At 43.1% G+C, this 144179-nt stretch overlaps 1 protein-coding gene across 1 annotated transcript; it reads right to left on the bottom strand.

Moving 5' to 3' along the window:
• Positions 1-23276: 23276 nt before the first annotated feature.
• LOC144756189 (vitellogenin-A2-like) lies at positions 23277-117718 on the bottom strand. Its single transcript, XM_078645792.1, has 34 exons — positions 117585-117718; positions 117299-117319; positions 117025-117176; positions 113444-113695; positions 112083-112244; positions 111845-111993; positions 109243-109393; positions 102451-102608; positions 102199-102364; positions 93569-93694; positions 92618-92836; positions 90289-90512; positions 90073-90170; positions 88813-88937; positions 86724-86825; positions 84537-84656; positions 84257-84446; positions 83083-83176; positions 72820-73005; positions 69441-69588; positions 68600-68825; positions 68302-68474; positions 67384-67920; positions 45871-45921; positions 45084-45188; positions 37284-37496; positions 37045-37187; positions 33735-33873; positions 33507-33642; positions 31375-31561; positions 27653-27741; positions 26569-26666; positions 26293-26474; positions 23277-23537 (listed from the first exon to the last, which is right to left on the bottom strand). Exons 1-33 carry the CDS (start codon positions 117622-117624, stop codon positions 26310-26312), a joined length of 5145 nt encoding a protein of 1714 aa, XP_078501918.1. The 5' UTR covers positions 117625-117718; the 3' UTR covers positions 23277-23537; positions 26293-26309.
• Positions 117719-144179: the final 26461 nt, after the last annotated feature.

The raw sequence follows: 144179 nt of genomic DNA, 5'->3' as shown, positions 1-144179 counted from the left end.
TGGTTGTGGTCTGGGTGCTGGCTCCCTGGGTCTTTCTTTTCCGCTGCTCCTGCCCTTGCTGTTTGCCTGGCCTGAGTGTGGGGTTCCTAGGTGGTCCTGTGTCTTATGGGCGCCTTCTTTGTGCTGCCCTCTGTGCCTCATTGGGCAGCTGCTGGGGTTTCCCAGTTGCTCTGTGCTCCCCTCCTACTTTGTGTTCCATCCCTTTGGGGTTGGGGTTTTCTGGGCTTGTGGTCGTATTCTCTGTTCCCGACCTAGTTGTGTTTTCTTTGTTGCTAGTTTCTGGTCTTGTTGGCCTCTCCTTGTTTGGTGGGCTTTCGGCTGGGTTCTGGGGTTCTTCCCCGTCCCTGTCTTTTGGGTCGGGTTCTCAATCCTCTTCGGCTCCTGGGTGCTTGTTGCTTCCTGGGCCTCCTCGGCCGGGTTTCCTCCTCGTGTCTCTTGGGCTCGGGTCCTTTCTTTTTGGGAGTTTGGCCGAGTTTCTGGCCTGTGCTTCTCCTTCCTTTTGGGGCTGGGTGCTTGTGCCTGCGCTCTGTTGGCCGTTTCTTTCTTTGGCTTTCTTCCGGGTTGTCTCGTCTTCCTGGTGGGTCTGCCTTACCCCTGTGTGCCTTCCTTCTGGTTCTGACCTTGGCGGTCTTCTCCGGTGGGTTGTTTTGGCTCGTCTTGGTGTCCTGGTCCAGGCCCCGGTTGCCGGTTTCTCGGGTTGGCGGTCTCCTTTCTTTGGTGCCGTGGCCTTTATGTTTGTCTCCAGTCCTTGTTCCTGCTGTCCTGTTCTGGGTTGCGGGCCGGCTGTTTCGTGCGGTCTTCCTTTCCTCCTTCTCGGTGCTCCCTTGGGTGGCTGCTTTTGTTGTGGTTTCCTGGGTGTGCTTGTGCGTGTGGAAGGCCGGGTTTTCTGCTTTGGTATTCTCCACTTGTAATTATGAAGGTGTCGAGGACGAAGGGACCTGGGGGTAATGTCCTATTACTTACCGGTAATCTTCATTACTCCGGGTCCCGTAGTCCTCGACACCTTCATACGCCCCTCCCTCCCTCCAGGACGGCCGGCCTTCCTGTCTGGGCTTGTTAGTACAGGAGGGCTGCTGGGTAAGTACTGCTTATGTACTCCCGGGGGGGAGGGGCAGTATTAGTGTCCCAGCATTCCTCTTGTTTTTTTCTGTCGGGAGATGGTCATCTCCACTTGCAATTATGAAGGTGTCGAGGACTATGGGACCTGGAGTAATGAAGATTACCGGTAAGTAATAGGACATTGCTAGGCCTGCGTTGTTCAAGAATGGCCCTAGGATCACGCCCAGGTGGCTGTTCATATCTGGCCTGGTTCCAGTGCCCTATCTTGCAGTACGTTGACTGCTGGAGGGTAGCTCCCCTTCAAGGAGCAGACCTGATGTCCTGATCCCAGTGCGGTGCTTAATCTGGATACTCCAGGGAATATCCGTGAGGTTCCCCAGTTGTCGTCTGGGGATGATGAAAGAGGTGGACCTGGGCAGCCTGGGTATAGGTCGACTGATTTGTGTGCATGGGGAGAGCGCTTGAATCCTTTTTCCCCAGATATGAGGGGGACGTTTTGTTCCTGGGTGACCATTAGGTAGGTCAGCGGGGAAGCTGTTTATTGGCTATGTTTCCTCAGTTGTGCGACCGTTCTCATTGTCTGATTTCTTTCCTGCTTCTGATGTTTCCTCAAGCATTTCTTAGCTCTCTGAGCAAGAGCGTTTGTCTACCCTATAATAATGGCCCGTTGCTATCAGTTGCAGCCTTGTTTGTGTCAAGGGCCACTATTGACTTTTTGTCCGAGTGTTGCTGGGCTTGGTTCCTCCCTTCCCGTGGTATGAATTAATGTGCTTTTAGGATGACATCCAACAACAGACCTCCTTTGTCTGCCGTGCAGGTGCATCCCATGTTAGCCCCTTGTCGTCTATCATTTGTACCTTTCAGTTCAGCCACTGAAGTGGATAAAAACAATGGGAGCGACACAATTTGTCACTTGCAGTGTTTCAATCTGAATTTCTAACTTTTGTGATTGCTACATGAGGGCATTTGTGGTCGCTGGCAGGGAAACATAAATGGACCGAAGCAGGTTATCCTGTACGGCAGAGAGCTTGAAAGATGCAAGGACTGGAGATGTTTGTAAAGAATTGTTTAGTTTTGACTGTGTATTGTAATGTTAAGTCCGACTTGAGACCCCATTTGAGTAAGACTCATTGTGTGATTGACCCCTATTGGCTCAGTGATTTCGAGGGAGAAATGGCATCTACAACTGCAGCTAACTTCTTATCGTCCTCATCTTTGTGTCCTAATGGCTTGTAATTGGCTTGTACCATAGTAAGCTTCCTACAAGGAGATGGACTACGCAGTAGGTATTCCGAATGACCCAAAAGTACACTGGCGGCATTCTTCCACGACTTCGGTGAAGTGTGGGGTTCTCTTTGAGTTGTGGAAAATGCAGTGATTGAGATTGTCCTACTGAGCTCTCCAAAATTGGGTAAGGAGCAGGAACAGTTTATTCCCCACGGATGGGCACCATTCCTGGGAGGCCTTGCTGCTGACTGTGTTAATAGTAATGGGGAGACTTGGGACCACAGCTGCTCAACACTTGTGTTTAGGCCCCTATTTGATTTTTTGAAGAATGTGGATAAATACAGAAAAAATGCCCAAAAAATAAATATGGATAAATACAGACGGAAATGGCAACAAAATAAATACCATAAAACCGGGAGCCCTAGTCATAATCACTGTATCTTTAGCTCTATTGTGGCTTAGGCTGCTCCAAGATTCAGTACAGTTAAGCACAGTTCTCCTCCTATTCCTACTCGTTCTGGCCTGTGCTGATGCTCGAGTAGGGGTTTTATGCACTGAGCAGTGTTGCAATCTTGTTTTTGCCTTTGTTGCTGTCTTCTGAGACACCTTTCTGGGCACTACAAGGGGCGTTTATAGAGGAAGATTCTAGAGGAGAGTTTCAGAAGGCCGGAAGTGAACACCCTGCCTTAGGCTTCCTTGGGGCCTTGGCGATCACAGCCTTAACGTTTCTTGGTTGAGCAATACATTGTGTGCATGAGTTATACTTAATACCTGTACAGGTGCCTTGGGCTACGTGATGTTTGCTATTGGCACCTGGCCCCTTTATTGAGGTTCGTGTCTGTGATCTAGTCTGGACTCTCGTCAGAGGTCTACTTCAAAGATGGAACATAAGCCACTTGCGAGAGGCCACTTTTTTGCTCCTCCTTGAGAATTCACTGCAGGCAGGCTCATGAGGGAAGTAGGAGGGCTGGAATGTCCGAATGTCATTTCAGCACTACTGAGGTTTCCAGTGATGTGATTGTAACTGTAGAGCACTTCCTCACCTCCCTTGAACAACGAGTGAGGTGGGAGGGCCATGAGCACACATGCACTAGTTGAAGGGGGAGGCCACAGCAGACGCTATTGCAGATCCTCAGGCCTCCCTTTCTTTCTATGGGACCTCACTAAGCCTCTGGGGCCTTATTTATGAAGGCCTTGCGCCACCGGTGCGTCACTTTTTCCCATGTTAAAAGTGACGCACCAGTGGCGCAAGGCCTTCATAAATAAGGCCCCTGGTGTCTAGTCATTTAGTTCTCTCAATGCTTTACCATGTGCTGCACAACAACACACGACAATAGGGGAGGTTTACATTTACAAAGTGTGTGCACCTCAGTATGCTCGTATGGTCTCCTGGGGGTGCTAGTGAAGCAGCGATGGGTCACTGTTACTGAAAGGTTTGCATCAGACAGTAAAATGATCATAGACACTGGGCTATCTGAATGCAGCAGGAGCCCACTCCCTTCTCCCCTGGCTCATAGTGTCACTGGAGTCATGAAAGGAGGGACGGGTGGAATGCTGCTCACCCCATTGGTCTCTCTTGCTGAATGATGAAAAGCAGTTTAGCCAGAGTCCTCGTAGAACCTGGGGGATGACTTCAGTCTACGTTCACGGCTATTGATGTGAATGTTCAACAGTTAACAGCAGTGGCCCCTGCGTATGACTGTCACCTGTTAAATAGGCACAGCAGTCAGTGGTGGCTGGTGACATTTAAAAGTGGTGAGGCGTAAAAGCTCAGGAAGAGTGCCCTGAGGCGAGGGAGCAACCCTGAGAAAACTCTTTTTTTAGAGTTGACAAATGGTGCACTTTCAAGCAAACGTGAGAAAGCAAGAAGGTTAACAATGCACTTCTGAGTTTCCACTCCTCCACAGCTCCTCTCTCATCCACCTCAGACTCTGCTCTCTCCCCCACCTTCAAGCCTCCACCCTCCCTCCAGTCTCTCTCTCTCCTCCATCTTCAAGTCTCAGCCTCTCTCTCTCTTCCACCTCCGAGGCCCCGCTCCTTCCGAATCTCTCCCCTCTCCACCCTCAAGCCTCTGCCCTCCATCAGTCTGTCTCCCTCCTCCTCTTCCAACTTATCACAAGAATGTATTTTTCATGCTGCTGTTGAAATCTGCAGATATATTCGTGGATTGGCGCACATGCACCAGTGAAATATGTTCACCCCTAGCCTAGGGTGTGTCTCCGAAACTTGGCGTAGCATACTTGTCACTTTTGGACACTAAAAAGGCTAACACGAGTGTCCTGCTGAAATAATGTTAACATCAATTAGGAGCGATTTGAAGCTTTGCCGATTTACAGCACATGAAATGCCTCTATCACTGTAAAATGAGGCATTAGTACGATTAATAAACTGGTCAGACATGGGTATGATTAATACGCCATGTTTTTGGACTATAAGGCACAGCGTTTCTTTAAAGATCTTTGGGGCATATTACCAAGCAATAGCGATAATTATCGCTATTGCTTGGTTAGAGACAAAAATTTACCGCTGAGCTGCAGCGATTTTTATCGCAAATAAACCTTGGTATTACCAAGGTTTATCGCAAATGCGATAAAAATCGGTCGCAATGCATGAATATCGCTGAAAAGTCAGCGATATTCATGCATTATCGAGCTAATGCTATTAGCCATGTTATCCACCTCCCATTGGATAACATGACTAAGAACTGCTCAAGGCAGGTGTTAGCTTTTGGAGATATTCGCGCTTAGCGCGAATATCTCCATAAGTTGGTAATAGGAGATAGCGATGTCAGTCACTAACATCTTGGCACGCCCACTTTGCATGTCATTAGTGATAAATATCACTGACATGCAAAGTGGGGCCCAAGATGGTCGCTATCTCTTACTAGCTGTCGCTAACTGGTGTTAGCGACAGCTAGGTAATAGGGAGATCATTTTATCTCCGCTTTCTTGGCTTCTAAAGCCAAAAAAGCGGAGATAAACCCCCTTGATAATATGGCCCTTTATTTTTTAATAATTTTAAATGCTTTGATTATTTTGCGCTCCCTAGCCCACAACTCCGCTCTTCCCATTAGCCCCCACCCCTCCCTGTCTAATGTAGCCAGTAGAGATCTGCGTTGCCGCCGGATTAGAGTAGCCTATGTTTTTCTGGCAATCCGTTTAGAAATTGTATATTCCAGTGTGGCTGGAACTCCTTACCTATTCTTTATATCTTGACATTTCCAGCTGCTCCAGCACAAAGTACGAGGATGGATAGCTTCAATTTCCTCCCGCGCGCAGACCAGGAGATAATAAGAGAATGCCTGGTGTCAGCTGGAGCAAATTTGTGCATAATGATTGGCCGGATGCACAATTCTCATTCATTAAAAACAGAAGTATTCAGCGTGCTTGCAAGAGTTTGCATTGAAATTATGTTGTTAACGTAATTAGTTACTCCTTCAAATATTTTGTGAAGTCCTACTTACACGTATGGGTGGACTGTGCATACAAAGACACCTTTGCATTACTTCATTTCCAGTTTTTTCTCCACTCAGAACATTTCTCTACACTGTGAAGAAACCTCTTCCACTGCATTGCAAACAATTTTGGAGGGGTTCCCTCCCAATTCCACCCCGATAAGCGATTTACAGGAGTACATTTCTAAATAGTTCCAGTTGGTAACAGTCGTGGCTCGCGGGGGAGGTGGGGGGAAGGGGGCGAGGGGGGGTTCGCGCGGGGTTGGGTGGCACATGGCAGGGAAAAATATAATATAAATACAATAAACAGGAAAACTTACCTGAGACGGTCCACGCCACCTCTGCTGCTCCCCTAGGTTCCTAAACGAACGGCACTGGAGTAGACTGGCAGACCCCCTCAGCCAATCCTGGCACTGCCAGCAGCGCCAGGATCGGCTTAGGGCACGGCTATTCTTCGCCCCCAGCACACCCATTACGAGGCCGAGGGGCTCCTAATGGGCATGCACAAACAAGGGAAAAACACAAATGCGCATGAGTGGGCACGGAGCGAAAATTCGCCCTCCGTCCCCACTCATGCGTACTTGTGTTGCTGCCTGCTCCCCCTTGTGACAATCATGTCAGTCAACATGCCGCTAGATCGCCCACCGCAGTGGTGGGCAGTGTGACATCATGCTAACTAACATGATAGTCAGTTCTCCCTCGGCGCATTTGAACTTAAGTAAACTGATTCAGTTTACTTAAGTTCAAAGACGCCGAAGGAGCTGCGGGCTGGGGGGCTACGCCCCCGCGCCCCAATGGACGCACCGCGCCTGACAGCAGTTGCTGTGAAGCAGAGTCCTCAGTCCCCTGGAAGGATTCCAACCCCCATGGTCTTCATGAGGCCTTTACATTTTTGAGTATAAATGAATGAATGAATATATTTGGGTGGTTATTTAAAACCATTACAGTATACAACATTAAAACTTGTAGCAAAAGAAAAGTGCAAGTCGTTGTTAAAATCTGATTTTTTTAAAAGAGAATCTCATAATATTTCAGACCAGACCGTCAAAGTGATATGTGCACAGGCGGTGTAGTCATAATGTTTTTTTAAAAAAAGAACGTCGGAACGGGATTAAACCTTGAAGGACCCCAGGATGGATCAACTGCTCAGTGGTGGACAGCCCTCCAGAATGTGACCAGGATGTTGTGGAGCACCTGGGCTGTTCATCACATTCAGCCTTTGTCCCTCAAAAGTGTGCGAGTATGGTGTACAAATTTGTTAAAGTTCAAGTTCTTCACAATGTCCAAAGAATAGAGCTGTCAAACGGCCTCCTTTGCTGTGTGGGTGTCCAGTTGAAAAAGAATTGGTCTGAGGTAAATCCTGCGGACTTGCCACAAGGCTGGACAACATAATAATGTGCCAGGGACGCTCTTTTATAATTGCAAAGACAACACTCTTTAATGCCCAGATACAGTTCTTTTAAGGGAAGCAGTATTGCTGCTAAAATCCGATGCAGTGCTTGTCTCTTCAAGGACTGCGTAAGGTGATGCTTATGAGTGCGCAAAATGTGAGGGAGACATAGGGTTCCATGGAAGTCTCTGGCTGCCAAGGATTCCATGTCCAGACTGCGAAGCGTAGTTGCCTTTTTATTGTTGTTTTAATTCTCTGTCGCTAATTGCAGAAGATCATTGGCTGTGGCGAGACTGGCAGACCAAGGGTTGCTTGGTTGTGAAAAGATGGATTTTATGGCGGCCTTCATGGAATTATCAGGTGCCACCGTTGTTAAATAGAAATATTTTGTCATGGCGGCCAGCTATTCTCATTTTTGCTGGTTGAGGTCAAATTTAAGGCGAATCAAGGTGTTTCTTGAATAGGCTGGTAAGTGAAATTTCTTTTTGGACACCGTACAATGTATTTTTTCCAAGTCCTGTGCGAACATTCCTGGAAATGCCTGTTGTGCATAATTGAGTGACTGAAGTAATTTTGCCCTTAATACTCTTTGAATTGCCATGGTTATTGGGCTGTCTAAGGTGGCATATAATTTGCAGAGAGCATGTGTGACCATTTTCGCTTTCTGCCGCAATTTTTGTAGGTGTACCTGTGGGCAGGCCATCCTGCTAAGCCAGGCTCCAAGGTAGTTGTAAGTTTGTACATAGTCCAAAATCAGGGGGCCCAGCCTCCACTTAGCAAGTATTTTGTTTAGGTGGCTGCAAAAAATCACTATTTTGGACTTGCATGGATTGGCAAATAGCTTGTTTTCGATGTTTTACTGAGTACTTTTTGGAGGTCTATTTTGGTGTGGTCCACAAGAACAAGGTCATCAGCGTTTTGCATGAGCTGGGTCTCTGTGTAGCCAATCTTAGGAGTAGCTAGTGATGCTCCATGCAGTGCTCACCCCAGGTTGGCAGTGTACAAATTAAAAAGCATTGGTGCCAGGACGCATCCCTGCTTTAGCCCCTGGTTAGTGACAATTTTCTCCGTGGCAGACTCCCTGGAAAATATGACCCTCACCCAGGTTTGAGAATACAGAGATCTAATTGCTTGTATTAATGTCGGCCAGATGCTCTACTGCTGAGTAGTCGATGAAGCAGGTGAAGAGTGAAGGGGAGTGATGGGCCACCCCTTGTTGGGCTAAGTACAACAGGGCTGTGATGTTGTCTACAGTTGAGACCCCTGGTCTGAACCCCGTCTGGTAAAATGGCTGTAGACCTTCAGTGTGAACCCAATCAGCTAACTTCTGCCAGAGTGTCCTCGCATATGCCTTACCCTCGATGTTCAGCATGGCAATTTGTCAAGTAGGACAATCTGACCTCATGACGCAGAATGTTCAAATAGCCATATACCCTGCCATAGTGGCCTATACCAGCCACTAAAGGCCCGCTCCATTGTTAAAGGACCTTGCATATATCTCGGTCCTTTAATGTGGGAGCAGGCCTTTAATGAGCACTATAGTATGCTATAATAAAAATACTAACTGCATTTGGCACTACAGATTCTACCAATTTGCAAACATACTATCTTCTTTGCATGAAAGAGTAAAACACTAGAGTTTTAAGTAACCCTGGGCGGGTAACTCTGCTCTGCCAGCGGAGTTTGTCGAGTTTTGCCTGCCTTCGTGCTCCGGAGGCAGGCAAAACTCTGACTCCGTGGCGGAGCGGAGTTGGGCAGCCCCTCCTCCCTCCCAAATGATTTAAAATTTTAAAAAGAAGGCACTTACCTGCGTGGCTGCTGCCTCCCCTACCTGGCTTTTCCCCTTCCTGCTCCTTGCGTCCTTCTTCAATGAAAAAAACACCTACGTTGTACGTCTTGTGCAAGACATACAAAATTTCAAAATGTAAAACTGCTTACGTTGCAGTAATTGAGAAAGATAACCTGATGGCTGCAGTTAGAACCTCTAAAGCCTTGGCTTGGATAGGCTACTTCAAACCAACTTCTGGTTGCGTTTCTATAAACAGCATAATTGCTCATGGTCAGTACCATGCATGCCTATATACAATGTAAATTTGCATCAAGAGAGAGAAGGGCTATAAGGTGTGAAATCAATCTATCACTCTATCAAACTGTTGGCAGAACAATGTTACTCTGATACAAGCAGTCCATAATGTATAGCAAAGTTTTGTTCAGATTTCATCAACTTTTCCTTTTTTCGTATTTTCTTTTCCTCTAAATCTTTCTTCAAAGACCTCTTTAGAGAAAGGACTGTCACTGACACATGTTTTCTTTGCAAAGGCTAGTCACGGTGGATGGCTTGACTCCTTTCTGGACTCTCTATCCTTAAAACGGGAGTAGTAGAATAATCTCACAAATCTTTATTATAAAGTATATTATGGGCGCCCTGACAATGTAAATTAAAAATGTGTTCTTGGTCACAGAAGCCACTATCATTTATCGTCTTTTAAACAGAGTTCTCTCGTAACATAAGGTCCTGAAGAAGGTGGTTGTAAACAAACTTTATCCACTGAAACGTACATCGACCTGACCTACTGGATAACCGGGAGGCAACACAACCATGGATATCAAATAATATCCATGAGTTGAATTTTGTATGCCCTTTTAAACTGGGTAAAAAATATGTATATGAAGTATGAGTGCGAGAGTGTGACAAATAAGCGTGTGATGGTTTATAAGTTGGATGTGGTGTGAGTTTGATCACAGTATAGGGGTGTTTGTATATAAAAATGGTTTATGTTGTTTTACATCAGAGGTCTTCAATCTGTGGGGCGCGACCCCCAGGGGGGTCGTGGAGTCCTGGGAAGGGGGTCGCGGATTCTGCCAGAGTGCAGTTCCTGGCGTCGGGCTGATCGAGGGTGCTCAAGGCGGAGGCCGCCTAATTCACACCGAGGTGTGAAAAACATCAAAGCCTCTTTAACAAGTAAAGGTCTTTTAAAGACCTGTGATAGCACTCTGGTGTGCCTTTGTGTGTGTCCAAGCTGTTTCAGCCAGGCTGACATACAGGAGCTGGGGGCGGGGGAGGCTGTAGCCCTTTGAGTTCAATGGACTTAGCTGTGGGTTTATTTTTACTTTTAACGTTTTATATAGCGCTAGTTTAACCCGTAGGTATCAGAGCGCTTTACAAATACACAGTAAACAGCAGAAGGACAGCAGAAGGACATTACAATCATATCATTGGTTCAAGTCCCACGAGCCCTCATACCTGGCGCCTGTGCAGGAGAAATGTGGCTGAGAGTCTGTTCTTCATGGTGAGATGTTTTCACAGCCAGCTGCCACCCCCCCATGCAGGGAGGCACATAGATGCCCTCCCATGAGAGAGGAAGACTAAGCAGAGAGATACTGACCCCCCATGAGAGAGGCACAGACAAGGTGGGTGAATGAATGATGGGTGGATGGATGGATGAAAGGTTGCATGGATGAATGATGGATGGATGTGTGAAAAGGTGGGTGGAAGAATGATGGGTGGATGGATGGACGGGTGGATAGGTAAAGGATGGATGTATGGATGGAAGGATGAAAAGGTGGATGGATGAAGGATGTATGGATGGATAAAAGGTTGCATGGATGAATGATGGATGGATGGATGTGTGAAAAGGTGGGGGATGAATGATGGATGGGTGGATGGATGGATGAAAGGGTGGGTGGATGAAGGATGGATGTATGGATGAAAGGGTGGATGGATATATGGATGGAATAATGAAAGGGTGGATGGATGAAGGATGGATGTATGGATGGATGAAGGATGGATATATGGATGGATGGATGGATAAAAGGTTGCATGGATGAATGATGGATGGATGTGTGAAAAGGTGGGTGGAAGAATGATGGGTGGATGGATGGACGGGTGGATAGGTAAAGGATGGATGTATGGATGGAAGGATGAAAGGGTGGATGGATGATGGATGTATGGATGGATAAAAGGTTGCTTGGATGAATGATGGATGGATGGATGTGTGAAAAGGTGGGGGATGAATGATGGATGGGTGGATGGATGGATGAAAGGGTGGGTGGATGAAGGATGGATGTATGGATGAAAGGGTGGATGGATATATGGATGGAATAATGAAAGGGAGGATGGATGAAGGATGGATGTATGGATGGAAGGATGAAAGGGTGGATGGATGAAGGATGGATGTATGGGTGGATGGATAAAAGGTTGCATGGATGAATGATGGATGGATGTGTGAAAAGGTGGGTGGAAGAATGATGGATGGATGGATGTGATGAGGTCTAACAGGCGCATTTATGGTTGTCGATAGTTGTTCATGATGAGGAGTACCAGTTTCTAGAATCTTTTGTCGGAAGGGGGTCCTTACGCCTAAAAAGATTTTACAAGGGGGTCTCGGCATCAAAAACTTTGAAGACCTCTGTTTTACATAATGAATCACTGATTTAAAAAACGTGCTTCTTTTGTACAAAAAACAAGAAAACGAAATGGCAATGTATTTTGAAAATGATTTTTATTCTTGGATAAATACATTTTTTTATTTTATAAATAAAAAACAGTAATTGAACAAATAAAGCACTGGCTTTTTATGTATTGACATAGTGAAGGGTTTGCCAGGGAGCTTATTATAGCTGCTGTTGAAGGGATACAGGTCGAGTGGGAGTGCTCTTGGAGCGTTTGTTTCAATTTCTTGTTTGTTTCCCCTTTCTTCCAGACCTAAACTAACAACTTAGGGGGTACCTTTTGTATATTACATATAGATCCTAACACCACACACCTTTCTTTGATTTTATGTTTAGGAAAAAGCCTACAATTTCTTTCAGAGCATTGTTTCCCAATTTTTCTTTACAACCCACAACTTAGTTATATTTTGGCTTTTTGTCTGTACCCTGAACGGGAATCCTCAATCCTTTAGAATCTCTAGATTGCTGGAAAATAAATACACACATTTGGCATGGATATCTTATATGGGAAAAGGGTTAAGAAAGCTTGAGCAGAAACTGCCTAAAATATCAAGGAAAATGTTCAGCACTGGGGGTGGAAAAGCCTCAGTGGCTGATAGTTTAAATTTGTACCCGCACTGCTCACTTGATGTGATAGGGCCCACACACTATTTGGGCCTGGGAAAGGATATTGGAAGAGAATAATATGCTGAGAGCATTGAATGTTGTCACATAAAATAGTTGATGATAAACTAGGTGTAGAAATAATTGTTTTGTATAAACGAGAGTTCTCTGCATTGTAAAACACTCTTCAAATTTTGAAGAAGTCGGTAGAGGCAGGTCATTTTTAATGATCACGCCTATATTTCCACAGCAAAACCCAACATTTCTAATACCAGCTTTTTAAAATGAAGATCAGATTTTGTGGTTCTATTCTGTGCTTTCCTTCCCAGGACTAGTGTTATAGTTTGGAAGACTGAACATTTGAAAGACCTTTGGTGTGTAATTAATTACCGTTTCTTGTTTCCAGTAAAGCCCTCACATACACTTTGGATACATCTATTTATAAATAGTAACCTTGCAGGGCAATGTACCATCTATAACAAAACAGTAAGTTTCACAAAATAACTCCTGAAGAAAAAATTGCCCAAAATAATAAAACATACTCACTGCTGAGGTTATCCTTGCCACAGATTTATTAATTAGATCTTGTTAGAAACAGGGTTTCTGGTTAGCTGGGGTGGAAGCCCTGCACAATGAAGATTGTGGGTGCAACTGAGCGATGTGTCATTGTCGATTCTGCAGTCAAGGTGATGCCCCTATTTTCTCCATGCAATAGTGGTAATGCATTAGTTCCAAAGTTGATGCACCAGTTTTGAGGTGCGATGGTTCTGAAGGCGAAGTGACGGATTTCTCCGTGCAGTAGAAGTGGTGCAGCAATCTGCTCCATGCAGTAGCAGTGATGAGCTGCTGCCAAATGCGATGGGCCAATCCTGTTCCTGCAACAGCATTGATTCACAGCAGAGGATGTGTTGGTTCCGCTGGAGCAAGCACCTTAAGCTCACTTCCAATGGTCTGGGCACAGGAGAACTATGGTTTGAAGTCTTTTATGTCCCTGAGACTTCAGATAAGGAGGCCAGTAACCTAGTCCTTGGAGTCACTCTGGGATCAAGTGATGTAAGTCCAGTTTTTATCACCCATGCAAGAGAGAGCAGTAGGGCAACACAGCAACAAAGCAGTTCATTCAGAGGATCATTACAGCAGAGTGGTTGTCCTTCAGCACAGCAATTTTTCTGCCTGGCCGAGTAGTTAGAGGTCCAGAAGTGTACTGAAGTGGTGGTGTCAGATGTCTAGTACTTATATCCAGTTGTGCCTTTGAAGTGGTGGAGACTTCGAAGAAGAGTCTTTAAAGTTCACAGAGGTCCTCCAGTCAATGGCCTGGCTCTAGATTCACTCAGGGTGGTATGCAGCCCTTAGTGTGTGAACGCGACACAACCTATTCAGGTGTAAGTTATCCTATGAGAGAGGTGGGCCTCACAGTAGTGAAAGGCGAGTTTGGGAATCTTTCAGTACCAGCACATGTAAAACTTATAAGCACATGTCCTACCTTTTAGTTACATAGCACCTTGCCCTCTGGCCTACCTAGGGCCTACCTTAGAGTGCCTTAATATATGTAATAAAATGGGTGTTCTTGGCTTGGCATGGGGTTTTAAAGGCCAAGTCGACATGGCAGTGAAACACAGCATTCAGGATGCAATGGGACGTCTGGGATACTAGATGGGTGGCATAAGCAGTGTTGCAGGCCCACTGGTAGTATTTAGTTTACAGGTGCCGGGTATATGGTATACCACTCTACAAGGGACTTGCAAGTTAATCAAATTTGCTCACTAAGTATATATCAATCAAAACCATGTTTAAGGGAGTGAGCACAAGCACTTAAGTACTGGTTAGCAGTGGTAAAATTCACATAGTCCTAAGGCCTACGAAACGATTTCAGCAACATTGGAGGGAAGCAGGCAAAATGTTTGAAGGAAGACCTCCCTAAGGCTGGCAGGTATAACAGATCTAGTCTTGCCTTTAGTTCCATTCATTGTTGATTTGATGAATACCTCTTTACTTCAGGAACTAACATTGTCTTAGTCAAGAATAGATCACAGTGCTCACTTTGTAAGGTCATGAATTCCCCATTTTTAGTTCATTCTGATGCTTAGATAGATGGACTGTGACTGCCTTGCCTGCCAGCGAGACTAGATCCTGACAGTCCACAGGCCAGGGTGACTCTATTGTTCATTAGGTTGGGTTTGTGTATTTCCTTTATCACCCTCCATAGTTGGTATAGGAGGTTGCGGTATCAGAGGGAGCTGGAGCTGGTTTGAAACCTTTAAACCTACAGTGCGACAGCCAGGATCGATGCATTTGGAAGATATTTCTTACTAGTTACCAGGACATTCCTTAGAGCTCGCATCTCTTTCTGTTTTGATTTAACATATTTGTGTATCTACTTAAGAGTTAATATAGTGATGAGACACGTTAGGCTGATGATTTTGGATAGCCCACATGTTGCCATGCTCTACCATTGATGTTTTACTCTGGAGGCATTTGTAAAGCACAATTCTAACTAGAGGCTGTCCTAGGGCAGGAACTCTGGGCCCGATGTAGGTAATAGTGAAATACCAAATTCTAAATACCGAATTTTACTGATTCGGTATTTAGTAATCGGTATTTCAGATGTAGGTAAGAATTCAGTAAAAAAAACTAATCCAAATCGGTTATTGAGATTTGCTAATAATGAATACCTACCCATTCATTCCTATGGGCTTAGAGGCCCATAGGAATGAATGTGAAGACATTCGGTATTACCAATTTGGTATTACCGAATCGGTAATACCGGGAGGTATTTCAAGGGTGCCAGGTTGTCCAAAGGACACCTTGTGGCACCCCTGAAATGTGCATGTGTGCACATGTGGCACACATGCATGCCCTAAGGGCATGGATGTGTGCCCCATGGCACTTCAAAAAAGCAAGAAAGTGCTTTTTTAAAGGAATTCGGTAATTACCACCAACTTGAAGTTGGTGGTAATTACCGATTCCTTAAGGCACAAAAGCACTCTTTTATGTGCTCTCTACATTGCATTTAAGGAATCGGTATTACCGATTCCTTAAATGCAAGGCCAATAAGGAATCGGTATTAAGGAATCGGTATTTACCTATTCCTAATGGAGTCGGTATTTACCGATTCCTAATTACCGATTCCTTCCCTACATCAGGAATGGATAAATACCGGTCGGTAACAGTGAAATTCACAGAATTTCACAGTTACCGACCGGTATTTGGGCCACCTACATCGGGTCCTCTGAGGTATGATATATGATCTTTTAAACTGATCTCAGATAGAATACTGTAATAGACCGCATGCAGAAATTTGCAAGCCAACGTGAACAAGACATTCAGGATTTTATACCATATTTGCTTCTTATATAACAAAATAGGAAAACACTGACTTGGCCTCAAATAATTCTCAACTTTCTAATTTGAAAAGTGGATACAATATATTTTCAGAATTTTGTATACTGTAAGCACAATAACTACAGTGCTGAGCAACATTTAAGTTTGGAGCTCATACAGTTTGTTTAATTCCCTATTAAACAATCTGAAATTGTAGTGCATCTTGGTTTGCCCCTCTTTATTGCACCAATATATGTTTTCTGCACTAAGGTTCACCGAGTAGCACTTGATTTTACCAATATGGGTTTTAGCACCATGTTAGTAATAAAGGAATACGAACGTAACTGAATGATTGCTCAACGTAATGTGAGTTATCATTTGCTCCAACAATATTTATCCCTTTGATGGAGATTTCCTGGTGGGCTTTGAGGTACTGATGTAGCTTATCTCTTTGATATTTCCTTGAAATGTTCTACATATTGCACTAAAGTTTTCATTGTGATTTGCAAATATATTTAATGATAAGCCACATGTTTGCTTAAAACATGCACATAGGCATACCGGAGAGCTACGAAAAGATAGAAAAGCAAAGATGTAGAAAGTGTGAGAAACAGAGGAGACAACAGAAGTAAATACTGGAAAATGGCAGGAACAAGAATCGTAGAAATACTGAAAGAAGTATGAAGGAAATGGGAGGAAGAACTACAGATAAGGGGAGCAGGTGAAGAAAATGGAAAAGGAGGTCTGTTGTGTCCTCCGAATACTCTATTTTCTCTCTTCTGCGCACACTTAGTGGCCAGTGTAGACTGCGGATTACGACCTTTACTTCATCAGGATGATGGAGTAAAATACTAATTGCGCTGATGGAGTACCGGTCCTCCGAATCTAGAGATGTCTGCTGGCACAGCTTACATTTGCACCCTATCAATGTCATGTTGATGAAGCGATCTACAGACTTTAACATGCTTTTTAACTTTAAAAACAAAATCCCTGTAGGAAATTGGGTTATTGGTTGGGGGGGCCGGAAACACTTCTGAAGCAACAACCACAATCCTTACCACAGTGAAGCACAAAAGCTATTTAATTAACCAGTGCTTAACTATCTTGCAGCATGGTATAAAAGCAGTCAGGTTTAACTTAGAGGAAATGTGTAAAGTGTTTATGCAGTAAAAAACAGTAATAAGGTAATAACTCAACACAAAAAAATCCCACCACTACTTAGAAGAATTGAGTAAATTATGATAAGTAAATGGATACCTGAATGATAAAAATCCTATCAGTAGAACCGGAGATATGCAATTTCAAAGTTTTTGTTAACTATAGCTCCTCAAAGCACAAGTTATCACTTGTGATCATCTGGTCACAGTAGACCATAGGAAAGTCCCAAATTAGTGGCGACTGGGATGGAGCACATGCCAGAGAAAGGGACCCAGTTAGTTGTGTTGAAAAAGTTACCTTCTCAAAGCCTGGCATGAAAAGTCCAGTTTGTGGTGGAGGAGGCTGTGAGGAGAACATTGCGGATGGTCAGGGCTGTAGTGAGAAGAGCAGGTCTGGCATCACGTACACTCATTTCAGTAGTGCCAAGATCTGGTTGGGCATTGCAGACGGTCGTAGCTGGAGCTTCGCTTTGGTGGTCTCTGTGGGGTGTCGTTGCTTTAGTACGCAGTGCGGAACTTGCACTGCGGGTTGTCGCTGGTGGTTGCTGTAGAGTGATTGATCAGGTTCACCGGAGCATCATGTTGGCAGTTGTAGCAGGCATTAAAGGTCTAGGCACATATTAGGCCAAAACTTCAAGATTTCACCTTTCTTTGCCGAGAAGTGCACTCTGATGCCATTCAAGTTCCATGGACCTGGAGAGGCACCTCTTCAGGATCAGGGACTCACTCTAGCAGAGGCCAGCAGGTTTCAGGCAGGTCCAGTTACTAGTCCAGGCAGGTCCAGTTGCAATGCGTCAGCTGGGCAGGTACAAGGAAAGCGTGGCACTGCTGAAGCAGCAGGTCAGTCTCCTGGAGAACAAGGGAAGCCGGAAGGGGCAGAACAGTCCTCTGGTAGAAGCAGGGCAGTCCTCTGAAAAACAAGGCAGGCCTCAAGAAGCATGGCAGTCTCCTGGTGAACAATGCAGTCTTTTTTTTTTTGTAGTCCGTAGGTTTAGGAGTGTGCTGAAGAAGTGGTTCAGGAGGTACATTATTTATACCTGGTGCCAGCCTTTAAAGTGACTTTAACATCTTGTCTACTGCCAAATCTGGTTGTGAAAAGTTCTTCCCTTCCCTTTCAAGGCTCCAAGTAGTGTATGGTAAAAAAGACTGGTGTCAAGACCTTGCGTGTGTTCTGAAGGCAGCCTTTTGAATTTGAAGTAGGACAGGAAACTGCTCCTCCCCACCGATCCTGGTATGATGGTCCAACCAACCAACATCTAGTCCCCCTTTCTATAACTCTCTGGGAGGAATACACAAAGGCCAACTGCCAAGCTATTCACAGTCATGTCAGGCAGGATGCAGGTTGCAGGCACCAAGTAGTTGGTACAAGAAAATGCCAACCTTCTAAAAGTAGAATTTTCAGAATTGTGTATTAACATCTAACTTTGCTATTAAAGACGGTTTTATATTAGAATTAATTTGAGTCCAAATTTGATATTCCTATATATTCCCAATTAAATGTTAACACTTATTACATGTAATAAGGTAACCCAATGTTTTTAAATACAATGCACCCTGCTTGGTGTGCTATTTGCCAGATTGAATTGGCAGTCCAATGCTGCCCTACATGCTGAATTATAGGCCTGTGACATGTTTTAAAGTGATACTTAAGTGAGTGGCACGATCAATGTTGCAGGCCCACTGATAGCATTTAATTTATAGGCCCTGGGTACAAGTAGTGCAATGTAATATGGACTTAAAAGTAAATTAAATAAGCTATTCAGGTGTAAGCCAATTTCCCATAATTTATGAAGAGAGCTTAAGGCCAAACAAAACTAAATTCAGAGAACAGGAGTGGTGAAAGCAAAACATTTGGAGGAAGACTTCACCAAGGATGTTAGGTCTAACAATCCCAGAGCAGGATTTTGAAAATAACATCTACTTTTTGCTCCCTACTGCGTAGGCCCCACCTGGGTTAGAGAGTTTATGCAGGCAATTAGTCAATTGGTAATTACTTTTTAATACTTAAGATGCTTTCGTTATACACTATTTTTTATTATTCAATGTTTATTAATTGGTAATTAATATTTATTAATTATTATTAATTGGTATTTGTAATTAATGTATTGTTATTTAATTATTCATTGGCAATTATGTTTTAAATAATTATTTAGTGGTATTTGTAAATAGTTTAGATTTATTTAATAATGAAATACTATAAAATGTTAATTTATTTATAAGTATGTTATTTTTAACTTCTGCCCTATCCAACACTTTCTCTACTGTTGCACTCTCTGGAGTGGGAATAGCAATTTTTACCCCTATGCTATCCAACACTTTCCGTACTGTTGCACTCTCTGGAGTTGGAATAGTAATTTTACCGCTATGCTATTCAACACTTTCCCTACTGTTGCACTCCCTGGAGTGGGAATAGTAATTTTTACCCCTACACTATCCAACACTTTCCCTACTGTTGCACTCTCTGGAGTGGGAATAGTAATTTTTACCCCTACGCTATCCAACACTTTCCCTACTGTTGCACTCTCTGGATTTGGAATAGTAATTTTTACCTACGCTATCCAACACTTTCCCTACTGTTGCACTCTCTGGAGTTGGAATAGTAATTTTTACCCCTACGGTATCCAACACTTTCCCTACTGTTGCACAACATTTTCCTTACTGTTGTTTTTTTGAAGTTGGAATAGTAGTACTATTCCCTCTGTTATTTAATATTGTTTGCATTATTTTAGCTAATGTAGTATAAAATTAATTTTACAAATATTAAAATTAAATTTAGTGTTTTCAATTTGTTTTACCGATTTATTTAATTTTCATTTATGTTATTATTTTATGTGTATAGATGTATTTGTAATTTATAATATTTTAAATTATTTAAACGTTATTAAAATACTTATGAAAAGTTATTATTAAGTAAGTCAATATATATTATATATTATATATATGTTTCAACAATTTTTTATTAACATGTATTTTAAGTATTACTTTTAAATATTGTAACATATTTTAACAATGTTTATTATATTCATAAGTATTATTTAATTTATTTTGCATATTTTTTAATTAAAAAAATGTTATTTTTTTAAAAAGATATTTTTTACATCGATATTTTTTACGAAATTGTTGTACTTACCATGTTGTAGATAGGATGTCGATATTGTTGACATCGATATTTTTGTTTCGATACTTTTGTATGTCAATATTCTGTCTTTCAATATTTTGTCAGACATTCCCCTTGGGTGACAGCTACGTAAATCATGTATTTTCTTAACATACGCACAGGATTTTGGCAAAAAAGAGGAAAAATCCTCACTGTCTGCAATGCTGTGTCCACACATCACTCGTTTTATGACTTTTTCTGTGAATTGGGCCATCCATTTATGACACCCCAATTTCTAAAGAAGAGCTCAGACTCAAGGTTTGGAAACCTAGAAGCTTACTTTTATGTAGCTGATAGTGTCATGCAATTGTATGCTAGCTAAATGAGTTTATGATACTGCTTCTAAGTCTTCTCAAAAGCTGAAACCCATGGAAAAGACTAGGGCACAGGAGAGACAAGCATTGGAAATGCAATAGGTCTCGCAGCATTAGAGTTAGTGCATTTAGAATTGTTTATGGGTTTTTTGTTGTAAATCTTTTGCATTTTTATTTTTTGTAGCCAATGCTAAAGAATTACAAATCAAAAAAGCAATAAACATTTGTAAAAGCTTTAACTAAAAATCCTGTGAGACCTATTGCACTGTGTGAGGGTGAGGTGTTGAGGGTGAGTGAGGGTGGGGGTGAGTGAGGAGTTGAGTGTGAGTGAGGTGTTGAGGGTGAGTGAGGTGTTGAGGGTGAGTGAGAGTGAGAGTGAGTGAGGGTGAGGGTGAGGGAGGGTTATTGTGAGTTAGGGTGAGGGGTTGAGGGTGGGTGAGGGTGAGGGTGAGGTGTTGAGGGTGAGTGAGGATGAGTGAGGGTGAGTGAGGGGTTGAGGGTGAGTGAGGGTGAGTGAGGGTGAGTGAGGGTGACTGAGTGTGAGTGAGAGTGACTGAGTGTGAGTGAGTGTGAGTGAGGGTGAGTGAGTTATGAGACGCCTCACGCCTGTATCATAGTGAGGTGCAAAAGGAGACGCACGGTGCGAGAACCTTACAAATATGAAAAGCTTGCAGCATGCCAGATGCTAGGATGCGCGGGCGTGTGTGAGATACAGGTACACGCGCGAGAAGCCCTGATGTGGAGCGGGAAATGCACAATGATGAGCATAGTTCGATATACAGAACGAGGTGGCTGTGTGTGGGTGGTACTCAGAAGTGTGGTGTTTGCGATGAACACAGCACGAGAGCCCGAGGGAGATACTTGAAAACTGTGAGAAACATTTCCAAGCGAGTACACCGCACGAGGTCACAAAAGAGCAGTGCATGAGATGCTCACAACACAAGCACAACAAACTCAAGTATGTGGGAGACAAACACATGAAGCATTTTGTATGTAATGCGTGGGGCTCCTCACACACGGGAAGGTGGAGAAGGAATAGAAACACAGAAGTGTGAGGTGGGAAAAGATCGTTTAACATGGGAAACTGGTGTGAGGTGCCAACAAACGAGCCCTGTGTGTGATTTTACCACACAGGGTAACCCTGGTGTGAGAATACGAGCGTGTACAGTGCGTGTGAACCGCTCAGAGCGCGAGAGGCTCACACACACGGGTGTGAGATAGACGCCGAGTATGGGCGAGTCTGACGCTCTCGAGACGCCTGGTGTGTGCCTGTGATGCCCCTGTAAAGCGCTCTGACACCTTGGATAATATTCGCGCTATATAAAATCGCATTAAATAAAATAAATGAAAAAAATAACATGGAAGATGCTCACAAACGCAGGAATAGTGTGAGATACTCGGAAACATAAGCGTGTTGTGTGTGACTCTCAAAAACAAAGTGTGTGAGGTGAACACCGGTACCATGCCTGTACGAGATTCAGGGTGCGTGAGATATACTCAAACACGTGGCGCCCGGTGCGTGAAATGTGTAGAGCTGCGACAAGCATTGTGTAGAGCTGCGACAAGCATAGTGCGTGCGACGCTCACAGGCAGGAGAACCGAGCTGCCCAGCCCACCCCCTCCCCCAGGTAGAGACTGAGGCCGGAGTCGTACACAGAAGCCGAATGCACGTGCGACACAACTGCAAAGACCACGAACAGTACTAGGGTCTTATGGAGAAATAACCCCCTGGGGACTGTAACTGGTAGTCAGACCGTGGGAGTTGCACCGATTTTATGGTATACGCCAAAATAATGCAGTTTAATAGGGCATTCTCGAAATCATGTACTCCTCCTGCCTAGACGTGTAGCCATATGCGATAGTTCTTGTATTGAAGGTGCAAAATGCGTTGTACGAGGCAAATAGAAAAGAATAAAAACAATAAGGTTCGGAGGTGGTAATACACGTTTAATCTCATTTCCATACAACACAAGGGCTTCTGTATAAATATGCTCAGATTCAAAAAAACATTTGTGTACGCGAAATGAGTGTCATTTCTCCCACCGAAGCCTAACAAATACTGCAGGAATAAAATATATCAAGCGTGTACAAACAGAGGAATCCGGGGTGAGGCGTTCAGGCTGGCTACTTGCATATCTCGTTCGAAGCAACAAAAGACTTGCGCTTCGTGTTGCCGCCACCCGTGGTGACTGGAAAACCATTTTAAGTGAGCGAGAAGGAAGGCGAAAGATAATGGCCGATGCACAGGCTTCAAAGCGTGAGGCGGCTTTCTCTGCAGTGCTGACTCAGGGGAGGGGGCGGAGCGGGGCAGAGCGGCATGTGGGTGTGAAGAAGCCGGGCCTTTGAAGTGAAGCTAAGCTTCACTTCAAAGGTGTCGGAGGAATGCGGGCGGCTGTGCACGCGCTTTTAAGCTCAATGCACATGCGCATTGAGCTTAAAAGTCACGGGCACTGCAAGGAATCGCCACGATTCCTTGCAAGTTAGATAAAGAGTCGATGAGCCCCTATAGTCTCGCTTGCTCGATGCGCATGCGCATCGACAGGCGAGACCTAAAAAACAATAGGAGACCTATGTACATATCACCATGCACAACTATTGTACGCAGTTTGTGTTTCAGCTTCTGCAAATTTACGGTACCCCACACTTACACACTACAGGAAATTTCTCATTTATAGGTTTCATGAAGGTGATATTTTTTGCAATATGTTTAACGTCTAGTAAGGAGGCAAACATCTGTGTGTTTTAGATCAATTTTAGAACATTCTTAACAAGTTTCCTGATTTTCAATCAGGCATTACTAGGATTCAGAGTACAGAATGATGGTCCTACACAGCCAAAAAGAGACAAAAACAGATATTCTTTAATAAATGAATTATCAGCAAAAGGAAAGTGTGCTCCACATTTGAACGTATGTATTTGAACATAGATTACATTCTGGAAGGAAAGTGACCCATTTTAAAGTGTCCTCTTCATATTCCATTATTCTGCTGACCTTCCTTTTGGTGCTGCATCAGGTCCTGTACCCCAAGCTCCAGTGCCACTGCAAAATAATTCTACCAATCCTGATTCTTTGTAGAATAGGTCAAATTATTTTCACACGTTAATGACTTGTGAACTGAAATGAAACAATGACTCCTGGACCTCTTTTTGAATGCATTGTTTATTTGGAAATAATATATTTAGATGGAATTCAACATTTTATAGTTGGAATGGCAAATCATGGTTGATTGAAATTAAGAATCATTTAAATTGGCATGCTGTTGAAAGATTGATGCGGAAATCTTATCCTCTGAGTGGTTGTTCTGTGGAGTGCTTTGTATTTCTCCATATCAGCATCATGTTGCGCCACTAACATCTTCAATGCTTGCCTTCTCCAGACTATCAGCAGGGTTCAGAGTGGAATCTGTACAAAAAGAGCGAGCTTTGTAAACATGGAACAGACAGGTTGATGTTGCAGCCCTTACAGTGTTTAAGTAAGAGGCCTAAAGAAATACAGATACCTTTATTGTTAATGGCGGCACATATATGAGTATATGTTGTTTTTTTAGCAGTAAACTCACAAATTATTGGTAGAATGTGCTAAAAGAGGGTGTCATTACATATTATCTCATAATTTGGGGACTAAATAACACATTCAATTCCACAGGGTGCAATTTTTGCCGGATGCAATATTATCTTCCCTTGCAACATTCTCCTGCTACAAGCTGCAAAATCAATACAACATAGTTTTTTCATCACGGAATGTACACTAGATTTTACTTTGCAAAATTTGAGTGTGGGGGGAAAGTGTTGTATTACTAGAAAAGTTATCTTGTAAATGTGGTATTACAAGAGAAGTTGTTATCTTTCTTTGGGCGTAGGCGGCTATTTTTGGAAATTCGTTTTAAAAACAATTTAAGCCAAATCATAATAAAACACTTTGAAGTCAATAAAGGCTACGTTTGCATGATTATATCTTCTAATAGCACAATTTGTTTAGGAGTATAAATCAAAGAAGACCAGAATTTTAATTGCATTCCCACTCTCCTGTCCACTCAATTGCAGGGTAGGTGAATTGCAAGCAGAAAAATATGTAAGTTCCTGGGTCCATTGGAATTGTCCAGAGGGTATAATTCCATTTATCCATCATACAGCATATCAGCCATACTTGGGTAGTCCTCTTCACTTGACCCATATATGGGACTTCGTTTTAGTGAATCGACCTTAAAACCCTCTGCCTTGGGGAACATATCACCTCTCTAGGATCCCCTGGGCCTAACTAATAAAACGTCACTAAGAAGGGACTCAAGCCCAAAGATGTAGACAATCTTCTAGGATCACTTCCTTCTCTGAGCTGTGGCATTATCGGTTCTTTGTCTCACTGGGTGTGATCGATTTCTATATGGATGATAAATGGGCACGGACAAGGGCATTTAAAGTGATGTTATAAAGTTCAGAGGAAAAGCCCAAGGTGGTACAAATCATAGGGCAAGATATTTTATTTACTTTTATTTTAGTTTCAGTTTGCAATCAGTAATTTTGAGTGCAGTAAGTACTTTTCTGAACGGATCTATGTATCATTAGTTTTGGTTGGAAAATTCAGACTGAGAGGGGGTCACAATTCAACCTCATTAATAATCATCAGGTAGGTCGCAAATTGCAACTCATTCCAGTTAGGCCATCTCTAGGATGGTGGCCTGCCGGGGTCAGCACATCACCATGTCTGTGATTGCTTTTCAATAAAATATATGTATTTTTTTTATACAGCTGTTTTCCTTAAGGAAAATGGGGATGCATTTAAAAAGATTAATGTAATTGTGTTTGATTTTTTTAATTTACAAACGGGTAGAGGTCCGAATGTGCTCACTTTGTTTTTGCGAATGGTTACCACATCAATGTGGGGGTTTGTAAAATGTCAATGTTTTCAATCTGGTATTGGATGGGATGCCTTCAATACAGTCCTTCCAGATACTGAATTGGTATCCATTCGGAATCCCATGTTGCAAATGTTGAAGTTGTAGCATTACCATCCAATTGTTTCGAAATCTGAGATTTTTGAAACCACATTTATGGGCCCATTAGGATGGCGGGGGGACTTTGTCCGCCCGCCATCCCGATGTAAAACTGGACCGCCCGTCATAAGGGCGGCAGTCCCATGGGGGCCATTAGGATGCGCCCGCCACACTGGCGGGCACATCCCGCATTTTTAACATTGCGGCAGGCGGTGCTGAAAGCACCGCCTGCCGCAATGCTAAAAATGCACATTGTGCACTTCAATACACAACGTGAGAGGCATCGTGCGGTGCCTGTCACGTTGTACAGTGAAGTGCAGGGGGTACCACAGGTACCCCCTGCACTTCACAAGACACTTCACAAGACATTCCCGCATGCCTTTCTGTGGCGGTGTTGCCGCCACGGAAAAGCATGTCCCCACCTTCACCCTAATATGGATGGCAGTGTCTAACAGACACCGTCACCATATAAAACCCTTTTACGCCCGGTCAACTCCTTGACCGGGCGGAAAAGCGGCAGACGGCGCGGTCCCCCTGCCATAGTAATATTGCGGGGGAAATGGGTGGCAGTTGGGTAAGGATGTCGGGGGGATCATCTCCGCCCGCATGGCGGTCTCGATCCGCCCGACATCCTAATGTGGCCCTTAGTGTCATAATATAACCCTTTAGCAAACAGAAGATGTAGGCAATTATGTATCTGTGTGTGTAAGTGTGTTTATGTGTATATGAAGTAATTTTTGTGCATGGTGTGTGTGTGTGTGTGTGTAGGCGTTTGCAACAACTTCCTTTCTCTGGAAGCACAACCTTGCTCCTCCTTGACAGTATTACTCAACATTATATTAAAAATATGCAAGGATTTAATCTACAAGATAAATTGCTATAATGTTAAAAGCAACCATTAAACAGATCATGTTAACAATTTGATATTCTGTATACTACTTGGAAATGGAGACAAAATGAAATGTGCTAACATAGCAAGGTAAAATATTCAATAGTGACTTGGAAGACACCAGGAAATAAATGTGTTCCAACTACATTTGAGAGGAGATGTGTTATTGGAGAGATGGGTCCCTCTGCCGTTCTCTATGGTAGACTTTGTACAATAAAATTATGGCCACTCTGCTAGAGTTATTGCACTCCTCCAATGAACCGGTTTTGTCAACTCACCGGTTCTGAACCTTTTATCACTGCCGAACAGAACATGATTCTTCTGTAAGCCAAGATTGAACAAAACGCTCCTCATCTTTAGCAACAAATCCATCTGGCATCTGATATTCCTGTTCCCGCTCATCATCGTGATGGCCACAAACTCCACACGTCTTGCCCTTCATCCACAAAGCTGGTCTAACCTTTATGATAAAGAAAGAAAGAGACCTCTGATGTAAGTCTATGGAAGCTTGTCAATATGGCCAACTATGCAGTGACTGGAATGCACCATTATACCTGACATGTGACTCCATTGTAGTGAAGCTTCTCAATGCCAAAGTCAGGTGCGAGCAGGATCAGCCCATCAGTCTCCTTTTCAATCCTCAAACGGGGTTCTGGAATCAAAAGAAGTGTATTGTGGTTGAAGTGCTTGCAATAGATCCAAGAAGAGTTAGAGATGTATCTGTTAATGAATAGCAGCTGTACATATAGTTTTAAATTGTTAAGAATGCAACGAGTCTGCTAATAAATAAGCTTAATGCATGAAGAGCCCTTCTATTCATGTGCTAGGCTCATGCAGCCTCTAGAGAATGTTGTCCAAATAATTACAGGCCTGTCATATGCCTAATCGTCACACTTTAGAAGGAGCGGTCCTAGGATGCTTGTTACCAGTCCAGGGAGGACCTAGCCTGACAGTTCCGGCTGGACTGTTCCCATTGGGCGCAGGGTCAAGACTCATTTGCATATGGCTGGGTCCAAACTGGAATGGCACGGTGAGCAAAAAACGATAGATTTAGGCCCAGATCTCTGTACTGGGGTGAATGTATGACATTGTTCTGCATTTTGTCCATCAATAGTTCTTTTTGCATTTGTCGCCCTGAGTTGGACGGGTATGCTCAGATGTGAGTCCCGTGCTCTCCATGCCACTATAATCATGCTATTCTGGCTGAAGAGGGGTGAAACCCCGAAACCGGTTCTAGGATGCTTGTTTCAAGTCCAGGGAGGAGCTGGCCTGGCAGTTTGGGCTGGACTGTCCCCATTGGGCGCAGGTTCAAGACTGATTTGCATATGGCTGAGTCCAAACTGGAATGGCATGGTGAGCAAAAAAACGATGGATTTAGGCCCGGATCTCTGTACTGGGGTGAATGTACGACATTGTTCTGCATTCTGTTCAATGATAGTTATTTTTGATATTGATGATACATCAGCAACAACTGCTAGCTTCATTTCAGAATGGAAGCAAATGAGTCATACCAACTTATCAGCTGTAACTGAGTAACTGGGTAGATCCTTGGCACTGACACTTTAATGGGTCCTTATTTCAGTTGTGATCGAATTGATAGTTTGATTATTGATGCAGCCAATAAATGTTGTCACCTACCAGAATGTGATTCATATGGCAGCTGGTTGACTTCAATGCCATTTATTGTCAGCTTCAGGGAGTCAGCAGATGGGTACATGTCAATATCACTGAAGAAGAAGAACAGATTATGTATGTTTTTATAAACATTTATATATGGTCACTGCATAAACACTAACTTGGTCAAGTGGTGGCATTTTTCAGGATTTCCCTGACATATACTTCAGACAAATCAAGAAATCCCTTTTGCCAGGTGCACGTCCACAAGAAAGAATCTTGCACCATCTGATTCGACTCCCGAGAGACATACATCTAATTTTTCATCCTGTAAGTAGGCTTTACTCACTACCCACACAACATTCTTGTTCTCTGACAAGGGGAAAGCAGCAGAATGGGTCTGCATGATGGACAAGCTTCCATCTTATAGCATTTATTTATTGTTATCTCATTACTCTTAATTTGACATCAGATGCATTTTAGGATAGGACTAGTCTTGGTCAGTAAGCAAGTGTCAGTGTTTTACTATGATTTTAATTACTGCAGAGGTCTATGCTGCTTGACACATATGCCAGATCCCTCATTTTATGAATATTTTGTCACAGTGTCAGTGTTTAAATGGCCAAATTCAGAATGGGGGTGGCTCTATTTCAAGATGGTGAACTTCAGGTGGCATACCAATCAGTCACTGACAACATTCCTGCCAAAATAGCCATTTATCACTAATCGACACATACATTTAGTGAAGTGGACAACTACTCTTAGAGTCGAAACTTGAAAACAAATCATTGCAAACAGACCAACAAAAACCATCCTGCAGGTAAAATGTAATACAGACCTTTGCTGCCCACTGAACTGAGCCCTTTAACACTATGGGCACATTCGGATGGCGAGCGGACTTTGTCCGCCCGCCATCCTCGTGGAAAACGGACCTCCCGCGACCTGAGCGGCGGTCCCGACATGCAAATTATGATTCGTCCACCACACTGGCGGGCACATCATGCATTTGTAACATTGCGGCGGGCGGTGTTTACATCAGCACACGCAGCAATGTTACAAATGCATGTAGTGTATTTGCATACACAAAGGGGCAGGCACCTCGCGGTGCCTGCCGCATTGTGTATGCAAATGCAGGGGGGGTACCACAGGTACCCCCCATGTGCAACCCCACCTCGCCTTCACCATGGGGGCCTGCAATGGCCCCCAAAGTAAAGACTGCATACTTCTCCACGGCGGCAACGCCGCCGTGTAGAAGCATCGGACCGCCCTCATCCAAATATGGTTGGCGGTGTCTACCAGACACCGCCACCATAGAAAATCAATTTTTCTGCCGGTCGACTTCGCGACCGCCGGAAATGTGGCGGACGGACGTGTGTGGTGGGTGGTCATTTTGTTGAGGATCGGGGGTGGATTGCCCCCGCTGGGCCGGCGGTAGCTACCGCCGGCCCGGCGGGGGCAATCCGCCTGCCATCCTAATAGGCCCCTAGGTTCCAAGAAACACATATTACTGGATATGAACGTTGTACAAAGTAGCTTTAGTAATCAATAAAAATTGTCTTTTAAAATGTGAACCTGCTCCAGGTAGAGACAAGCTGATCACATTGTGTCTGGTATTGCATCACCTCTCCATTAATAACCCAATACAGAGCACTCAAGTTACAGAAAGCTCAGATGAGAGCCAACAGGCTTATTTTGAATGAATTTACACAAATAATCTAATACAATCAATGCATGTACCCACACATGTTATACGACATGCGTAAGAACATGTCTATAGATTGTTATTAGGTAAACCTTCTGTCATTTCCTCCCTCACCCCATAAGACCAACATTTTATTGAATTCTGGTTATTGTTCCCAGAGGAAAAACTGACTTATTTTACTATTGGGATCCCTCGCTGTGAATACTGCAATATTAACTGTTATTGCCAAGTCCTTTAATGAGACTAGTTTTAGAAAACAAAATTCAGCTGAGTCTCAATGTCTTCTTTTCACAAACTGGATAATGAAGGCATTTAATAACCATGCTCCTTTGACTTCTAAATGAGTTTCTGCTCCATAGTACTCTCATAATTCAGCACAGGCCAAATTCAACCCCCACTGGCTGCACACAAATCGAAGGGATCATTCAATGATCATGCTAAAGAAGTGTTTAGAAACGGCCTGGCTGCATAAAACAATCTTTTTTATCAGATTTTATTTTCTGTGTAGTTAGTGAGTCTTCCAATAAATAGAAATACACCTTTAAGGAGCCCTCAGACACTTCTAAAATAATCTCTTGCATGATTCCAGCCCAAGCCTTCTGCAAGCAACTTAACTCACATTTCTGGAAAAAATATTGCCAACTTTGGCCTAGATATTGACAAAAAATTTTCCTCTGCCTCCCCAACCTAGAATTCAGTTCTGATAACTTATCTTCTTTAGGCCACATAACTAGGGAATACCCACTCTTTATAATTGCCAAAGTAAACTCAGGCACCCAATTGGAACTTTGTCCATCAATTACCCAGCACTATACCTGATCCTTATTTGTTTAATTCAATTCTCCACTTTAAGATTATTACATGAGTGAGCCCACCTTGTCCAATTTCTGGAATTCGATAATACGAACACGGAGGAGCAGGGAGGCCGAACTGAAGAATACAGGCTCACAAGTAAAGGAATGAAATTGTGGCCTCTTGTAACGGATGACGCCAAACTACTCACATCAGTCAAGCGAAAACAAGTTACCGTTCTGCGATTCTAAATTGATGAAGGAATCCGCTATCAACATATAATTGAAGGCCGCATAATAAAAGACGGTGGCTTCTCCGTGTTTATAAGCACTGACGTTCTGATTGAAGAAAAGGCTTGCTTAAATCACCAGACGAAACACATTAGTGAACAATTGTTTAATCGTCCTGAAGGTTCCAGAAATAAATCTTCTGTTTAAGATGAAAAGTCTTTACTGTCAAATGTCTTGAGGAAGGTGCAACTATTCTAAGGACACCGAAACGATGCGTCGACCTTTTTCTTTTGACTGTTTTAATTATGGTTTATGTATATTTCACGATGAAGTAAAACCTTTTTAAGGATTTTTTAATCATTAGAGTGTAACCCTGAAGGGAGGTACGAAAATAAAATTGTGCATACTGTTTTAAACATTTTTATGGTATATGTTCATTATCCTATGGTTTGATATATAGTGCCACAAATGTACAAGATGCCTCTGCCTTTGTAGAAGATTATTGACCTGAGACTCTCCTTAGACAAATCTCCCCGTTACTATCTAGTCAGCACACTGACAGTTTCTAGAAATTAAACACAGGGTCTTATTTTCCCTACTGTTTACTCCCCTCCCTGTGTAAGTTACCAGGGGAACCTTCCACAAACCTTTTGCAATTTCTGAAATTGCCAGTACCTTGAGTAGGGAATCTAGTAGCAGGGTGACAGGATCCCAAGAAGTCGACCGCTCTTGCCATTAGATCACATCCTCTTAGTCCACAGAGGCCATCAAATTGTGTAAAGAAGATACTGATGTTTGAACAGTTCAAACACAGTAATCTATGTAAATTTCATAAATCAAACAACTTGTTGACAACCATTAAGTCAATCACCTCTGTAATCTGTTTAATCATAAATATCATTAGACAATCGTGTCACAGAACAAGGAACACATTTCTATTGGTTTTGCGAGATTAACATCTAAGGGTAACATCACGGATACACACTTTTGAACATTCAGCTTGTAAGACTGAAAATACTCACTAGCTGCCAAGTTTGACGTTGATGGCCTTTTGTTCAGAAGACTCTTCCGCTTTCTTCACCATCACCAGGAAATTCAGATCAGGACTACAGTCTTGGACCAGGACATGGTAGCAGCTTCTGGGCATCGAGTAGTTAAAAGCAACATCATTGAAAGTAGTGATTGTGTCTTTGGAAACCGTGCAGAGACCTAAGAAATATTTAATAAAAGTTCAAATAATTATATTTTGGCCCCTACAATGAGAGAATTAGAAACTCTAAAACAGGACATTGATCAACGATAATGCAATGAGTACTGGAAGTGACAGGACACTTGTTAAAAGCTTGATGTTGCTGCATAGATCCCTTTCTCAGACGTAACTCCTATTTGCTGATCAGGAAATGCTAGGAGTGGAAATGACAAAAATAAGCCTATGTAGTAATCCGACCTCTGACCTCATGATGCTTAAGATCAAGGTTACCAAAGGAAAAGCAAAGTGTAGCGGTTGTTACAACTAACTGGCATCCAAGTCCCTCATTATACAAACCTAATTTTATTGGTTGTATCATGGAATAGCGCATGCCTTTACAACGCGTACACTACCACGCATGACCCACTAACACACCCCATTACCACGCATGTCATTACAATGTGCATTCATGAGCACATATTAAAAGTGCCACTACCACACATACAGTAACCACGCATACCATTGGTGCATATACTTTTACCTCAAAATTGCGTTACTGCTTTACTGTGTTGTGCCTTTACGGAGTCACATCAGCTCTCTAGGTTGCATTCATATGTCATGGCTTTGGACCAAAGGATAATGTCCTCACAAGAAGTGTCACTGGAAATGAATGACATTGGCCAACTTGTATGTGGGAGTCTATTAGGCTGGCAAATGGACACAGTGTCCCACTTGGGAAGAGTGAATCTTAAAAGTGCCTTTGCTCTTGTAGTCCAATCCTATGCTCCATTGTGCACTACCTTACACAAAATGTATATTACTCCAGGCTAAAACCAAGCAGTAAAAGAGAGTCTACACATCAGCAGTGCACTGAAATAAGGGTGTTTTTAAAAGCATTGGCTTCGACGGGTGTTCGTTTCAGATTATTAGCACTCACTTCCTGTTTGCGTGCTGACGCATCTCCCTGAACACCCACATAACTGAGGTTGCACGTTGCACCGCATGCTTGAGCAGCTCTACGTTAATTCTTGTTGGGGGAGGCAAGCATTCCAACATGCCTCTGTCTGCTTCCATGCGCATTTGTTCTTTCCTACCTTCTACTCATACCCTCTCAGCTTCTCAGCTTTGTGAGTGAAGATAACAGTGGTGCTGAGGTATTGTATCTTCTCAAGTGCAATTCGGATGGCTAATGAATGAGAACACGTTCAGAAAATCCACCTGTCAGCCAGTAAGTGGGGGGGGGGGGGTCTGTATTTCAGTGCAGTACAATGGATTGGCCTTTACCACACACATGCCTAAACCCTTACCACACATATCCCTTTATCATTTGTGCCCTGAGAACAGAACAGAATTTGTTGTAAAGGCATGCGTGGTAAAGGCACATTCATGGTAAAGGCATGCGTGCTAAAGGCATATGCATGGTAATGACTTTGTAGTAATGGCCATGTGTGGTTTTAACCTCGTTGTAATTGCTGTTTCCCAATTTTATTTATGTAATTTCAGGTAACTGAGTGCACGTTTTCTTCTTCCTGGATACTCATTTATGTTGCCATTGCAAAGTCATAGTTGCATGGATTAGACCATACCTCGTTAAAATCCTGTACTTACTGCCAATTTCAAAGCTCATGCCTAGACCATGGTATGAGAATATATTGTTGGAGTGCCTGATATTTGAGCGTTTAAAAGTTTAAAAACGAATATTTCTAAATAATTACAATAAAAGAATCAGACAGAGCACCAATTTTTATTGGGAATTGTGCTTAGTGATTTTATATTCTGTGAGCTAATAATTGTTATTAGGAATACATTTATATAATCGACAATTTGCAATATTATGTTTTAAGGATGTTTGCTTATATGTGTGGCATGTTCTGGCATGAATCAATTCCAGACAAACAGCAAGTGTGGTCTTAAAAAAATGTTACATTCGAGAGCAAAGGAATAAACGTACTCCCAGGTGTTTACCTCTTAGGTTGTCCAGCAGGTACTCAGGGGCTTCAGTGAAAATATTCCAGCTGGGGGACTGAAGGGCTGAGATCTGTGTAGGGTGAGCAGCAGGGATCGCAACTGGAAGCTGAATGGATCTGTAATAAAGTGTGAGCTGCAAAGTAATCAGAAAAAGGCATTACATATCGATGGATCCACCCTTTACATGGTTAGAAATGTGTTACTGTCAGTAGCTGTAATATTTACCTTTGGAACCTGAACAACTGCATCAATGGTTCTTGGTGAGCTTAGTGAGAGGACCACTGTTGCTTTCTTAGAGGGATTTTTCTGCAACTTTTCTGAGAAACCAGCCAAAAGTGCAGCTCCTGGGACAAACTGTGCAGCCCTGCATAATTGAAAAAACATAAATCCTTGATGTTGAATTACTCCTTTGAATGAAACATGAAAATAGGTATTTCCATAATACAGTACTCAGAGTTCTAGGGGAATTTTAACTAGCTTGCCATGCTTTTTAATGGGTGAATTTGGCTTGGTTTAGAAGCAAAAAACGAGTTGAACTTTTTGTAGGGAGTCATTTATGGTAGGTTGAGATTTTGTGGTCTGTGTATCTTCCAGTCAATCATTCAAGTGCATGCTCTGTATTATTATAGCCATTGGCATACACTTCATCAGCCCTTCAGCACGGTTCATGTCTCTGGTGCCGTCACTGGTTAGTTAGATCATTCCTGGGGTTTCCTTTAGAGTGTAGAGTGTGGCCAGGTCAGCAGAGGCTCTGGCCTCGACACTCCTAGCAGAGGACACCCCATCAGATGCAGCAATCATTATCTGCCAGGCACGGATTTCTGTGATTTCAGTGAAGGGGCTGCTGTGGAGGGTACGTTAAAGGCACTGAACATCTGATGAGTGAGCACCATGTTTGATATGCTTGCTAGGCAAGTATTTTGTTCTACAAGAACAAACTCCCAAAGTGAAAGTTTGTTCCTAAACAACAAAATAACAATACCACTGACATCTAGTGGAATTTTTCACTGAGTGTGGTCCCCTGTGCGATTTTCTATAGGAGTGACAGTCGCACCACTCTAAATAGCATGGAGCAACTGCCCACTATGGGCCTGTGGTCCCATGACTAATAGACCCCCATTCAAGGGTTTCCCTCAGAAGAGCCAACTAAGGTTCTACCAGTGGAAACCTTGCAGCCTCCCATTTCTGCAGGGCACAGGAACTTCAAGTAGAGATGCATTTATTGGTTGATGGAGGCTGCAGCATGCCGGCAGACTCTAAATGGACGTTTTTAACTGTTTGATTTCTTTTTGCCTCTCTCCCATTAGAGGAAGTACACAGTCCTGCCTGCATGCCTGTTATTGAAAAAATAGTACTATTTTGTTAATCCAAGCACCGCACATGAGACAAACACATGATGAGAATGCACTTGTTAAAATATTTTTATGATTAAGTATGTGATAATATTAAAATAGGTTAAGATGGTGCATTGATTACATGCCTTTTAATTTAGGGCTATATATGCATGTTGAAATAATGAATTAATGTTTTTTACGTTAGAAAACTACTTTTGAATATTGGTATATTAAGGGATTGGTTTGGCAGCTGAATGAGATATATGCGCCAAGAAAATGAGTGTAAAAAGACCTCTTCTCTTAACGGTTTACATCGATGTATTCATAAGTCAGGTTGCTGAAAAATGCTCATGAGAAAAAGGTCTAAATAAATTCGAATATGACCTTCAGGTAAAGCTGCAGTGCTAGTACAGGTTAGTGGAGACTAACATCAAGGACCAAATGACTAGGCATACTGTTTTATTTGCGGCGTATTTTTTGGTTGCATTTTGAACTTTGTGGCTGAAACTGATGCCAACTTTGTTGCTTTTAAGAAGATGTCTATTCCACAGTGTTGCACCAAATAACATTTTAATTCCCAGTTTGATTTTCTGTACTCCTAAGACCTACCATCCTGCTTAACACTATTCAAACTACAGGTTGCAGACTGTATATTTCAAATTGGAGTCTTTCCTTCCATCATTCAAGTGCATGTTCTGTCCTATTGTAGGCATTGGCAATCACTTCATCAGCCCTTCGGCATTGATTACGTCAGTGCCATCACTGGTGAGTTAGATCATCCCATGGGATTCCTTTAGAGTGTAGAGTTAGATCATTCCTGGGCATTGCTTTAGAGTTTAGAGTGTGGCCTGCCATCCCACCAGGTCAGCAGAGGCTCTGTCCTCCACAGTCCTAGAAGAGGACACCCCAGAGCAGATGCAGCCATCACAACCTGCCAGACACGGATTTCTGTGCTCTGCGTGAAGGCGCTGCTGAGGAGGCTTCATCAAAGGCACTGAATATCTGATGAGTGAGCACCATGTTTGATATGGCTGCTACAAGAACAAACTCCCGAAGTGGAAGTTTGTTCCACAACAACAAAATAATGCCTCAGACATGTAGTGTGTGGGCCACGATGCGATTTTCAATAAGAGTGACAGTCGCACCACCCTAAATAGCATGGAGCAACTGCCCACTATGGGCCTGTGGTCCCATGATTAATGGACCCCCATTCAAGGGTTTCCCTCAGAAGAGCCAGCTAAGGTTCTACCAGTGGAAACCTTGCAGCCTCCCATTTCTGCAGGGCACAGGAACTTCAAGTATTGCGTAGAGATGCATCTATTGGTTGATGGAGGCTGCAGCATGCCGGCAGACTCTAAATGCCGCCTAAATGTTTGTAACTGTTTCAGTTATTTGTGCCTCTCTCCCATTAGAAGAAGTACCCAATCCTGGCTGCAAGCCTGTTATTGAAAAATTCAAAAAAATTGTAGCATTTGTTCATTCCTAGCACCGCATGAGACAAGCACATATTTATTGAACTAGTGAAAATATTTTAAGTATGTTATGCAACTAAATTAAAATACGCTAAAATGTTGGATTGATTAGAAGTTAAGGATTATAGTATAGGCCTATAAATGCATGCTGAGAGAATTGAAGCATTTTTTTATGTTACAAAGCATGCCTTCTTTTGAATATTGGGATAGAAATGGAATGACTTGTCAGCGGAATGAGTTACATGCACCAGGTTATGTTAAAACTGGAAACAGGATTTTTTTGACAGAGACTGTTAAATGACCATCATTGAAAAACTACTCAAGAGAAAAAAGTCTAAATAAATTCGAAGATGACCTTCAGGTAAAACTGCAGTGCTAGTACAGGTTAGTGGAGACTAACATCAAGGAGCAAACGTCTAGGCATCTGGTTATTTGTGTCGTATGTTGGGTACATTTTGAACTTTGAGGATGAATATGATGTTAGATGTCTATTCTGAAGTACTGCAACATAAAACATTTTGAATACCCATTTTTATTTTCCGTACTCCTAAGACCTACCAACCTGCTTAACACTATTTTTTAACTACAGATTGAATTGAGACCTTCTATAGTGCTAATGTGTAAGTCACCAGGGGAAATCACCTGTTGGTGCCTACCTCAGAATATAGCATTCTTGCCTTTCATGAATATATACAATCAGTAAATTGTTACATAATGTAGAAATATTACCATTTTCCAACCGATTTCAGTTTTGATGGGATTCTTGGCCACTCCACCTTCAGTCTCAGGCCTGGTTGGCTGCCAAAGTGACCAGTTTGAGCCTTTGCAGCAATTTTGTAGTCCTGACAATTCTGACCCCATTTCAGGTGGGCCTAAACATAATGTAAGTAATGACATATATTACATTTGATGAATTATATACGGAGGAGATGTTACTTTCCCTGTGTCGTCTGCTCCCCCGGCCTCACCTGTGCTTCATGAGAGTTGACAACAACCGCATTTGCACAAGCGCGCCATCTACTGGAGGCGGCGATTTCCACTGCATAGGCCTGGATCTGGGGCTTGGAGGCGTGGTAGTCAGCGTATACGATCACCTGGTATCCTTGTTTCTTGTTGTCATTTCTCACCGCTTGAGCAGTAACTGCCAACACTGGGGGCTTGTTGTCTCCCATAAATGCAGGCTAGAGGCATGTGACAAAATTGGAAAACAGCTATTACAATGGAGACCTGAAAACTCTGAACCAGTTCTATTGTCAGTTGGGATGCACAGGCACTTTCTAAAGTGAATGGTCAGACACCTTTGCACAATTAAAAATGGGGCACTCTCCTCAGAAGAAAACCTTGCTATATGATAAGAAAAAGGGCCGTATGCAAGCATTGTTGGATTCCATGGATAGGAATTGCAATGAATTGCTCGGCCAGCTTGTGTATAACGCAACTAGTCGTACTTATGCGTATAGCAGAGCCCCGAGACCCCATAATGCCTCGGCTTCCACAGTCCATCATAGGAAACAAATTCGGTGCTTTTCAAATTGCAATTGCACAGTCTTTAGAAACTTCACCACCATCTGTGGGACTCTAAAAAGATCTCTCTTCTAAGCCTCTGCCTCTAGTGATTGCAAGCTTTCTCGACCTAGAGACAATCAAGACGCATGAAGCCTGGTGCACTTGTTGTTAGTGAATAATTCATAAACTATAGTCTCTTGTAGGGGACACTGATGTTTCATCTAGGTTATTCAAATGTATTAAAGAGAACAGTTGCACTTTCTCTGCTTTGCTGTATAAAACACATGGTAGCCTGTTTATCATTGAAAAAAAGGTTTTGTTTCCAAATGATCTTCATTAATGTTTCATAGGATACAATTTGCATCAGTGATAATCAGCAGATTTACCTTTCGACATCAGTGGGTGTTTATCGTAGAAACAAACATCCATTCTCTAGTTTATTTTAAGCAGGATACAGACTTCTTCTCCTGAGTTGCAGAGGGAATTATTGCTTGGATTCATCAAATTTTTCATATAGAACATGAAGACATCTTCTACATCAGTGTAAAAAGACTTCTCCCTGAGTTTGTTGTAGACAACACTATGCATTGTCAAGATGGTTTACAGGAAAAATAGAAAGTGATAAGTGCCTTACTTGAATGTATCACTTGAAATACACTGGGCCTTGTAATAATCATTTGTTTTCTTCTCAACGTGCTACACCAGACAAAGCGGAAGCTAAGGGAGACACCCTAAGCGCAAGTGGTAAACCCAGGCATGAGTTCCCAAATGACTGTGTGAGTGGACTGACATCACACATAGCTTGTAACAGGTCTTGGGGTGCCTGTATCCCCATCTGTATGGGACCTGGCATTGTAGCTCAGAGTGGCCTATACCTACTGGAGCAGGACCCAGTGTTATTTGCATGTGACTAGTCTCTGTCTAGACTGGCATAGCTGACAAAACTATGGACTGAAATGCAGCTAGACTAATAACCAGTGGCTGAAATTATTACAAGCATTCCACTCATGATTTTTTGCTTGTCCCTTCTGAAGCACATATGTATACTCTGAAATAAGTACAGAACATTAATGAATCATCTGGATTAAGAACAAAATATTAACGCGTTATCTAGGGCTACAAGCAGACAGCTAATCCAGTGTCCCTCTGACCCACATAAGACTACCACATCCTGTGGACTGTGCATAGAACATTAACAATGCAACATCAGGAAGCACAAAGGCCACCAGTAATGAATCATCATATGTGAACGGAGCAATTACAATGCATTATCTTTATTCCTTATGAACGGTACGGGGTTCTGTGGTTTGTTATTAAGAAAGATCAAATCTATCAATTTATTTGCTGTACAAAACACTAATTCCTAGCTCTCTTTTGTATATCGTTTTTACATTGTTTTCAATAGCATGGACTCACAGGCTATTGGAGCACAGCATAGGAGAGACCTATATAAAGTGTAATTATATATATATATATATATATATATATATATATATATATATATATATATATAGTGGAACAGAGCTAACCACAGCTATATGTACAGATTCGGTCGGCTGTAATGGCAATTCTCAATGTAGGTTCATCACCACGTACAGTAAGCAATCTTATTCCATAAGAAAAATCATTAATGCTCAGTGGCCCATTGTTCTAACTGATGGGCTTCTTAAGGGAGTCCTGCCTGTAAAACCTAGTATCACTTACCGCAAAGCATATTCTATGAGATCAGATCTGGTAAAGAACAGTCCAGAACTTTTCAATAGAAATATATGGTTCTCCACAAAGAAGGGCTTTTTTAAATGTAGCAGTTGCAGAGCATGCACGTTTGGTTCAAATACTAAATCCTACAAAAATGCTTTTTCTGATGAGTTGATTGAGATCAAAGGGAATTTTAACTGCAAAACAGACTATGCTGTGTATGTCTTGAATTGTATATGTGGTCTCCGCTATGTGGGAAGCACAAAGCTTCCAGTGCAGGCACGCATTTTACAACATTTGCGAGCAACAGTTAATTCGGACCTAACATATCCCGTTGCTAGACACGTCAAGTCTGAACATGGTAACAATTTGAATGTACTATCTTATTTTGTTATTGACAGTGTCCGCATAAACAAAAGAGGAGGTAATAGAGACAAAGCTCTGCGACAATTGGAAACTAAATACATTCTAGAACTGGACACGAAGAGCCCCCGAGGTTTGAATATGTGTGAGGACATGTACCACTATTTATGATTGAATATACAATATTAATTAAGTAAGTGTCTGTTTACAGAGATTTATGTTATAGTCCTGAGAAGTATTTTAAAGCATATAGTTGGTTTTATATTGTATATATAGTATATATAGTAGCATTTTTTATGTCTCCATTTGATCGTCGGTGATTGTGTGTTGGGGGGCGCCCAGGCCAACTGCTCTTTTTTGCACTGTTCCCCACAAGGCACGCTGCACGTCGTGTTTTACTTGAAACACACGGACCCTCCACCCAGCGGTGGGGTGATCTTTGTGACCAGAGCCGGCCACATCATATTCCAACTGCATTTGCCCCACAAATGAAGACACCCTCACAGCGTTCGTTTTCTCTTTTTATTGCAGGGTAGCAGCCGCGTGCGAGGATTCGCCCTCAAACAGTGTATGCCAACAATGCCTATGCGTTTCAGAAAAGTCTTCCTTATGCTAATTCCTAACTATATAAGGCCTGAAACCTATGTTTTTTTCAGTGAATTTTAAAGGTTTTTTTAAATGCTACTTCCTAACTATATAAGGCCTGAAACCTATGGTTTTTTCAGTGAATTTGCAAGGTTTTTTAAACGCTAATTCCTAACTATATAAGGCCTGAAACCTATGTTTTTTTCAGTGAATTTCAAAGTTTTTTTTAATGCTAATTCCTAACTATATAAGACCTGAAAGCCCACCAGGAATATCCAGTATGTGCCAGGGGGCTGCATTGCAGAGAGGTGTAATGAAGCCACGCCCCTTTTTACACCTCTCTGCAACGCAGCCCCCGTGCATGTTTGAAGAGGGGGAACTAATTCCCCTTGCATACTGGGGGCCCCTGGGGGCCAACTAGCCCAACTTGAACCTCCAGTATGCGCCAGGGGGCTGCATTGCAGAGGTGTAATGAGGCTATGTCCCTTGTTACACCTCTCTCCAACGCAGCCCCCTGGCGCGTTTGCAGAGGGGGAACTGATTCCCCTTGTTTACTGGGGGTCCCTGGGGGCCAACTAGCCCACCAGGAGCCTCCAGTATGCGCCAGGGGGCTGCATTGCAGAGAGGTGTAATGAGGCCACACCCTTTTTTACACCTCTCTGCAACGCAGCCCCGTGCATGTTTGAAGAGGGGGAACTAATTCCCCTTGCATACTGGGGGTCCCTGGGGGCCAACTAGCCCACCTGGAACCTCCAGTATGCGCCAGGGGGCTGCATTGCACAGAGGTGTAATGAGGCTATGCCTCTTTTTACACCTCTCTGCAACGCAGGCCACTGGCTCGTTTGCAGAGGGGGGACTAATTCCCCTTACATACTGGGGGTCCCTGGGTCATATCTGCCCAAACGCCGAAATTCCGAACGATTGAAAATGACTTTTCTTGAGAAACATTTGGATTTGGATTATCATGTCCTATACTTTTTTTGAAAGACTGACTTTGAGGATGCTATAAATTACTCAAGTCTGCTCGAATTGTGTGGGTAAAATTGATACCTAGTCACTTTGAATAAGAATGTACTTACGCCTCGTCTAACATTTGGAAGAAATATCTAGTTATATGACAACAGGATACCGACATAACTTGAAGGAAATAAGAACGCCCTGAAGAAGTTCTGTTGTACAGAACGAAACGCGTCAGCTGGCTGTGGTACATAAACTTAAGGAAAATAAAATCATTTGAATATACACCAAGATTCAGCGCTTCAATAAGGACTCTAAGTGATATGATTTGATTGGACTGATTGTGCAAGTGGTGCTGTGCCAAACTTTGGAATATTCTCCACTACTCTCTACTACTTACTCTCTACTACTCCACTACTCTCTAATACTCACTCTCTACTACTCATTCTCTACTACTCTACTACTCTCTCTCTACTACTCACTCCCTACTACTCACTATCTACTACTCTCTACTACTCTCTACTCTCTACTACTCACTCTTTACTACTCTCTTTCTACTACTCACTCTTTACTACTCACTATCTACTACTCTCTACTACTCACTCTCTACTTCTCACTCTCTAATACTGTCTACTACTCACTCTCTACTACTCTCTCTCTACTACTCACTCTCTACTACTCACTCTCTACTACTCACTCTCTACTACTCTCTACTACTCACTCTCTACTACTCTCTCTCTCTACTACTCTCTACTACTCACTCTACTACTCACTCTCTACTACTCTCTACTGTTCTCTCTCTCTGCTACTCACTCTCTACTACTCTCTACTACTCACTCTTTGCTACTCTCTACTACTCTCTCTCTACTGCTCTCTATTACTCACTCTACTACTTACTCTCTACTACTCTCTACTACTCACTCTCTGCTACTCTCTCTACTGCTCTCTACTACTCTCTACTACTCACTCTCTACTCTATTACTCACTCTCTTCTCTCTCCCTCTCTCTACTTCTTTCTCTACTAGTCTCTACCTCTCTACCTCTACCTCTCTACCTCTACACCTCTACCTCTCTACCTCTCTCTACACGCACATATACACATATATATATGCATATATATGCATATGCATTTATGTATGTGTATATATATATATTCATACATATATAAACATATATAATCTGCATATCTATATAAATACAAATATAAATGCATGCATACATATACATATATGCATACATATGCATGTTATTTACATGAAAGTTTTAAAAAAACTAATAAAAGCAAAGCTAAAATGCCACCTCATTACAAACAGAATGGCTTTAACTTAAACGAGGGCGAGATCGATTGCATTTTCAATGCTTGTTTACTTTGGTTCCATCAAGAAGGCCTTCAGATGTGTAACACATTTGCCATAAATTCTGAATGTTAGCACTCTAGTTGCTCATTAGATCACTGTAGTAAAGCTACTGCTCACCAGGGAAGTCTGCTGCTAATCATACTTTCTATTTCTATGGCAAAATGAACCTCCTCATTTTGTTCCTTTTTAAATTGAATGTTTTCAGACTTACCACTTCATTCCAATCAAGACGGCTTCTGGTGTGCCATAATTTTGTCATAAGTAAGACTGTTAGCGCTCTAGTTGTTCTTTAGAACACTCTGGGACATTCTGTCATTGGGCTATACTTGGGCTACATCTAGGTGATATTTGGGCTACATTTGGGCTCTTTTGTCTCTGGTGGCCATCTTGGGAGACTGCATGTCAGAATTTTTTAATGAAATAGAAGAGGATTTGGGAAGTCACTCAAAATGTGCCCTAATTTTTCTTTCTGCAGCACAAATCATACTTTCTATGGCAAAAATACCCCCTCATTTTGTTCCTTTTTAAATTAAATGTTTTAAGAGTTACCACTTTATTCCAATCAAGATGGCTTCAGGTGTGCCATACCTTTGTAATAAGTAGGACTGTTAGCGCTCTAGTTGTTTTTTAGAACACTCTAGGAGGCTGCAGTAGAACACAAAGGAATCAACTGACAGTCTCTGTCCTTGTTGGATGTACATGTTTTACTGAGAATGTCAGACTTCATTCTCACATGACTGAGAAAGATAATGTGAATTTACAGAAAATATGCTTTCAGTTTAGCTTATAGATCCCCTTCCAAACCACTGTGAGAAAAGCATGAGATAATAGTTTTCTTTCAAACATGATTCATGATATCCCAGCAGAAGGCTTTTCACATGGTAAAATCACCTTAGAACACACCACAAGTCCTAAAATGAGTATGGTACCATCAACAAATGTTTTATAATGTAACTAAAGTCCTAAAACCCTCTCTTAACTGCAATGCTTTTTAATGAGGTGCTATCATGTATATTGGTCCCAAGATGGCTGCCAACACTTCTTGGATGAAGTGCTGACAGCCAATCAGATCTCACGATGAGATGTGTGGTTAGGCTCCACCTAGATATATATGTGTTTTTGAAGTTAATTTTCATAAAAACCACTGGAGCAATTTTCACCAAATATAGCAAAGGCACTTCTGCGTTCCAGTCCCTACAATTTTGCCAAGTTTGGTGTAATTCCGTTCAGCGGTTCGGGCTGTAGCCTTGTCAGAACGTCCTATGGAAATTAACATGGGGAAAACATGTTTTGGGACCCCCCTTTTTTCTCAGCCCCCACTTCACAAATCTCCCCGAATCTTTCAGGGAAGGAGCGCAGCGGAGCTGGCCAAAAGCTTGGAAAATTACACGCAAATTCCTCAACCGGCGCCAAAGTTATTCCCAATAGAATGTTGCGGATTTCCTATGGTAGCTAGGTCCTAACTATATATACCTACTGGCTATCGCCAGTAGGTAATATATATATATATATCCTAGTTTTACAGAGACAGGAGCAAGACGGAGCATAACAATGCATGGCAGTGAGAAGGCAATTACAAATCAGGGATACATTACAGACAAGTGTCGAGCAGTAATGTCCTTTCAGAATAACGAGGTAAAGCATTTTGTAAAACATTTCAAATCTGAAAATGGTAACACGCTAGTTAAATGGAGGCTGGCAGTGTATAGATTCATAAACATGGAAAGTAAACAGCAAGGTGTGTAATAGGAACGATGTACCAGAAAGCAGATGCTGATCAGAAGCAAGTCCTCCAAATATGATATTTTTCATAGCAAAAAAGGAAATAACAAAAGATCATATGTACATGGCTGACATTAGACAACGTTAACCAATCAACAGATCGGTTTTCATGTAAAACAATCCATTTTCACCAAGGCAAGAACCTTTTTGAGCTTATACTTAAAAAATGTTGAGAGTATGCACTTTTCAGTGGTAGAGAACCTCCTAATGTGATGGTCACAGCAGATAAATCGAGTTTCAAAGCGGTGTGTTGTAGATATTTGTATTCCTAAAACTTGTTTGCTTCTAGAAATGTGGGCATTTCCTTGAAATACAGCATTTGTGTAATAGTTTGGATGGCACCGAAAGTCCTGTTTTTGTGATCCACCCCTCCCCCAAGGTGGCCAGCGTTCCATCTCCACTTCCTCAGTGTTGGCTTAACGTAATTTGTTAATTTGCAGAATCTGAAAAGGAGTCCTCCCAAGATGTCCTACATGAGGGGAATAATGTAATACTAATCTATTTTAATGCAGCACCTACCCTCTGAGATCTTCTGGCATTGGAGGCGCTGCTACTGCTGCTGCTTGAAGAGCTGGAGCTGGACTGGGAAGAAGCTCGGTGTCCTGAGGCTCTCTTCCTAGGATTCTGGATTAATGCAAAATAGTTTATGAAAATGCACAATTTAAATGCAGTTTACATAAATGATAGTTAAAGAAATATCTTTAAAAACACGACTTTTTAAATATATGTGCAGGCCTGACTGATCCTTAGAGATCTCAGGACTAACTAACCCTCACGAGTGAGCTCGATGGTCATGTATTCCTGTGTTGCTATCAAACATTATTTTACTGATCTTTCTGTCCTCCTGCTAAAGATATCTTGGATTGAGGTATGGCAGCAATGGATGTGTTCGAAGGTCTTCCTTCCACATACAAGCAGCAGCTAAAGCATGAATATTGCTATTGTATGAACTGAGCTAAGCCGAGTAAAGGAACTACAAGTGCCTTCAAGATTTAAACATACTTGCATGTCTATCTGCTAAGTTATCGCTGAACTCCCAAACTACATCCAACCATAATACTGTGACCTGTAAAAGGTACTTCATATTTTAGCGAGTGTGTCTTTGTTTTGTGACCGGTGTCACTAAGTGCTCAACGTAGAGAAATGGCGTAGTTCCCGCCATAAAAACCACACATTCTGTATTTTTATGACATATGCAGCGTGGTGCTAACATTGCAGACATCTTATTGCTCCTTACCCATAATTCAAGTAAATCAATATAAAGTATCACAGATATTAACTTCAGATTATTTTGAATACCACTTACAGAGCTTTTGTATGCTGGGGTGAAACGTAGGTCATAAATGTCAGGGTTCGTCTGCAGGAGAAACAAGGAGAACAGATTTGTTTGGTGGTCCTTTCTCTAAACATGCAATTGATACTGCACAAACAAGTGATTATCACGCCTGACTCAAAATATTCAACATTAGCTGCATTATTTACAAGACTGTTAATACCAACATCCTTCCAAACATTTGCAACCAAGAAGAGAACCTCTAACAAAACACAAACAACATGCAGGAAAACAGTCTCCAGGCTGCAAATGTGGAACAGCAAGAAGAAAAAGAAGGGACGACACACCGAGACCTACACTGCGTCAAAACATTGGATTAACACCCCAAATCAAATCCAGGAGGTCAGATCACTGCTCCAGTTCTGGAAGGAGCTTCCCCCACTGCCATTTAATGTAAGGTGCCCCCACTTCATCAGTCCCCCATCTCTCGTGCGTTACGTTCTTTCTACTATTAGCTTTCTAAACTTTTTCACTTTGTCCCCATCACCACCCTTTCCATCCCAAAAAGTTGTATTTCTTCTCACCTATATACATCGTAACTTGTCTCTTGTACATCGCTTCATTGCATTGTAACTGGATTGACACTTTATAAAACACGTTAACATTTACATTTATTTAATATTTAAAAAACATTAATATTCCACATTCCCAAATGTAATTCACATAAGCTTTGCTGCTTCTGACCACGTTGGGATTTTGTTGTTCTTTAGCTCCCTGCCACCTCTCGCGGAACCCGCTCCGCGGGTCCCGCTTCGTGGGGGGCACCTTGCTGTTAACTAACGGACATTGCCGGCATCTCAGGAGGCGTGTGCATTAATCAGGGCTGCGAGCGAGTGTAGCGCTGCACTGGGACTACACTTCCCAGGAGTCAAGTCAAGTCAAGTCATAAAATTTGTATAGCGCACTACATACCCAGAGGGTTTCAAGGCGCTTAGGAAGGGGAGGGGGGTTATTTGTCGAATATCCATGTTTTAAGCTGCTTTCTGAACGCTAGGTGGTTCTGGGTGAGGCGAAGGTAGGCGGGGAGTGAGTTCCATGTTTTAGCAGCCAGGTATGAAAAGGATCTGCCTCCCATGGTGGTCTTGTTGATGCGAGGAACAGTGGCGAAGGCTTGGCTGGAAGAGCGAAGTTGGCGGGGGGGGGTGTAGAAGGACAGTCGAGAGTTGAGGCAATCTGGTCCGATGTCGTAGAGTGATTTGTGTGCGTGGGTAAGCAGTCGGAAAGTGATCCTCTTATTGACGGGAAGCCAGTGGAGGTCTTTAAGGTGACCAGAGATGTGTTCGTTGCGTGGGATGTCTAATATCAACCTGGCTGAGGCATTTTGGATTCGTTGTAGTTTCTTCTGGAGTTTAGCGGTGGTACCTGCGTAGAGGGTGTTTCCGTAGTCCAGTCGGCTCGTGACTAGAGCGTGGGTGACTGTTTTCCTTGTTTCGGGGGGGATCCAGCGAAATGTTTTTCTGAGCATGCGAAGAATGTTAAAGCAGGAAGAGGATACGGCGCTGACTTGTCTGTTCATTGAGAGTGAAGAATCTAGGATGACGCCAAGGTTCCGTGCGTGGTCTGTTGGGATGGGTGCTTTTCCGAGGGCTTCCGGCCACCAGGAGTCGTCCCATGCAGAGGGGGATGTACCTAAGATGAGGACTTCTGTTTTGTCTGAGTTCAGTTTCAGACGGCTTTGTTTCATCCATTCGGCGACTTCTTTCATTCCTTCGTGTAGGTTAGTTTTGGCGGTGCTGGGGTCCTTGGTGAGAGAAAGGATCAGTTGAGTGTCATCCGCGTAAGAGATGATGTTGAGGTTGTGTTGGCGGGCGATGGCTGCGAGGGGGCTCATGTATACGTTGAAGAGGGTGGGACTGAGTGAGGAACCTTGAGGTACGCCGCAGATGACTTCAGAGGCCTCGGATTTGAATGGTGGGAGGCGGACTCTTTGGGTTCTTCCGGTGAGGAACGAGGTGATCCATTCAAGTGCTTTTCCTTGGATTCCGATGTTATTGAGGCGTTGTAGAAGGGTGTTGTGGCAGACTGTGTCGAATGCTGCAGAGAGGTCAAGGAGGATGAGGGCGACTGTGTCTCCATTGTCCAGTAGAGTTCGAATGTCGTCTGTTGCTGCGATGAGGGCGGTCTCAGTGCTGTGTTTGGCTCGGAAGCCAGATTGTGATGGGTCAAGGGATTTGTTGGTTTCGAGGAAGGCGGTGAGCTGGTTGTTGACGGCTTTCTCGATGACTTTGGCCGGGAATGGAAGAAGCGAGATGGGGCGGTAGTTTTTGAGTTCGGTGGGGTCTGCTGTTGGTTTTTTCAGAAGGGCGGTGAGTTCAGCATGTTTCCAGTCTTCAGGGAAGGTGGCGGAGTTGAGGGAGCCGTTGATGACGTCTCGGAGGTGCGGTGCTATGATGGAGTCAGCTTTGTTGAAGATGTGGTGGGGGCATGGGTCTGTGGGGGATCCAGAGTGGATGGAGTTCATCAGGCGGATGGTGTCCTCAGTGGAGACTGGGTTCCAGGCGTTAAGGGTGTTCACGGGGGGAGGATGGTCAGCAGATGGTAGGGTGGGATGACTTCCGGGTTGGTTGTCAAAGCTGTTGTGGATGTCAGCAATCTTGTTGTGGAAAAAAGAGGCTAGGGAGTCGCAGAGGGTTTGAGAGGGGGTGATGTCGTTGGAGTTGGCCGATGGGTTGGAGAATTCCTTGACGATGTTGAAAAGTTCCTTGCTGTTGTGGGCGTTGTTGTCAAGTCGATCCTTGAATGCTGATTTCTTGGCTTTTCGGATCAGTTGGTGGTGAGTGCGGTTGGCGCTTTTGAAGGCGTCCTTGTTGCTGGTGGATGGGTCTTTTTTCCATGCCTTTTCAAGGGAGCGGCATAGTTTCTTGGACTTCTTGAGATCATCGTTGAACCATGAGGCCTTCTTGTTTCCAAGTTTGTGTTGACGTTTTTTAAGCGGTGCTAAGGAGTCGGCGGTGTTAGATAACCAAAGGGTGAGGTTTGAGGCGGCTTCGTTGGCGTTAGAAGAGAGGGCTGGGGAGGTTCGAAGGAGTGATGCGGAGATCTGATCCGTGGTGATTTTGTTCCAGTTTCTCTGTAGAGTTGGTTGGAGGTGGATGATGGGTTTCGGCTTGTTGTAGGTGAAGTGAACGCAGCTGTGGTCAGTCCAGAGGAGATCCGTAGTGTGGCTGAAGGAGACATGGTTGCTGGAGGTGAAGATGGGGTCGAGTGTGTGACCTGCGATGTGGGTGGGGGTAGTGACAAGTTGTTTAAGTCCGAGGTTGGCGAGGTTGTCTAAGAGGGTTGCGGAGTTGCGGTCGTTGATCTTTTCGAGGTGAAAGTTGAGGTCTCCCAGAAGGATGTAGTCTTTGGAGGGGAGCGCGTGTGGGGTGATGAAGTCTGTGATGTCTTCACTGAATTTTGCGCGGGGTCCTGGTGGTCTGTAGAGGAGGGTGCCTCTGAGAGTAGTCTTGGGGTCGATGTGGATCTGGAAGTGAAGGTGTTCTGAGTTAACGAGGTTGGCGTCAGAGCTGGTAGAGATGCGGATGGATTTCTTATGGACGATAGCGATTCCTCCTCCTGTGTGGTCGGTGCGGTCTTTGTGTGTGATCTTATAGTCATCAGGGATAGCGATGGTGATGTCTGGGGTGGAGGAAGCGTTCATGCATGTTTCCGTTAGGAAGGCGACGTCTGGAGCGATGGTGTCTAATAGATTCCATAGGTCGATGGCGTGTCTGTGGATCGAGCGGGTGTTGAGTAGGATGCATTGTAGGTGGTTGGGGTCAGGAATCTGTGGTGTGGTCGTAGCGGAGATGATGTCGGTGCAGCTGAATTTGCAGGAGTAGCAGGAGAATGGTCCATGGGTGTGTCCAGGAGCGGCTTGGAAGCAGTTGAGGGAGCGGCCGGGGTTGAGGGCTGAAAGGGTGGCGGCATCGTAGGTAACGCGGGGGCGCTGCTAGCCCGGATTTCCAGCACCTGGGCCGCTCTCCCTGACCGCACCTCCTCAACCTGAACTGCATAAAGGTCAAACGCCCTTGGACCACAGTGGGACGCTTTGCTGCTTCTGACCACGTTGGGATTTTGTTGTTCTTTAGCTCCCTGCCACCTCTCGCGGAACCCGCTCCGCGGGTCCCGCTTCGTGGGGGGCACCTTGCTGTTAACTAACGGACATTGCCGGCATCTCAGGAGGCGTGTGCATTAATCAGGGCTGCGAGCGAGTGTAGCGCTGCACTGGGACTACACTTCCCAGGAGCGCTGCTAGCCCGGATTTCCAGCACCTGGGCCGCTCTCCCTGACCGCACCTCCTCAACCTGAACTGCATAAAGGTCAAACGCCCTTGGACCACAGTGGGACGCTTTGCTGCTTCTGACCACGTTGGGATTTTGTTGCTCTTTAGCTCCCTGCCACCTCTCGCGGAACCCGCTCCGCGGGTCCCGCTTCGTGGGGGGCACCTTGCGGTTAACTAACGGACATTGCCGGCATCTCAGGAGGCGTGTGCATTAATCAGGGCTGCGAGCGAGTGTAGCGCTGCACTGGGACTACACTTCCCAGGAGCGCTGCTAGCCCGGATTTCCAGCACCTGGGCCGCTCTCCCTGACCGCACCTCCTCAACCTGAACTGCATAAAGGTCAAACGCCCTTGGACCACAGTGGGACGCTTTGCTGCTTCTGACCACGTTGGGATTTTGTTGTTCTTTAGCTCCCTGCCACCTCTCGCGGAACCCGCTCCGCGGGTCCCGCTTCGTGGGGGGCACCTTGCTGTTAACTAACGGACATTGCCGGCATCTCAGGAGGCGTGTGCATTAATCAGGGCTGCGAGCGAGTGTAGCGCTGCACTGGGACTACACTTCCCAGGAGCGCTGCTAGCCCGGATTTCCAGCACCTGGGCCGCTCTCCCTGACCACACCTCCTTCTTATCTATAGTCCCTATATCAGTCACAGCTAGTCCCGCTGCGCGGGAGCGCGCCGGGAGAAGCCCGGGACAAGGGCGGGACAGTCCAAGGCCGTCATAGGCCGAAGTAGGCCGGGCTGGGCCCACCCTCTTGCGTTAGATAACTGAGTTCTGGTCACATCAACTGATATAGCTCCCCATACACTACCATCTCACCCAAGTAGAAATGCCCTCTCCGGCAAGGGAGGGTACCCCTTTGAAGCAGGGAGGGGTTAAAAACAAGACCCTAGATAATTACTTTCCCCGGGAGATGGGGATAAGGAGAGTACCTTAACCCGGCTCAGGGCAGAGCGAAGACGCTCCATAGACAATTTGAAAAATAGGCCCCTTGGTGAAAATTCTACATCACTCAGTGAAGAGCTGATCTCTATAGACGATGTCCCTCTCCTGTTGAGGGATTGCACCAACATCGCACCAGTCCCATCTACGAGTCTAACTCCAACTATCAGCCCAAGCCTAAGCAGGGTGACCATTGACTTAATTTCCCAACCTCCCCCAGCCCCGAAAACTAGGAAAGCCAAAACTAAGCTAGCCGTTGCACAAGGAGCACATGGGCCCCCCCCAAATAAACGTAGGAGGAAGTCGAGGGGTGCCCAGGGTAAAAACAAATCAAAAATCCCTCACTCTGAGTTTAGGAGGACATCTAAACTCCCCCCACCGACTGAGAGATTAATGGATAAAGTAAACCCCAAGCCCACTGTACAGGCTGTTATTGCTCCCGCCCCGATAAAAGATATAGGAAATAATATTGCTAATGTCCCCCTTTCTGTGGTCCCGCTAGGTAACCTGGAATTCCTGCTCAGGTCGCTACTACTACCAATCAGCGAAAGTATCAAAAAGGTCGAGATTAGACTTACTATGCTGGAGGCTACATTAAGTAGCATGAAAACCCCGGTTGGCCTCCAGGGAAGATCTTCGGAGTCCATTTCCACTCCTATGGTTCCCCAGCAGCCCCCAACTAGTGTAGGGAGCTCAGCCCCCCCACAGGCTGTGAATGCCAAGGCCCCTCCACAACCCTTAAGGACTAATTCTGTACCAACTAAGTCATCTAATCCTAATAGATCGGCCCCCCCCGCAGACCCTGTCCCTCTAATACAATCTGCAGACAGTATTGCCCCAACACCTTTAATGAAGCCTCCCTTCAAGTTACGTAGGCCTAATCTACCCCCAGAGGCAAATGATTACATGGTAGTCATGGCGGGCGTTCCCTCACTTGAAGCGGGGGAAGTTGAGGACTTTTGCTCCTTAAAATGCAGGGTAATCAAGTGGCTAAATGTGAATAGACCCCTCCCGGTACATCTAAACAATGAAATCATAATGGTTAGAAGGGTGCCCTGGGTGGGGAGAACACACAAATCCATAATAGGGGATTGTATATTAGTGAGCTGCAGGGATGTTAGAACTGTGTCTCACATATGTCAAGGAAAGAACAGATCACGGGAATCCACTATTCAAACCCTCCACGTGTCTTTCTTCTTTCCCCCTATCCCTGCCCCTGTACACCCGCCTCACACCTATGATAACTGGACGAGGGTTGATCGGAGGGGAAGACAGCATGATTTTAACCCCAGGCCACTATTCAGCAGCCCAGAGCCATCTTTTCGCACTTTCAATCGGTTCAATTGTTTGGACGGACTTGAGGGGGTCGATTGACAAACGGATATGGTCCCCTAAGGAGTTGGGGAAAAAGGGGCCTTAACAGACGAGTTGGAGTTGCAAAGTTCCCTGGCACAGCAAACCTTATCTAGCTGGGTCGGGAAGCCTGTGTTAGATGGGTCCAGGGTTATTGATATTGAAAGCATAGGAGGGAGACATGGGCTGGAAATACAAGGGTCAGAAATCGAGATACACATGGGGCCTCAAGGGGGAACAGAGCAGAGCTGTGAGGAACTGAGAATGATTTCTTGGAATATAGCAGGTTTGGCAGCCAAATTTAACAACAAAGAGTGGCTTGATTACATTAGAAAATTCCAGGTAATCAGCCTGCAGGAGACATGGGCCCCGGAGAACAATTTTCATTTGCAGGGTTATAAGTGTTTCTTTGTACCCGCGCTTAAATCTCGATCAGGGAGAGCAATGGGAGGACTATCTATTTACATAGATTTAGACCTCCCGGGCAGTTGGTCTTCTCCAGATTGGAATTCCCAAGGGATACAAGCAGTACGGTTCACTGGGAAGGGGCTAAGAGTCACAGTTTTTAATATCTATAACAATGAGATCGCGGGAGACCACACTCCATTTGTAGCTGAACTAGATTATAGGCTGGGCCAGGAAACAACAGTACAGAAAAAGGGGAAGTCAAATGCGCTGTTGGTAATGGGAGATTTTAATTGCCACCTTTGTCCAGCACTGGTCCCAACAAATACAGACTGGTCCCAATGCCCTATGGAGAAGGGGCCGCATTTCTCCCACACGCCGACAGGGTCAGCTTTCAGTATGCTCCGGCACAAGTACGACCTTGAGCACACCATCAATATGATAGGCACACAGAAGGATGGTACATTTCCACCCACATTCAAGGGCAGAGGATGCTCATCCGTTATAGACTACATCCTGGTCTCAAGATCCCTGCAAAATAAGATAATTAGTGTAGGGATAGAATGGAGTAGTTTCAGCGATCATAATCCACTTGTCTTGGAGCTGATGTATAGGGTGGGTTCAAAAAGTAGAGAGCACCACACAATCGCGGAGAGGGTAATGGATCAAGGCAGGAGATTAAAGTGGGCCAAAATAGATGGGGAAAAGTTTTATAAAGCCGTGGTGGACGCTGGCAAATCTGCTATTAATGACTGTTTAGATACAGAAGTCCACGGACCAAGGCTACTGGAAGCATTCGGTCAGATTGCTACTCTGGTTGATGGCTTATTAAAAACTAGTGCGCCCATAAGGAACCATGGTAACCCTCGATGGTTTGACAAAGACTGTTCAAAAGCACTGAGGGAGCTTAAAAGCAGCCTTAAATTCAAACCAAGGGACCCCCAAAAAATTAAGGCGTGCAGGGAGAAATATAAGAAAGAGACCAAGAGGAGGAAACTTGCTCTGCAGGGAGAAGCGTGGGCAGACTTAAGAGAAGCAGGGGAAAGAAAAGATTTAGCGGGTTTCTGGAGAATCATCAATAATCCAACTTTCCAGGAAAACGACACCCCGGAGATAGGGTTTAACATCCTTCCAGAACAGTGGGTTACTCACTATAGGGGTTTGTATAATTATGAGCCAGGTACCCTCGTAAAGACACCAGAAATCCCAACTCAGGTCTCAACGGTTGTATTCACTATCAAGGAGATTACTGCTGGGATAGAGGGTCTAACCAGAAACAAAGCCCCTGGCCCTGACGGAATCCCCCCGACCTGTTTTTGAGCAGCACAGAACTTTGGGCCCCTTTAATGACCAGGGTTATAAACACTGCTATCACCTGTGGTTTGCCACTGTCCTGGTCCAAAGCTATAATTGTGCCGATTTTTAAGAAGGGTAAAAGGGACGACCCTAAGTGTTATCGTCCTATATCCCTGATTGACGTATCGGCTAAACTTATGGGAAGGGAGATCCTTAATAGACTGTCCGAGTGGACCGAAGAAAACAATATCTTCTCGGACACCCAATATGGATTTAGGACAGGGAGGTCCACCAGTGATCAATGCCTGAACCTTTATATGCTGACTGCCAAATATACCAGGGCTAGTGATGAATCGATCTACATGGGATTCATGGATTTGGCAGCGGCATTCGATCACGTCAACAGGGAGAAACTGTGGGATATGATGTCCCATATGGGGATAGAGAGTGGCTTAATCAACATACTTAGGGAACTGCATAGTGACACCATGGCTAGGGTTCGTTTTAACAGGGAGGGGGGCTGACCGACTCTTTTCCCTGTATGAGTGGAGTTCGGCAAGGCTGTATTCTTGCCCCTTTTCTGTTCTCCCTTTACATTAATAACCTGGAGCAGTATCTGTTAGGTTTAAAGACAGACTGCCCAAGGGTGGGGTCGCGTCATATTCCTGTCCTGCTTTACGCAGATGACGCGGTATTGATTGCACGCACACCCAGGAGCTTACAAATCCTGATTGACGGATTTGTTAAGTTCATGGGTGCCCTAGATCTTTCGGTTAACCTGGGTAAATCCTATGTGCTCCTGGCTGGTAAAAAACCCCCTTCAAAATTCACTTACACAATAGGAAGTCACATAGTAGAAGAGGTCAAAACATTTCCTTACCTAGGTGTAACTTTTGATGGCGCCTTACAGTTTAATTCCCTGGTGGAGGAGCGTTGCTGTAAAATTATCGCTGCTAATGGGGCAATAGCAAGTTACGGCAGGAGGTTAGGCAGATGGAGCCCGGAACAGGTGATGAACCTGTACAGCTCCATATCATGCTCTAAAGTAATCTATGGGGCAGAAGTATGGGGCTTTGTTAACACCACAAGAATCCAACGGGAAGAAAATAAATACCTAAAATCCATCTTGAGGGTACCCCCAAGTACTGCTGGCTTCATAGTACACAGGGAATTAGGGAGGCCACACCTAGATGATTTGGTAAAACTCAGGCCAATCGTGGCCTGGTTAAAAATCTGGGTCAATCCTGATGCGTCTCTAAGCAGAGAAATTTTATCGGATTGTTTAGAGAGGGACAAATGTATGCGAATTCCCTGGCTCAATTATGTAAAGAATACCCTAGAGGACCTAGGTTTTGGGAATCTCTTCACTAACCCTGAAACAATTGTAGCCCAGCATAAGATGCAAATAAAAAAAATCTTTCTAGAGTTGAAATGTCAATGCAGAGCTGAGGCTGAAGGGCTTAAAAAGACTGTGAGGGCCCACAACCTGGTGAAGAGCGTTGAGGGAATGGAGCCATATTTGTACCTTATGCACAATGCACAGGATAGATTCTTGATGTGTCGTTTTAGACTGAACCTACTCCCATTTATGTTGGCATCACCAGCAGGGTTTGCAACATCAATTGAACAGAAGGGATCCTGCGGCTGCGACAATAGGTCTCCGCAGGATTCCCTTCACTTTGTTTTACTCTGCCCTTTTTTTATAATGCCCAGGCGCAGATTTCTTGTAAAAATTTTAAAACAAGCTAAACTGGAACATGCCAGGGAGGCATTAGTCTTTTTACAAAAAGCCTCGGACCCGTTTACACTGTGTTGTATAATGAATTTTATTAAGGTAGCGGTCCGTTTAAAGCTAACTAGGGGTGATGAATGACGTGTTCCCGATTTTATTGTTCCCATAGTGTTATATCCTCTCTTCAGTTATGTTCCATGTTAACACTAATATTTTTTGTAGCAGGATCTTGGAAATGTTTAATGACTTTTTATCTATGTAATTATGTATGTGCTTTTATGGTGATTTTTAATCATCGAATAAAGATTCCTGATGATGATGATGAAATGAAACACATTTAATTCATTTTAGAAATGCAACTTTACTGCTAGCTTCATCCCAAATAGTACACATCCATCTTTTCATTCTTCAGGTAGAATGCCATGATCTTCTGTATTAGAGGTGATTGAGGAATCAAACAGAATGAGTGACAGCGTGCATTCATTCATTTCAACTTGACAACTTCTGTTGAAGCAGTTTTTAGTTCTTCAAAAAAGCTTAAACGGGTTTTCTTTATCCTGATTTCATATATATTGTTACATCCACTTTTTCAGAATAAATACCATTTGGCTTGCAAAATATATTATGAGTAAAGAGCATTTTTTTGCCATAAAAGTTTATTTCAAAGTGTAGATGGGTTAATAATTTTGGAGGGATGGATGAAAAGGAAAGCTTAAATGTGTGCTAAATAACAAGTGTTAGCTATACAGGTTCTGCTGCATATTTTAAATTGGCCAAGTTATGTGAATTCTGCACTGTATTTACACACCTGTTGCAATGAATAATAATATTTGGCATTGAGCTATTTTACATATATATAACATGGGTCCCTGTCTACAAAAGTAATGATATGTTGTAAACATGTTCACAAAATACAGTGATTTATTTGTTGTGTAGTACTGCTAAGGTATATCATACAAAATGTGGTTTACTGACATTACTATTGCAGGATTAAATACCCTCCTCAAGCCATTATATAGTATCCATCAAGAGAAATGCTTTATTTCGGCCTGATAAGGCCATAAAAGCACAGATAAAACATATAAAAATACAGTGCGATCGATACAGCTAGTAATTATGCGTACACGTTAAAAGGTTAGGTCATTAAAAAGATTGAAAGGTATAGTAAATATCCTAAGAAGGCTCGGAGTATCTCAGACTTGTAAGGCAAGTCATAAGTTAAAAGGCGGAGTTAAGAAGCAGAGTCCCAGGTCTTGATGGAGACATAGGGGCATATTTACAATCCCCTTGCGCGTCTTTTGCGCCGCCGTTGCATCACTTTTGTGATGCAGCAGCGGCGCAAAAGATGCACCAATGTGCGGGGTATTTACAACGTGATGCATCTGGGAGATGTGTCACGTTGTAAAGCTCTGCGCCAGAAGGAGGCGTTCCTGCGCGGGGGGGGGCATTCCGGCGCAGGAACGCCTCCTGAAAGTAGCTGAGTGAAATCTACAAGATTTCACTCAGTCATTTTGGTGCCCATGCTGCGTCAAACCCCTGCGCCTGCTTGAAGCAGGCGTAAGGATTGACGCAGCATTGGAATATTAGGGCCCCCCGAGCATTGCTGGAACTGCGTCGTGCTTTCGACGCAACTCCAGCAATGCGACACTTTTATGGCACAGATGCTTGACGCATCTGTGCCGTTTTTGCCCCATGGTGCGCCGCATTGTAAATGCAGCGCAACCATGTCGGCGTAGGCATGGCTCACAATAAGTGGTGCATCCCTGCTGATATGCAGGGATGCGCCACTTATTGTAAATATGCCCCATAGGGTGGGTAGTTTAGGCTTGCTCTTTCTTTAAAACTGCTCAGCATACACACCACATTGAAAACAGATAATGGGACACTGAGAAAACAATTGGCATACTGCTATCATATTTTAGGATCCTATAGGCCTGTGAGCAATGGGAAGTTCCAAGGTTCCTACATAACTGTTATAGCCTGTGATGTCTTATTACCTTAGATGCTGGGCAAAAAAGCAGTACATGTAGGTCTGTCTCTGTACAATTTTGCAAGTCGGACAATCTTTAGTGGAACAGCCCCCCTACTTGTGAGTAGCAGCACATAAGGGAAGTGCACAGTGCCTAAACTGCAAATAAAGTTTTTTGGCAAGAGAAGGCTATATATCATCTATGCAAGATTCTAAATTATATTGCAGTTTGACTTCAAGAAAGGATATTGTAAGTGTGCCTGTCCTGGGGCCGCTCAGTAGTCGATTAAGATTGTAGTCCTTAAAATTCTTAATCAAAGCCTTCCTAGGAGTTAACAGGCATCTATCTTCAGCAATGTCCCACAAATCTCTCATTCCAATGGATAACAAGGAGTTCTTGATGGAAGTGAGCCAAGAGATTTTACTTGCACCATTGAAGTTTGCCACTTCCCTCAGTTCTTCTCTATACATAGATAATTCTGGGGTGCTCCTTAAGCGACGCCAGTATAGCAGAGGTCTGAGGGCAACCTCCAGTGCAATTGGGCTAACTCCAAGATCCATTCGGAGCAGGGTTAGTGGTGTACTTTTTATAAGTCCCAAAAGTTGTCTGAGAAATGAGTTTTCAGTCTTAACGAATTGTTTGTGTGACCGATGACCCCATAGTTCTGCCCCATATAGGGCAGCTCCTCTGGTTTGCGCCTTATATATTTTCAGCACAGGCCCCAGGAACTTATATACACACTTCCTCTGCTGTTGGTCTAGCCCCCCTGTTGTTTGAGCCAGTTTAACACAAGCCTTCTTGATTTGAGCGCCCCACTCCATTTTCTCATTAAGGGACAATCCCAGATACTCACATGCAGGGACTTTCTCTAGGTATTGCCCTGCATTGAAAACCATGTATTTTGTTTTCTGGGTATTAATTTCCAAGCCCCTATTCCTGCAAAATAAGTAAAAGATGTCTAAAGCCCTTTGTATGCCCATTGGTGACCTCGACAATAGCAGGGTATCATCTGCGAACATCGAGGCAGATATCTTGCGCCCTGCTAACTTAGGAGCATCTATGTCCCCGCCTGCTGTCATGGCTCCTACTAAGCCATTGAAGAAAATACAAAAGACGGTCGGAGCCAAAACGCACCCTTGCCGTACACCACTCTCTATAGGTATACGATCAATGAGGTCCCCGTTTTTCCCGTATGTGATTTGAGCAAAATTATGGTCATGTAATCTTTTCAGGGTGTGGCATAAATACGGGGGCGCTCCCAAGTCTAATAAAATAGCTCATAGTTTCTCCCTGGGAACCAAATCGAAAAACCAATTTTAAGTCCACAAAGATCATGTAGAGACTGCCACTCTCCAGGATTACTGATTTCCAGTGTAGTAATTGTAACCTGAAGACTTGATCAATTGTGGAAATTTTTGTTCTGAAACCGGCCTGGTAAGGACTGAGAATGGAAAATTCCTCCATCCAGTTCTGTAATCGGTCCAGAAACACTCGAGCAAAGATTTTTTGTGCGACATCAATAAGGCTAATTGGCCGATAATTTGCAGGATGGAGAGGTGAACTCTTCTTAGAGATCGGAATGATTGCTGCCCCTAACCTTGTTATAGGAATCTCCATTCCCTGAAGGATAGCGTTGAATACGATCCATAGGTACACAGCCCAAACGCTAGGTTCAGTGCGATACAGATCTCCAGGGATCTTATCTAAGCCCTGAACTTTTGCGGGTATTACTCGGACAATTGCAGCCGTTACCTCTTTTAGGGAAATGACGGGGGTATCCAGACGGGCTGGGTGTGGCTATTTGCCCTGGATCGCCCTCCACCTTAGAATAAATTGACTGGAAGTGAGCCCTCTAAATCGAAGCCCCTAAATTCTGTTCAAATGCTTGTTTGCCCTCTTTGGAGTCTGTACTTATTATTTTCCAGAAAGTACTCATATCCCTACTGTTTAACATGCCTCCGACTCTCCCACCTTTCTTCTTCCCAGTCTTTTTTTAGCTAGCTTTATTGTATTTTTGAAAGATAGCCTATTATCCTTTATTACTAGCTTGTCAAGAGATTTTATAGCTGAGAGCAGGGTTTTCTTAGCCTTTCAGCAATTGCCATTATACCAGGGGTGTCTAGTTGCACTGCCTTCCTTTAATCGTGCTACATACAAAAAGCTACCAGCCAGGGCCGCCATTATGCCTTGGTGGTTTTCTGCGATTTCACGGAGTGGACCAGTAGAGTCTTCAAGCTCAATCAATTGATTTGCAATGTCCAGATAAGGTATGATTATTTGATAACGCAATGCCAGTCTATCTTGAGATTCGCATAGGGTACCCCATCTTACTCTCCTCCAACAGCCAGTTAGGGTAGGCCCTAATATTTTTGAAGATTGCCCGTTTAGGACAGCCCCAGTGTATGGAGAGTGAAATTTTAAAATCAGGGCATTGTGATCACTGTCGTATCTGGGGGCAATCTTAAAAGTATTCATCCGGTGCCAAGACTTAGTGTTCACCAGAATATAGTCTAGGATCAAGGAGCAGCCCGGTCTGTTATAAGTAAAATTAGCTGGACAGTCAGATTTGGAGCGCCCATTGCACGCCCTGAGCTAATGATTCAAGGCAAGGGTGTTCATCTGTATAACTAATGGTGTCCAGGCCCGAGTTGGCAGGGCATTAGCCATTGGAATTGCCCAGTGCCGGTCCTCCTCATTTGGGTCACCTGCCTCTGTGTCCTTCAGTGGTTCGTACTGGCATTTAGATCACCAGCCAGGATCACTATGTCATTGTCAATGACTGTGGGTAGAAATGACGATAATTTTTCAAGGGTGTGAGACTCTTGGACATACTCTACTGGCCGCGAGTAGGCATTGATAAACACTATCTTAGTTCTGGATGGGAAACTCCAAATAACAAAGGATGTCACTAGAGGATGTCGCTACCTGCTTCACTGAGCAACCTAGATGGGTTGCAATCCAAATACTGAGACCCCCAGATGGTCTACCCATCCCCTCAGATGTGGCTGGTAAATGAAAAGTTGCATAGCCAAGTCTATGTATGTCCTCCCTGGCCCAGGTTTCCTGGAACATGCACATGTCTTTATCTTGGGTAAAGGCTCCCCACTCCGAGTTGTCTACTTTGGAGCGGAATCCTGCAACATTCCAGGATAGTATTTGGAGCTTCAGTGAGTAATTTGACGGCTTGCTAAGGTTTCCGGATTCCTTATCTTCTAAAGGCCAATGGCCGTTCCTAGCTGAGGGCTGGTTGACTTCTATGATGTCAGTGATGGAATCACCAACTGATGGACATTATAAGTCTGTGGAGGTGGCTCTACAGTATTGTGGAGAAAAGATACTCCCAGTATCTCATCCCCTTTAGCTCTTCTAACTCCCCCAGCATCTACTGTTTTTTTCATTTGAAGTATGGGATTACCAGCGGGGGTCATTAATCAACAGCTTAGTTTAGCCTCAGATTTGGCAAAAGCAGGGACTTTGGAACTCCAGACTCTGGAACTCCAGACTCTTGTTCAGCCATACAAGGGCTAGTTAATTTGAGTTGTCGGGAGCCTCTTGTAGTGACCCTTCTATTAATTAACTCAACAGTCGGTGTCTCTAGTCAGTCATTGTCCTCCAAGGAACCTAGGTCTGCATAGTAATTATTCACTGGTATTTTACAGCTGGGTTGATTCCACCCCCATCCTCTGTCCAACCCTTATGAAGGCTACATATAGCCAGATGGCTTATAGAAGTACCCCTATGGCAGGATATGTATCCCAGTTTGTTCTACAGTCCAGTTTTCTGCCCTGTCAAGTAATGTTTGGACGAGATTAGGTGACCCAAAAGATAGCACCACATAATCAAACCCTAGGGACTTTTTGGATCTACCTATCCAACCAACCCATCTAACAATTATAGAGTATCAGTAATGTAATCAGCTAGGATCAAAGCTGAAGTACATACAGAATTTTTGAAAGCAGGATGGAAAGGAAGTAAAATCATGCACATATGTCACCCTGAAGATTAACACACAGGTGGATCCAATAAACATGTAGAAGAGCAGGGAACATGGAATAGGCAGCGCTAATGAGAGTTTGTGGGAGAAGCTATTGATGTACCTGAGCAAAGTATCACTAAGGTCAGGTTTTTGAATAATGCAATTGAAGATTCTCCACTGAGTTTACTACATGATGGTTCAGGTAAAAAACAATAATGCAGGTCTACCACTGCTCATTGTTTGAGAGGATTTTGGTCAAGAGGCACCTTCATGCACATGCTATTGAGCTGCCCAATCATTAAGATGTATTTGAGAAGAGTGTGTGGGAAACTGAAAGCTACATTTGGAATTCCTCTGGACCTGAAAGCACCTTCTATACTTTTGGGCATATGGGAAATGAATGATGTTACTAGGTACAAAAGCGATTGCACTAGAAAAGGGTTATTGTAGTACATAAAAAATTGTACAAAAATGGTGTAGTTGCCCCCCACCCATGACTGGAGCAGGAGCATGAACTGGTGAATTTTGGCTGACAACGCAGTTTGTGGCAAAAGAGGCTGACAGAGGAAATTTGCTAAGATTTGTAGGGTTTGATTTGAATAAAGTGGGCTCGTGTGAGAGGTAGGGATATATTATCACAATGCACTCTCTAATTCATAAGTGTTGCATGCCTAGGAATCAAAATGAATCAACTGTATGAAGAATGATGATGCAGTGTAGTCTTTGTGCTCTGCTCTAACCCAATAAGTGAACTAGATTTACTCTGGGTATACTACTGTATAACTACATGAGTTGGGTAAAGGGCCAGCCTTTAGCATGGGTGAGCTTGGCCCAGGCCCAGGGGGCCAATTTTCCTAGGTGCGCATGGAGCTATGCGCATTAAGGTTCTATCAACAGCAGCACCTTTCCCATCTTGCTCCAGTCTTGTTCTTGTCCCTGCCTGTTAGTTTCTGTTTATTTGCTAGCGTCAAGTAGATTAAGCCCTTCATTATCATAAAGTGGGTGATATTTTTGACATCCCTATCACCTCTTCCTTGCTCTCCCTTCTCCCTTTGAACCCTGACGTCAAACATCTACAAACCCATCATCTGCATGTGGCACCTAAGCTGTCAGTGATTTAGGTGAGCTGGTAGAGGTCGGGCATTTTTGTGTTCAGGGCCAGTCCCTGATCATCAACGTATTGACCAGTGAACACAAAAGGGACCCCCTGCTGTCTCAGCTAATTCATCTCATGCCTAGAGCCAATACCCTACTTAACATGCAAATGTCCCCATCACCAGGCTTTGTTTATTCAGAACATGATCCAAACCCAGGTACAGAAGAGCCAGTTGAGGGCCCTATGTTACTGGTGTTCCCAAATCTCATAGACCAATAAAAAATCATTTCCTGGGACGTTGCAGGGCTAAGGTCCAAACTGTCGGATTCCAACTGAGCTAATCCAATAGACAAATTCCATATATGCATGTAGTTGAGCTTATATAGCGCACAGCTACCCGCAGTGGGTTTCCCGGCGCTTGCTTAGGGAACCCTTCCTGGTATTCCCCTGTGAGATAGCAGGGTATCCACAAGGTGAAAGTCAGGCATCCCGCCGCGAGGGGCCGTTGTGGAGATTAAGCAAGCTATTGCCCAAAGTCGCAGAGTGTGAACCCGTGAGTCAAGGAGGCACCGGGGCGAGAATTATCGAGTCCGTGGAATTTTTTTTAGCCCAAGACCCGCCGAGGCGGGGAATTGAACCCTGGTCCAGGACCGATCTCAGCTTCCGGGTCTGCTGCCTCTAACCCCTGAGCCACACTTCTCCACAAGAAGGAAACATGGTCTACAGACCAATTTTTAGAGTAGGGTACACCAAATTTCACCTTCAAGCCAGACCCTCACCTGCAGGCTGACCATCCGGAGGTCTATTCATTTGGGTTAGGACAAGCCTGGCCTGCAGAGTCATTAGACTAAATATCGAGTCCGCTGATATAATAGGCATTGCCCTCATGTCTCTGAAAGGGCAGTTTGCCATAAGTCTAATCAATATATATAATTGTTTCAAAAACAAAAATCAGGAATCTAACACAATAGCTCTTTTTACCAATTTTGTTAGACAACTCAGAGGGAAATATTTATTTGGAGAATTTAACGTTACATATAAGCCTGTGGCCTATGTCCAGGACCTCGTGCACGAGGAAGAACTGGCAAGGGGTATTAAAAAACTGCAGGCACCCCAGCCCGCTTAAGAGATGTACAAAGATGGGGCAGCAAGTTCTAGCTTTTACCTTAACCCAGGGAGTATGTGCCTGCAACTGGTGGACGCAATCTGATTTAGAAGCTACGTTTAAATTTAAGAGGGTGAACGCTCGAAGCGTGCTTAGTTATATTACAGTCGTTCTAGACAAAGTACATGATATGGCCATTATATCTAGACAAGACAGTGATCATAATGCAGTGGTTCAGAAATTAGTCGACATTCTTTTTTTGCTAAGGAGCTCTGTCAGAATGGTCTCCCCTATAGTCTCTTCAAATGATAATAGACGGATCAAATGGAGCCGCATAGTCTCAGATGAAAACTCCCTAGCTAACATATATGCTGAGGTAGTTCCTGCCCTTGTTAACATGAGCAACTTGGGATGTGGTGTCTTAACTATTATGTCTACTTTCTTCCATCTCCTTAAGGCAATAGACAGCCACTTCTCTAGACAGACAGCAAGCATGATCCCCAGACACAGGGATATGCCCAGGTTCAAAGGGAACTGCAAACAGGTTAAGACCGCCATAATTGCTTCAGTAAAGGGTGGGAATAATGCTCTTATACTGGAGTGAGGAAGAGACTACAACACGGCACAGATAGAGGCTAAGAGAAGTTGGGAGGAAGAGAACTGGCACATTTTGGCCAAAGCATCAAGAAAGAAAAATAGTAAATCATTTTGGCATTTATTGACCAAAGGAGCAGTGCACATGGTAATAAAATAGGATTCTTTTATTCAATCACATGTTTGGGAGGAGAACTTTACACAGCTGTATGCCATGGAGGGCATCGGCAAGAACTCAAAGGATGATCCTAGTCTGATAATAGAGAAAGAAGCCTTTTCCTTTACTCTAGAAGAAACTGTAACTGCAATCAGCAGCCGGGGTAAGGGTAAAGCTCCAGGATTAGACAAGATACCGGGGACCTTTACTGTTCAGAACCCACCAGACGGGGGTCCTGTAACTTCACATAACATTTAATACAATAGCGCAAGGAGGGGATATCCCAAGTACTTGGAAGGTTGCTGAAATCAAGCAGATTTGTAAAAAAGGGGATAAAGGGGACCCCTCCAATATGAGACCAATCAGCCTCATGGATACGGCTCAGAAAACTTTTAGTAAATTGATCCTGATGCACCTAAACACTTTGATCAAGGCAAACAATATACTGTCTCATCTACAAGCTGGCTTCAGGGAATCCACAAGCACCATAAATCAGGTATTTCGTTTCTTACTGGTTATCTGGGAGGAAGTCATCATCAGAAAGGGTCATCTCTATGTCGTGCTCGTAGATCTTCGCACCAAATTATGGGTCACCCTGCAGGATTTTGGTCTGCCAAATGGGCTGCTACAACTTATAGTGCATATGCACCAGGATAACTATGCCCAGATTCAATGGAACTAAGGCGACAAACTCACTGGGAAGATAGGAGTGCACAAAGGAGTTCGACAAAGATGCGTCTTAACCCCAACCCTATTTACCTTATACATAAATGGGCTAATTAAAGCTAGGTACAATTCTGGGGGTGATCCTCCTAAGCTTGCAGGCAGACATACTCCATCACACCTGTTCACAGATAAGAGGCTATTGATTGCACAAAACACCTATGGGCATGCAAAATATATTGAACAGTTTCTCAACACCCTGCACTGACTTTGGTCTAGAGTTAAATTGCTCAAAGAGCAAATTCATGGCTTTTAACTCCCACCGTTGCTTTGAAGCGAAAAATCAGGCTGGGTTCAAACATGCTTGAACAAGTCAAGGTGTTCGACCACCGAGGTGTCAGTCTGAATAGCAACTTGAGCTGGACCGACCAAATCGAAAAGAGTACCTTTAAACTACAGTATGTTGACTCAGAAGTGACAAAAAACTTAATCAATCTGCTTATCGCCCTATTTCTCAAGCCCTAGAAATACATTAATCTAGAGGTCTGGATGCAGCACTCTATGGTGCTGAAATGTGGGTCTGGGACCGGACAAAGAGCTTAGAGTTGGCAGACAATGAATTTATATGGGCATTACTTAAAATGCCACATAGTACCCCACTCCTACTGGTCCGGTTAGACCTTGGCCTAAGAAATGTTAAATACATAGCAGAATTGAAATGCCTAGTGTTTTGGGTCAGAATATGGACCAGCAAAATCCAAGTCCCAGTAAAAGACGCTGTAGACCTTGAAAGAGCAGTAGGACTGGCAAAGTGGTTTAGAGAGGTAGGGTATTGGTTAACAAGATAGAGGCTGTGGGTTATGTGGAAAGACTCCAAATCCCTGAAAAAAGATGCAGTACCTCTTTTAAAAGCGAAGTTCTGGGCTTATAGTCAGGACTCCTGTAATGTAGCCGCAGCACAGGGCACCCTAACAGGAAGGTTTTTAGAGTTTAAATGCACATTTTTAATTGAGACAATCATGGATGAAATTGAACCCCCACAGGCATGTGCACTTTACTTACAGTTCAGGTATGGAACTTTAACCCTGAGTTACACTAGATGTAGATGGACTCAAACTGCTGTAACTACGATATGCCCTGCTTGTACCCTTGGTCTTGAATCACTAGGCCATTATATGTTTTTGTCCCTGCTATGCACAGATAAGGAAAAAGTGGCTTATACCTCCACGTCGGCTTTATCGCGTAGGCAACCAGTAGATGCTCTCCGAGTATTTTGATCAGATGCTTTAAAATGGTAAGTATTTGCCATGGTACTTGCTTTAAACCTGTGCATTAGGGCTAAGTTGTTAACTGCAAGGTAAAGCAGAGGACCACACAGGCTAGGCATAATTTGCAAATAACATTATGACTCTTTTGATAACACTTGTTTTAAATTTCCATGGTCATATGCTCCTTTTATTTTTTTTAAATGTGTATAACTTTTATGCTATGACCATTTATGTTCTATTGTATAATGTATTTTAGTAACCGCTTAACCACGGTAAGAGTGGGCGGGGCCACGTCAGCCAACGGACATGGGCAGCACTACGGAGGTAGTGCTCGCGATGGCCGTTGGCAGACAGAAGCAGCAAAGGGGTTAAGGTAGATTGTTGTCTATGAATTTTGGGAATGATCTCTATTTGATCGAATAAAGGAATGTTTAATTCCCAACCATCAGCAAGGGCACCAAATTTCTCTCCACCCATGCACAGGGCACTATCTTAGGAAAGGGTGGCCTTCGTTGGGTGTTTATTTCGGGTTGGCCCCACATGGACTGCGCATGCAGTCAGCTCAGCTGCAGATAAGTACTCATATTTAAAGATTACTGCATTAACTTCATTAATATACCTTGTCAAAATTATATAATTCATATCACAAAGGAATCAGTACATTACCCGTTTCCTGTGGGACTCGTTGCTACTGCTGCTGCTACTGCTGCTTGCACTGCTAATGCTCCATTGATTCCTGCGATTATGCTGAGGCTGTTGTTGGCTACCATGGTGAGAAGTTTGATGGCGCCTGATACTTTTTCTCCTGCTGTTGCTGCTACTGCTGCTGCTGCTGCTGCTGCTACTACTACTACTGCTGCTGCTACTGCTGCTGCTGTTTGGCCTCTTTTTGTTTCTGTTCTTACTGCTGCTGCTGCTACTGCTGCTGCTGCTGCTGCTGCTGCTGCTGCTGCTACTACTACTGCTTCGACCCTTGTTCTTTCTAGCATTCCTGCTGTCCTGTTGCTGACTGCTGCTTGAGAGGCTGCTAGATGATGAGGATGATGAGGAGGAAGAGGAAGACGAAGAAGAACTAGATGAACTAGATAAACTCTTCTTCTTTCCAGATGTAGCAACCTCAGCAACATTTGGAGCATGCTCCTTAGAATTTTTGACTGTCCTTTGATGTTTCTTCTTCTTTCTAAGCAAGCTTCCATTTTTAACCTGCAACCAGAATAAGAATATTAATGCAAGGTCTTGTATTTGCTCTGCAAAATAGCATCAGTGTTTATCTAATAACACTCTCTTGCACAGCTACATAATGCCAGAAGGTGTTTGGTGTGACCAAAGTAATTTTGGACAATGCACCATGGACCACCATTTCAAATGATGTTTTAATGAATATTAAATAAGTAGTATAACAGATATGCACAAAGTAAGTAAAGTTAAACTTAAAATAGAAAATCACCTAAGCATATTTGTCTAATATATGCAAAACTTTCCTCAAACAGAATAATGGTGAAGTTTATTAGAAACCCATTTAATATAAATTACATTACTAAGGACAATTTCTTGAGTGGGCTATTATATTATGTTGCCAGTTACCTTATATTCTTCATCAATTCCCAGAATCTTCTTCAACTTCATTTGAACCACAGAGTCTTCAAGCTCTTCACCTTCGTTCTCTTCCATAGTTACCATGGTGATTATTTTTGAGGCCGCTTTTGGTCCTGCCTGGACCTCAAGCATCAGTTTCTCAATAGCTGCATCTGTATGAGCTGCAACCAATCAGGGGAATTACATTATTGCATACAATCTGTAATAGATCTTCAATTATCAATTATGTTCAACATTTTGTACCTGAACACAAACAAGAATTGCTCAAATGTTGTAATAGGTGTACCTGGTTTTATGACAAGTTTGGCTTCATTCTCTCCAATTAATTTGTACAGAGGTGAATTTCTGAGAAAAGCAGCATTTTGTGATTTGTACTCGAGGCAGACTTGGAAGCCAAAGGTTTTAGCCTTCATACAAGACTGATATGCATTAGTACTTCTGGCAGCAGAGCGGTGATCTCTATCTTCTGCGGAGTAGGCGTACCTCTTGGACAAAAGTTCAGATGATACTTCCTGTTTTAAACATAGAAAAACGATAATTCAGAAATGTATTTTTAGTCTTTGTACACGTAGTGCATATTGTGATTGTCTTGCTAGATCTGTTCATTGTGTGACTATTAGGTAATAATGAATAATATAGTTTATCTCTCTGTTTGTCTGTCTTCCTGTACATCTAGCTATCTAGTGCTCATTTTGTCGGTCTGTCTTTGTGATTGTCTGGTTATCTGTTGCTCTCTGTTTTGCACAGGTAGTTAATGCTTTAGATGTAGACCATATCTTGTGAACATGAAGTCAAAAGGAATACAATACCTTTTTTGCAACTCATTTTCATATCTTTCTTTGCCTTTCATTTATTTTTAAATACAATCCATTTTTTGAATTAGGTGCTGTTTAGAATTTTAGCCATATATGTTTCTAAATATTTTCCACATCGTCACAAATTATTCTGCTTTGTCCTGATCTGAAAGCTAAGTATTTGATTATAAGTGAGCATTAAGTTTGAAACCTTGTTCATTTGTAATTTGTTTGAACTTTAAACTGAATTAAATTAACTTTATTTCAATGTGCCTGTTTATTCCCTTTTCAGTTAGAATCAGTACCAGTTGAAGTAGTAAAAGCCCATATTACCATCATGCTGGCAGCTTCTGCTGACGACTTTCCTGTTGTCTCAAAATGTTTCTTAAGAATGTTTGGCACAGCTCCTTGTGTCAATAATGGAGTCTTCTTAGCTGCATCCTGGTCTTCTACATTCCTTGTAACAGCAAACACCTGAGCTCTGGTGACACAACAAAGAAATACTGTGAATCTGTCGGATGGACTGGGGCTGCACCACATGTTTCAGAGGTTAGCTTTACACTCTGCATTTAGGGGCATATTTATGTTTTTTTTGCGTATGGCAACCTTTCTACGCTGCCCTGCGTCAAAGTGAAATGTCCAATATGGTGCATTTCTGTCCTATCCTCCTATACTGGCGGCATTTCTGGAGACTAGCGCCAATGCAGGCACCCCTGCACCATGGTGCAAGAGTGCCTGTGTTGTCTGCAGGATTGTTTTTGTGTAGGAAATGCCACCTTCCTGCACTAAATCAACCCTGGGAGACTTGTTCCTCTCTCAATGTGTGCTGCAGAATGGCTATATTTGAAGACGTTGCTCTTTATGATCCTTCTAACTAAAGGCTGCACATCTGATTGCGGCTTTAAACATGTAGAGCAGCAATGAGGTAAACCCAGGACATCATTGTCAGATTATCCTCAGCTATAAACATTCTGTCCAATAGATGGGCTGTGGTAGTGTCCCTCAAACCGCTTGGTGGTGCAACCTATGCAGGCAACTTTTTTTAAACCTTTTAATGTTTATTATTTTCTGGTTGCAAGGTTTTATCTGTGCATATTTTGATTTGCTGGGGAGCGCTGTGTGTGTTTTTAATCCTCCCCGTTAGAGGCAGCCTGGGCTCAGTCTCTGGTCCTTCCTGCCTCGGTCCGACGCAGTAATTAGTACCGTTGCGCAGAGAGGGGGGGAGGGAGAGCCAGGCACTTCCGCTTAGACCAGTCAGCGGTCTAGTTGCAGGGAGACCTCACGTATAAAAGCCACATGCTTTGGATGTGCTGCCTACTGCATCCAGGAAGACCATGGTACATGCCCTGGTGACATCGCGCCTGGATTACGGTAATATACTGTACCTGGGTGCTACTGCTAAATGCTTGCAAAGACTCCAAGGTATCCAGAATGCTGCAGCTCGCTTGGTTCTTATGCTTTCGAGGAGAGCCTCTTCTAAGAGGGCTCTGGCCTCCCTTCATTGGTTGCCAATTAGGGAGAGAGCTTTGTTCAAGGCATTGTGCGTGTGCCACTGGATCATACGAAGGACTGGACCTTCCTACTTGTTTGACCTACTCACTCTCTACTCACCAACCCGGCAACTCAGATCGTGTGGGACCGGTCAGGTGTGTGTTCCTACCATTAAGAGAGCTAGGATGGGTGGCCGTTCCTTCCGTTATGTGGCTGCACAGCAGTGCAACAAGCTACCACAGAGCCTTCGGTAGGAGGACTCGGAAGTTGTTTTCCGTAAAAAGCTGAAAACCCATTTATTCCCCTCTGCATAGCCCCCCTCTTTTTAGGATAGGTTTGTTTAGCTGCCGAGTGTAGACTGCACTGCAGCGACACACTGACCTAGTGTAACCAGGCTCTTTATAAATGTGATTAATATAATTGATATATTACTACAAAATCATTACCTCTTTGAAGGTGATAATAAAAAGCCTGCAGTAAAAGGGCAACATGCTTGTAAACAATATGTAGTGCTCAATAATTATGTCAGACCATGTAGCCTCATGTTCAGCCTTAAAGGTATACTCCAAGCTGCCTTAATGAAACAGACACATGTTTAACAGATGAAGGTTAAAAATTTAGAAATAGGACAACAAAGCAATTTCACCCTTAAAGATGATTTTTTAGATGTGAGATTATACTAGGGACAGTTTTAACTTAGTGTAGGCTACAAATTCACAGATTCATTTGAACAGTTGACTGGCATTTCTTGCAATTTATCCTTCAAGGTTGCCGTATTTATCTTTATCTGAGTCTTGTCTGGTAGCTATTTAAGCTGCAAGTGAATTGGTGATGGGTGCACATATTTTATGCCTCCACTCACAGCTCTCATATCTGTTTCATGTTTTGCTAATAAAACCCTTATGGTTTTCCAACACACTCACAGTGAAGCGAATTGCCACATACCATCTGATATCTACTAGTTGATTTGTTTACAGTTGACTGTACCTTTTATTTATATATAAAGTAGCTCTTAATTTATTGTGATAGGCTCAAGTAGCATATATTTTACGAACACCTTATCAATTAAATACGGTACTAGTTAGGACGGAGTCCAGTCCAGATAGGACTATAAGAAGGAGGGTAAAGATAGGGCTAATTATCCATGGCCTGCTCTGGGGCGGTGTGCTGAAATTCAGATGACAATATATTTATAACTAATGACTCAAGTAATATGAAGTTATCAAGGTCTAACCTAACTGTGTAATTTTAGTTTCAGCTTTAGAGCTTCTAAGCAACAGCCAAACAGGCCCATTTTTTGAGTTGTGGGTCTGGAAAAAGCAAGATGGATGACCCTTTCTACAAAAACCAAAACTGAAGTATCAGTGTACTATGCTTTTTGTGACACTGTATACTTTTCTTCTCCATTTCAACACACGCAGATACATCATTTTCTGTAGTAAATAATATTTTGGTCTCGACATATACACACAGAGGCATTATGGTAAAAATACAACAGAGACTATGGAATGTTTGTTGGAGCATTTGTTTTGGGAGGATAAGGGTAATGGGTTACTAACGCTACTATACATTTCTGAGTCATAGATGTATATTAGCATGGAGGGGTGAAAAATACTGACCAGAACTAGTGTTAGAGATATGAACAATCCCACACTTCTTTGGGTCAGGAGATGACACCCATATATATTTGGACTAAGTGAACATAATAAATGTAAATAGAGTGTAAGGCTGTCTATGAACTTTACACCATCTCTCTCTGTACCTTTCAAAAATAGAGAAAAGGGCTGTATGCATCTTAGGAGTGATTCCACACTTTCAGTTAAGAGCACACGCACTTAGTACAGCTGTTTCGATGCATTTACATCGTTAAAACCAAGACTTAATGCCTATGCCCTCAAAGAATCCAATTGTAGATGAATGGTGCATATTTTCCCATTTATCGTTAAAACAAAGGGAATATTTTATGAAGCAAAGCAACCAGTTAGGCCATTAAGTGCCAACGATTTTTTTTGCTATATGCTTGTGTCTTGTTAAAAAGGAATGCTCAGAACCTTGATAATTTACAGATCAAAGAAAACGTTAAGATTCATTAGCTAAAGAATGTAGTCATGTCAATTTCACAGGCAAACAATTACGATAGAATTTTTAATGATAAAGGAAACAACACCTGAGCATTTTTAACAAATACATGTTAACAAATATATACAAACAGATGGAATACCTGGTTATTAACAGTTCATTCTCCTGCTGGCATGGCGTTGTCTCAACCTTTATATTTTTCTCTTTCATGTCAATCTTGGCTGTGAATTTCATTGGGGTATTTGCACGGACCTTGGCATGAAACTCAATCCCAGCCTGGATGAGGTGGGTGTTGATACCCATAGTAGCCACTGTGTGCTTGGACACACTGAAAGAAAAATGGTACTATTTGTGGTCATTAACTCACTATTGAGACAAAAAATATATTGTGGACCAGCAGCTGGTGGTCATAATAAGACTGCCTGCATACAATAAGAAATTCTCATCAAACACCTATGTGAGGAGTCTGAGTATTTGTTAACACAATATGTGTGACACTTGGTTTGTAGGGGAAAGCCACCAGAGTGAGGTAACATGAATAAATTTTTATTTAGAGTACACGTTCATGTTAGTCCTGATATAAGATAAAATGATCTGCCATAGTAGATAGAGAAAGGAAAAGGTAAGCCCATATTTAGAAATAATATGCTGGCTACACATTCATGGATCATTAGCCTGGCAGCAATAGAACAGCAACATTGTTCTTCCAAGATCCTTCAAGTTAAAGGCACTCGGAGGAAAGGAGAAACATAAACTAAAGGTCTAATTTTGAGTTTGTCAGATGGGTTACTCCTTCAAAACATAATAGATATAAACAATGTGTGGCATCATACCCCATTTGAATTAAGGTGGATGGGTTAACTGTCACATTTGTAACACAGTAAACCATTTGCCATACCCTAAATCAGACCCTAAGTCAGACTTGTGGATGACTGAACCAAAGTCCGTCTGTCTATCTGTCCTCTGATGTTCATGAGTAAACAATATCCTTTGTAAAGTAAATTTAGCATACCTGACACACTATTTTGGGCAGCTACCTCCAAAATATGTAGTGGAACATTCAGAAGTCTGAACACCATGTGACAAACAGATGAATTTCTATATTTTGATGCTTTCCAAAAATGTAAAGTTTACTACTGTATGTGTGTGTTTTTGTCCAAATATTTCAGGTAGAAAATCACTCCTCATCCCCATTCCTTGCAACTCTTCCATCTGGATAAACAAACAGGTAATGGGTCAGATGCCCCTAAGTCATGTACAGCATTCACATTACAAACATCAGTACTAGGAATCAGGAAGCATTTTTAGGTCCAATTAAGAATATTCCCACCACTCATTCCAGATCTTGGTGTGTTTGTGTGGACAGCCTCTCACTCCATATATGGTGGCCTCTTGTTGGGCACACCAGTTCACTAATTTGCGCCACATGGCCAGTGTAGGTGGATGTGGATGGTTCCATGATCGTGCTATATCTCTTTTTGTCATATGGTGGCTATGCTCATCATCTTTTTGTCTCTGGTGTCACCTAAGTTGTCCAGAACTCTTCAGTGTAAGAATATTTTCATATTCTAAGATTCTGGATAGGGTTTCGCCCACCACGTACCAATAATGAGCAATAGGGGGGACACAGCCAAGTCCTGTGTTAAAAGTCTGTGTCAGTTTAGTTCAATGGGGGCAGGCCAGGGTCAGTGTCTGACCCACTAACCTGATAGCCATAGGTGTTGAGGGCGCGAGGTATGTGGTGTCTAGGTAGTTAATTTTGATCACCTGGAGCTGTGAGGAGATCACTAATGTGTTGGGGGTATTCAGGACTTACGGCATTTGATATCTTCAAGAGGGCCTTCAAACAATCACAGCAAGCCCAGGAGGTCAGGCATTGAGTATCAAGGTTCAGTATATTTGGGAAACCCCCTTCCTACTAAGATTCCCCATCTGTTCACCACTGTTAGTGTATGTCAGAGATAAGGGTATTTAAGAAACTAGGATTTTGGGAGGTGGAATTGTGTCTGTTATTCCTAAAAGGTGCTTGGACCCACTCTTCCCCAAACATCCCTTAGTTATCGTACAGTCAATAAAGGAGGTAGTCATTAATGGGAACAACACACGGAGGTAAAAATGTGGTCTTTGTTTCCACGATAGTCATATCCATTGAAAAGGCAATGAGAACTGTCTCCAGGTCATGGAGGGCAGCTGAGGCCAGTTGGATGTCAAGTACAGGCTGGTTGTATTGTTTCTCTTCGAGGAGGCATTCTATCCCCACAAAGCGGCCTAGAGTGTCATTAATGCAGTTAATCACTCTCATAGGAAAGGATCTATGGAGAAGGATGGCCACCTTCTGGAGTCCCTTGTGAAACCAGGGTGGTAGAATCGGTCAAAGCCAAATTCACAAAGGAAAGGAGAGGCAGGGTCTATTATATGTGTCTCTTGCAACATTAGGATTGAGGGTTCGAGTTGGTGGCATGCTTCAGCACTACAAATCGTTTTATGTGGTCCAGGAGACCGTTCAAATTTCAAGACATTAAGAAGTACGTCATTTTATCTGGGATGCGGTCTGAGATGGGTTGGAGTCCCTGCGTCAGGGGTCTCCATCCTGGTGAGCAATATGCAAAAAAAATACTGAGGTTTACGAGGAGTTTGTATTGTGTATCAGGGACTAGGGAAAAAGGGCTGGCTAAAACAACAAACTAACAGTAGAACACCATAATGTCACCTCCCCCAACAACACCCCCCTGCACTTCCTCCCCAGTAGCATTTGTCGCCTCATACAACCCCTTGAAACAAACTCATAAACAAACACAGACTAAAGATAACAGGTTTTATAGTTAATCCCCCTCCGTGCAAGGATCACACAGTCATTGTTCCATCCACACATATAGTACTAGGACAAACCATAGTAGTCAGAAGGTCTCTGCTCAAGGGGTCTGTATCCAGACTCTCTTCTTGAATTGAGGCTCCAGGACAGATGTGACCCCTTTGACGAAAATTATCTACGTTGATTGGTCACTCAGTATCTAGTCTCACTGGGTGTGAGTGGGCTGTGGGAGGGTGTACGTCATCTAGCCTCTATTGGTACTGGCCAGTGGCGGCTCCTCTATGGGGGCGTTTGGGCACCGCCCCTCTGCTTTCTCGCTGTGCGAGAAGGCAGAAACAAATGGTAGTTATTACCGTAATTACCATTTGTTTCTGGCTTCTCGCACGGCGAGAAAGCAGAAGTTCCTGGTTGAGAGTGGGAGGTGTTACTTGAGGGCAGAGGGGAGTGGCTTGCCCACTGTTGCTAATACTGTTTGTTTGGGCCGCCCAAACAGACAGAATTAACAACAATGGACAAGCCACTCCCCCCTGCCCTCGAGTAACACTGCCCACTCTCCCTATTCTCTCAGTATGCTTTAGCATACAGAGAGAAAATTACGCAGGTGGGGCAGCGGTCTAACCAATCAAAAACGCTGTGCTGTAGAGGAGGGAGGCTGCCTGCCGCCTTCCTGATGACGACGAGCCCAGAGGAATTTCAAACGCAGCGACGGCGGGAGGCAGGAGTCTGGAGTCTCGGGAACGTTAAGGTAAGTTTACTTTTACTTTTATTATTTCCACACATGCATTACCTGCACGAAACGCCTGGAATTTTCCCTGTATTCACAGTTAGTTCTTTGAAAGTGAAAACTGCATTTTTCAACAGATTTAAAATACCTGTATTAATCCCGACCTATGCAATAAAAATGCTGAAGGGTCAGAGTCTCGGAAGATGACTCAGTGAGATATGCATTTGCTCCCGGTCTTTTGCCTGCAGGTGGCGAGTTTCAATCCAGCATGGACAATTTAGTATTTCATTCTTATGACGCTGATGAATGACTCCCATTAGATTTAGTAACACCACGATACATACAGTGCTTAGACTGTGCCATAAAAAACGAGATATTTGTTTCTGGAAGTGAACCAGCACGGCCAGGGAAAGAGATACAGACTGTTTCAACAGCAAGAGTTTTATTGTGGCCGAAAACGTACTTTTAGAGCCAAAATACCTTTGTGAATTGGACCTTATTTTTTCGCTTATTACGCAGGCAGAGGCGTTCTAAAGAGCAGATTTTAGACAAAACTTTACTTCCCGTATATGACTTTTCTTCCTTTATTAAAAATTATCTGGACCCCCCACCACGCACTCAGGAGATGCAGAGAATAAAACACCAACATCCTTTAGAAGGGCCCCTGGCCATCGCTAGGATACGTGATACACCGGCAGTATTTCATCCTATACTTCTCAGCCACAGGGGGGAGCTGGATGTAGTATTTTTTTGTTCACACACGTGCTGTGCAGTAGATGACCTACTGTGTATTCGGGGATACAGACAGAATGAATGATGCAGGCCAACTGTACTGTGGGTTTAAAACCAAGAGTTTTACAGGTAAATAAAAAATAGATGTCATCACTCCTCAGCGGCAGGGATACTACAAGTGGACATAGACAGAGAAAAAAAAAAAAAAATAGTTGTGAATCGGCGTTCAGTGCCCTTGTCAGCGCTGGAGCCTGCACTCCCTGCATTTCCTTCCAAGAGCAGCACAAGGTGGTCGTAGAGATGAGTGCCCTCTGCCTCATGTGGAAGAAAAAATACCTGTGGTTTGTTGCAAATACTTTAGCTCAAGCGTCTCCAATGTTGGCCTTTCAGGCCCGACTCCATGCAAGATGTTTAGGCTAACCACTAGCTTTGCAAACAACGGAGGCTGGACTCAAGGAGGTGCAGCAGCTAGACCGGTGAGGGAATGTGCATATCTGCATCACTTCCAAGAAGGGTGAGTGAGCAAATTTTATTTCAAAGTGTTGGGGGTGGCATTGTAAAGAGATAGGGCGGCCGGATCTCATACAGTTTATGCACAGACTCACCAATGCAGCGCGCCCATTGTGATGTACATTGTCAGTGCATGTATTGCCTCATATGAATATTCTTAAATCATTCGTGGATCTCTCCCTCGAGGACCAATGGTGGGCACACCATGTAGATCTTGTGCTTAGACTTTTATTCGGATTTTGAATATTTTATTTTTGGCAAGTGTGCTGCTGTGTTGTCCACCCAGGGATCATTTTTCAAGACAACAGTGTGCACTGGCTGCTGCAATAAATGCATTTACTTCCACGTGGTCCACATTTGTTCCATGGTGAAAAACTGCCCGGAGTTTCGGATCTATCTTGGGCACAGGGTCAACATTAGGAACCCAGGGAAATCGCCGTGTTCACAGTTGTCGCTTTATGAGTTTTTTCTGACCCCTCATGAGCTGTCTGGGGTATCAGAACACACTGGGGTACAGACATGCTCACATGGTGCGCAGGGGTCTCCAAGGACGCTGCCCAGGTGCTGTTAGGATCTTTGAAGGGCAGAGCAGGAGCTACCTGAGGCTTAAGCTCCATGTGTCTCTTATGACGATCAGCTTTGCTCCCTACGCTCACTCGCCATAGGGCACACATCCCAAACTGTTACGCCTCACCTCTTTCAAATGTCACCAGCCGCAACTGGTACTGGCACAGCACCTGGAGGAGCATTGTGGTGCGGTCGCTGCTGCACCAGAGGGGTTGCTCAGGGAACGACCCCAATGAGCCCCAGGATCCATCACCCTCTACCATGCTGCCTAGGGGGTCTCAAAGAAATAGGATCAGTTTTGAAGGAGGACTTAGAGTTGTGCTGGGAATATCAGCATATAGTGGAGGCTCATGGCCTAATGTTTTTGTTTGGTTTTCTCAATGGATCATGTGTCTCCCTTTATAGTTCCATATTCATACGATCAGAGATCTTGGGGGCCCCCAGCAGAGGTCAATGTGCTAGGGATCAGTGAACCCTTCCAATTTTGAACAACTTGGACAGGTGATCTGAGAGCATAAAGTACATGAGCTAGGATACCAGGAAGGAATCAGTGTTCTTAATCTCCATATCTTCCTGGAAATTCACAAAGAATAAGATATTCTGGCGCAACCTGTTTTCTGTGCAACCTGTTTCTGCCGTCCTCTGCTCGAGCTTCTAGGGCAATGACAGTGGACAGCAGCCTGGAGCTGTCATTTTAAAGGTTCCCATGTCATTGGCAAGGCTCAAGACCCTGCTCTAGGCTTCGGTAACCTTGGATGCCACATTCTGGAGATCTTGGCACAGGATCGAGACATCAACTTTTACCACTCCTATTTTGGATTCCACTGCTTTCTGGAAGGATCGGATGGCTTGCAGGATGGTTGCTAAATATCCAGGTTCTACAGGGAGCTGAGTGAGCAAGACATTCTTGTGGGGTCCAGTCACACCAGAGGAGCGAACCGTCTATTCCTACATTTTAGATTGAGCACCAATGCCATTGTCTTTCCCCCATGATGCAGTGCCCACCCGACACTGTTCTTGGTGGCAAGGGTGGGGGTTGGGTAACACGAGGATTCCACAGGTCTCTGGGCTTAGGCCGATGGCACCTTCTGACCCATGGTATGTCCAAGACTTACCTAGTTACCCTGCAGAGGGCCTGATGTATGGTATCATGTCACTGGCCCGCTAAGCCCTCCAGGAGGTCCTTGAGGAGGGGAGGGGCAGCACAAGGATCCAGCAGACTACTGTTGCATGCTCTCTATTGGGGGAGGGAAGACCTTACCTTTCGGGATTCGTGTCCCCAAGGCAGCTGCTATTTCTGCTCCCCTCCCCTCACAGAAGTCCCTCACCTCACTAGGTACAGGGGAGAAATAAGGGCCCATTGAGAATGCATCCCAGGCCATGGCCATGTGGGTCTTGTGTGGTCTGGCTCAGGAATCTCAGGTGTTTCTGGGGGCAAAGGGTGGCAGTAGATTAATCTTGTTGGTGATCTACTATCAGCCCACTTGCCCCCAGTGGTTCTTTGAGGCAGGTGGGCAGTAAAAGTAGGCAGTAGCCAACTGCATGTGTCTTCTGCTGTGTGAGGGAAGGGCCCATCCTCTTATGAGCCACAGCTCCTGTGGTTAAATGTTACTCAGGCTGGTTTGGGCCATGAACTGTTGGATGCCTCCTGCAGGGTTTCAAGCCCACTTGTGTTGAGGGACACAAGGCTGTGGAATAGTGCAGATGAGGCCTTGGCCAATCACCCACCTTGTGACCACAGTCATGCGGCTTTGGTGCAGGCAAATTTTGCAGGGTCGGCAGGCTCCCCAATCACCCGAAGGTGTTAATTCTCAGCTGCAGCACTTTCTCTGCTTGGAGCTGCAGCTGTTCCTATGTCCGTCCTGCTTTACGGTATGTGGTGGCCATACCTCTGGCCTGGCCCCTGACCAGTGTCTCAGTTGTCCCTTTGGTGCATTGTCCCGGTCAGCCTCTTCCTGGGCCTCCGATTATTGGGAGTCGCCAGTGTGGCTGGGAATAGAGGATGACTGCAATTTTGGGAGGAGGTCATGGAGCACTCTCAATGTGCAACTGCCATCTTGGCCCTCTTAGGCACATCACCCCACCTTTCAACCTTTTTATGACACACCCACCCTAGGGTTGTTGCATCTTATCACTAGTTTCTACTATAATGTGAATGGGATAATATGCACTTAACTGTCCATTACAGATATACTGTGAGTCATCATAAGGGTTCGTGGCCATATGATGTTGCAATTTCATTCTGGGAATGGTAGTTTCGTTTCTACTTTTGCAAAACAGGAAAATGATGAGTGTGTGCACTGCTAATCCTCCACCAGGACAAACTGAAAGTGTCCCATTCATCGGCCTCCATCTATATGTATGTGGAAGACACAATTCTAAAACCCAATCAGCAAATATAGCTAAAAAAAGGTCCTAGAGACAGACAACATTCATAGTAAGCTTGTGTGCTGGCTACAACCTCAATAAACTGCTATATATAAAGCTTAATTGCCATGTAGCACACTATTTTAGAAATATGAACCTCTTTTCTCACCAACTAAAAAAGAAAACTTTTATTCAAAAAAATGATATAAGTTCTGTGCAGTTGATATAAAATTCTTGTTAATGGGATGTGAGGGCTCAGGTGCACTTCAAATACTGGTTGGATACTATTAAACAACATCTCTGATGCATTTACTCTACAAAAATTGTACTCTAAGTTAACAAGGTTGCTCAAGTTTGTATGCAGAATCCTAATTGATGAAGGTTTGCCCAAAAAAAGTACAAGTCTATCCACATGTAATTTTGATTCTTGATACCCTTTTCCAAGAAGCAAATTCTAGAGTACTAGCTCTTCTAATGGCAGGAATAGGAATTCACATTCTGGGTTGCAGCAATGAGAGGTTTCTTTCCCCGTCTTCTGTCCTTGGCATTTAAAGATATTCAACAGGTTAATTTCAGATGATCATAATGTTCCTGTCTGTTACAGGAGGCAGTCTGGAATTTAAGCCCTGTATCATGTAGAGTTTCATGCATATACATAGACCTTCAAACTAATTTGATGGGCTAATTTGAGTTAACCTCTATCTTTGCAAGAAGTTATCATCATATTTGTGAAGAGCCATTGAAAGTCTAAATATAGTATGTTAACAGTGCTGCTTGGAAGTAAATATTGTGATCTACAATGCCAATTTGTTGTCATACTTACAGCTCATACTTAAGTTTGATCGATCCTAGTCACTCAGTGAGGGAAACTTTCTTCATTGGAATAAATAGACCTCTCTTCAACATAAAGAGGATTATCTCTGTTTTGTCGCCATTAAGCTGGTTATGCTTCAACTACAGTGATGACTACACTCACTGATCCAATAATCAAAGTCTTATTAAACTGCAGTCGTACATGAATCGGCCAAGACATTGGCACCTGTTATGCTCAAGGACCACACAGATTGTTAGTAATTTTTAACTTCTGCTAAAGTCCATCATTGTGCTGCTCACATTGAATTGCTTCTAAAACATTTTCGTATAGTTCACCTGTATTCTTGTTCTAAAGTGTAATTAGCAAGGACAGTATACCATAGTTAACTTTTTCAAAGTAGAGATTACAACTACATATCCATTTATTCTTTAAGGTTTCCTGCTTTTTCAATCACTGTTTTTGTACCTTCCTTATTCCCCTAGAGTACGCTTTCAACCTAACTCATAGAACCCAAGGCTAGGATATTTTTAAAAAGCTTTTTTGCTTGTGCCAGTGGCATCCACTGAACCTATTTTTGTGGGAGCTTTGGAATAGCATGCATCAAATGCCTGTGGCTACTAACTCATCATCCTAGTGGGCCCACTTTCACTCCCAGAGTTGTGAAGACGATTTTGTCATGCAATTGGTTAATAAAAGTAATACCTACTACATTTTCTATACCCTTTTCTCTGCTTGTCAGTTTCAACAAATCGAGAAATTTGAAACAATCCTTAAGCTATCATCAATATCATTGGTATAAGACAAATATTGTAAAACTCTTCAAATATGCACAGTTTATAGAAATCAGAGGAAAATGGGATGCAGGATATCATGTTTTTAGTTTCTGATTTTTTTCCTACTTCACTAGGGCTGTGTAAGGTTTTTTAAAAGTACCTGTGAGTTTGGAAAGCAATTTGAAAGTGCTTTTGTGCAGCTATGGGATATACAGACACACATATATGTATATTAATTAAAGTGTATGGGTCCTAACCTTGAACACATCCCTGTATTTCCTGTAATCCTGAAAAGGTGGGGTTTGTTTTTGTCTGTGCTCAGGACTTGTTGTAAGTTCTCATACACAAAAGGCCTTTCAGAATTCCCTCTTGTTTAATAAACAATGTACATCTGAAAAAATGTGTTTAAAGTGGAAATCAGGTAAGGCTGAACCACACTCTTTCTAAGAGTCATACACTATAGTAAGTCATCTGGTAGCAACCAAAGCTTTATTAATTAAACATTGTATCTCCTGCTTTTTATTGAATACAAACATTAAACAATAAACTACAAGTAAGTCAGTAAACTCACACTGGGAAAGGGCTGCAGTGCAGCACTGCCATTGTCTCCCACACCTGACCTTCGGCCAGGACAAGGGGGAGCATGCAACATTCCCCCACACCAAATAACAGCCCCCCATCACCTGTCCACTCCTCTCTCCATCCCTGCCCTGCACCAGCCTCCTAGCACTCATTTTTCACTTGGTTAAAGCAGGTGTAAAATGTGCATGTTAAATCCCACATAAGTCTGCCATGAGCTCTATGAGTACACAGTTTTCCCCAATTTCATTGAATTTAACTGATAAAAGACATAGTTAGGTGCAAATATACTGACCAGAAGCATTAATTTCAGCCACCTGGCATCTCAGCACCTAATACTCCTGGGTAGTATTTGGGGCCTAACTGTTATATCTGACTTTTTAGGATAAAAAAATCATTAGGATTATGGCAGTTTTTTCAAATGTAGATGCAGAATTTTCAGTTACCCTGGATATTAACAATGGTAATTTTTGTCACTTACATTTCTGCCAGTCTTCATTGGATAAATGAATGTATACTTATCTTACCTTGGAGCTATATCAGCGTGAATTTGGATATTAGACTCAAGAAGCTGAGCAAGGCTGAAATCTGAGGATGGAGAGGGAGTCACCTTCACATCAGCTGCAAAAAGAAAGATTAGTATTGAAATAGACATGTAAAAACTAACCCTGGGCATAATACTACGCTACGCTAACTTTACGCTACACTAACGGTGCATGCAAAGTTACACATTTTGCAAATTGCACGTAGTACAGTACCAAAACTGTGCTTAGTCACATAGCATAGCAGCTAAATCAACAACATCCTCAGATACTTTGCAAAAGCAATGTTACATGCTTAAAAGTATATAAACAATTCACAAAAGTGAACTTTTAAAATGAAAACATTAGGCAAAGAGAGAGCTGATGATTTTGGGGTCCCACCTAACCTAGGGGGAGGACCATGTAGATGCCTTGAACACAAAGAGCATAAACATAAAGCACATTTTGTTGAACTTCAGTGGTGGTCCCATCCTCTTAGTAACCACCAGTTGAACTGCAGCTCTTTGTAGAATTATTTTGATATTGAATACTATATTATATTCACTGCCCACTGCTAATCTCATCCCATAATGCTTTGCAGGGTCTTTGGTTGGGAATGTTTTTTTGCCAATAACTGTGCTTGGGGTGGCCCTAAGAGGATGGGACCACCACCAAATCATTCAATAAGATGTGCTTTTTTGTTTTCAAGGCATCTGTTTGGTACTCCTCCTAGGCTAGGGAGGATCCCAAAATCATCACCTTTCTCACTGCTTCCTAATTTTTCAGTTTTATTTTTGTGAAAGTACTTCATGCACTTTAGCATATAAAGATAGAGATACTTATTTTATCATAACTGGCACTGTGCAGGATGCCATTTGCAATTATTTTGCAATTTGTTTACAGTGCAGACAAGTACACAGTGTCGTCAGCTACGCTATGCAGACTACGTGTATTACGTGAAGTCCAAAGTATATTACGTGAAGTCCAAAGTATATTACGTGAAGTTCAAAGTTTACTATGTGAAGCTACGTGTAGTGCTGCTACGCAAACTACGCCCTGGCCTAGTAAAAATGTTCAAAACAGGCACACATTTCTGAGCAGCAGTAGCTCAATAATAGACTGTTGTTCTCATCATCATTCCTTCATAAAAGTATTCAATAAATGAATATTAGAAACTTACTGTTAACAGCAGCATTCGCTACAGCAGCAGAATATATGCTCAATTCCATGGGCAGACCAACACAGGTGGGAACGATCTGTCGAACCTCAGCTGCCAACACTGGTTGCGAATATTGTCCTGCAACACCATTAAGAAGTTTGTTGATAATAGTCTTCACCATACTGTGACTTGCTGCTGGTTCATTGAGAGCCTGTGGTAAGTGAAAAAAACAGAGGATCGTTGAATGAGAGGTACTACTGCTGTAGAAAGCTGTGACAATGCAGAATTGTGCTGTGGTTACCTTAATGGCAGTCTGAATAAATTCCTTGTCAATGTCAAGGAAGGCCATCTCCTGACCAAACAGCTTGATGTAAGCTGAAATCAATGGGGCATCTGCAGGCAGCGCCTTAAAGCCCAGCAGCTGTGGAAACAGGGAACACAAGTAGTAAGAAATACAAAACAGCTTTATCAAATCAAAATGCTTTGTGAAAATACCTTCACTAAGTAATTAGTGTTTGATGCAATGCCCTTGAATGCAGATACCATTCGGGGTGGCACTGACTAAACCTCAGCCAGTAAACCTTTGCCCAGGGCATGGGCCAAATAGGAATGCATCCAGCACTAACTCCACTAGGCCCCTTACTTTAACTTAAATCCTAGCCAGTAGCAGTGGTGCACAGAATCAGTGTACACCTGGGCTTCCGGCAACCTGTTGAAAACTGAAAGAAAGTGACACTCTTATCTGCTTCTCTCAGGATGTTTGCTTGAGGATCCTCTGTCTTGGCAATGACAAGAGAAACATGTCACCTCCCTGAGAGAGAGTGTTATAGATTCTCAGACCACCCATCCAACATATGTTGATTGAGCTCTTTTGCTCATGGAGTAGTTGGTTCTCTGGATGCCCCTACATCAGAGAGAGTACCTAGGATACTTATTGAAGTCCTTCACATTACCTAATGCAATTGTCCTATGTGTCTGTCACCGCAGTAGTCACACATTAAATAAATAGGTTGCAAGAGCACCTATACTTGAACTATCTACCCACTAGTGCCAGAGAACCCTTTGGCCATCTAGAGTTCGGCAGACTGATCATACTGCTGTAATTCGGCAATGGTCCTGTGCCACAAAAAAAGTAAGTTCCTCCACCTTAGTTTGGGTTGGGACAACCATTATGTTTCAGACAGCAGTGCCTCAAGCAGGCTCAGGCATGGGAAACTCATGACCCGATCACCCACCTTCCACACACTATGTATGAGGCCAACAGTGGTATAGACAAAATCTATAGGTCACCTGTTCTATACACTTGGTCTATACCTCTGTTGGCCTCCTAAATAGGATGGGCCTTTCAATGCATGGGAATGACATATGCAGGGAACTCAATATCTCCCATGCTCAGAGTACAAACAGTTTACATTTCAAGGCCATTAATTTGCTATGGCCCGACTTTAGGGACTTGTTTCACAAGTAATGCTGACAGGCCACTTATGCATGGTGGTTGGTTGGAAGTTAAGCTTTTCCAAAGGGGCTCATGACATGTTAGCAGTAGGACATTCATCAATCCACTACTCACCAACAAGGCAGAAAACTCTGTGATGGGTTGTGCTCTGCTAGGAAGGTAGAAACAAGTACCTCATGTGCCAAGTGAGATTTAAATTAGCTTAATTATGTGTAACTGTCTTAAACTCAGATGGGTCATGATAATTGCACCTAAATACTGTGTTCATATTGCAACAAAAAATTGAGTCACCTTGTCTATTTAATGCCTTAACACATGCTAGCAAGACCAAATGACGTTTCAGACACAGAGAAAGACCTGCATTTCCCAAAAGGCTTGTTATCATTAGACAGATTAATTCCTATAGCTTTTCTTCATGACTCTAGCAGCAACATTTACTATCCTAGCTCTGTTTTTTTACATCTTTGTACCTTATCAGAAAATGAATAACTATTACTCAAAAGAAGAGATGCATGTCTATGAAAGACTAAATTAATATACATTGTTGGGCACAATTTAGTTTAGTTGGGAATTTTTAAATGAAAATGTATTGTTACCAAACATAATTCTACAAAGGTTTGCGTTTAAAAAAATTATCTGGTTCATGGCAGATGCGGAAAATCCAGACAGCAGTCACACAACTGCAACCAGCAGTAACACACCTAGTGGTAGATTTACATCTGACAGGAATCAGTGGTTTTAACATAGCTGTCCACCTCTAAACCAGACCCAAAATATTTTGGGCACATTTTAGGAAAAATATATTGTCAAAGCAATACTCTTGTGTGATTCAATGACTACCTGAAATAGTTAATTTTAGCAGTAGTGCACATAGTGTAAACTTGTGGGAGACTTTTGGTGGGAGTGTGTCAGATGTTTGTCAGGCATTTACTGACTGAAGTAGAAATGGGTGTGCCCTGGTATTTATGAAAATCCTGCCATTAAATCTATTATGTAAATACTAACTTCAACAAATGTGAATGAATACCTTACCGTTTTAACAATCTGCTGTATTTTCTTGCGCATTGGGTATTCAGCAAATGGAGTATTCTGTTTCCTGAGAGTTTGCTCCAGACCTTCAGCTCGGACAGCAATCTAGTAACAAATATTAAAATGTAAGTTTCTGTATAGAGAAGTGATGTATCAGTTAGGAACGTGTTGATCACTGATTTGGTATATTATGAAATGCAATAATTATTCCTTTACAGCAGCATGACAGTTGGCTTTTGGTTTGGAAGGTTTCTCCCATCTCCTGATACACACTTTACTATATGAACCTTAATTTATTTTATTTATACAGTTTTATATAGCATGAACATGACCCAAGAGGGCATCAGAGCACTTTACATATAGTCAGGGAAAGAAAACAAGTGGATCAAATTGAACAACAAATTCAAGAACGAAACTAGCTGTCGCATAGTCAAGGAGAGGGTATTGATTTCCCCTGAAGGACAATGCAAGTATGAAAACAAACAGGAGCATTGTTAGGAAGTTGCAAAGATGGGTGAAAAGCATGCCCCATAACGTGGTCCAGGGGTAGAGTTTGTGAATTCTAGTTTAGAAAAGTATTCATCCGCAAGGCTTCAACTTCTTTTTTGAAAGCCACAGGTGAGGGATTCAGTCTGATTTCGGGGGGCAGGGAGTTCCAAATTCTCAGGGCAATGCCCGAGAAGGCACAGTTGTAGGTTTTCTTTTAATGACATTTCTGTAGTTTCAACAAAAAAGAGCACTGGTGCTTCTAGAGGGCCTACAGCCAATAGATAAATCCAGTTTTTGTGCAATGTACAGTGGGGTGTTTAAGTGTAGGGCTTTGAGAGTTGTGCAGGCAATTTGTAGCTGAATCCTAGCCTCACATGGGTGCCAGTTTAGAGATTTTAAATCTGGTGGGATGTGGTTGTTTCTTTTGGATCCTGTGGTGAGCCTTACTGCAGAGTTAAGGCCATCTTGTATCTCAATAAACCTCAAAGGGTTGCACTTCCATAGTCTAGCCTGGAGATTACTAGGGCTTGAACAGCAGACTTGTAACCATCAGTGGGAACAAAGGGTGTAATTACCCTTAAAATGCTCATTTGGAATTTGCTCCTCTGGTAGCGATGTTGATGTTCTCCGGCATGTTTAGGTTCTTATCTAGTGTTATTCCCAGTGAGCTTGCAGAATCTATGATGTGTGGCATGCAGTTAAAAGCAGTTTGTTGTTTCAAATATTCTTCAATAATGGGAAATTGCTTGGCGGGGCAAGTAGGAAGAATTCCTTTTGAGAGTGAATAGATGAGAAATGTTGAAGGGCCTGATATCCGCCGGGAAGTGATTGTCAGGTCAAGTTGGGTGTCATCTGCATACATGTGATAGTGAATGTTAGATGATTTCAACATTTGAATCAAAGACCCAATGTACAGGTTGAAGAGAGTGGGTGAGAGCGTGGAGCCCTGTGGAACCCCTAGTGTGACCGGTGTGGACTTGGTCAGGGATTGATTGACCTTAATTATTTGTATCCTTTGGTGGTGAAATGATGTGAACCAGTTTGAAACAGACCTAGACAGACCCATCCTGTGTTCTAGGAAGCTGTCGTGTTTGACAGTATCAAAAGCTGATGAGAGATTGAGGAGGATTAGAAGGCAAGATTTGTTATGATCCAGCATTTTTAACATGTTCGTAATGGCTGTTTCAGTGCTGTGACCCAGAAGGAAGCTAGATTGGAATTGGTCAAGGAAATGGAATTGGTCTATGTGGTTGCACAGTTGCACATAGACACATTTATCAATTAGCTTTGCCAGAGTCAGAATGTAGGTGATTGGTAGGAAGTTGTTGAGGTCCTCGTGGTCAGCCTTGGGTTTTTTGAAAATAGGAGTTAGCTGGCCCATCTTTAGGCAATCAGGGATCTTGCCTTGAAGTATGGAGGCATTGAATATCTTGGTCCAAAGTGGAAGCATAGAATTCTTCATCGCAATCAAGACATTTGCAGGTAAAGGGTCAGAGTGGTGGTTTGAAGGTTTCAGTGCTTTGGTTAAAATTACAAATCATCCATTCTTTATTTACTGGTCTAGAAGTGAGGTCATTTACCATGGCAAACTAGCAGTCTTTACCTCAAGAATATCAGCCTCTGCACCGATGATGTACCCTCGGGTTTTGGCAAGGAGGAACACAGGGAACATTGTGTTTGCGCTGTTCATGATAAAGACATCTGCAGTTGCTCCAGCCATAAGTGCATCTATAGTAAAAGAATAAATACATGTTCTTGTAAAAAATGGCATAGATGGTTCATCTTCCTGCTGCTTTATTGTGGCACTCCCATCAGGGCATGACAACTTAAGACGCTGTTCAAGATTCGACATTTCCAGGACATTTGCACTTAATAATAACATTTCATGCCATCAGGGTAAAATGCGTTGAACTTGAAATATATAAAAGATTCAGAAAAATTTTCTCAGATTATACATGCACAGAAAGCCCATATTTCACTTCTGTATACCACCGAAAAATGCTGATCATCCATGTTGGTTTATGAGGAATGAGCTTTTGATCAAGTGAGGCACACATCACTTTTGCAATTCATATAAATGTCAATAGAGGCGAATTCCATGAGGAACAACATTTGGAAATGCACGTTCACAACAATCTCTACTTTATAGGCACATTCTGAATGGTATCTCATTCTGATCCAATGGCAGTCAATGTTTACCACCTTAGCACTGTGTGGAAATAGGTAAAACCATAAAATATTGATTGTCTCTGTCTAGGTATTTCATATCCCACCACATTTTAGTTCGAATATCTCCTGTCTGTGTCACCACCAAACATGTGGGGTGCACTCACTAGTTCAAGGAGTCCTCAAACACTAATTTGACTTTCCATTCAAAAGCTAAGAGTTCTTTTGCTTTCAATTTGGTTTCCTCCAGATCTCCACATCATAGATTCTTGGTGTCACCTGCACACTGTCTTCCTCCCGTCCACACGGAGGGTAGGTATTTAAAAATAAAGGAGTATTTTATTGACCTGTGTTTCAGTTAGTGCACTAATATTTGGTACTGAAGGCAATCATGATAGTGAGTAAGGGTAGAAGCTTTCTATAATTTCAAAATATCAGTAAAAATGTGGATGACTTTTGATAGTTTGGAGGAAAAATATTATGATAATTGTGATTTACTTGCATTTATCTTACATGAACACTATTACTTAATTGTAGTCATAGTTCTATGGAACTTCAAAGGTCCACTATATATACTTTTGCATTATGCATTTGTATGGGCTACTTCATAGCTGGGAGTGTTTAGGAAAGATGTAGTCAGACAGTCAAAACAATTGGAAAAGCGGTCAAGTATCTGGTAAGCATTTTATGTACTTACGTTGGAATGAACCGACATGTAAAGCTTTGCTGTAACGATAGCTCATTCTGTCGAGCATGGGGTTCAACATCTTTACAGCAACACTGGAAGCAGCAGCTCTAAAAGAAATTATGTTAACTCTCATCATTGAGGTTTTGTTACAGATGAGTTGGCATATATGATCACATTTTATTATAAGTTTATATCCCTAACATAACCTTCCACTTTGATGCTTACACTTGATGGAGCGATGGGACACGGTTTCTGGACAAGGCCTTCATCTGTGAATATACGAAACTTGCAAGTTGTAGGTTCACTTTGACCTCCTTTGATGCAATGTTGGCGATGGTTGTCACTAAGGCGAGACCAGGCTTGGTTTCAAACAGAACCACAGAGGCCATCATCCGGACTTCAGTACGAACTCGGCGGTCCATAAAGATCTGCAGAAGAATTTCCTGAACCTACAGAAAGAAACATAATATATCTATTGAAATATCTAGCGTGAAAACACATCACCAGTATCCAGTGATGCACATTTGCATTTGTATAAAATGCATGTATTTGTACTGATAAATAGCTTGATACCCAGAAGACGCTGTGGGTTATGTAGTTACTAAAGAACCGCCTTCCTGCCCAGTTATTTCTTCATCTATGTGAGATGATATCAGGATGGCTGACATTCAACAATCAATACTTGTCCAACTTTCAAACCATCTATCTTTAGTGCAACAACTACAACCGAATCACCAGGTGCTATGAATATTCAATTACTATTAAAAAGATTTAGATGACATACTCAATGTACCTCATAAGAAGCAACAAATTTTAATTTAAAGTTTTATTTTCATAATGTGCAAAGGATAATACGAGGCACAGTGTCAGTGAAGTAGACACACTCTTTACGAGATGTGTACTCCAACAGCACTTTTACCATTCTCAAGGAGGGAACCTGTAGATTTGTTAATGTGTCTGAGCCTATAAAGCTCTGGCCATGAGAATCAATATGTTACTTTGTAACAATTACCATAAAACACAGTTTGTTCCCTCTAAATTCATATTTTTGGTCTTTGTTACAAACCTTATCTTAAGTAGAACAGACCTTTGTGAAAAAAGGTCAGAAACCCTGCATGCAAAACTGTCAGGTCAGAAGTGTGAGGCATCATCATATAAGGATGAGAATTTTCTAAAATGTAAAGACTCCATACACATAGGATTAGGAAGATCCTGTGGGAAAATGTATGCAGATTGTAATGCTTCAGAGCGAAGGGCTATACTAGCCTGAGACATAACCACATTTATGAATCAGAGGCCTTTTTATGTTTTAAATATTGATGTAAGGTAAAGATTGGGAAATCTGGTGTTACTTTAGTAGATGAACCAAAGCGGGCTCATCACTTCTGGTGGTATGAGTAGAAAATGTACAATAAAGAACTATAAAAATAATATTTAGAATGCAGTTATCTATTGTGTGTCTCCATAATTGTGAAATGCCTATTACAAAATAAGCTGCTGCCTATCAAATTTTGACAGAAATAAGACACACTTAATTGTCCTATTGGCTCTCATTAAATTACACAGAGAAAGTACCTGATTCTGACAAAAGACTTCTGCAGCCCTCAGGTTTTGCTTGTGATATTTTATATAAGAAAACATCACTGAAGTAAAAATTGGCCGCTTCTAAGAAAGTCTTCCAGAAATGCTGACAGAGAAAACAACTGATTTTGTAATCACCAGTACAGTTGAGCATGTGAGTATATTAAATTACATCAATGATGAATAAATGTATACTTTCTTTGTTCAACTCATATTAGGTTTAACACACACAATCTATTTTCTTTTTGTGTTGCTTCAAAAGAAGGCAGACCTAATGTAAAATTACTACCAAAGTGCCTGAACAATGAGCATCTTTTTCTGTAGACTCTTTACACTCATACTTATAAGTGTGGTGTGCCAATAGAATTCCACTACGTTGGTACTACACAGACCTTCTAAGTAAGGCTAAATTTTATCTTATTGCTAGGGGCATACAGTAGATCAATGAATGCTTCCTTCAGTAACTAGTTATGGCTTATGGTAAATCTGAGATATCTTCAAGCCACTCTCTAACCAAGATATATTGACAGCATAATGTGATATAGGAAATTGTTATGAAAACGTGTACAGATTAAAGTCGCACACATACACATATGATGGCATACACACTTGAATGCGCTGTTTTGTGTGATTTTATTTGAACATTTGGAAAGACATCTATGAGGGAGCACTGCCTATTTGTTAAGGGTAGCTAAGATCTGAATGCTAAATTGTCCTTTAATGACCCAAAAGACAATAAATCAGTGCACAAAACAACACATAAATTACATTATTAATTGTATTTTGTGTAAATATGAAACTTCTGAGTTCTTCTAGGGTTTTTTATGGTGCTCTTATGTAGGCAAACCAAACAACTGAAATGAATATTCAATCAAATATTGTGCTCAGGGTGAACTATACAATTATTCTTTTGATTCTGGTACGCATCTTTGTATGATGGTTGTTTTGATGAATCTCGCTCCTTCTTTCTTACCCTTCTTGGATCCTCCTTCACAATGTTCCTTAAAGCCATCACTGCATCAGTCTGGATCCTGACAGGCAGCTGATAAGCACTGGAGGAGAATCCTGGCAAGAACTTCTGGATCCGCTTGATACTGGCCGGCTGTCCTGCATTTCCAAGAGCCTTCAGAGCCAGTGCCATGTCCTCTTCATGGGCATTGTTGGCCGCTTCAGCTGCCAAGTCATGTAGAGGCTGCAAAAGAAACACATCTAATGCACATAATTTTGCCACTCTTTCACTCTCAGGTTCTCTCTCCCATTCCTTATTTTTACCTTTTTTGTATGGATTAAATAAAATTACCCAGAATGCTGTCGCCCTGTCTAATGACCTCTGTATCTCCCATTTTTCCTCTTCCTAAAATCCAAATGATAGGTGGTTTGTGTTTGTGTAGTTCTTACTTTCTCGAGCACCATAGCAGTAAATAACTGGGTTTCAAATCCAGTTTCCAAACTAAGGGCTCTCCTCGAAAGCCACAAACAACATCTACATCTCCATGCAGTGAACTTATTGTTAATATTGCTCTACATAAAGTACAAATATCCATTACAATGTTTGAGTTCTAACCCTAAGAAAGAGGAAAAAATAATCTGATACAGAGACACTCATGTTCTACATGAGCAATGGTTTATTGGACATGCTCCGTACACGCAGGGGAATTTTTTCCATTGGGTGGATTTGAGTGCTAGTGTGTGCTAATGACTGATACTTATAAGACAATGAGGACATAACATGCTTATTTATGGATTTTTTGTGGATACGTTATACTGGTGCCTACATGGTGGTAGGACACAAAATGGTCACAGATGCTGTTTTTTCATATTACTGTACATACTTTAGTGCATAGATTAACTAAAGCACACTGATTGTGTTTATAAAATAAATATATAAAACAATTTTCCTTGTAAATACTGAAAAGTTACTCACGGATAGAGCTTCCTCGGGACAGGAAGAGTGTGCACCACAGTATTTGTTCACCATGGACCCGTATGCCAGGATCGCTGCCTTGTAGACGACAGGGGATTTCTGATGTTCTGCCTCTTTGACTAAATCCTGTATGGTTACAGACAGATGTTAACCACTGGAAGTGTGTAGACCGTGTTTATTTTATACACCACACATGGTATGGACATTTCACTACATTTGTGCAATTATGGAGAATAGGGTTAAAATGTAGAAGTTGGCTAACACATTACAAAAAACGCATCATTGAGGTATATCATACAGGTCAGCACTCTACATAACAACAATTTATCAAGTGATTTTACAAGAGACGACTTTATATGTCCCTATGGAACATTTGTTGAACTTCATACACTGGTGGCACAGAGCCTACACAGCTAAGGATATGTTAGTGAGCCAACATGTTATGGGTGTGTAATAGCAACGACAGGGTTATTTTAAAAGTCAGTGGTGGTGGGAGTCGCGCGCACACCGACCGAAGATGGCCGCCTGAGGCTGTGACTCCGCGATTCACCAGACTTCGTCCTTGATTTAGTGCGGCTCCAGCGCTTCTTAACGTCAAAGAATGCCGGATTTTTAAATTGGATCGCTAGCGCCTCTACATACTGTGTTTTCTTCATTTGAACTCAGCCCAGGAAGGAAGAATGTGCAGGTCATGCAGGTGATGCAGGTGATGCAGTTTAATTATTAGCGGCTGCCATTTCTTTTTTTTACTGCGTTTTCACCTCAGGGTGTCTTTTTTCTTCCTTAATACTTTACATGTATTCTCCATTCCTCCCATGTTCTGAATTTTTACTCTGGGCATCTCAACTATTTTATCAGACTCAATGCAGATTCAGATGCTATTGACAGTAGTTTCAATCAGTCTGGAGAATTAGGAAGAATTTATTGAGGTGTTGTTTTTATTTGCGTTTTTTGGTGGCCGCCATTTTGTCACTTGTCCTGATTCTCCCAATTCTCTCCATACCTCCATATCATCGCTCTCAAGACACTCCTTTTCACAGTTTTATGGTGATTCTCGTATGTTTTTTAAGGCTTCCTCTCCTCTATCACCTGGTCAACTTATAAGTCTGCTGCTTTTGAGGAATTTTTCTTTGTCAATGCTTCTTACCTTTATTTTGTGTGGGCTCTCCCTCCTTCAAGTGCCTTCTTCATCTATCCATGGGTAGAAGCAGAAGTCTCTTAAAATACTCCAAAAATATAACAAATACTCCTCCCACCTCTGGATCCAGTACTTCCACCTTTAATAAATGTTCTTGTCTATCTCAATTAACGTCAAACACTGACTGCCTTGACTTTACAAGTTGTTTTACTACCATGTCCACTAAAGGGTCGCTGCCCTCCACAACTGGCAAGATCCTCCTTCGCTCCCAAAATCCAACTCTCCGGTGTCTCTGGATATGGTCTGGGAGGAACTATGCACCTCTCATCTATTCATTGAGGAAACTAATTCCCGTCTGCAAATGCTAGATGATAAATGGTCCTCAATGGATTCTCGTATCACTATGGTGGAACACCAACTGGATGATGTCCAAGCTTTATCTATCAAATTGTCCTTGTTTGAGTTTAAAGTCTCACAACTGAACAGAGCATCTGAAGATTTGAAAAACAGGAATTGTCGCAATAATCTACGTATCTATGGAATTCCTGAGGAACTTGGGGGGGGTGACATACTTTGCTTCTTTTTTTCCTCAATTTCCTACTACCACCAAACTGAAAATTCAATGTGCTTATAGACTGGGTGCTCGTTTTTCTTCCTCATCTGCACCCTATAAGCCTCATGGAATAATAGTTTTATTCTTGCAATTCAATGACCTCTTGCTGGTTCTGAATGCAGCCAGAGCCAAAAAGAACCTCTCCTGGCATGGTACTAAGGGTTTCATTTCCCAAAATGTCTCCTCGGAGACCGCTAAACGCCGTAAGGAATTTCTGGATCTTCGTCCCCCCTCCGCTCCTTAGGTGCACGATATGGATTATTTCATCCATGTCTCTTCAAAGTCACCTTTCTCAGCAAAACTTCCACTCTCGAGGATCCAGCTGACCTTCGCCATTTTATTCAATCTCACTCTACTGCATCAATGGAGATATCTTCCTCTTCGTCTGGAACTTGACTCTTCCTTTTCACTAATGTTGTATGATTCTCACTCAATTTTCTGTCTTATTCAGTTGCTATAGTTAGATCTTATGTCATTATTCCATTGTTTACTTTACAGGTGTATTGATATCATCCTCGTCTTATGCTTTTTTTATTTAATTCTTTACCTTTACTTAGCGTGCTGTTAGGTAAGCATCCCCATATCTGACCTCTTCCTGATTATTTGTTTTCCTTCCTTTTTTACAGGTTTAATATGTTTTTCCAGATTTCATCTGTATTCTCTGGTCCCGCTCTTGTCACTATCCATTTTATGGATGTCCTGATGTGCTGTGTTGCCCCCTGTTGGGTAGGTTTTCTTATTGTTCCTTGCCGCCTCTCTTTCTTTTCTTGTTATTTTTAACGTACGTCTTACAGTTGTCGCTCGACATGTACTGGCTTCTCTTTTTCTTAGTCTTTTTTTCTTTCTTTCTTTCTTTCTTTCTTTCTTTCTTTCTTTCTTTCTTTCTTTCTTTCTTTTTCTCCTCCCTTTTCTTCTATTTTCCTCTCTTCATCTTACTAATCTTTTACTCATCTGTTGTCTATTGTATTTTCTACGCCTTTCCCCTTCTATTTTTATTGTTCACTTTGCTTTTTCTCTATTGCGTATTGTATTTCTTATATGTTTTTTGATGTCTCGAGTTCAGGGTTATTTCATGGAATGCGAAAGGGGTCATTAACTCTATCAAGATGCAGAGGATACTGTCTCATCTTGCCTCTTACAACCCCTATTTGGTCTTTCTCCAGGAGACCCATCTTACAGAAACTGAAGCACTGAAATGAAAACGTGGTAGGATGGGCATGGTTATTTTCGCTCCCACTTCGAATAAGAAAAATGGTGTTGTAATTTTATTTCATAAAAAACTTAAATGCTAAATTATATCACAAGAATTTTATACTGAGGGGAGATGGTTGATAGCAAAGCCACTAATAAATAACATATCTTTAACGGTTTTTAATGTATATAGGCCTACACATCCCGATTCTTCCTTTTGGCCTTTAATTACACAGAAATGATTCCAATTTAAAGATGATTATTTTATATTAGGGGGTGCTTTCAATCAAGTCGTTGATCCCTTCATTGATCGCCAATCTCAAGTTCGCTTTACTCCTCACAAAACACAAACATTTTCTTGACACTATATCTCAATATCATCTTGTTGATTCTTGGAGACTCTCTCATCCTGACACTCTTGCCTTCTCTTTCTTTTCTTCCCTCATAATTCTCTCTCTCGCCTAGATTATGTTTTCCTCTCTCAATCTTTGTCTCAAAATCTGCAATCCACTTCTATTGAGCCTATTGTTATTTCTGATCATGTTCAAATTATAATTGATCTAGATTTACTTCCTCCATGTCCCAGGCCCTCCCGTTGGCGTTTTAATAACTCTCTTCTTTTTGACCATGTTTTTCTCCTCTCCTTTTGGAGCTTTTGCCAATTAATTTTTTTACCTAAATGGCCCTACCCATCCTTCCCCCCATATTTTATGGGATTATTTTAAAGCCACTGCAAGATGCTTTATTATAGATGTAAAAAAAAGAAATGATTCCTTGAGCAACATAAAACTATCTTAGCACATATTAAATCCCTGGAGCATAGGTTTTACACTTCATCGACGGACTCAGTTCTTCCAGCCTTGATATGTGCCAAATTAACGTTTAACAAAACTTCATCCGACAATGCTTCTTCTATTCCTATATGCAGTAGTGCCCGCTACTATGGAGGCCGGAACAAGGTGGGGAAACTCTTAGCAAATTATTTGAAAGCTCGCAAAGATCGCACTCTAATTGACTCTATATACTCTCCAGATGGTCCTCTCCTACACAAAGATCAAGACATTCTTGACACGTTTAACCTTTTGGATGCTCATGACAAGGTCAGCTCGTCATGCAGTACACTGGAGCTGTGCTTATGATGAGCTGACCTTGTCATGAACAATGGGAATTCTGAATAGTCAGCAGCCAGCGGGAATTGCCTTAGCAGCCAAGGTGTTAAAACATTTTATATGTATCTCTATACCCCTGAATCCCCTCCCTCTAGTTCCCTTGTCTAATCCTATCTTGCTAACATTCCATCACCTTCTACTTCTCACCTTAATCTAGCGAATCTTGATACAGATTTAACTCTAACTGAACTATCCTCTGCCCTAAAGATTCTCAAAAAAGGGAAAACTCTTGGACCAGATGGTTTTTCTGTTGAATTTTAGGTAAATTTTTCTAAGTGTTTGCTTCCTAAACTTTTAAATCTTTTTCATTCTTTTTATCTTTCTGGAAAAACAGAAGGTACTTTTCAAGAATCCACCATTTGCCTTATTCACAAGGAGGGGCAAGATCCCATGTATTGCAAAAACTATTGGCCGATCTCTCTAGTTAATGTAGATTATAAGCTCTTTGCCAAAATATAAGCATTACGTCTAGACCCCCTTATGCCACACTTGGTTGGAAAGGAGCAATGTGGTTTTGTCAAAGGTAGATTGATTTTATATAATTAACGTCTCTTCTTTCATGTTTTAAATAGAATTCCCTCCCTTTCCACGTCTTTAGTGGCTATTTCTGTCAATGCTGAAAAATCATTCGATAGAGTAGATTGGTGCTTCTAATTTGCAGCTCTTAAGTGGCATGGCTTTGGCCCTAAATTGATCTCACTCATTTCTTTATTATATTCTGCTCCTGGAGCGTCGATATTAATTAATGGTTCCATTTCATCCTATTTTCCTCTTCAACGAGGAGTCGGTCAAGATTGTCCTCTTCCCCCCCTTCTTTTTGTTCTTACTCTCAAACCCTTTCTAACTTCAATTCGTAACAATACTTCTATTTTCGGTTTCTCTTATGGTGAGCAACATCTAAAACGTTCAGCTTATGTGGATGATGTTCTACTCTTTATTTCTAACCCTGACACTTATATTCCTTCTCTAGTACATGAATTTACTTCTGTTTCTCTTGTCTCTGGATATAAAATCCACTCTGATAAAACAGAAATACTCCCTCTTACCAAAACTTGCTTTACATATTCCTTCACTTCCACATGCTTTGCCTGGAGTAGCTCAAAAATCAAATACTTGGGTATGTGGTTCTCTAATTCCATCTCTTCTACCGTTAAACTTAATATGTCAGTGATTCTGTCTCAGATTGATAAATTACTTACATCTTGGAACCCTCTTTTTCTTTCATGGTGGGGCCGCTTAGATTCAATCAAGATGATCGTTACCCCATTTTGATCTACGCTCTCTCTATGCTTCCTGTACATATTCCTGTTTGTCATTTTAAACTCTCGTCTTTCTAAATTTCTTTGGAAAAACAAAGGAGCCAGAATTTCCATATTCTCTCTACGTGAATAAAATTCTAATGGAGGTGTTAATTTTCTTGATTTCTGTCTCTATCACAAATCTTTCTTTCTATGTCAGGCTTCAAAGTGGCTCCTTTCTGAATCCTCCTCCTTCACTCCCCTCTGGCTCTTCATTGAATGCTCCTTCCTACTGCCCTTTTCTTTTAGCGAAGTTCTCTCCTCTGCATAAAATTCTTATACATCTCTTCCTCTGTTCAAACATGCTTGTTCTTTAAACCTCTTATTTACCCACACCTGATGTCTCGAGATGCTTTTCTAGACTCGCCTATCTGGCATAACTCCCTTATTACTTTTAATAATAGAACCCTTTTTTGGAAACCTGGTGACTGAAAGGTATAATTTGGGTTAAACAACTTTTTGATGGTGTATCCCCCCTTTCCTTTCCCCTATTTCAATACACTTTTCACTGTCCCCGCTCCTTTCTACACAAATTTTCTATTCTAATGACAATTTTTTATTCTCTTCCTCATTCATCTTCCCCTGCTGTTCCGGATTCTCTTTTGCAAATCCTTCTTTTATCACCTAAGGCTTCTCTTATTTATAAGTATTTCTCTGCTCCTAACCCAGAGCGCGCTAAGACTAAATTGGAACTCTCGTGGGAATCTGACCTGGGATGTGAGTGGAATATTTCCTTTTGGGATCAACTTTGGTCTCGTTCCCTTAAAATGTCTCGTTCTGCTTCTCTCACTTAATCATTGTTCTTTCTATATCACAGACTCTACCTCACTCTTATTTCCTTGGCTCGTTTCTCTTGCTCTACTCACACTAACTGCTGGTCTTGTGGCTCTTCCAATGCTGATCTTTTACATCTTCTTTTCCTTTGCTCTTCAGTCTCTATTTTTAGTACGAATATTTGGTCCAACATTACTTGTATATTTAATATTTCTATTCCCTATTCCATTTCTCTCCTTTTTTCTGGTAATCTGTCAGATTCTTTAGATCTCTCCCCCCATGCACATGGTCTCATTGACCTCATGCTTGCTTTGGCATTCCAACATATTACACTTAACTGTAAAACACTCAACAAACTCTCTATCAAACACTGGTGGAACAGTCTCCGTCAATTTCATCGACTTAATATTGCTTTTGCCTCCTCCTGCATACCAAAGTTTAATAGAGTTCTCTTTTGGTTACCTCTTAAAAATGATGTAGATAGTTAGCGTTCCCACATAATTGTCGTTCAACTATTGCAGATTTTAAACCGCCTTGAATGTTTTTCTCTGCTTTTTGATTCTTATATTTATTAGCTTATTGTATTTATTAAATTGTTGGATTGTCGTGTTTTCTTTCACTTTTCTTGTATACCGCAATTATTTATTTATCCCTAGTTTATTTTCCTTATCTCTTTTATGAATGTCTCTTTCCACTTCCTTCCTTCTTCTCATTCCCTTCCTTCCCTCTTTTTCTTTTCTTTGCCATACAAACTTATATAATAACTTTCTCTTCTGTTTTTCACATTTCAGCAACTCTGTTATTATAAATTCTTATTCTGAATGTATTTATACATTACTGCTTTGTTGTAATTCTGTTCATTGTTCAAATAAAAAGCTCTTAAACTTTAAAGAAAAAAAAGACAATGGTGGCATGATGGTATGGCCTAAGCAGTTACAACATGTAAATTAGAATTTCACTGGTTGTTAATAGTCTCACATATATAAATGGTTCCCAAAAGGTTCAAAGCACACAATTAAACACAAACAATATTTGTAGAGTAGAGGAATTTTTTATATTTATTCGAAGTGTGACATTTGCACAAATTGCATGAAACACCAAAATGATGGATAGAATGCTATAAATAATCTCAGCCACTGCATGAGGGTCGCATTCCATGCCATTGTTTTCCATCTACTATGCAAATCTAGCAGAGGCCAGTCAAATGAAAATGAGCCCTGATCCTGTTCCAATGGGAACAGTACAGTCCAAACTACGAGACAGTCCCTGGTGACACAGGCAATCCCAGACAAGTTGAAGTGCCATAGTGGTGGAAAAATGACTTGGGTTGCTTGTGTTCTCATTCAGAGGGAACCTGGCTTGAAGTTCAAGCTCGACTAGTCCAGGATCAATATAGACATGCATAAGGCTGGTCTCTATCTGAAGTGGCATAGTAGGGAAAACATAATGGACTGGAATGCAACCCAATCGCTTATCGGTTGCTTTGGCGTTTTACAAGTCTTCCACCCCTCACCTTTGTTTTTTCCTCCATACATTGTACTTCAGGAATATCCAGTTTTGGTCCCATGTTCATTGTGCCACTGGATTGAAGTTATATCTCATTGACAAGGCCTTAATAGGCCAAACCTTGCCTAGGATTGTTAGTATTCTCATTCAGACAATGCCTCGGAGTTTGTGCATTGTTGTTCCTATTCGAGCAGGACCTGGGCTGATTTGGACGTCTTAAGTTGTATACTGGGCTGAAAATCAGACTGGAATGCAGCCCGAATGATTGCCAGTGGCTGTGACTTTTTGCAAGCACTCCACCCAACGCCTAGTCCTAGTTGTTTTTTTCTTTTTTTTTAAATTGGGCACTACAATAGTTAAACCTTAGCTGTGATGAAGTGATAACAAAATTAGATGACATTTTAACACTGAATATTCAATGGCCCGCAGTTTGTCCTGCCAGTATGCCCTGTAACAAACTGCAAATCTTCAATCAGGAAAACGAACATCACCAGGTCTCTTCACAGACAATCAAAGTTTAGCAGAACATAGGAGAAAGGAAGTTGTGTCACCCACATATGGATGGGTAAGCAGAATCTAAATTATCATTGCAATGGAAAAGATATCTGTGTCTGTGGGCGACTCAAAACATGACTTTAAAATTAACTAAGGTCAAGTGTTCTTGGAGAACTGTGGTGCTTACTATTGTTCCTGTTATTTTGAGTTAAATAGGATCAAAGACAGGTTACCAATCAGAAAAGTGCTGCAGTTTGTTTGTACATCTGCAGAGGCACCATTTCTGTAACACTCATTTCATGGTATTGCATATACCATTAGGGGGGACATTTGGTTGTTTTATCATGCATTTGACTTCCCTTCTAAGTCATACTACACTGTCCGCCATAACTGCACAATGTCCACTAACATGAGAGAACAAAATAAAAACGTTTGAATAGACTTACTTGAGCCACTTGCAAGGTCTGGTGATCTGCTTTGGTGAATTGGACAGCTAGAGTGACAGCCTGGGCTGCCTCCCTGGGGCTCAGCTCCTGGTTGTGGATCTTCTGCTTGATAACCTTCAGTGTATCAATGGTTCCCACCGCTGGGATGGCATTCAGCAGCCAGCGCCTGCATGTAACATACAAATCCCAGGAGTTAGGCAGATACAATTCCAGTATTACAGTGCATCGATTGACATTATAACAGCAAATCACCTGTACTGAGGTCTGTCTGCAAACTGCTTCCATATGGCTTGGATATTTTCATAGTTTGCTGCGCGAAGAATCTGGGTGAGCTGTAGGAATTTGGCAGGAGCATCAGCATGTACCTGTTGTTGGTTATTCTGCACTAAATGCTGGAGGGTTTCTGCAACCTGTACCAAAAAAAGAAAATAGGTGAATTTAGTTAAAAAAAAATTATGGAAAGTATCATGAAACATACTGTGCCATATCTTTCAAGAAGCTGGAGGAAAGGAGTGGATTCGCAAATTTGAGGTTTTTAAATTGCTAAAGACAGTTCTTCATGCTTCTTCACTCACACTACCTCTGTAAGGACATTCATTCCTGTTTGATTAGTTGCTGGGTAATTTTGGGTCTCCTAGAAGTACCTAAAAATGGATCACTAAAGGTGCAGCATGCATCAGTGGGACAAATAACAAATGGTATTTATTATATGAAACACAGAGACATTGAATAATCATTTGTTTTTTTGAAAATTGTCACAGGAACATCTTTTGAATTTTGAAAGTGATTAATCCCAGGTATTGTTCTATTTTCTTCAACACAATATCACCATGGTGTGGAAAATTCCTTGGGGGACTATCCTTCAGATGTAGCACATTGTCTTTAAATTAGTGGAATTACATCATCATCCAATTCTTAATCAGACCCTGGTGATCAAAACGTTCTTACTGTCTAAAATGTACAGTGTCTATTACATCTCTCCCTCTCCCACTGGTATTACTTTCTATTTGTGGGCTCTTAGATAATAGGAGTAAGATGTCTAATTTATAGAGGCAAAGTATCTAGAAGTACGTTTTGTGCACAACTGTATTAACCAATAATTTATGGATTACAGAACAAAATCAATCAGTGTACGACCTGTAAAATGCTTTAGATTGATCCGAAATGGCTCAGCTTATAGATATTTCTACCCCAAGTATAATCTGTGATCATTTTGGCCAAGGTTTACTACAGTACAGCACTCTGACTGGTTGATAATTAAAAAAAAAAATATTAAGTGAGAGTGTTTTCTCAAGCATATATCTGAAATGTTTCTCAAACGTAGGCACAGCCAGTGCCATAGACGGTCTGTACATAAAGGGAACAACACCTTAGCTTGACTGAATGCTAATGAAGCCTCAGTGTGGTCCCATTGATTAATCACTAACAATACATCAAGAATTAAGGTCTTTGTGTTTGGAGTGAACAGACGGAGGATTAGCTATAGGGTTAGAATGGTTGTACAATTGCCATGGGAGAGGCATGGGAGCATAAGTTGGATGTTGATGTATCCCAAGTGAGTCAGCCTGGTGTCATCCATGTTTTTCCTCACCCAAGGATTTGTTAAAACTGTTAAACTTGTGTGGCTTGGCCTCTTCCTGTTTGGCAGCAGTACCTATGTATCATCAATTCATGAGTACAAACTGCCAACTCTGAGTTCCATAATCAGTAGATGCAATGTAGGTAGGCATTGAAGAAGTCCTATAGGTCTTACATGGTGCTAGGGGTCAGACCTGGTCTTTAGGGTTAGATATGATTCTTTAAGAGATACAGGGGATGACATACATGTGTGTTATTAGAGATTTTCCAAGCATTCGAAAGGGACATCTGGGGAATAATGTCTCAATAAGCCTTAAAGCCGAAGCAGACATCAGTAAACAAAGAACATTCTAGAATAGTTCTTGCTGATGATTTTTAGTGAAGCACAACTGGGTGAATAAATGTTCCTTTGTCAGGCATGGCTTCAATATTAAACCCCTATTGTTTAAACCAGATTCCAAATCTGGTAACTCACTGCTACAACATAGCAAAAGTTGATAAGAAACCCCGTTATCCACCACTGCTACATTATAAAGGATTTTCAGACCAGGCTGTCAGGGCTGTCTGAAGGACTGCCAGCACAGTGTTCCTAGCTTGCTTTGGCTGAAAGCAGAGAGCACATCTGCAGGAGGGGAAACATAGGTGGGGATGGGGTGGAAGTTAGTTAAGTATGGGCGGTAAGGTATTTTTTTCACATTTGGGTCTGGGAGTGGAGGCTATGTTCCCTTATTACTCCCTAGCCCCTTGCATAGCAGTGATAAGCAGGGGCAGATGCTTTTAGGGGCCATCCGTTACTTTATAGATGGATTATTGGGAGTTACAGAGATGTTATTCTCATAACCCCTGAGTGGAAAACATCCCTGTAAAACACAGTTACCCATCCATGTGTCTATATGCTATGTATGTTTCCATTGGAGGCATCTATCGTGAATACCAGATCCTAAATCTGATTATTCACAGCTATGATGTAGGAACTGTGAGAAAAAAAGGTTGATTCTCGCAGTTGTTACCTCCTAAAGTAAGTCCACACTGCTCTGACAGGGCTCCGTGCAAGCCAGTTAGCACAGCACTTGGTCTAACACAGCTTTGAGATGGTGGGGAGAGGAAGTACACAGAGCGTGCTGCGAGTTGGTAGCAGGTGGCCAGATATCCCTTTTTTACATTTGGACATTTGGGAGAGGGGGGAAAGGCCATGTTATGCACGGCTCGGCAATTACTGTTCTGCCCATTCGTAGTTGTTGATGGCAGGGGCAAATGATTTTTAAAAGCATGTATGGGTGTAAAGTGAATTACAGATATCTTTTTCACCTCAGTGTTCTGAGTGCCATCCTACACAATTTGCCCTTTTCTTTTGTTGTCTACTTAATGCCACTCAGAACTCTTCAGTGAGAAACCTTACAGATGTACTATGTTACCCAAATATAATTCAATAAAAATATTCATTGGATAGCCCTGTAAGAGGTTAGTATCAACTATGATGAAACCAGGGCCAAATGCGCAAAGCATTTTTCTGGACACAACCGTCCCAATTTGCAGAATTGGGCCATTTGCAACCAGAAAAATGCTTTTTCAAATGCACAAAATATGATTCTGTATCTTATTATTCAATCACATTTTGCATTTGTGATTCGATATTTGGAAGGGGCGTCCTTCCAAAAATGAAATCAATATGGTATGTATTACTGTTTTGTAATAGAATTGTGGTCGTAAAACAGTAATACTTTACCACCAGTTTAAAACTGGTGGTAACCCATTTGCAAATAAGAAGGGGTCCCCAAGGGTACCCTTCCCTGTTGAGAATGGAAATAAAAATATTTTTTAAGAGCAGGCAGCGGGTTGATGGACCACTGCCCAAACTTCAAAGTTTATTTTTTTTTCTTTTGAAACACATACCATTTTCCTTTAAGATCAACAGACTGCATTAAAAAAAAGATTGCTTAATTAAAACGCAGTTACAAGCATGGAGGTCTACTGTTCTTAGCTTGCCATTATCCAAGTGTTGAAGCCATCTTTTCTTTGATACCAAATGTAAAAGCTTCAGGCCCTATTAACTTAGCCTTCATCTAAAAAACCTCCATCTTGGGAGGTTTTGCCCTTTCACCGTCTGAGAAGTGCAGTGCTTGCATTTTTCTAAGCCCAGACGAGGTGTGTGACACACTGCTTGCACAATACATTTCATTAGACAATAACATATTTCGCAATATTACTCATCGCCTTGCTTCTGTCGCAATTTGTATGGAAATATACTAGGCCATGGCAGCTCGCATTTTGATTGACTGTCCCCAAAACTGCCCATTTCTGATCACATGGTTAGCTACAGTATGTGTGGATCAAATATATCACACCTTACAAGGAGATGTCTTGTTACAGATCTTGTCCAGTGGCTGTGGACTTCATGGTGCACTGTAAACTACGTATAACACTTCTTGCTACGTGTCATATGGGTGGTCTTGTGGTTTGAGTCTATAAAGTGTACCAACTCAATAAATCTTTGGACATTCAAGCTTCTAGGCTGACTGTCTCTGTGTTGCACGTTAAATTGTTATTTGTTGTGGCTAATAAATATACCATATTCTGAGCTGACAAAATTCTGTGGTTGTGTCTGTCTTTCCTATCATTAATTATCCCTTGTATTTCAGACTTGCTTCTACATTTTGGTGGAGAATTGCAGCCCTGGACTTCGTGGTGACATCGCTGGTCTCGGCGGCTGGCCCGCGGGTTTCCTTTGGAGCCTGGAGTTTTGAGGTTCGATGACTTTGTTTTTTTCTGTCCGTCTCCCTGCTTCGCTCCATTGGATGCCGGTGGCCGGCCTGCTCGTGAGCTGCCTTGTTTCTCATGATTTCTGGTTCCTGCTCTGTTCCTCTGATTCTTTTTTTCTCAGCTCAGTTTCTGTGGTATTTTCTCTTGAGTCTGCCCTGTTTGTCTGGCTCGTTCCTGTGATATGTCTTGGATTGGGACGATGTTGATTTGTGGCTTTCTCTGACTATTTCTGGTGGCTCTTATTGTTTATTTTCTGTGTTGTCACCATTCTGTTGATGACTGTGTCCCTGATGCTCTGGTTTAGGTTGTGGCTCTTTCTCTGATTCCCCTCTCAGCCGGTTCTGGACTTAGGGGTTCCTTCGTGTCTCTGGGCTCCTTTGTGATTTGCTGTTTTTTTCCTTGCATCCTAGTATTTGGCTCCGGTCGCTCTCCACCCCCAGTGTGACGGTGTACCTCACAGAGTTCCTTGCACGCAGTGACTCCCTGGCGCTCCCACACGTGTTGGCTGGTTGCGGTCCGAGGAAAGGCGAACTACTGCAGATTCCTGTCTTACCAGTGAGAGTCCAGTTTGGGGGTGGACAGCTGCTGTTGATTGTTTGGAGCAGAGGTCAGTGGGTTTGACGGACTTCATGTGCTGGAGGTGAGTGTTTCTTTGAGGTTTTTGTCCTATGATGTTGGTTGAGCTGGGGTTGGCCCTTCTTCTCGTGGGTTTCCTGTGATTGCTCCCTTGGTGGGTTGTAGCCGTTTGCTCCCCGGATTTGTGGTGTGGCCTGGCATTGTTCCTCGGCCTTGTGGGTTGGGACCGGGGTGCGCTGGAGTTGAGTCTGTGTATTGGGGTGGTCCCTTCGGCACATACGGGGGATATCCTTGATTGTCGTGATTTGATTATCGTGATATCCTTGATTATCGTTGCTCTATGCCTTTGGAAGTCATTGCGTTTTTTCGTATGTATTGATATGTGCCTTATTTAGGGTTCTGATGCACTATGCTTAGTGACTGACATGACTGTGGCTAGTTTCTGACACTCTGACATAACCACATGTGCTGGCTGGCTGCCTCAGTGTAAAAATAAATTGCATGGCAATGTATTAACCGCTTGCCTGCTCAGTTATTATCAGGTGGCATGAAAATTAACTATCCGGTGCCCACCCACCTTCAGGGCTCTAATGGTGTTCCACCCACTCAACACACATGCACATTTTGCGGCGCTGCGGTGAGGGAGGATCCTAGGTCATTTATCTGTTTTTCTGTTTATTTGTTTATCTGTTCCTTGTGAATATTAGTACAACGGAAGGGGGTCCACCAGCTCTATCTTCTTTGATTGGTTGACATATGCATGAAAATTCGCATATGTTCTGAGTGCTCTCAAATACTCTCTGTCTAGCCGCCCCCTCCTCCCAGTTTATTGGGATCCAGGAGGATTGCAAGGGGGTAGAGAGTAGCTATTCTTTTTTCATCACCCTTTCTGTCTCTTCTCCTCTTCAGTCAATGGGATACCAGATATCATAGCACCCAAGACTTGATATGCTTTTTTCAATACTCAGTGAAGGTTGTGGTGGACTGGCATTGGCTGACTTGTCTGTGTACATGGCGAATGGCTTCCTTTGGCTTCCTCTGTGAAGAATTGTATCGCTGACAAAACTGGCTGAAATGACGTGCAACTGTTTGTAGACATTTTGTGTGTGTCAATTGTACAGCGCGAAACCTTTCCCCATCATCTGTCTGGTATGATTGCATTGTTTTCATTGTGGTTATAAAATTGTTCACGGGCCAGACCTTGCGCTGCGTCCACAATACATACCACGCACTCCATACACACTTCCTGCTCATTATTTATCATGGGAAACCCTTTAACTAAATATAGTTTGGATAGTTGCCAGCCAGCCCCACCGAAAGATTCACCTGCACATGTGGTGGCTTTATGCTTAGGACTGAGTTCCATTTTGTTTATTAAAAAATGGCATGACTTGACTGCTAATAAGCCAGACTTACAGTTTCCATGTCGAGGCACATATGATATGAATAAACTGGCTTATTTGAAGCGGATGTTGAGGTTAAAGGGTAAGAAAATTCGACCTGCTGAATGGGAGACGTATTATATTTGGTAGGAGTTTGTAAGAGATTTACGTACTACTAATGATGTCAAATCCAAAGTGCATAGAGAACTGATACAGGTTAGAAATAAAGTGTTGCATGATATTGCCACCAAACAGATTAATGAGGATTGGAGGCAGACACAATTAGAGGTAGTGGGAGTGTACCCAAGCCTTGCAGTAGAGTTAGAGCAAAATGCGGGATTGGAAGACCAACTTTTAGAAGACATTTTGATGGGTAGATTGGGTATCTCCGCTGCAACAGCTCAACCCACTGCGCTACTTAGCGAAGAGCAGAAGAAAGAGGCTGTTTTTTTAACGCGTTGCCTTCTTGATGAAACCTCTAAGCGTGTAGATTTGGAAGAGGTCCAAGACCTGGCAGTACTTCAACAAGTAAGACAGGAAGCAGCTGCAATCGCTGATAAATGGCAGTGACTCCAAATGGGTCGCAAACTGCGACTTACTTCCTTAATATTTATGAGGTCGGTCCATTTGCAACTCACAAGCAATCTCTAAATGAAACTGTATGAGTTTCATTAATTAGGATTTACTAATTGGGATACAGAGAGAATTTGACTTTCACATGCACAATGATATATTGAGATTTACATACTTGGGTTTCAGGACTCCTTGTCTTCACTAACTGTATAGGCATTTGCAAAATTTCTGAAGCAAACTGGTACTGAAGACCACCGCGGTTCTGTAGCTCAGTCTGAGGAGTATTCACTCGATTGCTTTTTGTTTCCACGAAAGTGAGCACTTGCCTGAAAGAAAGATGAATAGAAAATTCATTAGCTCCCCATTTGCCTTGTCAAGCACCTTAGATTGCAAACGGTCAGGTAAGCAGTGTTCCTAAAGTGCTACCTGCTTAGGGTGTGCCATTCCAGACATTACACATCAACATATTTGGACATCGGAATACAGACTGAAAATAAAAGGTTTTTGTACTGATTTGATGTGGGCTGTTGTTCAGCTCATTCTCATTCCTAAAGGACCTTTTTGGAATATCAGATGCCCATTGTCTTCCTCACTGAGAAGTGTCGTTTTCTCTGACTCTACTCAGATGTTGTGTTCGCCCTGATTCCCACAGTTCAAAAGTAAAAAATGTATACATGCAAGGCCAGCGCTTTAGCACAACATTCAAACATGGCTCTGTTTGACTTAATTCCATTGCAATGGTTTGGTGAGCTGAGAATCTGGATTCTTTTTTCCTCACCACCTTTCACTTTCTATGTACAGCTCCATGTTGTGAAAGATATCTTGGGCATGAAACCTCTCAGTCTTTCCTCCTTCATTGTACCCTATCTAAAGGAGAAGATCTTGAAAATCAATTTATAGATACTACACTGAACAGTTATGGTTGTATATTAACATAACTGTCTCAATGATTTAGAGAGACACACCCCAGCAGAAAGTTGAAGGACAACACTTTGTCAGTTTTCTGCTAGAAAATGGTTATAAATCCGCTAATTTCTAATGACACTACCATGGACATTAATTTATCAGGTGTAGCGGAAGGAACATCCTGAATTCTTTCGACCACCACACATGTCACATGTCATCACATACATTGACTGTTTGTTTCACATCGAACCCCTCAACAGACTTATATTTGCTGCCAAGTGCCTAGGTATAAGTCAGTGAGTGGAAGCTACGAAAGGTAAATAGGGTTCACAGAGCCTTGTTTACTTTCTTTTGCTTTTAATCCAAGCATAATCTAAGATCCTGAGATAGCAAGGACAGAGCCAGGGGTGGCATGCAATAGGTAGATGCTACAAACCTTGGCTAGCTTAAAATGATGTCACTGGACAACAGGTCCATGGATAAATAAAAAATATGAATCAAAATTCATATTTCTGGGGGAATCTTGTTATGCTCTAAAACGTTATCCAATGTCTAAAACAAACTCAAAGGCAAGCTTTTGTATTTCTGCAGTAAAATCAACTCACATAGCAAAAAACAAAAGGCTCTCCTTTGAATTGCTTGCTTTATGAAATTATTCAATACCAAAGTGATTATTAATTCTGTCAATCAAAAACTCGCCATTGTGGCACTCAAACCACTGAGGCAGATGTTGACAAACACTTTTCAACTGTTCCTCTATACTTGGCACGGGTAATTTTACAAATGTCCTCTAGAAAGCCTTAGCTTCATCGAAACACACATTTAGATCTCAGACATATTCTAACAAGACCAAACATCCTTTGTCTTCCAGCACTCAACCTCCAATAGTACAAATGACCATGGACTGTAGAAACGTCCCTGCCTTTCCCTTAGCAATAAATGTGTGGAACTCAGTCATGGCCAGTGGACACAATACTCTGTTAAGAGTTATTCTTTGCTCACAGCTGTTTGTTAACATATGTGTGGCTTCATGGAGTTTTAAGGGTGCGTACTTTGTCCTTATGATGTACAGGACGATTACTGAGAGAAAAGACAGGTAGATTAGCTGTTTCTAAAAGACCGAACTGTCGTTCTGAGCTCATGTTTAAAGTGGCTTGGTGTTGCTTAGCTTGCCTGCTGGAAGGACAATGGTCAAACCCCATTCTCATCTCAGTATGCCTTGGAACATATAAGATGTTTTTGGTGGTCATCATCTGGATGGTACTCTATGATATAACCAGTCGAGCTAAGTAGTAGCATTTAGGAACAAAGCCAGTTTCATTGATCTGGTTTGGCTATTGGCAAGAAGCAAACAAAGTTGACTTGTGGCTTAAAAGCTATTGCCACAATGTTGATATATCTTAAGCATTGGATAGGATATAAAAGAAAGTGTAAACACATGCACTCTCCAAAATCAAGTCAGAAGGCCATAAAGGTGGAGGTGTCAGTTCTCCTTTCACTGGCAGACAGACAATTTTTTTATGGGACAAAACCGGTACTAAGAAATGGGAGTTGAGGGTAGGTGACTCTATTAAAAGAAAGAAGCTAACTGTCGATAATTATTGATTTTTTATGTGTTTATTATGCACACCTTTAAACATTTATGTTTCTAAGTCCACGTTGTGGCTGGTCTAGCTGTGAATCACCTTTATTTTGTACTTTGTTTTAAACATGTTGAATAGCCGTTTCACAAAAAAATAAATTCATTTTGAATTGGAATTGCTAAATTCCTGATTAATACTGCTATGATCCTTTGGACACATGACATGTAATTTTGTGATGATCCTGCACAAAACAGCACACACAGAGATTGAGGAATATAAGACACCCACCTGGCTTCCATTACAGCTGCACCATAGAGTTCATAGAAGGGGGAAAACTGATACACCTGTCGTGCAGTCACTTCAGTGATTAGAGCGCCACCATCTCTGGGCTTCATCTTGTAAGTATATGTTGCCGCCCTTCTTAGATTCTTTACCATCTATAAAAGTATAGAAGCAGATAAAATGATCATGGAGAGGTACGATATTAAAAGTCAAATTTGACTCTAGATATGTGACAAGCATTTACCTTCTGCCAAGATTCGCTTTTCTCCACGTAAGCCATGCCGATGTTCTTTTCCACTTTATCCTGACAGTTGTTCAGGTCTCTGGATTTCACAACGATGATTCTATCTGTTCTCTTGTCTTCTTGGATCACATACCTTGTGTGGCAGACACCGGTGACACCAGACTGTGGAAATTAGCAGAGACAATCAAAATTGCCAGGCGGTGGTCTGGGTCCTTATATGAACATATTCAGATAAAGTAAGATTTGCCAATTATCAAAGGTTTCTGCTGTAAGTAGCCCATCACTTGATTCAACCTACTGATCTGCAGGCCATGACAGCAATGGTTGATATCTTGATTTGCTGCAATCTGATTGTTCTATGAAAACCCTCTAGAATTAATTTTACTGACTCTTAAAGAAGGACACCATACCTCTTTCATATGTGTGAGTAATACAAACAAGTGTCCTTAATTCACTTCCATTCTATAGAGTCTGCATCAGTTACCCTTGGAGGCAAGGTGTTGAGAAAATCAACTGCCTTATTTCTGGTAAAATAAGGTTAGCATCTCCATCAAGAATGTTGCTTAAACTTCAGAGTCTAAGTATGTCCAGGTCCACCTGAGTCAGGCACTTTGGAAATTAGAAACACATATATGCAGGAATCAATTTTCTCTGCAAGTTTTCTGCTTTTAAATATTATTATCGAGTGCATTAGTCTAAATGACTCCATAAAAGCAAACAAAGACTACAACTCTTAGAACTCACTAGATTATCAAACGCACAGCATGTTCTGCCAATGTGAAACAAGATGGAAACAATACATTAGGACAGTCTTTGCAGATGTGCCTTAATCACTTTGGAGAAACATTGTGAGGACTTCTTCTCAACACTGTTTCAGGAGGTCAAAATATTTCCTAGAACGTTGATCAACAGTTTTATGCTTTAGACATATCATCATCACACAACACCATCTATGAACCTAGTTGGAAACAATGAGAAAGACATCCAATGTGTTGTTGACCAGGTTCCCATTTAACATCAAATGATGTCATGGAAGCTACAGGAGGTGTAGATCCTGGACATTGTAAGTGAAGGTGTACTTTCACCAGACAACTTTCATTAGTTTTGGAAATAAATGTTTTTTTTAAACTAACCATTCTATAATGATCCTCTGCAGTTCAAGCGGGCCAAACCTATAAAACCTCACAACACTCAGACAACAGCATTTTTATATCTTGGAGGGAGCCTTTACCACACTTTGCTGATGGCTTTAAAAATGTGCGTCATGCCACTTAAATATATACTTAAGAAAGTGTTTTCACATGGTATCACTAATGGATCTCAATATTTCTAACAACTGTTTTAAAATAATTAACACTAACCTCTTGCAAGTCATAGACATTTTGTGTTTTCTTGATGGTGACCTGCAGCATGTTCACGATTCCTCTGTAAATGTTAAGTATAGTTTCAGAAACACCATCTGGGGCGTACATGTTTCCTACACGTCCATTGCTGTACTCAAACTTCACAGGTCTGCTCAGCTGAGCAGCAATGCTTTGTGTCAGCTTTGAGGAGCGAGTGAATGGATCCTTGGGCCAGATGCCATTGTATTCTTTGATTTCTGGAGATGTGATCTGGAAAATAAAATAGTTATATTTAGGATCTTTGAAAGGTATTGCTATGTATCATGAAGACAATACCATTAGAAACTAAGATGCTGAGTGCATCCTGTAGAATATTGAGGTTCTTGATTTACCCATAATGCGTGCACCTATGTACTACACTTTGTACCTATGTATTACACAGTGCACTACTGTCTGTAATACTGATCACATGGCGCATACATAGTTCATTCCCACCGCATTCTGGATTCCTTTCCCACCCCAATCCAATTGAAAATAAAATACATATCATCTTGTCAACGTCCCTCAGCATTACCCAACCCGTCAACTCCCAAATATTGAAAAATAAAATACTGGTGTCCTGCCATATATCCACAGCACCCTCTCTTTATTGCCCCTCCAAACTACACCCACATATAACAAATGCACTGTCTGGTATTCTGCCACTCTCTGTGCCTTCCCCACCCCACCTGAAGCTGTGATTTAGGGTAGGCGCAGTGCCTGTAGTGGCTCTCTGAAAGCCACATCAGCACATACTGAATGCCCTGCCCTCTGTGGGTCTCTGCAGACCTGCAGCTGACCACGAAGATGTTGGCTGGGGAGTGACAGAGCAAGATCTAAGTTCCTCCACCTCCCTCAGGTTTATGGAGACCCAACAGAAGTGGGAGAAGCTAGTGACGAAGAAGAGCATTATGTGCCATTCTGCTGCTTCGCTCACCGCTGACCTGGGTAAGGTGAAGAAACACTTGGAAAACAAGCACAACCACTGGTGACATAGCAGAGAAACGGTACAGAGCGGGAATATCGTCGTAAAAATATCGACTAACATTAATATCGCCGCAGAAATATCGACAAGAAGAAATATCGATGACAAAAATATAGTTTGACAAGAATATCGACAGACAGGTAAGTAATATCGTTAACATTAATATAGTTGCAATAAATATCGTTTACAAAAACATCGTTTACAAAAATATCATTTTTTAAATAATAATAAGTAATTAAGTGTTTTTAATGAGTATTGGTTGTCAAAGTAGTATTTTTTGTAGTATTTTATTAGTTAATACCGTATTTTATGTTGAATTTAGTGTTAATAGTTCCGTAGCGGGTTGTGGGTTTATAGGGGAGTAGGGTGGGAAGTAATTTAAATATAATAAAATAATTGATTAATTAATGTGTTAATTGAATATAAATAGTGTAATAAATAATAGTTAATTATTTACAATTAGATAATTTATTAATAATTATGTAAATTAACTATGTTAATTGTTTAAATAATTTTAGGTGTGTGTAGTTGAATTTTTAAGTGAAAAAGTAGTTAATTAATTACATTTTAATTGAATAAATATTTAATTAATGATTAATTAAATAAAAATAAAGATTTGTTAATTTTTAAACATTGTAAATATAAAAAAATAATTAATTAATTAATGTGTTAATTGAATATAAATAGTGTAATAAATAATGGTTAATTAATTTCAATTAGTTAATTGATTAATAATTATGTAAATTAATTATGTTAATTGTTTAATTAATTTTAGGTGTGTGCAGTTGAATTTTTAAGTGAAAAAGTAGTGAATTATTTACATTTTAATTGAATAAATATTTAATTAATGATTAATTAAATAAAAATAAAGATTTGTTAATTTTTAAACATTGTAAATACATTTAGTAATTCTAACCCCTACACTATCCAACGCTTTCCCTACTGTTGCACCCTCTGGAGTGGGAATAGTAATTTTTACCCCTACACTATCCAACGCTTTCCCTACTGTTGCACCCTCTGGAGTGGGAATAGTAATTTTTACCCCTACGCTATCCAACGCTTTCCCTACTGTTGCACCCTCTGGAGTGGGAATAGTAATTTTTACCCCTACGCTATCCAACGCTTTCCCTACTGTTGCACCCTCTGGAGTGGGAATAGTAATTTAAACCCCTACGCTATCCAACGCTTTCCCTACTGTTGCACCCTCTGGAGTGGAAATAGTAATTTAAACCCCTACGCTATCCAACGCTTTCCCTACTGTTGCACCCTCTGGAGTGGGAATAGTAATTTAAACCCCTACGCTATCCAACGCTTTCCCTACTGTTGCACCCTCTGGAGTGGGAATAGTAATTTTTACCCCTACGCTATCCAACGCTTTCCCTACTGTTGCACCCTCTGGAGTGGGAATAGTAATTTAAACCCCTACGCTATCCAACGCTTTCCCTACTGTTGCACCCTCTGGAGTGGGAATAGTAATTTTTACCCCTTCGCTATCAAATGTTTTAATTAATAATATATTTTATATTTTAATTATATGTATGTATTATTGTTGTTATATAAAGTAATGTGTTAAATATATGTATATGTACACATTTATTAAGTTTATAATGAAAAAGTGTAGTTAATTTGTTTTCAATAGTCAAAAAATAAAAGTAATGTAATGTATTTTGTTAATAGTACTTATATTTATTTAATATTGAATGTAATTTTAATTAATTTAAAAATTCGATATTTTTTACAACGATATTTATTACAACGATATTTTTGAGTCGATATTTATGTACTTACCTGTTTAGGTATAGGGTGTCGATATTTTTGTGAACGATATTTTTACAACGATATTTTTGTCAACGATATTTTTGTAAACGATATTTCAACACCCTACCAGAGAAACAACAACCTAATGAATGAATGAGTGGGATTTGTTTAGCGCACTCTGAACAGTGTTCAGGTGCTAATAGGCAGAGACGAGTGAGCAAACCCACAGCGGAGAACTTACCAGGCTTGAAGTTTTTGGGGAAAGTGAGCTCAGAAGAGATCCAGCACAAGCCTCGAGGAAGCTCAATACAGGCCTTAGCAGCCAGGAAGGAGAAGGCTTTGCCACCCCTTGAGATAGGCTTACAGCGACGGATAACCAAAAGCGAAGCAGAAGCAGAGCGCAGCGCAGTGGAGGGAATATACTGACTGAATCTCCTCCAAATGACCAGGACTGGAAAGGAACTCTGCCCTGTGAACCATCGTTATTATTGTGATATCAAAGCAGCATTATTGTCCGGTTGGACCAAAGATATGTTTTTATGTTGATATTTATACTTGTATTGACCATGGAGCCAGTAAGTCTTTTATAAATATGAAAGGTACAGTGGGGACAATACTGTCTTTTAATAAAGAAGATTAAAACACATTTTAAATGATACAATTGTTATTAAATGAGGAGTGGTTCCACTGGCAACGTTGGCTAAGTCTACCATATTAGTTTAACTTTGAAAGAAAATGCTATGATTGTAGGAGAGCCTCCTTCCACTGCCCCCCTGTGCCACGTCATCACTGTGTGCTTCACAGTGTTCGTTCTTACCCTGAGGAGATAGGCCTTCTGTGCGAATCCACTGATCTCCACCTTGCAGTTCAGTTTTATTCCAGACCTGGCCAGGCCAGCCTCCGGTAATCCATTCAGGATAATGGCCTCGTACTGGAAGACGTAGGTCTTACTTTCACTGAAGACGGGTTCTGCAAGAAAACATAGAGCTGAGCACAGAGACGAACATTTCACCTGACATTGACGCAAGGTAATGAGATGCAGTGAGGTCATTACAGGTGATCACACCACTTATACCAACAAAGGTACATACCATAGTTGGACTGCTCGCTGCCTGTGGGAGGAATACAAACAGGAAAGGTGAGAAGCAGCTTAGAAAGAACCAGATTCATAAAAGGTTAACAGTATATTGAAGGTCACTACATTAAATAAATGAGGCTTCTTTCACTGTCCTACTATTCACTCTACCGCAAGCGCTCTGAAAGAAACATTTAGATTTAGTAATTCCATTAAAAAATGTGCAGAAAATACAATTAAAAGAAACATTGTCTATCGATCCCCACAAGTTTCCATTGAAAAGAGCAGAAGTGCGAGCTTACCCACAAGAGCAACCAGCAGGGCTAGAATGACTCCCCTCATGGTGGCGGTGGATGGAGGTGAGTGGTTGTGCTGCTGCTTTTATAGCCGGAAAAGGGGAGTGTGTGGCTACCTACCAGCTGATTTTAGCTGATGCGTCAGTTTTTTTTATCATTCACGACAAATATTGTTTTCACCTACAATGATATCGATCTCTAGCCGGAAATAAAGATGCAGAAAGGCTTGACATAGCTAGTATTATTCTACATATTGTACACACTAAAATAATTCAAATGTACTTTTGTAAAGATTTATGAAAAAGTGATTGGTGTCAGACAGCGATGAAATAAATGAATATTTGGTTATGCTGATGAGATTCACTGGAGGTTTTTGGCAGGTCTTACTGTACACCTATGAACGGTTGTGATGACCTTGCTCTGGTCATTCTGACTCGACCGACAGATCTTATCTAAATGATAGTGAGTCTGAGCACTGTGCAAACCTCATGATGACATCAGAGTAGACAGTTGCCCCCAGGAATGTATTATCTTCCACGTTAACGGATTTGTGTGAATGCATTGATGTACTGTGACACCTTCCTTGGTTTATATATAACATTAATGTGTGGATTAATGCTGCATGCTCCTGGATCTGTCGCTTAGTGCAGCTGCCTCTTTTTACACAATAAGGCACAGGCAGTGAGGTCACTGCTGTAAGGCAGATATGATATATAAAAAGCCCCCTATGCCTGTGTATATATTTGCATACAAGTCCTTATCAGACTGTAGTCATGTCATTGCTACTCCTCTGTAATAGAAAACAGCATCACTATCGTATTAATGTATTGCTGTGCAGTTGTGGTGCACAACACCTGCTGCCAGAGCCAGACCAGAGACAGTGGGAAGAGCAGCTGCATAAGCACATCACCAAGTGCCACTTATACAATTAGCATTCACAAGCTTGATATGATAAGGAGCGATCAGTGTCAGATAATGAATAAAATGCCCACCTTGAGTTCAATGTAAGAGGGCAGCAATTCATCTGCACATTGGCAATCATTTTACACATCGAAATTCACTTGCTTTAAACTATCTTCAACAAGTCGGAGGCTGCTTTTGGTCATATCTTTTTCACTGTACATATTCCAAATGTATTCTATAAAAGTGTAACAAGAAACTCACTTCCATGTAAGAGTTACGTACCCAGCATTGTGGGGTGAGTGGTGAGTAAGGAGGTATCCACATGTATGATATATATTGTAACACGTAAATTATACCCTTGCATTACCGTGCAAGGCATAACAAAGACCTTTCCCCTTTCAGTGGGACTCTTGATTTAGCCTCATTCCTCTGTAGGGCCACATAATTCCTCTGTGGCTAGAGATAGGCTTTCCGCCTTATATACCTCACTCCCATAATTCACCCTCAATTAGAACCATGGTCATACACTTCAATATCAAGAAAGCACTAGTAATATTGCTGCCCTATATATCAGCAAGCAGATGAAAAATGCTAGTGAGCTTAAAGAATCTATTTTAGTAACATGTTCCTTTTGATGTAGTCCCTGAGACAGTTCATGCGGCTGTCAGCAAATAGCAGCCAATGCTACATTACTATGCCACTCCTAAAATTCGGGAATAACGGGGGCCATTTTACAGAAAAATGTCGCTATATAGAGATCAATGGAGCGCTGAACAGTGGGCGAGGCCTAGGAATACGTTTCGTTTAATTTAGGGCGTGCGGGCTCTTTGAAGAGATGTCTGATTGGTTTGTTCAAAATTGATGTTGATGTGGATTCTGTTGCACACCCTGAGGCCATGATAAATGTTGGTCATTTCTTTCTTGTATTTCTTCGCATCCTATGCATGTATGAACTGTTTATTGGTGAGGCATTCTTTGCCCAAAAAATAGTTCCTGAGCCAGGTAAACGGAGACCCTGTTCTTTATAGGATAATAGGTAACGACTCTGGCTTGGATAGGAGGCCATTGGATTTTCTTCAGCATCTGAGGAATGTGGTGTAGCTTCTTCAGGCTCACAAGACGAGGGGTAGCAGTGTGTAACCTGCATCCAGCAGGGGCGGGCCAAAGTTTTAACTATTGATCAGTTTCAGATGAAACGGTTGAAGGATGTTAGTTAGGTTAAAAAAATGCCAGGGGTAGTTAGTTATTCATTAATTATTAACCGTCAGGTATTATCATTTTTATTATTGATATTATTTTTATCATTATTATTATTATTATGATAATTGTTATCATTATGATTGGTATTGTTATCAATACAACTACTACTTCTACTACTACTACTAATAATAATAATGATAATAATGATAATAATAATATCCCTTTCTTTAAACAGCATAAGGCTGCAATTTTAAAGCCTCTTTTACTCAGTATTTGGAAATAAAACTGTAGTATTTAAAGGCATTTCACATGGCAGATGTTAGTTAATTTCTGCCTATTGCTGCTGGCCATATGGGTACACTGAGAAGGAGTACAGAGGTTCATTATATTGATATCACATTCATTTATGAACAAAAACAACACACTTAAAAAAAGTGTACCATTACTTTAAGGACATTTTGACGAAAAGAAACAGGTAAGAATTTTCTATGTTAAATATGAGTTGACTTATGAGATGGGTTACAATGGCATATAACGTTATTATATTATTAATGTTGTAGACTGGGAATTTTAGCAATCAAATGACATTACAACTTGAAGTTGAACTATTCTTTGAATTGTATTGCAGTGGATGGATATTTTGAAGGGCCGTTGAATGCAATGGGCCATAATTGTGCTACTAAATAAGTTAAAATGTGCTCTGGGTATATTGCTATTACAAGATGGTATTTGGATGAAATATCGGATAAAAAATATTGTGTCATGAATACCAAGATTTTATATACATATATATCATGGTCAGGAATATCAATATCAAAAATGTAATTTTAAGTGCCTTACTAAGAGTTGGACAGTCCATGGTCAGCCGTACCATCAGTCCAACCGCCATGAGCTCGGCGGTCCGACTGAACTATTACCAATTGTGCAAATTGGGTTCGCTGTCACCGCCAGTCAACTTTGAAGTCAGCAGCTGTGGAATTGTGCCTATGAGGCTTAGGGAGGCTTAGACCACCAGTGAAACTGCCTGCCCAATTACGAGTTGCTTTACGGCCAGTTTGTCTGTGGTGATCCAAACACCACATCTGAGACGGCAGAAAGGGAGGGATACACGGCCAAAACTCACCTCTACTGACCTTTACTCGTCTTCTACTGTCATGAAACCCATTGGACATGTCCTACCATCATTCTACCTGTTTGACCTAGCTCAAAACCTGCTCTGTCGTGGACGAAATCAGTGGTTATTCATACAACTTCCTGTTGCTATAGACTGCTCTGCAAAACAATGCCCTGCCAATGTCCATCACCACCCCCTTTTGTACCGCTTTTGGCCGCCATAAGTGTGGCAGGGTATGCTCAGATGTGAGTCCCTTGCTCACTTTGCCACTGGATTCAAGCAAGCGGGGCTAAAGACGGCTGTAATGCCAGAAACCAGTCCTCGGAAGCTTGTTTCCGGTCCAGGGAAGGCATGGCTTGGCAGTTCGGGCTGGACTGTTCCCATGAGGCACAGGGTCAGACTGATTTGCATATAGCCATGTCTGAACTGGGGTGGCAGAGTGGGCTAAAGAACGGTGATGGATTAAACCCAGATCTTTTGACTGGGTGTGAGTGTTTGATTGGTTCAGATGCTCCGCCCATCACCAAGCCCTTTTGTACCGCTTTTGGCCACCATAAGTGTGGCAGGGTATGCTCAGACGTGAGTCCCTTGCTCACTTTGCCACTGGATTCAAGCAAGCGGGGCTGAAGACGGCTGTAATGCCAGAAACCGGTCCTCTGAAGCTTATTTCCGGTCCAGGGAAGGCATGGCTTGGCAGTTCAGGCTGGACTGTTCCCAAGAGGCACAGGGTCCGACTGATTTGCATATAGCCATGTCTGAACTGGGGTGACAGAGTGGGCTAAAGAACGGTGATGGATTAAACCCAGATCTTTTGACTGGGTGTGAGTGTTTGATTGGTTCAGATGCTCCGCCCATCACCACCCCCTTTTGTACCGCTTTTGGCCGCCATAAGTGTGGCAGGGTATGCTCAGACGTGAGTCCCTTGCTCACTTTGCCACTGGATTCAAGCAAGCGGGGCTGAAGACGGCTGTAATGCCAGAAACTGGTCCTCGGAAGCTTGTTTCTGGTCCAGGGAAGGCATGGCTTGGCAGTTCGGGCTGGACTGTTCCCATGAGGCACAGGGTCAGACTGATTTGCATATAGCCATGTCTGAACTGGGTTGGCAGAGTGGGCTAAAGAACGGTGATGGATTAAACCCAGATCTTTTGACTGGGTGTGAGTGTTTGATTGGTTCAGATTCTCCACCCATCACCTCCCCATTTTGTACCGCTTTTGGCCGCCATAAGTGTGGCAGGGTATGCTCAGACGTGAGTCCCTTGCTCACTTTGCCACTGGATTCAAGCAAGCGGGGCTGAAGACGGCTGTAATGCCAGGACCCGTCCTCGGAAGCTTGTTTCTGGTCCAGGGAAGGCATGGCTTGGCAGTTCGGGCTGGACTGTTTCCATGAGGCACAGGGTCAGACTGATTTGCATATAGCTATGTCTGAACTGGGGTGGCAGAGTGGGCTAAAGAACGGTGATGGATTAAACTCAAATCTTTTGACTGGGTGTGAGAGTTTGATTGGTTCAGATGCTCTGCCCATCACCACCCCCTTTTGTACCGCTTTTGGCCGCCATAAGTGTGGCAGGGTATGCTCAGACGTGAGTCCCTTGCTCACTTTGCCACTGGATTCAAGCAAGCGGGGCTGAAGACGGCTGTAATCCCAGAAACCGGTCCTAGGAAGCTTGTTTCCGGTCCAGGGAAGGCATGGCTTGGCATTTCGGGCTGGACTGTTCCCATGAGGCACAGGGTCAGACTGATTTGCATATAGCCATGTCTGAACTGGGGTGGCAGAGTGGGCTAAAGAACGGTGATGGATTAAACCCAGATCTTTTGACTGGGTGTGAGTGTTTGATTGGTTCAGATGCTCCGCCCATCACCACCCCCTTTTGTACCGCTTTTGGCCGCCATAAGTGTGGCAGGGTATGCTCAGACGTGAGTCCCTTGCTCACTTTGCCACTGGATTCAAGCAAGCGGGGCTGAAGACGGCTGTAATGCCAGAAACCGGTTCTCGGAAGCTTGTTTCCGGTCCAGGGAAGGCATGGCTTGTCAGTTCGGGCTGGACTGTTCCCAAGAGGCACAGGGTCAGCCTGATTTGCATATAGCCATGTCTGAACTGGGGTGGCAGAGTGGGCTAAAGAACGGTGATGGATTAAACCCAGATCATTTGACTGGGTGTGAGTGTTTGATTGGTTCAGATGCTCCGCCCATCACCACCCCCTTTTGTACCACTTTTGGCCGCCATAAGTGTGGCAGGGTATGCTCAGACGTGAGTCCCTTGCTCACTTTGCCACTGGATTCAAGCAAGCGGGGCTGAAGACGGCTGTAATGCCAGAAACCGGTCCTCGGAAGCTTATTTCCGGTCCAGGGAAGGCATGGCTTGGCAGTTCGGGCTGGACTGTTCCCAAGAGGCACAGGGTCAGACTGATTTGCATATAGCCATGTCTGAACTGGGGTGGCAGAGTGGGCTAAAGAACGGTGATGGATTAAACCCAGATCTTTTGACTGGGTGTGAGTGTTTGATTGGTTCAGATGCTTCGCCCATCACCACCCCCTTTTGTACCGCTTTTGGCCACCATAAGCTTGGCAGGGTATGCTCAGACGTGAGTCCCTTGCTCACTTTGCCACTGGATTCAAGCAAGCGGGGCTGAAGACGGTTGTGATGCCAGAAACCGGTCCTCGGAAGCTTGTTTCCGGTCCAGGGAAGGCATGGCATGGCAGGTCGGGCTGGACTGTTCCCATGAGGCACAGGGTCAGACTGATTTGCATATAGCCATGTCTGAACTGGGGTGGCAGATTGGGCTAAAGAACGGTGATGGAATAAACCCAGATCTTTTGACTTGGTGTGAGTGTTTGATTGATTCGGATGCTACGCCCATCACCACCCCCTTTTGTACCGCTTTTGGCCGCCATAAGTGTGGCAGGGTATGCTCAGACGTGAGTCCCTTGCTCACTTTGCCACTGGATTCAAGCAAGCGGGGCTGAAGACGGCTGTAATGCCAGAAACCGGTCCTCGGAAGCTTGTTTCCAGTCCAGGGAAGGCATGGCTTGGCAGTTCGGGCTGGACTGTTCCCATGAGGCACAGGGTCAGACTGATTTGCATATAGCCATGTCCGAACTGGGGTGGCAGAGTGGGCTAAAGAACGGTGATGGATTAAACCCAGATCTTTTGACTTGGTGTGAGTGTTTGATTGGTTCAGATGCTCCGCCCACCACCACCCCCTTTTGTACCGCTTTTGGCCGCCATAAGTGTGGCAGGGTATGCTCAGATGTGAGTCCCTTGCTCACTTTGCCACTGGATTCAAGCAAGCGGGGCTGAAGATGGCTGTAATGCCAGAAACCGGTCCTCGGAAGCTTGTTTCCAGTCCAGGGAAGGCATGGCTTGGCAGTTCGGGCTGGACTGTTCCCATGAGGCACAGGGTCAGACTGATTTGCATATAGCCATGTCTGAACTGGGGTGGCAGAGTGGGCTAAAGAACGGTGATGGATTAAACCCAGATCTTTTGACTGAGTGTGAGTGTTTGAATGGTTCAGATGCTCCGCCCATCACCACCCCCTTTTGTACCGCTTTTGGCCACCATAAGTGTGGCAGGGTATGCTCAGACGTGAGTCCCTTGCTCACTTTGCCACTGGATTCAAGCAAGTGGGGCTGAAGACGGCTGTAATGCCAGAAACCGGTCCTCGGAAGCTTGTTTCCGGTCCAGGGAAGGCATGGCTTGGCATTTCAGCTGGACTGTTCCCATGAGGCACAGGGTCAGACTGATTTGCATATAGCCATGTCTGAACTGGGGTGGCAGAGTGGGCTAAAGAACGGTGATGGATTAAACCCAGATCTTTTGACTGGGTGTGAGTGTTTGATTGTTTCAGATGCTCCGCCCATCACCACCCCCTTTTGTACCGCTTTTGGCCGCCATAAGTGTGGCAGGGTATGCTCAGACGTGAGTCCCTTGCTCACTTTGCCACTGGATTCAAGCAAGCGGGGCTGAAGACGGCTGTAATGCCAGAAACCGGTCCCCGGAAGCTTGTTTCCGGTCCAGGGAAGGCACGGCTTGGCAGTTCGGGCTAGACTGTTCCCATGAGGCACAGGGTCAGACTGATTTGCATATAGCCATGTCTGAACTGGGGTGGCAGAGTGGGCTAAAGAACGGTGATGGATTAAACCAAGATCTTTTGACTGGGTGTGAGTGTTTGATTGGTTCAGATGCTCCGCCCATCACCACCCCCTTTTGTACCACTTTTGGCCGCCATAAGTGTGGCAGGGTATGCTCAGACGTGAGTCCCTTGCTCACTTTGCCACTGGATTCAAGCAAGCGGGGCTGAAGACGGCTGTAATGCCAGAAACCGGTCCTCGGAAGCTTATTTCCGGTCCAGGGAAGGCATGGCTTGGCAGTTCGGGCTGGACTGTTCCCAAGAGGCACAGGGTCAGACTGATTTGCATATAGCCATGTCTGAACTGGGGTGGCAGAGTGGGCTAAAGAACGGTGATGGATTAAACCCAGATCTTTTGACTGGGTGTGAGTGTTTGATTGGTTCAGATGCTCCGCCCATCACCACCCCCTTTTGTACCGCTTTTGGCCACCATAAGCTTGGCAGGGTATGCTCAGACGTGAGTCCCTTGCTCACTTTGCCACTGGATTCAAGCAAGCGGGGCAGAAGACGGCTGTAATGCCAGAAACCGGTCCTCGGAAGCTTGTTTCCGGTCCAGGGAAGGCATGGCTTGGCAGTTCGGGCTGGACTGTTCCCATGAGGCACAGGGTCAGACTGATTTGTAAATATAGCCATGTCTGAACTGGGGTGGCAGAGTGGGCTAAAGAACGGTGATGGATTAAACCCAGATCTTTTGACTGGGTGTGAGTGTTTGATTGGTTCAGATGCTCTGCCCATCACCACCCCCTTTTGTACCACTTTTGGCCACCATAAGTGTGGCAGGGTATGCTCAGACGTGAGTCCCTTGCTCACTTTGCCACTGGATTCAAGCAAGCGGGGCTGAAGACGGCTGTAATGCCAGAAACCGGTCCTCGGAAGCTTGTTTCCGGTCCAGGGAAGGCATGGCTTGGCAGTTCGGGCTGGACTGTTCCCAAGAGGCACAGGGTCAGACTGATTTGCATATAGCCATGTCTGAACTGGGGTGGCAGAGTGGGCTAAAGAACGGTGATGGATTAAACCCAGATCTTTTGACGGGGTGTGAGTGTTTGATTGGTTCAGATGCTCCGCCCATCACCACCCCCTTTTGTACCGCTTTTGGCCGCCATAAGTGTGGCAGGGTATGCTCAGACGTGAGTCCCTTGCTCACTTTGCAACTGGATTCAAGCAAGCGGGGCTGAAGACGGCTGTAATGCCAGAAACCGGTCCTCGGAAGCTTGTTTCCGGTCCAGGGAAGGCATGGCTTGGCAGTTCGGGCTGGACTGTTCCCATGAGGCACAGGGTCAGAGTGATTTGCATATAGCCATGTCTGAACTGGGGTGGCAGAGTGTGCTAAAGAACGGTGATGGATTAAACCCAGATCTTTTGACTGGGTGTGAGTGTTTGATTGGTTCAGATGCTCCGCCCATCACCACCCCCTTTTGTACCGCTTTTGGCCGCCATAAGTGTGGCAGGGTATGCTCAGACGTGAGTCCCCTGCTCACTTTGCAACTGGATTCAAGCAAGCGGGGCTGAAGACGGCTGTAATGCCAGAAACCGGTCCTCGGAAGCTTGTTTCCGGTCCAGGGAAGGCATGGCTTGGCAGTTCGGGCTGGACTGTTCCCATGAGGCACAGGGTCAGAGTGATTTGCATATAGCCATGTCTGAACTGGGGTGGCAGAGTGGGCTAAAGAACGGTGATGGATTAAACCCAGATCTTTTGACTGGGTGTGAGTGTTTGATTGGTTCAGATGCTCCGCCCATCACCACCCCCTTTTGTACCGCTTTTGGCCGCTATAAGTGTGGCAGGGTATGCTCAGACGTGAGTCCCTTGCTCACTTTGCCACTGGATTCAAGCAAGCGGGGCTGAAGACGGCTGTAGTGCCAGAAACCGGTCCTCGGAAGCTTGTTTCTGGTCCAGGGAAGGCATGGCTTGGCAGTTCGGGCTGGACTGTTCCCATGAGGCACAGGGTCAGACTGATTTGCATATAGCCATGTCTGAACTGGGGTGGCAGAGTGGGCTAAAGAACGGTGATGGATTGAACCCAGATCTTTTGACTGGGTGTGAGTGTTTGATTGGTTCAGATGCTCCGCCCATCACCACCTCCTTTTGTACCGCTTTTGGCCGCCATAAGTGTGGCAGGGTATGCTCAGACGTGAGTCCCTTGCTCACTTTGCCACTGGATTCAAGCAAGCGGGGCTGAAGACGGCTGTAATGCCAGAAACCGGTCCTCGGAAGCTTGTTTCCGGTCCAGGGAAGGCACGGCTTGGCAGTTCGGGCTGGACTGTTCCCATGAGGCACAGGGTCAGACTGATTTGCATATAGCCATGTCTGAACTGGGGTGGCAGAGTGGGCTAAAGAACGGTGATGGATTAAACCCAGATCTTTTGACTGGATGTGAGTGTTTGATTGGTTCAGATGCTCCGCCCATCACCACCCCCTTTTGTACCGCTTTTGGCCGCCATAAGTGTGGCAGGGTATGCTCAGACGTGAGTCCCTTGCTCACTTTGCCACTGGATTCAAGCAAGCGGGGCTGAAGACGGCTGTAATGCCAGAAACCGGTCCTCAGAAGCTTGTTTCCGGTCCAGGGAAGGCATGGCTTGGCAGTTCAGGCTGGACTGTTCCCATGAGGCACAGGGTCAGACCGATCTGCAGATAGCCATGTCTGAACTGGGGTGGCAGAGTGGGCTAAAGAACTGTGATGGATTAAACCCAGATCTTTTGACTGGGTGTGAGTGTTTGATTGGTTCAGATGCTCCGCCCATCACCACCCCCTTTTGTACTGCTTTTGGCTGCCATAAGTGTGGCAGGGTATGCTCAGACGTGAGTCCCTTGCTCACTTTGCCACTGGATTCAAGGAAGCGGGGCTGAAGACGGCTGTAATGCCAGAAACCGGTCCTCAGAAGCTTGTTTCCGGTCCAGGGAAGGCATGGCTTGGCAGTTCGTGCTGGACTGTTCCCATGAGGCACAGGGTCAGACCGATTTGCATATAGCCATGTCTGAACTGGGGTGGCAGAGTGGGCTAAAGAACGGTGATGGATTAAACCCAGTTCTTTTGACTGGGTGTGAGTGTTTGATTGGTTCAGATGCTCCGCCCATCACCACCCCCTTTTGTACCGCTTTTGGCCACCATAAGCTTGGCAGGGTATGCTCAGACGTGAGTCCCTTGCTCACTTTGCCACTGGATTCAAGCAAGCGGGGCTGAAGACGGCTGTAGTGCCAGAAACCGGTCCTCGGAAGCTTGTTTCTGGTCCAGGGAAGGCATGGCTTGGCAGTTCGGGCTGGACTGTTCCCATGAGGCACAGGGTCAGACTGATTTGCATATAGCCATGTCTGAACTGGGGTGGCAGAGTGGGCTAAAGAACGGTGATGGATTGAACCCAGATCTTTTGACTGGGTGTGAGTGTTTGATTGGTTCAGATGCTCCGCCCATCACCACCTCCTTTTGTACCGCTTTTGGCCGCCATAAGTGTGGCAGGGTATGCTCAGAAGTGAGTCCCTTGCTCACTTTGCCACTGGATTCAAGCAAGCGGGGCTGAAGACGGCTGTAATGCCAGAAACCGGTCCTCGGAAGCTTGTTTCCGGTCCAGGGAAGGCACGGCTTGGCAGTTCGGGCTGGACTGTTCCCATGAGGCACAGGGTCAGACTGATTTGCATATAGCCATGTCTGAACTGGGGTGGCAGAGTGGGCTAAAGAACGGTGATGGATTAAACCCAGATCTTTTGACTGGATGTGAGTGTTTGATTGGTTCAGATGCTCCGCCCATCACCACCCCCTTTTGTACCGCTTTTGACCGCCATAAGTGTGGCAGGGTATGCTCAGACGTGAGTCCCTTGCTCACTTTGCCACTGGATTCAAGCAAGCGGGGTTGAAGACGGCTGTAATGCCAGAAACCGGTCCTCAGAAGCTTGTTTCCGGTCCAGGGAAGGCATGGCTTGGCAGTTCAGGCTGGACTGTTCCCATGAGGCACAGGGTCAGACCGATTTGCATATAGCCATGTCTGAACTGGGGTGGCAGAGTGGGCTAAAGAACTGTGATGGATTAAACCCAGATCTTTTGACTGGGTGTGAGTGTTTGATTGGTTCAGATGCTCCGCCCATCACCACCCCCTTTTGTACCGCTTTTGGCTGCCATAAGTGTGGCAGGGTATGCTCAGACGTGAGTCCCTTGCTCACTTTGCCATTGGATTCAAGCAAGCGGGGCTGAAGACGGCTGTAATGCCAGAAACCGGTCCTCAGAAGCTTGTTTCCGGTCCAGGGAAGGCATGGCTTGGCAGTTCGTGCTGGACTGTTCCCATGAGGCACAGGGTCAGACCGATTTGCATATAGCCATGTCTGAACTGGGGTGGCAGAGTGGGCTAAAGAACGGTGATGGATTAAACCCAGTTCTTTTGACTGGGTGTGAGTGTTTGATTGGTTCAGATGCTCCGCCCATCACCACCCCCTTTTGTACCGCTTTTGGCCACCATAAGCTTGGCAGGGTATGCTCAGACGTGAGTCCCTTGCTCACTTTGCCACTGGATTCAAGCAAGCGGGGCTGAAGACGGCTGTAGTGCCAGAAACCGGTCCTCGGAAGCTTGTTTCTGGTCCAGGGAAGGCATGGCTTGGCAGTTCGGGCTGGACTGTTCCCATGAGGCACAGGGTCAGACTGATTTGCATATAGCCATGTCTGAACTGGGGTGGCAGAGTGGGCTAAAGAACGGTGATGGATTGAACCCAGATCTTTTGACTGGGTGTGAGTGTTTGATTGGTTCAGATGCTCCGCCCATCACCACCTCCTTTTGTACCGCTTTTGGCCGCCATAAGTGTGGCAGGGTATGCTCAGAAGTGAGTCCCTTGCTCACTTTGCCACTGGATTCAAGCAAGCGGGGCTGAAGACGGCTGTAATGCCAGAAACCGGTCCTCGGAAGCTTGTTTCCGGTCCAGGGAAGGCACGGCTTGGCAGTTCGGGCTGGACTGTTCCCATGAGGCACAGGGTCAGACTGATTTGCATGTAGCCATGTCTGAACTGGGGTGGCAGAGTGGGCTAAAGAACGGTGATGGATTAAACCCAGATCTTTTGACTGGATGTGAGTGTTTGATTGGTTCAGATGCTCCGCCCATCACCACCCCCTTTTGTACCGCTTTTGACCGCCATAAGTGTGGCAGGGTATGCTCAGACGTGAGTCCCTTGCTCACTTTGCCACTGGATTCAAGCAAGCGGGGTTGAAGACGGCTGTAATGCCAGAAACCGGTCCTCAGAAGCTTGTTTCCGGTCCAGGGAAGGCATGGCTTGGCAGTTCAGGCTGGACTGTTCCCATGAGGCACAGGGTCAGACCGATTTGCATATAGCCATGTCTGAACTGGGGTGGCAGAGTGGGCTAAAGAACTGTGATGGATTAAACCCAGATCTTTTGACTGGGTGTGAGTGTTTGATTGGTTCAGATGCTCCGCCCATCACCACCCCCCTTTGTACCACTTTTGGCTGCCATAAGTGTGGCAGGGTATGCTCAGACGTGAGTCCCTTGCTCACTTTGCCATTGGATTCAAGCAAGCGGGGCTGAAGACGGCTGTAATGCCAGAAACCGGTCCTCCGAAGCTTGTTTCAGGTCCAGGGAAGGCATGGCTTGGCAGTTCGGGCTGGACTGTTCCCATGAGGCACAGGGTCAGACCGATTTGCATATAGCCATGTCTGAACTGGGGTGGCAGAGTGGGCTAAAGAACGGTGATGGATTAAACCCAGATCTTTTGACTGAGTGTGAGTGTTTGATTGGTTCAGATGCTCCGCCCATCACCACCCCCTTTTGTACCACTTTTGGCCGCCATAAGTGTGGCAGGGTATGCTCAGACGTGAGTCCCCTGCTCACTTTGCCACTGGATTCAAGCAAGCGGGGCTGAAGACGGCTGTAATGCCAGAAACCGGTCCTCGGAAGCTTATTTCCGGTCCAGGGAAGGCATGGCTTGGCAGTTCGGGCTGGACTGTTCCCAAGAGGCACAGGGTCAGACTGATTTGCATATAGCCATGTCTGAACTGGGGTGGCAGAGTGGGCTAAAGAACGGTGATGGATTAAACCCAGATCTTTTGACTGGGTGTGAGTGTTTGATTGGTTCAGATGCTCCGCCCATCACCACCCCCTTTTGTACCACTTTTGGCCACCATAAGCTTGGCAGGGTATGCTCAGACGTGAGTCCCTTGCTCACTTTGCCACTGGATTCAAGCAAGCGGGGCTGAAGACGGCTGTAATGCCAGAAACCGGTCCTCGGAAGCTTGTTTCCGGTCCAGGGAAGGCATGGCTTGGCAGTTCGGGCTGGACTGTTCCCATGAGGCACAGGGTCAGACTGATTTGTAAATATAGCCATGTCTGAACTGGGGTGGCAGAGTGGGCTAAAGAACGGTGATGGATTAAACCCAGATCTTTTGACTGGGTGTGAGTGTTTGATTGGTTCAGATGCTCCACCCATCACCACCCCCTTTTGTACCACTTTTGTCCACCATAAGTGTGGCAGGGTATGCTCAGACGTGAGTCCCTTGCTCACTTTGCCACTGGAATCAAGCAAGCGGGGCTGAAGACGGCTGTAATGCCAGAAATCGGTCCTCGGAAGCTTGTTTCCGGTCCAGGGAAGGCATGGCTTGGCAGTTCGGGCTGGACTGTTCCCAAGAGGCACAGGGTCAGACTGATTTGCATATAGCCATGTCTGAACTGGGGTGGCAGAGTGGGCTAAAGAACGGTGAAGGATTAAACCCAGATCTTTTGACTGGGTGTGAGTGTTTGATTGGTTCAGATGCTCCGCCCATCACCACCCCCTTTTGTACCGCTTTTGGCCGCCATAAGTGTGGCAGGGTATGCTCAGACGTGAGTCCCCTGCTCACTTTGCAACTGGATTCAAGCAAGCGGGGCTGAAGACGGCTGTAATGCCAGAAACGGGTCCTCGGAAGCTTGTTTCTGGTCCAGGGAAGGCATGGCTTGGCAGTTCGGGCTGGACTGTGTGATTTGCATATAGCCATGTCTGAACTGGGGTGGCAGAGTGGGCTAAAGAACGGTGATGGATTAAACCCAGATCTTTTGACTGGGTGTGAGTGTTTGATTGGCTCAGATGCTCCGCCCATCACCACCCCCTTTTGTACCGCTTTTGGCCGCCATAAGTGTGGCAGGGTATGCTCAGACGTGAGTCCCTTCCTCACTTTGCCACTGGATTCAAGCAAGCGGGGCTGAAGACGGCTGTAGTGCCAGAAACCGGTCCTCGGAAGCTTGTTTCTGGTCCAGGGAAGGCATGGCTTGGCAGTTCGGGCTGGACTGTTCCCATGAGGCACAGGGTCAGACTGATTTGCATATAGCCATGTCTGAACTGGGGTGGCAGAGTGGGTTAAAGAACGGTGATGGATTGAACCCAGATCTTTTGACTGGGTGTGAGTGTTTGATTGGTTCAGATGCTCCGCCCATCACCACCCCCTTTTGTACCGCTTTTGGCCGCCATAAGTGTGGCAGGGTATGCTCAGACGTGAGTCCCTTGCTCACTTTGCCACTGGATTCAAGCAAGCGGGGCTGAAGACGGCTGTAATGCCAGAAACCGGTCTTCAGAAGCTTGTTTCCGGTCCAGGGAAGGCATGGCTTGGCAGTTCGGGCTGGACTGTTCCCATGAGGCACAGGGTCAGACCGATTTGCATATAGCCATGTCTGAACTGGGGTGGCAGAGTGGGCTAAAGAACGGTGATGGATTAAACCCAGATCTTTTGACTGGGTGTGAGTGTTTGATTGGTTCAGATGCTCCGCCCATCACCACCCCCTTTTGTACCGCTTTTGGCTGCCATAAGTGTGGCAGGGTATGCTCAGACGTGAGTCCCTTGCTCACTTTGCCACTGGATTCAAGCAAGCGGGGCTGAAGACGGCTGTAATGCCAGAAACCGGTCCTCAAAAGCTTGTTTCCGGTCCAGGGAAGGCATGGCTTGGCAGTTCGGGCTGGACTGTTCCCATGAGGCACAGGGTCAGACCGATTTGCATATAGCCATGTCTGAACTGGGGTGGCAGAGTGGGCTAAAGAACGGTGATGGATTTAACCCAGATCTTTTGACTGGGTGTGAGTGTTTGATTGGTTCAGATGCTCCGCCCATCACCACCCCCTTTTGTACCGCTTTTGGCCGCCATAAGTGTGGCAGGGTATGCTCAGACGTGAGTCCCTTGCTCACTTTGCCACTGGATTCAAGCAAGCGGGGCTGAAGACGGCTGTAATGCCAGAAACCGGTCCTCGGAAGCTTGTTTCCGGTCCAGGGAAGGCATGGCTTGGCAGTTCGGGCTGGACTGTTCCCATGAGGCACAGGGTCAGACTGATTTGCATATAGCCATGTCTGAACTGGGGTGGCAGAGTGGGCTAAAGAACGGTGATGGATTAAACCCAGATCTTTTGACTGGGTGTGAGTGTTTGATTGGTTCAGATGCTCCGCCCATCACCACCCCCTTTTGTACCGCTTTTGGCCGCCATAAGTGTGGCAGGGTATGCTCAGACGTGAGTCCCTTGCTCACTTTGCCACTGGATTCAAGCAAGTGGGGCTGAAGACGGCTGTAATGCCAGAAACCGGTCCTCGGAAGCTTGTTTCCGGTCCAGGGAAGGCATGGCTTGGCAGTTCAGCTGGACTGTTCCCATGAGGCACAGGGTCAGACTGATTTGCATATAGCCATGTCTGAACTGGGGTGGCAGAGTGGGCTAAAGAACGGTGATGGATTAAACCCAGATCTTTTGACTGGGTGTGAGTGTTTGATTGGTTCAGATGCTCCGCCCATCACCACCCCCTTTTGTACTGCTTTTGGCCGCCATAAGTGTGGCAGGGTATGCTCAGACGTGAGTCCCTTGCTCACTTTGCCACTGGATTCAAGCAAGCGGGGCTGAAGACGGCTGTAATGCCAGAAACCGGTCCTCGGAATCTTGTTTCCGGTCCAGGGAAGGCATGGCTTGGCAGTTCGGGCTAGACTGTTCCCATGAGGCACAGGGTCAGACTGATTTGCATATAGCCATGTCTGAACTGGGGTGGCAGAGTGGGCTAAAGAACGGTGATGGATTAAACCCAGATCTTTTGACTGGGTGTGAGTGTTTGATTGGTTCAGATGCTCCGCCCATCACCACCCCCTTTTGTACCGCTTTTGGCCGCCATAAGTGTGGCAGGGTATGCTCAGACGTGAGTCCCTTGCTCACTTTGCCACTGGATTCAAGCAAGCGGGGCTGAAGACGGCTGTAATGCCAGAAACCTGTCCTCGGAAGCTTGTTTCCGGTCCAGGGAAGGCATGGCTTGGCAGTTCGGGCTGGACTGTTCCCATGAGGCACAGGGTCAGACTGATTTGCATATAGCCATGTCTGAACTGGGGTGGCAGAGTGGGCTAAAGAACGGTGATGGATTAAACCCAGATCTTTTGACTGGGTGTGAGTGTTTGATTGGTTCAGATGCTCCGCCCATCACCACCCCCTTTTGTACCGCTGCCAATGTCCAGGCAAGGGAGTTGGGAGTCTCTAAGTAATTGTCTCAAAACAATAATCAAAAATACATCTGTAGGAAGCCCTCCTAGGCCAGAACGCTGGTACTGCACAGGCACTGTACACAAATGGGCATGTGTTTGCAAATTATATACAGTGATAGTGATGTGTGCATTATTTTGTGTTGCACAACAGCACCTCCTCAAGAATATCACACCTATCAATGCCTGTTACACATCATTTGCCCTTTCTCACTTGTCTCCCATGTTACTACTAGTCTTCACTAGTCATGCAGCTTACCATTCCTCGAGTGTTGGTAAAGTGCCATTGATGTGACTACAACTACCATGAGGCCTTGTGAGTGGAACTCTAACCAAGCTGCTAGACTTCTTTTGCTTTTTCTCACTTGTCTGCCATATCACTACTGATCTTCTCTTGTCAGGCAGCTTGCCATTTCTTAAGTGCTGGGAAAGTGGCATTGAAATGCTACCACTTCTTCCATAAGGCGTTGTCACTGGAACTCTAACCATGATGCCAGACTCCTATTGTCCCTTCTCACATGTCTGCCATGTTACTACTGATCTTCACACATTATGCATCTTGCCACTTGTCAAGTGTTGCTAAAGTGAGATTGAAAAGCTACCACTACTACCACGAGGCCTTGTGACTGGAACTTTAACCATGCTGCTAGACTCTTTTTATCCCTTCTCACTTGTCTGCCATGTCACTACTAATCTTCAGTAGTCAGGCAGCTTACCAGTTCTCAAGTGTTGAGAAAGTCAACATTGAAAAGCTACCACTACTACCTTGATGCGATGTCACTGTAACTCCAACCAAGATGCACATTGCACACATCTCAGGCCCTGTTTTGATGTCACAGAAGCATCGGTATTGATGTGTCATTAAAGTGAAACACACCTTCCCCGCTACAACTCTGTATTGGACACACATCAACCACATGAAAAGGCAATGTAATTCAATGGGATTACATGGAGTCAGCGTGAGAACCATTCTAAGGGCACAATGGAAACACCCTCTGCAGGATAGATATGCCTCTATCAGTGGGAACCCTGAAAGGCTGGGGCCTTAGGGCGCTGTACATTTTGCACATCCCTGACAAACTGTGCACTGGGCCTGGGAACTGAAGTGTATCAGGGAGAACCAATAGCATAACCAAGTGCCATGTATGTGTAGGTAATGGATACGTGTGACTTATGAAAGCAACAATTAACAGATTGTGGTACACATCTAGATGAAATAGCTGTAAAGTACACACTGCAAAATGGACACATGTCCATGCAGAACTTAACAAGGGTATGACAAGTTGACACCGTCCATGTATGGATACACCAACATCTTACTTCAGTACATCAAATACATGTCCAGCCTACATCAATCATTCAATCAATCAGTCAATCAGGGAATTGCGAAGCGCCCTACTCACTGTGAGGTTCTCAAGGTGCATCATTGGGAGAAGGGCAACCTAAGTGATGTTGATAGTGGCCAGGCCAAGTTGAAATACTTATCACATAACATGATATCCAATGCAATGTCGGCCCCATTTGGATGTCAATCCATATAGACATCCATCTAACATTTCCCCTTGTCCTTTCTAACTAGAACAATCAGGGATCAAACAAACACAGCTGTACTCACACATCACTAACTATTATTTAACATAAAATAAATAGAAACATAATTGCAGGGCGAATGTCTTTTAAACTGTGAACATTTTTACTGGATGGATTTAAAGCTATCCAAAAAAGAAACAAAGGCTAATGGCCAATCCATTCATTGCCCATGTGCCATTGCACAATGCTACACCACCAAACGTGCCCTAACTGACACTGACAGGTAACCTCCTCACAAAGGGCCACCCATTAGGCATAGCAGGCACCTCTAAGATGGTACTTTGGAAGGGTGGGCCAAGGTTTGGGATGGGTAGGTTTGTCCTTTGGAGAGGTTTTTTTGGGTTTGGGGACTTTTAGGCTGGGTTTAACTTCTTTTTCTTTTTTCTTTTTGGGACTAGGGTTAGGAGGTGGGAGGCTGTTTTTCAGGGGTGGAGTGGGAAGTGGGAGGGATGGATTTGGTATGGGAGCGGTTTTTGGGACTTTGGGAGGGGGGTCAGGGTCACACAGGTAAGGGCACAGGAAAACATGACAGATTCAGAGGGGAAATGGGAAGAGTGTTCAGTATGGAGTTTGATTTGGGAGGTGGAGGGAGTAGAAGTGAAAGGGGAGTGTGCTGTCTCCACTGTGTGTTGTGTTGATGTCTTGTTTGAGGGTGACATGAGTGTTTGCGATTTTTTGGTGGGAGTGATGAGGATGTGCAGGGTGTTGTTGAGGGGTCTGTGGCTGTTGGTGCAGTGTCTGGGGATATGAGTGTTGTGGAGTTGTCTGTGGGTTTGAGTGTAGTGTCTGCCAGAATGGGTGTGTCTGAGGAGGGGTCTGTATCTGTTGAGTGGTACCTGGAGTTATGCTGGGGTGGTAGAGGTGGTGAGGGAGGTGAGTGTCTGCTGTGTGCATGTATGTTTGAATTTTTCGGAAGTCTTGCATGTGTGTGGGGTGCTTGTGTTTGTTGAAGTGTGTGCATGCTTAGGTGTGGATGTGCTTGGGATAGAAAAGGGAATAGGGAAGTTGGATGGGGAAATGGCAGGGGGTAAGGTTGAGATTGGGATGGGTAGAGAGCTGCCAAGAGGGAGGAAGCCAGAGACTTCTCTGTAGGTCCAACATGGCAGTGTGAATGCCTTCCAGGTAGGCAACCCTTTGCGACAGCAGGTTGCTTTGCCCCTGGATGGCATTCAGGACTGCAGTCTGATCCACAGAGGTGCTCTTCAGGAGGTCCACAATCTCCTCACTCAGGGGCAGAGGCTAAGGTGCCTGGAACAAAGGAGATTGCTCTCCTCTAAGGGCAGCAGGAACAGGCAACTTGTGGAGGGACAACAGAGAGGGTGGCGATGGAACTGGCTGTGGTGGACAACGATGAAGGTTGAACTAATCCTGTTGGGTCCACCAACTCTTGGGAGTGTCTGCCAGAGGATGACTCAGACGATGATTAGCTTCAGCTGATCTCCTCCGGGGCACTACTCATACCCTCCTGGTCACTGGTTACCTCTGTGTCTGATGCATCACGTCCGGAACTGTCGTGACCAGACTAGTCCCCACCACGTTGGTCCCTTCTCGTCCGCTTGCCCTGAATGTATCTGAAAAGGCTTGTATCATGAGTTTATTGCAACTACATTTCCACACCTGACCATCACAAATGCATCTGAAAACATTCAATAGGTCCACATATCACACCACCTTCATGGTTCACTCCATAGGCATGTAATTTAGCATGAGCACATGCTTGCATGCTACATGAGCAAACAGTTAGGTCTGCTTATATCATCGCCCTAGACAGGCCCAAATGCATTGATAGACTTCTCTACATTCCTTCCTTATGTCCATACAAGGATAGTTGATCACCTTGGCATACTTTGGCACTTGTTCCATACCATTGTAAAGAGAAGTAACACAATAGGATGGATCCAAGTGTGAGATGTGAAGTTGAACACCAATGTGCCATCATTTACTATTGGTACAGACATCATGTCACATGTAAATTCTCATTGCACACTGATGAAACATTGTATTCCATCATATGTCTACTACCTGAAAAGTCAAATCACAGCTGTACACATGTAGTTTATCTAAGTATCACATTTAGCAGATAAACATTCATGAAAACATTGAGGTCCAAACATTTGGGAGATTGATACTTTGAATTCACACTGCTCAAGACTCCATATAGCCCTATGGACATCCCCTATCCTGCTTGGTGCAGGTGATGATGCCAGTCATAAATTGTATATCCATAAACCAATATACCTTTGAAGGCTATGGTCATCCCTGAATATTTATGACATGAAGTTGTGGGATCATTAAAGTTCCAATGGGCAGGCACATCACACCACTCTTTAGTATTGCTTACTCAGATTGCCTTGTAAGGGTCAATGTAGACTCTCGCATATGATCCTCACAATTCTAGGGCCACCATCAAATGAGAGACAGGAGTGAGGGAACATCACTCTTCACACAAGCAACACCAATTGCCAGTGTGGTACAATTGTCACTCGGTTTACAGAGAACATGAAATGATTACTCAATACCCTGAGCCAGGTGTCTGCTCAACAGGAGAGATTTGGATGTGGACAGGATTCTGCTGTATTCCAGGTGAGAAAGACAATGGACATAGCACAGCTGCATGCACCTACAACCACCTTACGCTAACAACGATTCACCTTGTGTGCGGCACATGGGCCATCACCAATATGGTTAATGAAATGCCTGTCAGCAACACTCAAATTTGGCAATATACATGTATTACTCTGCCCAGAACTCACCACCATGTCGCTGTTGTTGGGCTCCTAACTGCCAAGCTGGACCTCCATAATCGTCTGTGTCCAGTGCCGCAGGTACTCCCATTTCTTTCTGCAGTGGGCATTACACTGGCTGTAGACCCCCAGGGTCTGCACCTTCTGGGTAATGGCTCTCCAAATGGTCTTCTTCTGATGGGCGTTGAACTGTAGATGTAGAAACAGTTTGTAACTGTGAGTTTGAGAATAACTTTCAGCTTGATACATGTTACCTTGATAGCACACACCTTCATCAAAAGAGTCAACATATTACACGTGTCCATACCACATGCTAAGAACAACTAAGGCATGGATGCACTATTTTGTGATCATCTGAGGACTAACCTCAACCTTCGTCATTACCTACACTGACTAAGGCAGCCCACTAGCATCATGTAAAACAGGGCTATCCTACATTGAATGTGATGTGAGGTACCATGACACAAAACAAACCATTTTAACCTTCTGAAGGGTAAACCACCTTGCACGACTGGCCAGATACCTTTACTGCCAGGCCCATTCCATTGATCCATATTGTCAGTAGAGGGGAAAACCATAGTATGCACAACACCTCAAGACTAAGGTCACAATGTACAGGCTGATATGTGTGACACTGAAAGCTATCTCTCTGGGGACATGTGAGCTACTTTTTTGAATATCCTAGTGAGTAACAATAAGTTTGCGTTGTTTATACTGTCATCACAGGACATCCCTTTTGCCATATGTGGCACCATATTCAGGGATAGCAATCAACGTATCATTGTATGTGAAGTGTGACCGGGAATATACTATTTAAGCAGAGGAATCACATTTCTACATCTATTCAAAAGTAACCCACTATTTACACAGTTCATATCTCAAATGTGCATTAGGCCTGTACAGTGGAAGGCACAATATTAGAACAGTGGCAACAGACGTTTGTGATTAAGGGGACCGTCATTAGTGGCAGCACACATTGACACTGCGGTTCAATGGAAAGAAGTATCAGGTCAGGGATCACCTCTCTCACCATGCCTCATATTATCCAAGTTACAAGTATCAGGGGCTCTAGTGGTACAGATAACTCTTTCTGTGAACATGTGTATAGATCAGCAGATCTACAAGGACATTACTTTGAGCATCAGTTATCCTGCCACAGCCAGGCCTTGCTCTCTGCAGGCTGAGACTACTTATCCTACAAGACCCTCACATTTCCATCAATTCAATACAGAAAAGTGTAACTTCTCCCCATTTCATAAGGGAACATACAAATATATGGCCCTCTGAAGTGGTCTGGAAGGTATACCTACCTCCCAGAGAATTGTTTTACAAAGTGTGATGTGAGCTAAGTGATCTATGGGATGGTACACTTGACTAACATTATCCTCAAATGCGTATAACAGTATTCAGAAATGACTCAGCACTTTATATTATTCAATGGAAGAGGGAGGGTTATCCCTCCCAAATATAAGAGAATATTATTTATCAAATTATGCACACAATAAATTTAGATTCTTTCCCCAATTCGATTTGGAAGTAGATAATTTTTTTAGGAATAAAATCTTAACAGAGTATACAATTGAAGACCCCCACTAGAATAGTAAAGGATCCAAAGAAAGTGCAGTACAAAGTACTCCAATGGATTATTAAACAGAGAGCCCAAATATTGGCCTCCTATAAGATCCCAAAAATCCATGTCACGACGACTCTGTCAGACCTGTATACGGGGGAGGCGGAACTACTGCAGCCCGCTGAAATGAGTAAGTGGGAGGAAAACGGATATAGGCAAATAAAAGACTTTCTCAACTTAGATTCATGGAAAGAGTGGTCTGAGATAGAAATAAGACAATCCCATTCCAAGGATATATTTAAATGGTCTTATATTAAAATAAAAAATTTCCTAGGAAAGATTGACATAGAGCCCTTGACAGCAGGCTCTAGAATATTTGAAACTTTAGGAAATTCCATAAAGAGGTCAGTAAGTGCTTGGAACATCTTTTATAATAACAAACTGGTTCCTAGTTAGGAGAAATTGCAGGATAAATCGAGTAAAAAAGAGGGAATACAGATTCCAAGAACAACCTGGAGAAGAATTAATACGTTTAATGCCACATTAATTCGAGGAGCTAATTTTAAAAGAATGTAATTTTACAAAAAATGGTTACTCTATAGAACCCCAACATTCTTACATAATATTTAAACCCAGATAGAAGATAGATGTTTCCTATGTGCGGTAGAAGGAGGTCAAACATTGTCTGGAACTGCCCCAAAATAGGACATTTCTGGGGAGAAATTGAAAAATATCTTATAAATACCTTCGACCAATAGATAGTTATTGACAAGTATATCGAACCTGTGGGTAGCTCTCCGAATCAAATGCTGAGCAATACACAAAAAGAATGCCTATATATATCTGCCCTAGTGGCAAGATGTCTGATTCTACAAGACTGGCTTAGTAAAAATATACCTTCATTCCAAGCATGGAGAGCAAAATTAAGTAAAGAAAAATAATTGGAAAGGCGATACGCACTCAGAACGAGATCCCTTATGAAGTTTGAAAGATGCTGGGGACCCATAGGAAATTAATGCTCTGTAATTTTTGCAATTGTAGCCATATTGTCATTGATTTAATTCAATTTCAAATATATGCACAAGTCGCTTTATAATATTTAATGATTTATTATGTGATGGGGAAATGTGCAATAAAAGATTATTTATATATAGACATTTTTAGAAAATAAATTAAGTGTATTGTATATAGCAGAATATATTTATGTATTTATATATATATATATATTCACTGAAAAAACCATAGGTTATAGACCATATATAGTAAGGAATTAGCATTTACAAAACCTTGAAAATTCACTGAAAAAACCATAGGTTATAGACCATATATAGTTAGGAATTAGCATTTACAAAACCTTATTTTACTCACACAAAACCATTGAAATTCCATATATAGTTAGTTGTACTAACTATATATCGCGCACCCGCAATCCACTGCTGATCATGTCACATATTACATCATTCATGACATGGTCAGTGACATCACTGATGACATCACTGATGTCATTTGAGATGTCATCAGTGATGTCATCAGTGATGTCATCAGTGATGTCATTTGAGATGTCATCAGTGATGTCATCAGTGATGTCATCAGTGATGTCATTTGAGATGTCATCAGTGATGTCATCAGTGATGTCACTGACCATGTCATGAATGATGTAATATGTGACATGATCAGCAGTGGATTGCGGGTGCGCGATATATAGTTAGGACAACTAACTATATATGGAATTTCAATGGTTTTGTGTGAGTAAAATAAGGTTTTGTAAATGCTAATTCCTAACTATATATGGTCTATAACCTATGGTTTTTTCAGTGAATTTCATTGGTTTTTTAAAAGCTAATATCTATAGCTGTAAAATGTATTCTTCTTTAAATCAAAAAATATATTTTATATGTTTATTAATAATTTTTTTTATTATTTTTTTTTGTTTCGCTCCCGGTCCGCGAACCGGGTCGCTTCCCGTTAGCTCAAAATGGTGCCGCGACCCGGTCCGCGAACCGGTAAACGTTCCGTTTGCGCAACTGCCGCGTTAGAAAACAACATCGTGACGCGTCGCGTCAGCGTGACGTATCGCGTTGTCGCTTGAAACGTCATATGATGCGCCGCGTTAGCGTACCCGGAAGTGAACCGGTACGCGAACGAGGCGCGAAGCGCAGCTTCCTGGAAGCGATCCGGGACACGGCGCAAAGCGCGTAACGTAAACACAATAGGTCATGTGACTTGTTAATAACACTTTTCATTGGTTCATTTCACTTTTGGTTTCCTAATGATGTAAGACTAGGTCATGTGACCTAAAAGTAACACTTTTCATTGGTTTAGAAGTATTGTTTTTCCCAAATGATGAAAACCCCTCCTTCTTTCCTCACTCTGACTTTCATCTTTGTGAGAGGAAGACCCTTTGTGATCACTGAGCAATGGCTTCATTAGTAGCTTCAGCTGGTGCACCCCCACCACCTCCACCACCTTCAAGGAAGAGAGGACCACCTGCTGAAGTTATCATTCAGCAAGAGGAGGAAGAAGAAGAAGAAGAGGAACATCAGGAAGAGAGGCATTTTTTGCCTGAGGAGCCCAGGAGGTCTCATCTGAAAGAAAACTTTATTTGGCAATTTTTTAAATATCCTCGGGGCCAAAAAAAAGTCAATGCACGGTACGTAACTTGCCTGATCTGTAAGAAGGATTTGTCCAGAGGGACAGATAAGAAGTACAGTTACGGGAATTATACTATGCATCGCCATATGGAGAGGTGGCATCCTATCAACTACAGTGCTGCACAGTTACGTGACCAGCAAGATAATCCCCCTTCTATGGCCAGAAGATCAGTTGTACAGGAAGTGACGGGATCTGAGGCGAGGGAGACGGTCCCAAATATACAGATGACGTTCGGGGAAGTGAAACAAGTGTGCTTGCGTTGTAACCAATTAATTTGCTACAGAGAAAGTAGCATCACTCTGATCAACAGAGCTATCGACAATCATGATTGTCCAAAACGCCCCAGAGAATACATTCTTTTTTTTTGTTGCTCCTGTTGAGCCCTTTACAATGAATCGTTTTTGTTCCCCCCCCAAAAAAAAACCCCAAAAATATAAAACCGTTCAAAAAATACAAAAAAAGTAAAAAAATGTTCAGAAAAATAATAAAAAAAATATAAAACAACAAAAACAATAAAAAAAAAGTTCTTATCAGAACTACCTCCCCTTTATAAAAAAATTGGTAGAATATTTAGCAATCTGCCAACATCTATTTCTTTTGGTTCGCTTCCCGGTTCGCTCCCCGGTACGCGAACGGGGAGCGAACCAAAAAAATTTTTATTTTAAAAAAAGAAGAGTAAGTATAAGGGAAGTAAACAGAGAGTAATGTTAAAAGAAAGACAGCTATAGGGACTAAACCAGAGATACTGTTTAATAGATTTATTTACCGAAGAAAAGATGGAAGAGGATATAATTGTGAAAAACAAAATAGATAAGGAAGTGAAAGAAAAAAAGGAGAGTAGAAGAATAACAAAGAAGAGTTTCTTAGAGAATGTGAGTGAATGTTCAAAATAAGATTAAAACATGTGGAATAACAGAGAGAAAAACAGAAAGCAGAAAAGAAGAAGTAACAGAAAAAGAATAATTGAAACAGCAAAGAAATCTAAATAACATAGGGGCATATTATCAACATAGGTAATAAAAGTTTTGAAGCTTTTATCGGCAGAAATGTGTCGCTAAAGCCGCTTTTGCGGCAGAAAACTGCCGCTAAAACCGCTTTTGCAGCAGTTTTCTGCCGATAAAAACAGCAATAATTTTATTGGCTGTGTTCATAATATGCCCCTTATTGTTCTTCAACTACACAGAGAAAGCATAATGAACAAGTAGTGAAAGAGTGATCAGTCAGAGACACTAAGAGTAATAGAG

The sequence above is a fragment of the Lissotriton helveticus genome, chromosome 1_1 (genome assembly GCF_964261635.1).
Source record: "Lissotriton helveticus chromosome 1_1, aLisHel1.1, whole genome shotgun sequence".
Lineage (NCBI taxonomy): Eukaryota > Metazoa > Chordata > Amphibia > Caudata > Salamandridae > Lissotriton > Lissotriton helveticus.
Note: the sequence above shows the minus strand (reverse complement) of the source record. Positions and strands in the feature narration are given on the sequence as shown.

Bases quoted from the DNA above. Each gene is read 5' to 3' on its own strand.
- LOC144756189 (XM_078645792.1), bottom strand. From the start codon at position 117,624: ATGAGGGGAGTCATTCTAGCCCTGCTGGTTGCTCTTGTGG. The intron at 117,177-117,298 runs GTATGTACCTTT...GTTTTCTTGCAG, and splicing joins CAGCGAGCAGTCCAACTATG to AACCCGTCTTCAGTGAAAGT. The intron at 112,245-113,443 runs GTTAGTGTTAAT...TAATTTCCACAG, and splicing joins ATGTCTATGACTTGCAAGAG to TCTGGTGTCACCGGTGTCTG.